At 42.5% G+C, this 144,179-nt stretch overlaps 2 protein-coding genes across 2 annotated transcripts; both read right to left on the bottom strand.

The window, feature by feature from the left end:
* Nucleotides 1-38,087: 38,087 nt before the first annotated feature.
* On the bottom strand, nt 38,088-100,182 carry LOC124622453. Its single transcript, XM_047148155.1, has 6 exons — nt 100,128-100,182; nt 73,286-73,393; nt 47,704-47,840; nt 45,177-45,241; nt 44,223-44,306; nt 38,088-38,464 (listed from the first exon to the last, which is right to left on the bottom strand). Exons 2-6 carry the CDS (start codon nt 73,391-73,393, stop codon nt 38,343-38,345), a joined length of 516 nt encoding a protein of 171 aa, XP_047004111.1. The 5' UTR covers nt 100,128-100,182; the 3' UTR covers nt 38,088-38,342.
* Nucleotides 100,183-115,364: 15,182 nt separating this feature from the next.
* On the bottom strand, nt 115,365-122,320 carry LOC124622080. The gene is made up of 6 exons (XM_047147655.1): nt 122,270-122,320; nt 120,876-120,983; nt 119,433-119,569; nt 117,129-117,193; nt 116,860-116,943; nt 115,365-115,536 (listed from the first exon to the last, which is right to left on the bottom strand). Exons 2-6 carry the CDS (start codon nt 120,981-120,983, stop codon nt 115,412-115,414), a joined length of 519 nt encoding a protein of 172 aa, XP_047003611.1. The 5' UTR covers nt 122,270-122,320; the 3' UTR covers nt 115,365-115,411.
* Between the last annotated feature and the right edge of the window lie 21,859 nt (nt 122,321-144,179).

Below are 144,179 nucleotides of genomic sequence, written 5' to 3' on the forward strand. Positions count from 1 at the left end.
TTAATCCTCCAGGAAGTTTCAGTGTATGTGTCACAATAGCTGAAGGTTCCATCGCCCAACTTTCGAAAGGTACTTCGAACAGTTGTGAAATGACTAATGCAGTTCCAGGCTTTCGCGGATGCAGATGGTTATCACAATGAGCAACGTTTGTAACAAACTTGGTTTGAAAACAATTTACTACTTGCAAATAGTAATGTCAACAAAAAATTCAATAATGAAGGAGATTTTATGATTCATCTGAACTATGCCTCTCTGAGGCATGTTACTGCATCGATTAAAGAAATTGCACTTTGGATTAGTTTCGGTATTTACTGTAACTTTTGATTGAAGTCGAATTAATTTATGCCTAATTTGAATTGAGATGGTCCTAATATCTAACAATATATACCTCTATATTTAAAGTAATTTCTGTCCTGTATTCTGCCAGCTACTCGCAGCATCTCATTATATTTATTTTCAACGAAATATTTGCCCTAAACGTATACGTCTGACAAATGATGCAGAGCAGCGTGCAGATGCAAAGCAACTGGCTTATAGACGGGTAATTGTCGTACCTCGTTTCAGACTGACACATTCTCCAAAGATAACGGCAATGGGCTGACAAAGTTTTGCATATCTCAGTAAGTGTGTAACGTATAGACTCACCATGTCCCAAATAGCAGAAGTGATCAATGAATATGTCCTTGTCTCCGTACACCACGTTGTACTCCCCACTAAACTCTTTGTCCCCTGAAATGACAACCGAGAACAGAATATTAGTACTGAGATCCACTTGAAAACTAATATTAACATATGATTATAACAACAGTTTCTCATACTATTTTACTTTTTACTTAAATCACAATGCATTTTTGTGAAAGTTATTTATGATATAGATGTAAAGTACTTCGGAGAATAATTTTTTCCGGGCCAGTATCGAAAGTTGAGCTTGAGACTGACAGAATCATTACACTTTTCCATTGTCTGCATAACAAGTAAGTTCATCTCTGCAGTGTACGTTACTTGTATCGTCTCTGTTTTTCGATGTAAGTATTTATAGCACTTACAAATGACATGGTTGTTGTATGGTGCGGTTGTGAATACGTAATACTTGAACTATTTGTATGAAGATCTGAGCAAACTGATACAATATATTAAACTTTCAATATAACTACTCTGGTATGACAATACAGTGAGGCATATCCACATTTGGCTTATCTCAAACTTTGGAGAAACTGCAGTTCGAATAAATCTACTTGCAATACTTATATACGAGGAATGCAAGAGCGGATTCAATAGAAGAGAAGCTCTGGTCTATTACTGTTGATATTTAGTAGCTCCATAGGTGGGGAGTATAACAAGGATATGCTTTAGAAAATAAATTTATAAGTTCTGGTGTAACGTAGGATTATAAACTTTGAGTAATGTCATTAATTGTGAGAAAATTTTGTTTTTCAAGTTCAAGAAGATGTAGTCTGTTTCATTATCGTCTCTTCTCTCCGTGAGTAACAATTAACTTTTTTTGCACTATAAATAATAAGTGTTCATTTCTGCGTTACAACAATCGTTACAGTAGCAACAAATTATATTTTTTGTGTGTAACATTTAAGGTATTAAGAATAGCATTTTAACACATACTTACATTTACCCTCGTAAACTTTGATCATTCGATTTCCTTTGAATTCTACTTTAGCTGACACAGGAAAACTGAAAAAAAGGATAATGACGGCATTATCATGTTGCATTTCCATGAAGCCATATTTTTTAGAAGTTATGAATGAGCGTATTAGTGTGGTCTCAAAAGCATAGATCCAATACAAAGACGTACTAAAAAGTGTAATTTAACAATACATTTACACAAAAGGCATCCGTGCATTCCCAGTGTACATTTAATGAAAACTCTGGACAGTGTTGACCGAAATGCACTCTTTCACATTCTTAATATAGCGGTGATAAAGTACATGGCAGTGCGATTACCTGCACTATATAAGGAAACCATATCACAGAGTCGAAGGTAATGGACGGAAAGCAGTAGCTGAGAAGGGAGAGAGAATGGGCTGTACTTTACCCTCCATGTTATCCTATCTGCACACAGAGCAAAATGTTCAGGAAATCAAGGAAAATCTTGAAAGAAAATTGAAGTTCAGGGAGAAGGAATTAAAGGTTTTAAAGTTGCTCATGACACTGTTATTTTGTCAGAGACGGCAAACATATTAGAATAGCAATTCAACGGAAGGAGTTGCGTCTTGAAAAATTGTTATAAAATTAACATTAACAAAAGTGGTAGTAGAAAGTAGCCGAATATCAGCAAATACTGGAGGAATTAGATTAGGAAGTGACACACTACGTAACACATCAGATGTTATTTAAGTAGAAAAGTAACTGACGGTATAAAATGCAGAATGTCAGTAATAATAATAACATCTGTAAAAAGCTAAATAATGTTAACATCCAATTTAAGTACGAGGAAATCTTTTTCGGAGGTATCTGTATGTAGAGCAGCCCAGTATGCAAGTGAACTGTGGACGATAAACACTTCACTGAAGAAGAGAACAGACGCTTTTGAAATATCGAGCTGCAGAATAGTCCTGAGAGATTAGGTGGTGAGATAAGATTGGTAATGAAAGGATGCTGAAAGAGAAATATATGGCATAAATAATTTTTTCAAGGACTTTCAAATGCCATAAAATAGTATATCGCTCCATTAAAAAGCACTTGCTTCAATATACCAGCTGGTACAATAGTTAGGAGTGTTAAACATGCAGCAGAATTACGCGCCCCTTTGCATACTATCACATACCGAAAACATCGTTTCGATATCTCGAATAGCTGTTTCGGTTGCGCGACTCACCCAGTGTAGTAACAAGGGACCCCTTGAGTGCGAGCTCGCAAAGGGCCAATTCGACGACCGACATATTTTCTACCATGCAATCACAGTAATGGCTATTAACGGAAACAAGCGGCGGGACTAGAGGTACGCAATGGTGAGCACAGTATGAAGCTGCGGCATTTGAACTGCTTAGTCAATTAGTAAATCACAACAGTGCTACAGCGCTAGTGGTGTTGATACAAAGCAGAGAAATGGCAACGATAAGCAAGGCAAACATTGCAATATATCTACAACAACAGTTGACGAAGTTGATATCTCGTGAGGAAGGAATTCAAGAAATTTCTCAGAGTGAGAAAGAAGAGGCGCATGAAATATTAGCGTTTCTACTAGACGAGTCGGTGGAGTATGTGGTGTCATTTACGCTCGATCGTGTTTACTTAGCCGCTGCAGCTACCTAGGGTGACCTTGAACGAGTTTCGCTCGGCCGCCGCCAGGGCGCTGGGGATCGCGCTATAGTTCTAACTAAGCGCGATCCGCTGCGAAAGGGTACTTCCGGCGCCGCCATTGCGGTTTGTCGGTGCGCTACTTCCTGCCACGCCCAGCCAGCTTCTAATTATTTGCAGGAAGTGTGACGTATGGCGCTGCTCTTATCAGTACATGCAGGCGGCTACGGCTTGTTTGGACGAGTTCTAGCTCATTTATATTATGAAGCTGCTGCATTTAATTTAACACGAGGCAACTGCATGTTTAACACAGCCATGCAGCCTTCTTATTGATTATTAACATTATTATGATAGTTATTTTGTTATATTGGTTCTTTAGTTTGTTGTCTTATTATTTTACTACACATTGATCTTATCAAAAGCGGAGAAGCGATTCTTCTTGGTGTTTTAGTTCACTGGGGCACTCTGGGATGCTCTCTGGGGTACGTGCTTCACAAGTGAAAGAGATGTTGAAATAGGTGTCATCCTTGGTGGGCAGGAATCCACAGCTCCCTTCTCCTGGGAAATGTAGTAAAGGACAATCGTTGTCCAAGAAGCGGGTAATAAACGTATTTGTGTACATGGAAAATCATCCGCAGCGTAGTAGAAACAATTTACGAAACGATTTCAAGTAGTGCATAAGAAAAACTACCGATATTCAAGGAAGCACAGGGCGCACTTGTTGCAAAAACTGGTGTTTGTACGTTTTAAGGACAATCAATACATTTCAAAGTATTTGTTTGACAGTGACCTACGACGTGATGTAAGTCAAATTGTACGCGACATAGGTTAAAGTGATTCCAAGGGAAGCAGTGGATGACTTCATAACTTCAAACAGTGCTACAGAATTGGAAGACTTAAGACAACGAAATTTCAAACAAAGAATGAACATCATGACGCATAGCAAACTGCGGAAACAGCCTGAAAATTGGTAGATGAGATCAACAAACTTATCCCATCACACAGTAAGGAATTTGCTTTCAAATTCGACCAATCGAGATTTCAAGAAGAAACGCATATGAAAGTAACATTGGAAATCTGAGGTACCAAAAGAGATCTATCAAGGTCAACTAACGTCAATGCCTTAACGTATTCTTTTAAAATTATAATGGCTGATAATCTGCACGTAAATTGGCTCGAAAGTTATTTGCTATGTTGCGAGAAGTTGGATGTTGTGCCCCCCAAGATCCATTCTTACGTGCGTGACCTTACAATGGCAATAGGGAATGTTTACGTTCCACAAGCAAGAGTGGCGAAATTGGCCTAAAAGAACTACAACTATGGTATGAGCACCGCTTTTGGCCAATAGCTGGTCAAAATAACTTACTTTTGCTTGATTCATAGTCTGCGTATAAAAATCGTATTCCTTTAGGGCAAACTGTCCCTCCCAAAAAGTGTGCGACATTGCATTTCATACCACCTGGAAACACTGGACAAATTCACCTTGTGTATGTTTGTTTCTTCCATGACTATAAATCGTATTATCGTACTAACTGTAGCTACGCCTTAAAAGATAGCCAGTGTCACTAAAGGCTCCACGACAAACTGTTTTGCATTCGGCTGCGTGTCATCACATTCAATCATTTTTATCACCCCATTACACCAACATGATTCTTTATGCAGGCTTTAAGAGTGGATACTTAGTTCAACATTCTATATGGTTAGGATCTCCCCAGGAAAAAAAAGTTCGTATTCGATCTTGATGGTGTGAAGCTTTGTGGTCACTGTGATGCACCATTTTTCATTCGGTGTTCATGGTCAAAGTTAATGGTTTGTTTTGAACATTTTGACGATGTTGACGATGCCCATTTTGTGATCTCTGCACCTCCCGCACACTCATTTTCTAGCTCGCTCCTAAACAGTTGCAAATGAGCCTTACTAACGATTGAACTTGCGATCACGCACTGAAGGGGTTTCCTCGTAAGAAATGGTGTAACAGGTGGCGTATTCTGATGGTGCCTCAAATGTGGCGTTGTGACTACTGCGTACTTACTCAGGCTGCCTGGTGAAGCTGCCGTTGATGTTGAGTTCGTACGGATTCTCTCCAGGCGATTGCGTGAGGACGTAGCAGCCCAGCCGCTGGATGTCCGGCGCCTCGTACTGGAACTGCACGTACCGGTCCATCCTCGCCTGCAGAGGAGTCGACCCGTCACAAGGAGTCCACAAACACCCTCACACAGCTTGCAACGGGAGGTCGTTCCCTACAGAACTGTGTTACTTCAACTTCTTTAGACAAATGTTCACATTGCATTCACTTCACTTACATGTTGGACACTGATTGTTTCTGCGAGATGTCTTAATTTGCATTTCTCACCGTTGTCTGCCTTTTATGTGGAAATCATATCTTCTAAATCATTGCTAGATTAATTTAATCCTCAGGTTAAATCCATAAATACCTGTCTCCCCCACATGCCAAACTACGAATACACAGGGTGAACCAGAACTCCCACGACAAACTTCAGAAATTGTTAAGGGACACCTTCTGAGTAGTTAGAAATCAGTATCTGGAACGCAGGGTCTGCGGCTCATTACAAATTTATTGTATATCTTTTGGTTTCTTGCCCCAGAGAGCTTTGTATCTGTGTTGCACTGAAAATAACGGGCAACAGAATAGTGCACAAAAGTGCAGATGTGTGACGCAGTGAATTCGTTAACTTATGTGACTTCAACTTGACGGGGTATACTTCGCGATCGATGTTATGAACCACACTGTAACGCACTATGGACGACAAAGGATTGGTCCTGTTCCATGGCGTGCTTGGACACCAGAAATGACACGAATTTACTTCTGGGGTCATGTGAAGAGCGTAGTTTACGAGACCCAATTGATATTCGCACGGACTTGGTGTCTAGGATTATCGCAGCCGTGGCAGTAGTACGGCAAACTCCTGGAATTCTTGAGCGTGTAAGATAGTGAGTGGTGCCTCGCCGTACACTCTGCAGTGATTGTACTGGTCGAAATTCTGAACAATAGCTGTAAATGAAGAGTTCTGTATTTGTTACATGCTGTACAGCACACTAACAGGACAGACTGTGGTAAAAGTGCTGCTGCTACGGTCGCAGTTTTGAACCCTGCCTCGGGCATGGATGTGTGTGCTGTCCTTAGATTAGCTAGGTTTAAGTAGTTTCAAGTCTAGGGGACTGATGACCTCAGATGTTAAGTCCCATACTGCTTAGAGCCATTTCGAACCATTTTTTTATTGGGAGTGTTTCTGATTGCGACATGATTTATGCGAAGGCAGTCTCAGTGCGAGTAGGGAACAGTAGGAGGCCAGGAGAGTTTAAGGTTTTTGCTTTCGTACAGTTCGCTCTTCTAAATTAAGAAGCTGGACCTGTGATGCCTTGCGATTTGGTTCACTCCACCGCCACCTAATGTGACCCACTGTGAGGTTGGCCTCTACCACACTTTACAAACAAGACTTATTGAAAATATATTTCGCTAGTATTCATATTATACGGCATTTGGACCATTACATTCTTTTTAAGCAATTATGAATTGTTACATCTAAAAATAATTCATTCGTTTTATCTCAATATTCACCACATCGGTCTACCATTGTGTAAAATTTTTGAGCTTTTTTTCAGTGTATTTTCTCTATCACTGTCAGGAATGTCCATAATGTGAGACGAGGAAATATGTACCAATTGAACAAGGCTTTTATAAATATCGTAGCTGTATAACGCTGTTGAAGGCTTAAAAAGGTCTTTGTAATCAGAAGAGACAAACTCTTTAAAGCCACCTTCTTTGAAAGTTTCAAAAAAAGTTATACTTAAAACATTTGTGAGACGGAACTTCTGGATGTGTAATAGTGAATGTTGAATATTTCGGTCATATGGCCGGCAGCATGAGGTATGCAACTGTTACTAAATACAGGCTGTCTCATCAAGAACAGTCAATATTCAGACATATGACAGGAACCATCATTCGATGCAAGAAACTCCTAGTAAACACGGGCTCTAAAAGGAACACATGGAGAGATATGAGTACTTATTCTACTTCGATAGTATGAAGAAGAACAAAAAGGTGTAGTAAACGTGCCGTCCGAATAGCATACCGTAAGAGCTACAAAAATGGTTCAAATGGCTCTGAGCACTATGGGACTTAACAGCTGAGCTCATCAGTCCCCTAGAACTTTACTTAAAACTAACATCACACACATCCATGCCTGAGGCAGGATTCTAACCTGCGACCGTAGCGGTCGCGCGGTTCCAGACTGAAGCGTCTAGAACCGCTCGGCCACAACGGCCGGCGTAAGAGCTACAAGCAATTGTTGATCTTTGCTAGTGTGAAATACGTCTCTTCATACCATCTCCTCTCAACTGTGTGGAAAGATGCGAGACTGTACAAGAAGAGATTTTTTTCACAATATCGGAGACGAGGAAGTGCTCAGAACTCTGAAGGTATGTATTACTAGACCTTTTTCTTCGAATGATCGTTCTTTAACTGTCCCTGAAAACTGATCGTTCCTCCTACGACACCCTATATAAAAAAAAGTTTACTGCGTCAGTTACGTGTTTATTTTACCAATATGAGTTTAGGTTGCTCACGCCGTGGTCATCAGGCGGAGAACTGTGATAGTGTGTAGCAGAGAGACGACGTTTAACAATAACAGACCAAGTGTAAAGTAGGATACGTTTCGCCGTTGAAGGAAAGTGAAACCTAAAGGATGCTGCCTCCTGTTACTTGTTTCACAACATGTTATGTTTACGCGTTGCTTCACAGAAAGTTATTACGCTTGTAGTGGGAAAACAAACAAGTGACTGGCGCAGTAAATTGTTTTATTCACATAGTTGTGGGTGGTGTTGTTTAGTGGCAGCAGACAAGGAGCAACTCACGGTTGGGATGTTGAGCTGCTCTTCGGAGGCAGGCGGCAGCAAACAGCTGGGTACCCCCACCACGGCGGCCACGCACAGTAACGGCACCAAAGCGAGGAGCGCAGCCATCTGCAGGCAGACAGTAGTCACGCAGAGCAGTTATTCGATGAGTAACGACCGGGCTACTGTGTCATCGCAGTTATTCAATACACAGTGTACGGTGTCTGGTGATATTGTACGAGGGGCGTTCAGTACGTAATGCAACACTTTGTTTCTCTGAAAACAGGTTAATTTTGTAAAGTTTTTTTTTTTAAATTACCGTTGCCAGTCACAAACTTTCTTAACTATTGTATTATTTATTTAATTTGCTACATGTTTCGAGGGAATACCTCAACTTCAGGCTAAACGCCAATACAAAAACAATTTCACGATAAGATTATATGATGTTACTTAGTTTTTTCGTAAATTCAGTGGTTATCTTTATGAAAAGACTATGTAACATCAGTATAATCTTATCGCGAAACTGCTTTTGTAATTCCATTTAGCCTGAAGATGAGGTATTCCGTCGAAACATGTAGCAAAATAAATAAATTATACAATAGTTAACAAAGTTTCTGATTGGTAGCCGTAATTTAAAAAAAAACCTTTACATGTTTCTTGAGACAGTCATGGTCGAAAAATAGTCAAAATGACTTCAAATTCCAGGTTGATTTTCCTTAGGATTCCAATACACCATGGTATTCCTCACTCTTTCGGCTAAAAAACCATATTCTTCAAAACGATCTCCGTTCAATGCGACGGACTATGCCACCTTACTCGGAGGGTTGTATGCCCCCACTATTGGTCGGCGTTGGAACCGACTTCTTCCTGTACAAATAACCTCCCCGTTAACCATGTACTGCGTCCTTCGTGGAGACAAACAGATGGGAGTCGGGAGGTGTGAGATCCTGAGATCCGGGATGTAGGGTGGATGATGAAGAACAACCCAGTGGAGTTTTGTCAGCTCCTGTCGGGTGCGCACTTGCATTTTTGTGGCGAGGAGCACATTGAAATCGTTTTTTCAATGTCCTAAGGGTAGCACAATACCCTTCGGAGTTGATCGTTGCACCGAGAGGGAGAACATCAAACAGAATAGCCCCTTCAGAGTCCCAGAAGACGGTCGCCATGATTTTACCGGTTGGCGGTGCAGCTCTGAACTTTTTCATCGGAGGAGGCGGCGTGATTAATTCGCTGGATTGCCGTTTTATTTCCAGCGCTCTTGACGAAGCTCGACAAAAAACTGTCACAATCAGCCTCATAACGCGCAAGCCTTTGCTCTTTATGGTCTTCTATTAGGCTGCGAGCAACCCGCGGACACATACTTTTGAGTAGGTCAACTTATGGACGAGTGTGTCTACCAACAAAGATGTCCAGTTGAGCAGCGAAGTGTTCGATTGTGATCCGTCGATCACCTCGAATGAGGCTGTCTGCACGTTCCAATACTGCAAGAGTCGCATCTGTGCGAGGCAGGGCCAGCACGCGGGATATCGTAAAGGTTTGTGCGACCTTGTTGCGATGATGACACACGCCTCGCCCAACGATTCACCGCGCTTTTGTTCACTGCTAAGTCTCCGTAGACGTTCGGTAAGCGCCTATGAATTTCTGTGGTACTCTGATTTTCCACAAAAAGAAATTCAATCACAGCTCTCTGCCTGGACACACCTCCACTGCAGACGCCATTTTGAAGGCTACCTGTAGCGCGACCACCCAGGGGAACTTCGTAAAGATATAGGGGCTGAAGCGGAATTATTCCATGGTGTCCCACAAAAATTCCACATTTTTCAACGTAGTTGATCGAGTAACATTTCTTGCATCACTTACTGGACGCCCTTCGGATAGTGTGGTGATAAAATAGGGTGTTACCAGATATTGTTTGTAGCGAAATTGCGTTACATCGGGAACTGATAAATTTATCTTAAGTGTAAACACAAATTTAGTTTATATACAAGAATTTAAAAGTATAAATGCGGTATACAAAATTGAAACACAGAACGTGAATAGCCATTATTTTCGTTTGTGGTCCAATTTCAAGAATATGTTTGTTCTTGAATTTTGAGCAGAAACTAAAATTATTGAACCAGGAATACAAGTTGTCAGTGGAAGAAACATGACGATGTCTCAGATCCAATACACTATACTTGTTACCTCTTCGCTGTGAAATACGGATTTTTATCGCGATTGTGAAACCCTTTAGAGACAAACGAGATGCATCTGAAAGATTGATACCTGAGGCATGAGCACTGTTTCGTCCTCTTTTTTTCCTCCTCTACTCTCGTCCTCACCCTTACGAGTGATAGTATCATTTGAAGCAACTGTGGTTGAAGTTGCTCCAAGTTTTTCAGTGTCGCACATCATTAGAGTCCACCTCAAACCCCCCATAACCTGTAAGTATATCACCAATATGGAGTATCGCTAATCATTAATCACAAAAACTTTGTATTCAACGCTTAGTTAGATTGTGATTATATATACATGTCACCCCATCACACCACATACACGCGTAAGCTTTAAAGGTGTTACATGTGTCGTAGCTCAAATTTATCACCTAATATAAGGTGATACTGCAACAGTGGTCACACTAATAGTCAGAAGATGTAGTTATTGATGTAATTAAAACAGAATATATTGAAACGTACCTACTTCACTCCATCGGAGTTTATATGACCTAATAACATTCTTCCTCGCTGTTCGTATCAACTACGGTATGACACAAATTTGGAAGTAAGCTTTCGAATGAACGCCACAGGTGAAAATAGGACGGACTGATGGTTCGGTATGCTATTGAGGTATTCAGCCAAGTTACCAGCGTCACGACACTATACAAGAAGTTGTTTAGAAGTACCCCAGGACGCTGACGCATACGTGTGCACTGGCACTCTACTTCAAAGGAGCCAGTTCAGTTACTAATGTTGGCAGTAAGCTTCATCTGGAATATTTCGTTGGCAAAAAACCGGAGATGAAGTTCCGTTCTGGATTAAAGACATCTTCGCAGCGTATCAAAGAGAGAATACATGTCGCGATGTTCATGGTGACAAATCCGTCTGTTGGGAAAACTAGTATCGGCGGCACCCATGAAGCTGTTCGAGTTGAGTACTGCGTTCAGCCTTATAGTTCGTCTAATATAATCATAAAAAACACAAATACTACACTTAGTAATATCGAAGTATGCAACACTGGACTCGCATTCCGAAGGACTACGGTTTAATCCCGCGTCGGGCCATCCTCATTTGGGTTCTCCGTGATTTCCCTAAATCTCTCCGCAAATGCCGGGATGGTTCCTTTGAAAGGACCTCGCTGCTTGGTCTCTTCCCCGAAACAATCTCCCTCCCCCCCCCCTCTCACCTCCATGTATGCAGTAAATAGTAGCAAGTTGTCTCAGCATTAGCCGCAATGCGCCAGGAACGCAACAAGAACCGTCCAGCTCACGAGACGCAATCAGAATGCTCTGACGGAGACACGAACGGCGCACCCGCTTCCCCCTCCACCTCGCCCGCCGGCTCCTCTGGACCCAGCCTCCCGCGGCCAGGTGGTGGGGGGCACACCGCAGGTATAAAGGGACCGGCATCCGCAAAGTCTCGGCACTGCGCCAGAAGATGATGAGTATGTCACTCGTCGAAACGTCGCTGTTTGAAGACACCGCCACCCGGCTGGAAGCCCGAGAACTCTTCGCAAGTTGTCTCACATTTTCACTTGGTCACTCACGATTTGTATGAGGTTGTATGAATATCAGTTTCAATTCACAAGAAGTGTACTGGTTATGGAGACAAAAGGGGAGTTGTTATTCAGACGCCACCTCATCTACAATTTCGTGTTGGTTGATCGTAATAAAATGAACAGCTCAGAGTGGTTTGGCATGTACTTCATATGTCATGTCTGGAAGTATTGCAGTTGTTATAGGAAGATATTAGAGCTTTAGTTTAACTGACCTTTTTTTTTTTTGTTATGTAGGCATGACGTAGAAACTTGAAGGTACACACACAAAGAACTTAGTGTCGAATAAATACAATGACCTAAAGACAGCGTTAAGTTAGTTTTCCCATATTTCGTGAAAACTAACTTACACAGCCAGCTTACAGAGCAACGGAACAGACTCAGAGCGTTAAGTGAGCTACTGTGTGCTGTAGTGTCATCAAAAGAACGCTGTTCGTTCTTAACGGAAGTTGCTTCTCCCATATACGTTCGGGAATATATTATACCACCTCTCACTATTTTCTCCCACAAATTATGTATTAGTATCACCTAATGACACTGAAAAAGGGAATAACTTATCAACCTCAAGAATATTAGTAGCATATTTTGCAGCAGGTACGAAAACAAAAATTGGAGTGCTTTGTAGTGATGCTACACAGTTACTTATCATCCGCGTCCACAATTATTCAGAATATACTTTACCTGTCCATAACGTGTGAAAGTTTGTTCGCAGAGTTGTATGACCCTCGGTGGCTTAGAGGACAAGAGGTAAAAGTGTAGATTTTCAACCGCAGTCATCTCACGAACTTTTCCTGTCGTTTACCACTTACAAAAATATCTGGCAGTGGCCTGTACATGTTAAAAACACAACTGTGCTTTGGCTGGCGATCTACGTTAAACTGTAATTTTCTACGTAACAGCCTGCGTAAATCTGGTGAGACATCACAGGAAGGCGTGCATTGCATCTCTAATATTACCTTGCTTAATGAACAATATGGTGTTGATACCAACCTTAGGAGTCAGGAAAGACTTTTATATATACACACAGACACAGCGAAAGAACTCTTAAAAGAATTCTATCGGACACATCGCATATAGGAGGAAATGCGGTTTCGAGTTCCGCCAGTTCTGGCACAAATTTTCACTTATCACCGTTGAATTATTTTCGTGCCCAACTGATAACCAGATGCTACCAACAGCAGAGACCAAAACGTAACATTGTGCAAGAATCGTATAGAAATTCTCAAAACTGGCAAACATTTTCCCTAAAACATAAAATTAAGAAAGTTATTAGTATGCTCTGATAACATTGAGTTTCTTCTATAGAGTATCTCGATTGTATGAAGTCACAGTCAACTGACTAACGGCGAAACCTGAATGTTTAATAATATACATCAGAAGAGTTATTGTACAGGGCTTACAGCAGAACTTCTCAACTTTTCTGAGACCATTACCCCCGAGTGTAAACCAATGTTAGCTAGTACCCACGACTCTCAGCGCGTCCCCCACGATCATTAATATTAGTGTCTAAATAACCTTTAAAATGAGTACCATTTTCTTCGAATACTAGCATTTTTATAATGAGTAAATGTTGTAGTTACGTTTTATTAAACCACGAACTAATGAGTCAGTGGGATAATTGCTACTGTTTGCATTTAAAAACATTTTTTAAATAATGATGAAGTAATTCTACTTGTATTACGCGTGCTGCTTATAACTTCTTTTCATGAGAGGATGCTAACTAATCACGTTGGAGAAGCTGCTTATCACAAAGTTTACTTCATGTGCATCAGCCCTCTCCTTAGCGGCATCTGTTTCATTCACATACCGCATTAAAATATGTACACAGTGCTCAGGATTACTGTTCAAAATGGTTCAAATGGCTCTGAGCACTATGCGACTTAACGTCTGAGGTCATCAGTCGCCTAGAACATAGAACTAATTAAACCTAACTAACCTAAGGATATCACACACATCCATGCCCGAGGCAAAATTCGAACCTGCGACCGTAGCGGTCGCTCGGTTCCAGAATGTAGCGCCTACAACCGCACGGCCACTCCGGCCGGCTAGGATTACTGTTGATTATAGGTCTACTTACTTCTGAACAGGCAGAAATTGGAGGACTTGAGGCTGTGAACACTTTGCAACTGACCACTGGCATTTATAATAATAACCCAAATGAATTTTCACTCTGCAGTGGAGTGTGCGCTGATATGAAACTTCTTCGCAGCTGAAATCTGTGTGCTGGACCGAGACTCTAACTCGGAAGCTTTCGTGGGCAGGTGTTCTACTGATTGAGCTACCCAAGCACGACACGCGACCCGTCCTCACAGATTTACTTCCGCCGGTACCTCCTCTCCTACCTTCCCAAATTAACAAAATTTCTCCAGAGAACCTTGCAAGACTAGCACTCCTGGAAGAAAGGATATCGCGGAGACACGGCCCAGCAACACCCTGGGGGATGTTTCCAGAACGAATTTTCGCTAAGCTGTGGAGTATGTGATGATATGATATTTTCTGGCAGATTAAAATTCTGTGGCAGACGGAGACTCGAACTCGGTACCTTTGCCTTTCGCGGGAAAGTGCTCTACCAACTGAGTTTTAATCTCCCGGGAAGTTTCATGTCAGCGCACACTCCACTAAAGGGTGAAACTTCATTCTGGAATATGCCCCAGGCTGCCGCTAGGCCGTGTCTCCGCAATATTCTTTCCTCCAGGAGTGCTGGTCTTGCAAGGTTAGATCTTGTGGGACCAAACTACTTAGGTCATCGGTCCCTAAGCTTACACACTACTTAATCTAACTTAAACTAACTGTATGGAAAACACACACACACACACCAATGCCTGAGAGTGGACTCGAACCTCCGACGGAGTGAGCTGCGCGGACCGTGACAAGGTGTCCCAGACCGCGCGGCTACCCCGCGCGGCAGTTCGCAGGAGAAATACTGTTAAGTTGGGAACGCGGGAGACGAGGTACTGGCAGAAGTAATGCTGTGAGGATGGGTTGCGGGTCGTGCGTGGATAGCTCAGCCGTCCCGAATTTGAGTCTCGGTCTGGCACACAGTTTTAACCTGCAAGGAAGTTTTATATCAGTGCACACTCCGTTGCAGAGTGAAACTTTATGGTGGATTACTATTATTAGTGCCATTGGTCAGTTACAAAACATTTAATGCCTCAAGTCTACCAATTTCTGCCGGTTCAGAAGTTGGTTGGTTGGACCAAACAGTGATGTAATCGGTCACATCGGATTAGGGAAGGATGGGAAGGAAAGCTGATCTTGTCCTTCCTAATGAACCATACAGCCATTTGCCTGAAGTGATTTAGGGAAATCACGGGAAACCTAAATCAGGATAGCGGGACACGGGTTGTAAGTAGGCTGTTTAGGTTTTTATGTTGGCAACGTCACGTAGCGCTCTATGTAAGTAGGCTGATTAGGTTTTTATGTTGGTAACGCCACGTAGCGCTCTGTATGAAAATCACTGACTGTGCTGTGTGCAGTCTGTGGCTGGTCTACATTGTTGGAATATTTGCTATTGTAGTGTTGGGCAGTTGGATGTGAACAGCGAGTAGCGTTGCGCAGTTGGAGGTGAGCCGCCAGCAGTGGTGGATGTGGGGACAGAGATGGCAGAATTTTGAGAGCGGACGATCTGGACGTGTGTCCGGCAGAAAGAGTAAATTTGTAATATTGGATATCATGAAGTGATATATATTGACGACTTTTGAATATTATTAAGGTAAATACATTGTTCGTTCTCTAACAAAATCTTTCATTTGCTAACTATGCCTATCAGTAGTTAGTGCCTTCAGTAGCCAGAATCTTTTATTTAGCTGGCAGTAGTGGCGCTCGCTGTATTGCAGTAGTTCGAGTAACGATGATTTTTGTAAGGTAGGTGATTCATGAAAGGTATAGGTTATTGTTAGTCAGGGCCATTCTTTTGTAGGGATTTTTGGAAGTCAGATTGCGTTGCGCTAAAAATATCGTGTGTCAGTTTAGTGTTGATCAGAATATGTAAAGAGAGTAATTTCTGAGTACGATCAGTTTTGCTCAGCTGTTTGAAAATCAAACAACATAGAGCTTTATCAGCACAGTAATTCATTAATTTTTCAAAGGTGATGTTTCAGGGTTTGAACCGTTATCCTTCAGAATGCGAATCCAGTTGCAATCTCCCCACGGAAAATTACCCTCTACCACGCAATAATTAATAATGGTCAACCAAATCATCCACATTTATTTACGTTTGAAAAGTATCTGATCAGATTTTCTAGTAATATATGGGCCGACAGCTCGTCGACGCCAAGGTATTTTTCTAGTACGTTTATTCTTTGGAACAACAGAGGTACAGAAATGTATGCTCCATGGTTATTATAGTGGGAGAAAGGAACAGCTTCGGAAGTATCGGTTGGAAGATTGTCGGATTGCTAAAGGAGATTTATTTACTCTTCTTCGCGCTAAAGCGAGCTAGGAAAGTTTGTGCCGCTAGCGTGATAGATAAAGAGAAAAAAAAAAAAACCTGTAAAAGCAAATTACCTGAGATTTGGAACCAACAGAAAACGGAACATGTACGGAAATGGATTCAATATACCATTTTCCTCAGAAATAAGGTTTGTGACCATTTTATTCTAGAGTGAGTGACGAATGAGTTCTCTGTCTGAATCATTGATGATTGTCTGGGCCCTGTAATTAATTGGGAAGTTTCAGCTGTGACGAAGAGAGCCTGCAATCTCTGAGTCTTTTTGAAATCGTCCAAAAAGGCTTCGTCCACATCTGAAATTTTAGATCTGTCGTAAACTTAACGAATTGTTCAAACGATCGATTTTCCCAACTGAATGCAGCGCTTAATAATAATAACAAATGCAAAGATCTTTTCTAGCAAGCCAGCCGCTGAATATTAAGACGAAGGGCTCCACCAGAGAATCTACTAGGCTGATTTCACGTAATTAATATATTTAAACTGTACACAGATAAAGGACAGAGAGAGAGAGAGTGAATGGGATTCGAGAAATTACTCAGAATCCTCCATTAGCATAATTGTTTGTCTGTCTTTTCACGGATCAGCCTAATAAGAAAACACGAAGCCCTGACTTTATTGTACCGATTTATGTGTGAGAGTGAAAGAGTAATATAGGCGACAGATACACCTCTGTACAGACAAAACATTACACCAAGTTAGCGGCAAGCTGCATTCACATAGACTTTCATCATTTACAGAGTAGAATTCATTATACAGTGTGCTAACCACTGCATAAACTCGTTCGGTCCAGTTCAGAAGTAAGAAGACCCAAGTATTGTGTACACATTTTAATGCAGGATGTGAATGAAACAAATGTCGCTAAGGAGAGCGCTGATGCAGATGAAGTATACTTTGTGACAAGTAGCTCCTATAATATGGACAGTTAGCTTTCTGTGCCGAAAAGATGTTGTAGGTAGCACGCGTAATATACCGAGAATTACTTCATCATCTTTAAAGGAGTGCTAGTCTTGCAAAGTTCACAGGAGGAGTTTTGTGAAGATGGGAAGGTAGGGGGCGAGGTTACGGCAGAAGTGCAGCTGTCAGGAGGGACTGTGCGTCGTACTTGCGTAGCTCAGTCGGGGCGGTAGTCGGCGTGCGTGGACAGCGGACCCCTGGCGTGTATTGTGCGCAGCCGTCTGCTGCGCTCCACTCGGCGAGTCAAAGTGCCTGTTGCAGTAGTTAGCTGCGTTATTTGAGGCTCTTGATGGATTCGTATTAGAAGGCGAGATGTATTAGCCTAATAGAAATTTGAAATTTATGTTTAACCGGAAAGTTCAGAGACCGAATTCGTTCGAAATTGAGACATGGCTAGAGAAATTTGCGAAAGTTTCGTTTGAGGAAAATATACGTAGGTATTCTGTGGTGTCACCGCCAGACACCACACTTGCTAGGTGGTAGCCTTTAAATCGGCCGCGGTCCGTTAGTATACTTCGGACCCGCGTGTCGCCACTATCAGTGATTGCAGACCGAGCGCCGCCACACGGCAGGTCTAGAGAGACGGCCTAGCACTCGCCCAGTTGTACAGCCGACTTTGCTAGCGATGGTTCACTGACAAATTACGCTCTCATTTGCCGAGAAGATAGTTAGCATAGCCTTCAGCTACGTCATTTGCTACGACCTAGCAAGGCGCCATTATCGTTTGCTATTAATCTTGTGATGCATGTACCGTCAGACTGATGTTCACCAATTATGGATTAAAGTTAAGTATTCCAGCAGCTATGTACCTTTTTTGCTAGTCTCAATTACTTGTCCTGTTCCAGACCTCACGCCATCCTGCGTGAGCTTAAACGCGTGCCTTTCGGCTTCCTCTGATAGTGGCTTGGCTGTCTTGCCAAGTCACAACATATTCACCTTTCAGTTGTGAGCAGCATCGTGTGAGTAAAGCTTAAAAATACGGATCTGTCTCACAAAATTGTAAAATCTAGTGGCGAAACGTTCAAGTACAAACATCATGGGGTTCGCTGGAGAGCTTCTGTAAAGTTTGGAAGGTAGGAGACGAGGTACTAGCAGAAGTGAAGCTCTGAGGACGGGACGTGAGTCGTGCTTGGGTAGCTCAGTTGGTAGCCAGCACGGTAGCTGAGCGTGTTCGGTCAGAGGGTAATGTGCCCTCTGTAATAAAAAAACTGAGTCAACAGATCAACAACGAACTTAACTGGATGTCTTACGACGTCCGCCCCGTGCGGATGCAACGAACTAAAGCGAACAAAATTAAAAAAAAGTTGGTAGAGCGCTTGCCCGCGAAAGGCAAAGGTCCCGAGTTCGAGTCTCGGTCCGGCACACAGTTTTAATCTGCCAGGAAGTTTCATCATGGGGGTAGTATTCGTGACGTTTGTGTTACGCATGCTGGATGAGAAATAAGGACTGTTCGTACCTTTCAGCTACCTTTTGAAATCGCCGCTGAGCAGATCAATTCAGTGACAGCTCCTTACGTAAGAATAATCAGTAGTTTTCCAGGAAAATTGGTCTTTTGCTCTAAAGTTTCAAGTCTAGAATGGGTCAGGCAATTGCGAGTAGATTTACACAAGCACATACGTTCGTACGTAAATATTTGCGATTATCGTGCTATTGTAATATATGATGGGCAGCCAAGAACCTGCGCGTCTTGCGGCGGTACAGGTCATGTGCGCTCATATCTCGGAGTGGCCCAGCTAACTGCTGACGTAGCTGTTAGACTCTCGGCCATGTTAACGTTGCCTTTAATTTAAAAGCTTCAGCCACTGGACAAATCCATAAGCGTCACGCTCCTGAATTTACCTAGGATGACGCTGTTCGCGGCAGTGACTGCTCAGTCTGTGTCGCCTGGCCACCAAGAGCTGTTGCATAGCGGTTTGATTCACGGATCTAGTTATATGGCTCCATCGGTGTATAGCGTTTTTACGACTATGACGTGTAGGGCCTCAAGATGGCATCAATGTAATGCCGAAACTGGTTCATAAAATAAATTTCTACAATACATATGGCTGTTGGTAAATTATTGCATCAAGAAAAATTTGCATTCGATATAAAAGTTAAGAAAATGGAGAGAGAATATGGTCCGATAAAAAATATTTCCAACAAGAAATGTACACCTAGAAAAACAATACAAAAACACTATACCACACTTGTACAGCTGGAATATTTATATGGATGTGAATGCCTAACAGTGAACTGTAAGCTGTAAAGATGGTGATACATGAAATAAGGATTATTAGAAAAATAATGAGTGTAATAAAAACTAAAGATGGCTGGGAAATGAGTAGTAGTGAGTAGCGCTACAAAATTGTTGGGAATATTTCAGAGGTATTGTCTAAAAGAAGATTAATCTTTCTTTGAATATCTCTACGGAATGAATCAGAACAGACTAGCGAAACAAACATTCCCATATTCATTGAAGAAGAAATCAGTAATAACATTGATTACAGAAATCAGGAAAATAAATAGAAAGAAATTACATAAAAAAATCGGAAACAACAAACAGGAATATTTTTCAGAATAAAATACTAATGTTAGAACGCTTTCAATGCAGAGGAAATAAAAAATGAGGGTGACCATGAACAGAAGAAAGGAAATGACTACATAGGGAAAAGGAAATTAGTCATGAGAAAATAGGAAAAGCACAACAAGAAAACAACCAGAATCGAAGTTGTTACGTGATTCTAGCTGTCCAATGTAAAAAATTTTAAAAAATTTGTAATACAGTGTAAGCCATACAGCAATTTAGTAACCATTACACAGTTATTTTTGTGCTCTCAGTCTGTTTCTTTGTTGTTGCGAAGAGAATAATTAAGCAGATTCAGGCGTACTGCGGCCACTAAGTACGACTTACACATGGTATTTTCATGATGTATCAAAGCGTATGTGACGTATATGTCTCAATTTTACTGTCACAGATTCATGGTACAAAGTATGCGTGTAGTGGATGGACTACATGAGCAAAAAGGCAACTCTTGTAATTAGTTCAATAGTCCTAGGAAATAGTGACGTTTGTAATGATATTCTAAAAATAATTTAGCTTGAAATAGAATTCAATATTTTTTGTTATACTTCTCCAAAAAATTTAATTTTATCCTTCAGAGCGTAATTACACCACCCCCAGTTTGGGAACCACTGGTTTAGAGGATAGCTGTTTACAGAATTCGAGGAAATACTTGTCACCGATAAATCCAGAAATATTAAAGCTTATTGTAAAATCTGGGAGACCAATATTTTGCAAGAGTTCTTCTCTTATGTCCACACAAAAAACGAAAACAAACTTTGAATCTAGTGAAATTATAGTGATTGAATACGGTATGGCTTTGGCAACAAACCTAAATGCATGTATTTTACTCATACGCGTCTAAGTTTGTAACCTTGTACGCTTATGGCAAGTTTGAACAAAATTCTTTTAGGTATTTATGAGCTTCATCGTAGAACACTAACCAACTTCAACGCCGAGGCATCGATCGACTTGGGAACGGTCCTTGTCAGTCGCCCTAACACCTGCGACCTAATATCGAAAACATTTTATTCTTATCCAAATTCATGTGACATTGCCATCGAAGTAGCTGTCAGATAACATCTACAAGGAAAAATACTTACTGTTAGCGATTCACAGTTGCTGGTCTACGTCTGGCTGTCAGAAGGCGTCGCCACCAATTTATATACCATTAACAGGGAGTGGGGAGGCAGTTATCCCCTGCCCGAGACCCAATCGTGCTGGGAGAACACTAAACTATCTGTTAATACAACGGCTACAAACGTGCTATAAGCCTCTAACAAGTGATAGGTGTACCTCACATGTATATTTTATATAACGAATAGAAAAGTAAGCACTCATCATTCTAAAGAAAATATCTGTATTAGTGAGTAGTTTTTCGTCTTATGTGAACCAATTGACGAAAATAACTAGACATCACTATAAAGAAAATAACTGTATTTATCAGTAGTTTTTCGTCTTCATTGATGCAACGTACCAAAATACTAGTTGATTACAACTGAATATATTACAGTCGTACTGATATAGAAGTACCAATACCTCGCTGTTGAATTAAAAGTTATATGAAATTTACAGTAAGTATTACAATTTTAATTACAAAATTCATCCTCAGTAGCTTCATCCCTATCCATCCTCTCTTCCCTTGGGGTAAACAACAAAACACATAATCAATAAATATCTAACAGTTGCTAGTGGGAAGTGGCTTGGCGGGCGTGGTTAAATTACATAAAGGTTTCAAATTTCATTACACACTTTTTCAAATGCAAAATACAACAGCCTGAAAACATGCTACAAAATTTTTTTCCTCTGTCAGCCACAATTAAAATCAATTGCCAAACAGCTATTAGACACAATTTCATGTATACGCAACATCAACTAAAAGTTAATAGTTTCGATCTTTAACGCTAAAATCTGAAAACATGTAGTTATATAAAATAATTAAGGTCTTTAAAAACTGTAGGCCATGAAACCAGTCTGCAAATGCCAGATATGCTCCGTTGCCTTCACTTTGATCTCCACATAAAAAAATAAATAAATAAATAAAGTAAAAAAATTGGCTACTGCCCAAATACTGTCCTGGCTTCAGTGACATTTAGTCTCCTTAATGATCCATACGTAGTTTACGCATTTTAACATTTAGACGGAAGTTCGAAAATGAACTAGAGTTAATACAATGCATTAACATGTAGACCACAAAGAACTTATCAGTTAAACCCCTGTAACATGACTGCTTACAACTACAACTTCGAGTGCGTCCACACTCCTTTAAAAACAGCTGACATCGTGCTCAACTGCAAACGTATTCAGCAAACACGGTGGGCGTGACGAAGATATACACATTACAACCATGCAGATTTTACTACTGTCTCTTACGATATGTCCAGAAAGGAAACCAAAAGCTATGAATGACCGATAGCAGCGAACTCCAAGACCATAATACCTCGTGATCGATAGCAAGGACACATCAAACTTCCAACGACAGTTGCCAGTCTCCGTTGTTCGGAACGGAGTTCACGAGACAGACCTCAGTTAAAGAGAGGAACGTACAGTCTCAGCTCAGTACCTTGTAATTTGTAGCCAGAGAACATACGACATGCCACACAGTCCCCAAGGAACAAGCCACAACAAGCACCGGCTGCCACAACGCGTGAGTCCAGTTACTACTTCCATGAATGGTCTAACCTGTAGCTTCTTCATTTTTACACACTGGCCGCTCTTATCAACTGCGATACAAAAATGTGTTCCTGCCGCACTTGCCGACCTCAAAATCAAGTAGAATAATCCTCTGCAGCAAAATCTCCCCTTCCGCAAACTTACGTCCACAGCCAATAATACAGCCGTTGAGCCCCGCAAGACTTAAACGCTCGCCACTACCGTATGCGAGAGCCGTTCCCGTATGCGGCCCTTGCGTGCCATCAATTCCCCGTAGACGACGTGCTACCCACTTCAGCTCTGACCATATAACCAACAACAGATATGAAAAGTGCGGGGGGACAGGGAAAAGGTAATAAATTAATTGAGGAGTGTTTCGCATTAGTTACAGGGTTATTACAAACGATTGAAGCGATTTCACAGCTCTACAATATCTTTATTATTTGAGATATTTTCACAATGCTTTGCACACACATACAAAAACTCAAAAAGTTATTTTAGGCATTCACAAATGTTCTATATGTGCCCCTTTAGTGATTCGGCAGACATCAAGCCGATAATCAAGTTCCTCCCACACTCGGCGCAGCATGTCCCCATCAATGAGTTCGAAAGCATCGTTGATGCGAGCTCGCAGTTCTGGCACGTATCTTGGTAGAGGAGGTTTAAACACTGAATCTTTCACATAACCCCACAGAAAGAAATCGCATGGGGTTAAGTCGGGAGAGCGTGGAGGCCATGACATGAATTGCTGATCATGATCTCCACCACGACCGATCCATCGGTTTTCCAATCTCCTGTTTAAGAAATGGCGAACATCATGATGGATGTGCGGTGGAGCACCATCCTGTTGAAAGAGGAAGTCGGCGCTGTCGGTCTCCAGTTGTGGCATGCGCCAGTTTTCCAGCATGTCCAGATACATGTGTCCTGTAACTTTTATTTTTTCGCAGAAGAAAAAGTGGCCGTAAACTTTGAACCGTGAGATTGCACAAAACACGTTAACTTTTGGTGAATTGCGAATTTGCTGCACGAATCCTTGAGGATTCTCTACCGCCCAGATTCGCACATTGTGTTTGTTCACTTCACCATTAAGAAAAAATGTTGCTTCATCACTGAAAACAAGTTTCGCACTGAACGCATCCTCTTCCATGAGCTGTTGCAACCGCGCCGAAAATTCAAAGCGTTTGACTTTGTCATCGGGTGTCAGGGCTTGTAGCAATTGTAAACGGTAAGGCTTCTGCTTTAGCCTTTTCCGTAAGATTTTCCAAACCGTCGGTTGTGGTACGTTTAGCTCCCTGCTTGCTTTATTCGTCGACTTCCGCGGGCTACGCGTGAAACTTGCCCGAACGCGTTCAACCGTTTCTTCGCTCACTGCAGGCCGACCCGTTGATTTTCCCTTACAGAGGCATCCAGAAGCTTTAAACTGCGCATACCATCGCCGAATGGAGTTAGCAGTTGGTGGATCTTTGTTGAGATTCGTCCTGAAGTGTCGTTGCACTGTTGTGACTGACTGATGTGAGTGCATTTCAAGCACGACGTACGCTTTCTCGGCTCCTGTCGCCATTTTGTTTCACTGCGCTCTCGAGCGCTTCGGCGGCAGAAACCTGAAAGCGGCTTCAGACGAACAAAACATTATGAGTTTTTCTACGTATCTGTAGTGTGTCGTGACCATATGTCAATGAATGGAGCTACAGTGAATTTATGAAATCGCTTCAATCATTTGTAATAGCCCTGTACTTAGATTTGAAAATTCCAGTTTCATCACATTATAAGTTTCATTACGTTTGACTGTGAGATATAGTGAAAATAATTTCGCATGTTATTTCAATTTCTCTCAGTTGAATCTATGAAGGGTTTAATTAATGCATAAAAGTGTTGACCCCCTTTCTATTTTGTCAGCAGGAAGAAATTTTTCCACTATGTGCAAAAGGCTTCGAGGTAAGACACAAGTGTGGAAGGAATATATAGATGTCGGTATAGAGCCTGTTAGATGTAGACGCTAGTGCTGTCTTAAAAAGCGAAGAACCGACTCGGAAAAAGATGTTTGTGTCATATCTATTGAATAGCTCCTGCACTGTTCGTTGAAAAACAAGTGGAGAGATGAGAACGTTTTGTAGCAGGCAATAGTGGAAATCGTCACATAACTGACTCATGTAGGGATGTTGCTGTTTTAAACCGACAAGACAACGTTATGTAACCTTGACGGGAGGGAATGTGGAAAGCTCCTCGTCTTAATGATGGCAGTTGAAGGTCGTCTGCCTTCCCACCGAGGACTCTGTCGTGACAAACATCCAACAGTGCCGATAAGTGGAGGAGGTTTCCTACATCCCAAAGACATTCACAGCATTCCTTTGTTCCAGCGGGAACGTCTTCTGACAGCTGGTGATTATAAACAGGCCTTTGTATTCTCTGCATCTGAGGACATCTAAGGAACTGGTCACGCAATGTGTGCAGTTTTATGACAGAAAATGACACAACGAATATCTCTTTCTGGGTTACAAGCGTATTAGAGCATACTGATACAATTTTACAATCATACATTTATTAATGCAATGAGCTTGTTTATCACATGGAAAAGCTGGCGATAATCTAAATTCCAAAGCAGATGTGTGAAAGTATTTTTTTTAATGAAGGTTTATGTTCCCACTAAGTTTTTACACCTACAGGATCTTTCAAGTGAGGTTTGGATAAAACACCGATGAAGGTGGCGCAGCGGTTGAGATCCTAGACTAGAAGTGTGAAGAAACTGGAATCCCCAACTAGTCAGTCCTTTGGTTTTGTAACAGCACCAGTCCATCAAAAGGCTAGATGCCACAACGATGTTACCTATTACAAGGATCATTATGCAGTCCGTAGAGCGACGCCAAGCTGCGCCGAATGAGGAGCGTGTGCGCCAGTAGCTGCTCTAAGTTTGTTGACAGGCACAATAAAGTTTCTCCCATACCTCCACAGCAGTCATTACACACCAGACCGCTACAGTTTCCTTCAAACATCTTCAGACACTACGCCGGCACTATCCACTCATAAGTAATCCGCAATGAAGAACAAGATCATGGATATGTCCCGTGACATCGAGGTCATTAGTAACAGAGGACAAGCTCGGATTGTTTGAAGGATAGGAACCAACCCGACATTTGACTAGAGCGATTTTAGGAAATCGCGGAAAACCTAGAGCTGAGCCGTTGTCCTCCCGAATACGAGTCCAGCATATTAGCCGCTGCGCCACCTTGTTCGGTATTATGGAAAAGCTTTCAAAAAATAATTCGAGCTATTATCAGTTTCACTCTGCAACGTTGTTCCATCCGCAACTACTTCAAATGGCCCTCTTTCTCGACGAACAATGATATTTATTCCTAAGTCATTGTCATTGGTAATTCTTTCTGTTTTAACATCTTTTCTTTCAGAAAATGTGGAGGATATGAAAGTATTTTAATATTTTCGCCGTTGACAGGATGTTCCACTAAAGGTATACTCAGTTTTGAGTGTCTGTCTGGCGCTACCATGCAGAGACACGCATTCGGAACTTGGGAAAAAATACTATCTACCGAGTGGCGCTTTTATAGAAGGCTGCGAGTGATAGAATGGAGCAGTGTGTGTTTATAGTGAATCTGTTTCACGAAAATCAAATCAAAACAATATCTTTTGAATTCCAAGAATGTCTGAAGTAACTAAATGTGTCTTCTTGTATATCATAGACGTTGTTTTGAAACATTACTATACAACTCAAATGATTTTACTGGTTGATACATTATTTGTGTGTAGTGGGACACATATACCCCAGGAAACTTCACAGAATGTAGAAAACATTGGGATGTAGTACGTCAAAACCATCTTCATATTTTATGTCGACAATTGTGTGTAATATGTCATGTTTTTCATAGTCAGAAAAATAAACGTTTGTTGGTACTGTTTGGTATTCTATTTTCCATAATTGCCACATTGATAAATTCATTCTAAAATTAAAAATTTAGCCCCGAAAATCCTAGTTTCACACGAAAACACGAGTCTAGTTAGGTTCATGCGATACATAATTTAATATTTTTGTAGCCGACCTTGTTTTGTACTTTATTTGTATTTACCACAAAGCAAGACAGGTTCTGACCTTCATTTCTCAACTATATACTAAATAAATTTTAACCATGATAGGATTAACACATGCATATACTAAATATATTTAATACTGTAGGAGCGATGTTTGTAGGGAATGTTGGTCATCAGTCTACATGATTCAACAGTAGGAATAGCGACTAAATGATCAGAGGGGACACCTGTCTTGCATAAAGGTGAAACTGTGTCTTTCCTTCAAGAAACGTTATCAGTGTGACCTGTGAATGTTTGCCTGTGAATGTACAGGAGTACTAACTTCGTTCAAATGGCTCTGAGCACTATGGGACTTAACAGCTGAGGTCATCAGTCCCCTAGAACTTAGAACTACTTAAACCTAATTAACCTAAGGACATCACACACATCTATGCCCGAGGCAGGATTCGAACCTGCGACCGTAGCGGTCACGCGGTTCCAGACTGAAGCGCCTAGAATCGCTCGCCACCGCGGCCGGTGAGTAATAACTCCAACGTGCAGCCATCGATTGGCGATTCGTCCTAGGATAATCCCTAATTTTTGGAACGGCTCCAGTCCCTCTGGTAATGCTTTGTGTCAGCGTAAAAAATCAAGCTGTACCTTGATTCGGATTCCATATTAAACTGCAATTCTCCCTATAGCAAGAAACGCAGTGAGTAGACGCGGTTTTCCATTGTTACCTCGTCAACTGGTGCAAAAAAGCAAGTACATTATTCACTTTCAGAAACTTTCTACTAATCTCGTAATCTGCCGTAATGTCTGCGAAATGTTTTTTGTTCAGCAACCAAACAGAAAGAGTGAATGAGGTCAAACTTTCTACACTTAGGCCGTAAAAATATTGTTATTAAGGGATTGAAATTAGTGCAGTAGCAGGTTTCGGCACACGTTTGCGTTAAACGTAATGGATTTCACGAAGCACAAACAGTTCCGAACAAATGTTGTATTTGGAAAAATTTTCTTCGTTAACGCCCTCACTAATTCTGTTTCGGTGTAAGTCGCTAGCAGTTGGAAAATTACCGACCGCTACGCTGTTGTTTTCCCAACTGCGTATCTCGACAGAAGACGAGGTACTTCACTACATACAGTAATCGCTACTAACCTGGTGCAGAGAGTATAGTTGTCGTGTTTACCTTAGTTTTGAGAGCTTAGATTCAGAATATTATAAAGTTACGTGGAAGCACGTGCTTTAACTCAGATTGCCGTTAACCACCAGCCTAAAAGCTTAGGTCAGTGTCCAGACACATCACAAAGCTTTAAAATTTTAGTCACACTCGTCTCATAATCAGATAAAATCGAGGGCAGTTCCTCAGCTTCCGCCGTAGTATCACGATATAAAATGCACTCTGCTAAAATATGGCGTGCAGAGATCTGCAAGCCATAAACATCACAAAATTGGGGATTCTCTCGCCGTAGTACAAAGCCATGTGTAAGAGGGCCGTGCCCAGTTCTAAGAGCTGTGAGGGTCTCTTCATCCCGCCTGAGCAGCCGGCATTGGGCAGGATAGTTGACTTCATCAGCCACAGCTTATTTTCCATTACCGCCAGCCATTCCTCATCTCGCATCTGCATGACCTTCCTATATAGCATAGAAATGACAGCCTGCAAGGAAATAGGTCACTGTGAAACAATGTGCCCTCTGCAGCCCTCCTTGGTAGCGTGATCGGCCTGTTCATTTCTCGTATCCCCATATGTTCTGGTACTCAGCAGGATGACACCTACTTTCCCTGCCGTTGGAGCACGTATACTTGGTCATATATCAGCTTGGCCAACTTCTCAAATGGGTGCAGATTCTGTAATGATTGTAAGACAGTAAGGGGATCGGAACAGATGAGAAACCGTTTGCCCTGAATACGTTGCATCTGCTCCAGAGCCTTTAGGGTCGCGTGGAGCTCCCCTGAGAAAATGGTATACTTGTCAGTAAGACGAATCCTGCTAACATGGTTGGGGAACGCGACAGAGCAGCCAAGACAATTCCTTTGTTTGGAGCCATCAGTGCACAGTACTGTGAAACCGTGATGCACATCTAAAATGTCAAAAAACACAGATTGGAATTTAAAATCTGGCGTATTATCTTTCTTAACATTGCTCAGTCTGGGGATCTTGAGGAGACAAGGGGGTAACCTGCCCCAACTGCAATGAAAAACATTAATACCGGCCACGTCTATCTCTAAAAAGCAGCCGGCCTTTGTGGCCGAGCGGTTCTAGGCGCTACAGTCTGGAACCGCGCGGCCGGTACGGTCGCAGGTTCGAATCCAGCCCCGGGCATGGATGTGTGTGATGTCCTTAGGTTGGTTAGGGTTGAGTAGTTCTAAGTTCTAGGGGACTGATGACCTCAGAAGTTAAGTCCCATAGTGCTCAGAGCCATTTCAACCATTTTCTAAAAAACAATCACGTGCGCGAATCCCACAGGGCCCTCGTTGCCCGTTGCCACTTACGAAAAAGCATTTCCATTGGAGGCCGGGAAACTGTATGGTATGCTGATGTGTGTGGCGTGGACAGTGTTTTATATTCCTGGCCCGTCTTAAGTATCCATCGCCAGATGTGAAGTGGCAGTTATCTATTCTTTGCACATAGGCTTGGTATTGGGATATCTCTGATTGGCCCCACGGCCAACCGAATCCCTTCAGGGTGTACCACGTCCAACATCCATAAATAAGATGGTCTCACAGAGCCATACACCGTATGCCCACAACCACATCTTTAAGTAAGAGGGTCCGGCAAACCCATGTAATGGTTCAAATGACTCCGAGTACTATGGGACTTATCATCTGCGGTCATCAGTCCCATAGAACTTAAATCTACGTGAACCTAACTAACCTAAGGACATCACAGACATGCATGCCCGAGGCAGGATTCGAACCTGCGACCGTAGCGGTCACGCGGTTTCAGACTGTAGCGTCTAGAACCGCTCGGCCACATCGGCCGGCAATCCCACGTACCGTGCACCCATAATCTACCCGAGATCACACAAATTCCCTGTGAAACTGGGCAGGCAACTCTGGAAAAGACATTTTAAAATACTTAAGAGCCTTAAGGGACCGTTTTTTCAGGTCCTTTAGATGTGGCAACCAGGTAAATTTACAGTCAAATATGAAGCCCAGAAACCTCACTGTGTCTTTAAAATTACGATCTGTGTCCCTCATCCTCAACTCAGAAGAGGTTAAAATGGAACGATAATGGTTAAAAAGTGTGATGTCACCACAAGGCACCACACTTGCTAGGTTGTAGGCTTCAAATCGGCCGCGGTCCGTCAGTACACATCGGACCCGCGAGTCGCCACTGTCGACGCTAGCAGACCGAGCGCCGACACTCGGCTGGTCTTACAAGCTAGCACCTGCCCAGCTCTACAGCCGACTTTAATAGGCATGGTTCACTTGTTATAGTTCCAGAGATCTCATTTGCAGAGACGCTAGTTAGCATAGCCTTCAGCTAAGTCAGTAGCTACGACCTAGCCAGGCGTCACATACAGTTTATTAATTGACAATTGATCTATATTTGTGAAGCAATCAGAATTGTATAGAAGTATTCGCAGTTCAGTCTATAACTGCACTTGTAAATATTATTGTACAAAGTCAAGATCGGCGTTCACCGCTGGTGCTGAATTAAAGCTAAGTATTTAATTGTATTCTTGTCTACTATTACGGATGATTTACGTTGGGATAAATTTATTTTATTTTTTGTTAGATGTTTCCGTTAAATAGCTGAATAAATTGTAATTAAGAATAATTTAATTAAGCAGAGTAGAGAAGATAAAGTCAAAGAGATGTTCATTGGGTGGACATTGTCGTTATGTAACGTCATTGCGTTGTTCGGTTGTTAAAACAAGTCGTTTGTGTTCCGTTCTGCTGTTCGGTCGTGCGCATATCTGAAAGGAATTAATTCGGGAACTAGAATAAACTGTCACATAACAGTTAAGATTCGATGTTCCGACAAAAGGGGTTAACGTCAATGTTAATTTGAATTGTGGGTGACAGGATTAGTTTTGACAGATACTTGAAAACGGACGCAACGGAAGTTGTTCGAATATCATCCTTGAACTTGACTATTTATTTAATAAACTATTGCGGGCTCATTAAAAGCTATTATCTCATGATTAGGATCAATCCCTCTTTCCTCCTAGATAGTGATCAATCATTAACATTTACGTCATAAGAAAAAGGATTATTAATCAAAGTGATGTTAAATGACAATTACATGTTATTCCGTTAGTGTGGAACCGACTTAATATCTCTGAAATAACATTGATACATAATTTGTGTTAAATACTAAACTGAGATAGGAAGTAAATTGAAATTAGTGAACATTTGACACTGAGACTATAGAAGCAGAAGCGCTTAAGGTTTCTCTTCTCTAAAATGGCAAAATAGGTACGAAGTTTAAGTCGATAGTCGACATTATGTATTGCAAAGACATTAGCATTTCATACTTATTTTGACGACACGCTGTTAAACAAGGGAACGTTGAGTCTCTGTACGAGTAATAAAATTAAATCTAAAAACATAATTAATAACGATGAACTCCGCTTTAACAAACTGTATTGCGTGTCGTTATCGGGCAATAACTGCTCAACCCTGGAGACGCGTGTGGTGAAATTAGAAGTCGGGCATATAAAACAAACTTAAAAATCCATGCAAACTACAATGGAGTCGGCACAACACGACGTGGGCAGTTATACTTTCTAATCACCTAAGATGTCCCAGATACATCGCGTCAAGTATAGATCATTGATCCTCACGTCAGCCTACGTGACCAACGCGTGCAACTATGGCCATACCTCTTGATCAGAATAAGAGTAAAATTACGTGACTCAGCCGGGTCACCCCTTTTCCACGAGGCTCATAGTTCCACCTCATGCACATCAAAAAGAATACACGCAGACTCCTTGGATGAAAACTTAAAATCACCCTTCTGCGCCCATTCATCCAAACATCGAACAGTTAGTTGCCATTGATATGTTGTCGCTGGAAGGCTTGAAGAAGAGCAAAACACAGAGAGTTAATGCAAAAAACAAAGGACACTGGACTGGACTTTTTCACCAATGACGTAACGCCATTAATACCTATGGCAAAGACTGCCACACTTAAAACACTATCTTGAGGGGCACCACACTCCTTCTCAAACTGATAAGAAAGGGCGTCACCGACTCGGTATCGAAAATACTCTGGCGAGAGAAAGGACCGGATAAAATTGGGAAGACATCTACGAAAACCTCATTTGTGAATCTGCTCGAGGATAAGATGCCACCAAGTAGTAATGTAGGCCTTCACGATGTCAAAAAATAGACGGTGACGCCGGTTCAGGTGAGCCTGTTGTATGCCCACCTCCAGGACGGCCGGGTGATCAAAGGTGGAGCCACACTGAAAGTGACTAAGGAGTTGCCTGGATTCTAATATCCGGGCAAAGCGATGGTGCCAGGTGGCAACCTATATGATCTATGCACTGGGACTGCAACGTCAAATCAATCGCCACTTTGCATTATTCTGTAACTAATAGGAGCAGTAATGACAAGTAGCAGCATGGATGTGAACAAATTTGCGGTTCATCGCGCTATGTTAACAGAGATGAGTAAGGAATGAGCAATGAGAATGTACTGCATTGTGTTAAGTGCAAATAATTTTATTGGTTAGAGTTTCATGCGGAATTGTACTCAGGATGCCGGTGGCGGAAAGCCAGCGGTGCGTCAGCCCAAAGGTCCAATTTTAAAACCTCCAGCACTTCATGAGGTGGTGGTACCGCCAGGGCAGTCTCCAATGGCAGGGTTTTGATGCAACCCGACAGATAGGTAGCATTTCCGGCAGAATTTGTGGAGAGGCACAAACTTGTGAAGTAGGCTTCTGAAGCAGTGATGGAAAACATGTAGAAAATGCGGGAGGCTGTAGGGACTTACAGATCTTTTTGGCCTCACCATAAGTGATACGATTTATTGTTTTTATTTCCTGTACTTTGTGTTCCTCTAGAAAGATTCTGCAGTCCCTCCTCCAAACAGGGTGGTTTCCAGAGCAGTTGTTACATTTGGCAGGTGACTAGCAACCAACTCCTTCATGAGCGACCTTACCACAGCTGCCACACGTCGCTTCTCCTTTACACTCTGCCATGATAGATGGCATTTAGAACAGCGCATTGGGTTTGGGACATGCGGTCGTACGTTTAGGTGAAGAAAGCCTGCCTTGACGTGCTCTGGAAGTTTGGGCGTGTTGAAGGTAAGAATAGAAGAGTCGGGTTTCACCAGGCCTCCATCCACCTTTTTCATAACGTTCTGAACATCAATAATTGCCTCCGGAGAGCAGGCGCTCTTCAGTTCTTCGATAGGAATATCAACTAGGTCACTACATCACACAAAATCTTTGGCAAAGTTGAAGGCGCTGTGGGACTCTGCCTCGATGGCATATTCCTCCAGCCACTTAGCACTCTGTAAGTTAATAGGTTGTTGCGAACTGCATGTTTCAACCAACAGCTGGCAATTTCGCAACCGCTGTACAGGTTTTAGAGTCCTGGCAAAACTTTCTAAGCCTTTCTGGATGTAGAAATGGGAAAACTTTATCTAAATTTCCTTCTATCCTTTTTATTATTAAAAACATATTCTGATTTCCAGCCTCTGCTCTGTTACTCTTTACTGCGTTTTCCTTATTTACTTCCGCATCTGGAGGGCTGGCTACCTGAGCCCTCTTACTAGGTTGGGTGTTAATGCCTTCCAGTGGCCCACCATCTCCGCTGGGAGGAGGAAAAGAAAATTTCGGACGATCTATCCTGGTCCCACGAGCAGCTATGGAAATAATGGCCCACTCAGACACAGCCCCGCGTGCCTGAGTAAGCCTTGTACAACTGTGGTGCGGCAGGTTCCCCAGAGCTTGCCCGCTAACGACTGACGGCTGTTCCACCTCAACTGCCGTGCATCTCATCAGCGCGCATTGTACCTTGAGATTTTTTTTCCATCCTCGCGATCCGGGAGCCAATACAGGGTCTTACGGACAATCAATCTTCCCACGCAAAATTAATGAGTGGAGCAGGGTTGGGGGGGGGGGGCTCGGTTAGTGCTATGAAACGTACCCTCTGCCACAAGCCATTATGTGGCTTGCGGAGTTTGACGTAGATGGAGATGTAGGTAAAACTAAGTTCCCAAGAAATTGTAACAGGTAGTCCCATACATCGCCACTTCATATTAACTTAGAGATAAGCCCCAATTTTCAGATGTAGAAAACTTTTAAACATTTCATCACTTACCTGAAGTTAAGACTCTCACATGACACAGCACTTGAACTCGTGTACAGAAAGGCTAAATAGGTATTAAAAATACTTGGAGACCAAAAAATTATATACAGACAGGATACGTTTACTCTCACAGTGTCTGTGACACAGATGATCTGCTCTCCAGAACTCGGCAGAAGAACTGCACTATCAGGTACGACAATTTACCGGAAGGAAACTGCATTGCTACCAGCGGTTAATTCAAAACTCACATGTAACAGGTTGCCAGCTCTGACCTCAGTAGCTACAATGTGAATTAAAAGTCATGCACATGAAAATTAATGTCTCTGTAAATGGGAATTGCGAGTAATTTGTTCAATCAGTCACCACAAGATAGTTACCAACAATAAATGGAGAGAGTGTAACGTCTGCAGCATTGAGCAGTTCATTACCTGGTAAGCATCCTGTTTTGTAAAGAGGAACGAGCTCCCATTGCTGAACAGTATTTTTACTGTGATTCGTAAGTATTTGTTGTAGACATATTTCGTGGAAGACAGCTAAATGTTGCAGTCATGAACAGTTTAACAGAACTGAAATTAATTGATCATTCCTGGGAGAGCTGATCAGTTGTAGACAAGAAAAGAGCCAGAAGTCCAGCCATTTTCAGTCAGTTCACTTCTCGCTGAAGTTGGTTCTATGTTGCTGGAGATAGACATGTAACTCAGGGTAACAGAAATCTCTCCTGTTATCGAGGGATTTAGATTTTTTGGTAACGTGAGATGGTTCCTTTTTATGCTCTATTGTCTTGCACACTGAAACGATCTCCATGTGTGTCATATTTTCCTAAGTCAACAGAAATGGGTATGTGCTTCTCAGACGTGTTGGAGGCCTGTGCAATCTGCAAACGAGTCATATTTCATTGTGTTGACACAAATTCTCGTGTGCTTCCTAATGCGGCTGCACCCTCGACCCAGTAATGCCAATAACATACCAATGTGCGTTTTGCACTACTCCAGAATAAATATTAACGTATTTTGAAAAATAATACAGAAAACTTTTTATTTATTTAAAATTTCGTACAAAGATAGATTTGCCATAGAAGAGTGCAGCTTAGCCTGTGAGTTTCCTCAATAATGCAAATAAGCGAGCTGTGTGTGTTCTGTACTGAGATAGTGAAATCTTTACCTATTTTGATAAATAACACAGACAATAAACAGTGCTTTAGTTTGGTGAATTCTCTGACTTTAAGTTCGTGATCAGAGGTAGAACATTATTTTTTGTGGATTCTTGTCCGTCGTTGTCTTTGACATAAGCAAACCAAGCAGCCGCCCTAATTATCTAAAATCTTATGAAACTAGTGTGTGGCGTTTGGTGCTTTTGGAAGTTGTACTAGCATTATTGTGGTTTAATTGATACACTGCTTTAAATATCTCTCTTGAACACATAATTTTTTAACGATTTGTTGTGCTAAATTGTCGGAAAATATGATGATCGTGGATGAACGTGCTGTACATCTCGGTGCTGTGTGGTAATGGTGAGTGTTGTACCTTGGGGCACGTATCAGATGTTCGCCCATAGCCAGCCCTGTAACAGGCGTTTAATATATTTTCTTGCTCTGGAAAAATGTAATGTTCACAACTGTAAGAAACCGTTCCAAGGTACAAACTGCTGAAATACCCAGGAACAAATTTCCTATTCAAATTTTAAGGTGCTTTCAATGCTGTATTCAACAGTTATGTGTCATTAATCTACGAGTACTACACACAAATAATCAGTAAGTGAAATGAAATTAAGAAGAAATATTTTCGAAAACCAGTTTCAAGTTAAAAACATTTTGATTCAGAAGCTATTTGCGGCCAACAAAAATTTCCATTTTCACCACAGAGAAAATTGTTACACTATTGTAAAAAGAATCAATTAATTTGTAAATACCATGTGCTTCGTTACAGAACACCTTCTTCTGCTTACAGGTGTAGAATGGTGCACGGCCGACGAAGTGTGGCTGAATCGTTCACAAATAATGATACTAAATTTTAAAATGTACAGTATTTTACTCACCACAAGAATTAACACCATCCTCCAAGAAATTTTAATTTATTACGCAGAACATAAATATGTAGAAGTCGCAATATTTAAAAGCACTGAACAAAATGCCTCTCTAGAGCTATGGCGCTCTCTAGTGGGTATTCTTTCATGAGATTTTAAAATCAGTCACTGGATTGAAACACCGATAGGAAACGCGACGGGTTGCTAGGTACACTATCTTCCAGGCACAAAAATCTCTCCTAGTAGAAAGGAGATACAGTATGAATAATTTTTAACCCCTTCAGACCCTATGGCTACAATTACGTACATTAAATTACGTTAAGTGATGAGGGCGGAGTGAAAAGTGAAAAGCTGGCGTTGCAGTTTGCTTGTGCGTACGTGTTTAGACGTTTACTTGAATTTTGTGAAACTTTCTCCTTCTTAAAAAAATCAGTGCCAAAGGTCACAGATCGTCGCATGAACCATTGTAAGCATCACATATTGCACCGGTGCAGAAGAAATTCTCTTGGTTTAGAAGATCTAGAAAAAAGCTACAGTTAGTGAGTGTATATAAACGGACGATAGTAAACTGTTAGCAAACTTGCAAAACGCAAAAATTAAACCGATTTTTTAATTTTCAAAAAGAAGACTGCTGGAAATCTGACTTCAAGAGAATTTTTATTCCAATGGAAAATTTATACATTTTACGTAAAAATAGTAAAAAAGTGTTTCTCTGATATCAAGATAGCCAGAACGTTAACTCACGGAGGAAATGCATCTAACAGCTTTTATTAAATTTGTCGACAAGGTTATCCATTTGCTTGAGTGTCAGTACGCGTAACACATAAGAATGTATTATGATTTGTTAAATTACAATTTAATGTTTTCTTCCAGAGCAGAGAAATATGAAAATACCAAAACAGTGTGAAGACTAATTCTCTGGTTCTATATATTCTCAGCGCCTGTATTTTGCAACAAGAGTTAAATACAGTGGATAAATTATGAAATCACATTTTGTAACCAGCAGTTATCAAGTAGTGAATCCAACATTTTCTTATCTTAACCTTCGTCGCTTAACTTCCCAGTCATTTACTTTTAACGGTACTTCTACGTTTTCATAAAAGTATATGAAATGATTTCTAAAAGCTTCATTTTATGTAGGGACACTCCTAGCCAAGGTAAAAACAATCCAAAAATTCCTTTCTAGGAATTACTTGTACATTCATTTTATTAACTACGGCTAACGCAGATTTCACTTGGTTATTTTCAGCTGCATTATTGTTTCTGCCTAGATATGACAGTTTCAGTTATCGAGTGATTACGGTTGAAGTACTTTTGCTGGATTCATTCATTGTGATCCACTTTATTCATCATTCTAAGACAGCCTGACCAGCAAACTCGTCGTCTGTACCATTGAAACATTTTGTTTGTGTATTTTTTTCAAGTGATGTTTTATTGTACCGTATATTTGGGTGATCTGCTGTCTGAAGCACAGGTTTCCACACTGATCGTCTAGGACGTTTCGCATTTATCCCTTTGGGCCTCCTTCGACAGCTTGATGGACAATGTTTAAAGGGTTTCTACTTTACCTTATTCAGTTACATTTTGCAAATATCCCACTACCATTTTCTGTTCCCTTTATTGCCTATGGTGTAGAACTATGTCATGATCTTAATTCGTATTGATTCCTAAGTATACCTCCCATTCAAATACTCAGCAGCTAAATCATTCTCTAACGATTACATAATGTAAATGACATATAGGCCTACTCATGTATGCTGGTCTATTCTTGTGTACCTTCTTTTCTTTTAGGTGTACTTCGTGACAAATAGATAAAATGAGTTTGAGATCTCCACCAGTCTCCACTCTTCCTGGTTTCCATGTACTGATTGATATTCTCCTTCAATTCCACTTTTTTTAACTGTCTACCTGCCAGTAGACATGACTTAAGAATATCAAATGTTCGAAGACAGTATGCAGAAGCAGAGACTGAACGAAATCTTGTGGTGTGTCTGCAGTGGTATGGGAAAGATATGTACGTTGAATACATGGAGTGGGTCACACAATAAAAATGAAATAAGGTAGAGTCAGTTAACTGAATTTGAGGAGATCTGGAGTTCGCCTAAAAGATCGTAGTGACATATGCTGTTGCAGGCGTATTCTGGACGTCGCCATAGTTGACCTTATTTCACATTATATCCCGTTCTCTAACAAAAATGTACCTGTCATCAATCTGTTGCCGTTAATTTCCTGATATGTGCCGATATTACGAGAAAGTAAACAGAGTTTTGTTTATTATCAATATAGTTTTCCAGTTTGTGGTTTGTGACAGTCATTTCGAAACAGCGTATTTCCTATTCCTTGCATAAGCGATTTATTCAGTATTTATTCATTTCTTTTATTTACTGGTGTCAAATAATGAAACTTTCAATATTATTAATAATCTATAAAATAATCTGTGTAACGTATGTGTAAAGATTGGGTTTAGCTGGGTCCTGTACGTGTTCAGTTATCACTCAATAGAAGGAAGCTCATTGGAAGGAAACACAGATTAGAAACCTTAGAAACAGCTTACTCAAACTTTCATTTGTCAACAAGTAAAGTATTAGCAGATTGCTTCCTTGAATTTGGATTTTTCCACTTCAGGATGTTCGTCAACGACCTTCCAGATTCGTTGGAGCACCTCAGCGCTGGGTTTCTTGTCAGTTGTGAAGATCTGGGCCATTTCTGCAAAAGAAAAGTTATTTATACGTAATGGGAGCTATTCATCTCACATTCCTATAAAACTAAGTACATGTACTTTGCTTTTATAAGTACTACATTCGCAACAAAGTAGTGAATATAAAACAGTTGGTCCGAAATGCAGTTTCACATTTTCTGTCAGAGCGTCATCTAAACAGCTAAGAGATCACTAGAGAGTTATTAAAAACTATACAGAACGCCAGAAAACGTTGATCTACTACAGAATAGTGCAACAAGATTGGAACGCTGCTTAGTTATGAAAATGGTCTAGTCAGACTATTAGCAAACACGTTCTGCAACTTTATACTTAAAAGCTTAATTGTGTGCAAATCGTAAGGCTTCCGAATTACACCTTCACGTGATTAAGTTGGCCAGTGGTTTCTCAATGAACTGGTATTGGAACATATGAGTCCCCAATTTTTCACTTTTACGGAAGGTGCCTGATTTAGTCTCTGCAGATAAGGGAATTGTCAGAATTCCGATATTTCGCGCCAGAAAATCGTCATTTCTAAAATGAACAAATGTTCCATAATGTCAAGTTGGTATTTGGTGCGTAAATTTAGCAGTAATAGTGCCAGTAACTTTCCATCTGAAACTTCATGGCAGATTAAAACTGTATGCCGAACCGAGACATGAACTCGGGACCTTTGCCTGTCGCGGCAAGCGCTCTACCAACTGAGCTACCCAAGCACGACTCAGGACCCGTCTTCAGAGCTTTACTTCCGCCAGTACCTCGTCTCCTACCTTCCAAACTTCACAGAAGCTCTCCTGCGAAACTTGCAGAACTTGCACTCCCGGAAGAAAGAATATTGCGGAGACATGGATCTGTCACAGTTTGGGGGATGTTTTCAGAATGGGATTTTCACTCTGCAGCGGAGTGTACGTTGATATGAAACTTCCTGTCACATTAAAACTGTGTGCCGGACCGGAACTCGAACTCGGGACCTTTGCCTTTCGTGGGCAAGTGCTCTACCAACTGAGCTACCCCAGCACGACTCAGGACCCGTCGTCACAGCTTTACTTCCGCCAGTACCTCGTCTCCTACCTTCCAAATTCACAGAAGCTCTCCTGCGAAACTTGAAGAACTTGCACTCCCGGAAGAAAGGATATTGCGGAGACATGGCTCTGTCACAGTTTGAGGGATGTTTGCAGAATGGGATTTTCACTCTGCAGCGGAGTGTGGGTTGATATGAAACTTTCTAGTAGATTAAAACTGCGTGCTGGCCCGAGAACTGAACTCGGAACCTTTGCCTTTCGCGGGCAAGTGCTCTACGAACTAAGCTACCCAAGCACGACTCACGACCCGTCCTTCACAGAAGCTCTCCTGCGAAACTATCTGAACTAGCATTCCTGGATGAAAGGATGTTGCGGAGACATGGTTTTGCCACAACCTGGAGGTGCTTCCAGAGTGAAGAAGAGCTTCTGTGAAATTTGGAAGGTAGGACACGATATACTGATGGAAGTAAAGCTGTGAAGACGGGTCGTGAGTCGGGGGCTAGGGTAACTCAGTTGGTAGAGCACTTGCTCGCGAAAGGCAAAGGTTCCGAGTTCAGATCTCGGTCTGGCGCACAATCTTAATCCGCCAGGAAGTTTCATATCAACGCACACTCCGCTGCAGAGTGAAATTCTCATTCTGGAGCTTTCCATGTAATTACAAATTTCCCATTTGTGGAATATGATGTTGTGGAATAGTGAAAGGACTATCCTGGATAGTCTGGTCTGGCGTTCTGTGACGAAATTTCATTATGACAAGTAGTTTCTTTCTGGTGTATCGCCCAACCTCTGCTTTGCCAATTACAACAGACATTGTTGTGTAGTGTTTCTGTCAGAACGTACTTTCTGTAAAATTTTGTTGTTGTTGTTATAATGTTCTGTACGAAGTCCTGGATCTGTACATTGATCATTGGATTTTCTTACATTGCATTGCTCCTACGAACAGACGAAAATGTTGAAGATGAGAGTCGGTGTGTCTCTTCCAACATGCAGCTTTGTGATGTATGTCTGTATTGGAAACCGTGTGAGGTGTTTGGTGTAATGGTTTACAGAGAAGAGGCAAATTTAACAGGAGCAGGAGGTGCATGAGATCCTCTTCTTTACATCCTGACTGAGGTTTCCCCAAATTATTTAGCACAAATGTCAGGACAGTTCGTTTCCATGGGACGTCTCTTTTCCTTACTGGTGTTTGCCCATTCTAAGCTGTTGCTTCGTGCCTGGTGAGCGTCGACGATATGTACATCCTTAATTAGCCCTCTATCCTTTCGTCTGGAGGGGAGAAGGCAAACAGGGCACAGGATACGTCCTGCACTTCAGTGACGGCTCGCCTGGGCCTAAGAGCCTTGTTGGACTTTGGAGAGGGGCCTGTTGCTTGTTGTCGGTCAGCAGGTAATAGGGATGTGCTCGAGCTCCATCCAGCTGTCGTAAGTAGTTACTAGCTATTGGAATATGGAGTTTAATTCGCGTAGAGATGCCGCAAGTGACACCTGAGAAATAGCTTTACATTCTCGAATGATTTTAGACGGAATATTTTTTTAAAATATCTGTGTACATCGTCAAAGAGCGAGGAATATTTCTAGGGAACAATTCAACTTCTATGACTCAATCGCCATACTGACAGATCAAAAGAAAGAACACGCCTGAAGCGGATGATTTACGTAAGTCCTTAGGACTGTCAGTTTTCTCTGATTCTTGGCGGTTCTCGTGTGTAGCTTCTGACGTTAAAGAGTACGTCTACAGTGAGAGGTTTCTGATCGAGAGGTGCCAAGGAAGACTTGCTTTGTCGGTCACTCTAGACTTGGTTCGAGACGTCGGTCGACTCTGAGTTCACGCTAGACCGGTCACAACCAGCGGCTTCCTGCAGTCGCCGACCTCGCTCACACGCAGCGTGATCGCCGTGCGTGCGCCGACAGACAATGGCAGCGCCTACCAGGTAATTAGTTGCGCTAACGCACTGTGGGAAAAAACCGTGTGCCATTATTCAGCTCTGCCTCCGCTCCCGCCCACCCCCTACTAATAAATGGGCGTAATCCAGAAATGTGACCTGGAGACTACTACAGACAGCCTGACAGTCACTCGAAGGACGACGTCCGGAAAGCTTCAAGGTCCCGCTTAGGAAACTTCATCTACTGTCTTTCGTGGCAGAAGCTTGAAACATTTTTCAACTTCACACGTTGTGATCACGCTGATAAGGATGGGGAAATAATACATAGCCCGTAAAGAGTCATACCAGCAGCCATGAGGAACATGCTTACGTCCGTGAATGAAATGGGAACTAACCTTTATACACTCCTGGAAATGGAAAAAAGAACACATTGTCACCGGTGTGTCAGACCCACCATACTTGCTCTGGACACTGCGAGAGGGCTGTACAAGCAATAATCACACGCACGGCACAGCGGACACACCAGGAACCGCGGTGTTGGCCGTCGAATGGCGCTAGCTACGCAGCATTTGTGCACCGCCCCCGTCAGTGTCAGCCAGTTTGCCGTGGCATACGGAGCTCCATCGCAGTCTTTAACACTGGTAGCATGCCGCGACAGCGTGGACGTGAACCGTATATGCAGTTGACGGACTTTGAGCGATGGCGTATAGTGGGCATGCGGGAGGCCGGGTGGACGTACTGCCGAATTGCTCAACACGTGGGGCGTGAGGTCTCCACAGTACATCGATGTTGTCGCCAGTGGTTGGCGGAAGGTGCACGTGCCCGTCGACCTGGGACCGGACTGCAGCGACGCACGGATGCATGCCAAGACCGTAGGATCCTACGCAGTGCCGTAGGGGACCGCACCGCCACTTCCCAGCAAATTAGGGACACTGTTGCTCCTGGCGTATCGGCGAGGACCATTCGCAACCGTCCCCATGAAGCTGGGCTACGGTCCCACACACCGTTAGGCCGTCTTCCGCTCACGCCCCAACATCGTGCAGCCCGCCTCCAGTGGTGTCGCGACAGGCGTGAAAGGAGGGACGAATGGAGACGTGTCGTCTTCAGCGATGAGAGTCGCTTCTGCCTTGGTGCCAATGATGGTCGTATGCGTGTTTGGCGCCGTGCAGGCGAGCGCCACAATCAGGACTGCATACGACCGAGGCACACAGGGCCAACACCCGGCATCATGGTGTGGGGAGCGATCTCCTACACTGGCCGTACACCACTGGTGATCGTCGAGGGGACGGTACATCCAAACCGTCATCGAACCCATCGTTCCACCATTCCTAGACCGGCAAGGGAACTTGCTGTTCCAACAGGACAATGCACGTCCGCATGTATCCCGTGATACCCAACGTGCTCTAGAAGGTGTAAGTCAACTACCCTGGCCAGCAAGATCTCCGGATCTGTCCCCCATTGAGCATGTTTGGGACTGGATGATGCGTCGTCTCACGCGGTCTGCTCGTCCAGCACGAACGCTGGTCAAACTGAGGCGCCAGGTGGAAATGGCATGGCAAGCCGTTCCACAGGACTACATCCAGCATCTCTACGATCGTCTCCATGGGAGAATAGCAGCCTGCATTGCTGCGAAAGGTGGATATACACTGTACTAGTGCCGACATTGTGCATGCTCTGTTGCCTGTGTCTATGTGCCTGTGGTTCTGTCAGTGTGATCATGTGATGTATCTGACCCCAAGAATGTGTCAATAAAGTTTCCCCTTCCTGGGACAATGAATTCACGGTGTTCTTATTTCAATTTCCAGGAGTGTATATGAAACGATGAGAGATACACTCTTCTAAAAGAATTAACATTTATTTGCAATAGATGTAGATAGATATATAGTTATTAACAGAAATTGAATATGTTACTTTGAAATCTTTGTCTGCGTAGGAAGATAGCTAATCTTTTGCTCTCTTGCTCTTCTGCATACGTTTGGCGTTTCCCCAGGTCAGTCAACTTCTTCACCAGATTTGATTCCTTCTGAACTCGACCATACATTTTCTAGATACCACTTTTCGCATTAGAAGAAAACGTAGCAACAAAATTACTTAACGAAGTGTTAGTAAAAACGACATTTTATTGCTACGACGTACCCTTTCTCCGTCTTCTTCTTATTCGTTTTGGGCTACTAAGGATCACAGAACTTTTATCTAGTGTTCGGTGAAGATTTTCTTCTCTTCTTCTTTCAGTGCTCCACTTTCTGGTTGTGAGTAATATTTATCTCGTATGTCTACTGTTACAAGTAGTATGCGAAACCATTTCATACATGCTGGCCGCTGATGAATCGTGTATACGGTTAGAGTTAACCCCCTCAGCGTCAGCCAATGCCTGAAGCCATATAAGAAATAAGATCGAGAGGATGGTAGTAGTAATCCATTTTATTACGCAAGTGGACGGCCGAAGTCCCTCAATCCTTCTATGAAAAGAACGGACATACGAAAATCACCATTGTAGCTGTTCTTCAAATTAGACGAATTTCGTGGATATAAAGTAATTACAGTATGCCTTTGCAACATTGCTACATGTGCACTCGTCATCCTCATACTACGAAGAATCTAAAATTCACTCCGCTAAATACATAACTTTAAGCAAAGCTCTTGATGGAAGTTCCATTAATTAAGTTCATTGTTTGTAATTTGATGTATTTCCTATAAAAATTTACGTCAGGCAGACAATGTAGAGCAATCTGCATTTACAAAACAAGTGGACTGTAAACAGATAAAAATCAATCTCTATTTGATATTTGCACTTGCCCTAAATATAGCGCAAATGAAAAGGCAGAGTTTTTGAGATATCGGAATGCATATAACATGTAGGTTCACCATTTCCCAAATAGCAGAAGTGATCGATGAATATATCCTTGTCTCCGTACACCACATTGTAGTCCCCAGTAAACTCCTTGTCCCCTGAAATGAAAACGGCGAAAAGCATATATGTTTTGTGATATACTTGAAGTCTAATTGTAACACATAATTAGCAATAGCTCATAGTATTATTTTACTTTTTATTTAAATTAGAATTAATTTTTGCGTCAGTTATATTGATACTGACGTGTAAGATATCTTGGAGAAATTTAGAATTTTCGTTGTTTTTCAGAATAACCGGAAAATAAGTTAGGCATAGATTTGTTCTGTAGACCAAGTATGTTCTCCTTTGCAATGTATTCTGCTTGTATCGTTTCTGTTTCTAATGTCAGTCTTTGTACCGCTGGTGACCAGTTGTTTCCTATGTGGTTGTGAATGAGTAATATTGTAACTTGAGTAATATTGTGGCTTTTAGACTATATGAATACGCGAGGAACCTGGTGAAACATATTATCCTTCACTTTATTATGTGTGATCTAGTGTTACGATATCCACGTTTGGCATGTATGAGACTTTGGAGAAACTATACTTGAAATATTTCACGATAGAGCTCCACTGGAGGAATGCAGTAAGAGTGACACTGATAGAATGGAGGCACTGAACTACCATTGTATATATTTAGTAACACCATGTACCGATTTACATTGCAGGGTATTTTTGTAGAACGAAACGTGAAAATTCTGGTGTACTGAAAAAGTTTAGACTTTGTAAAACTTCATAAAGTTCGAGGAAGCTTTGTTGCTGGTATTCGAGAAGATGTAGACTATTTGTATATGTGTAATAACTGACATTTCCCAGCGTAAATAATAATATATGTTTTGATGTTCTTTACGTCTAACTTAAGCGCAAGAGAAACAAAATTTTCCGCGTAATCTTTAATGTAATTTGAATAATATTTTAACACATACTTACATTTACCATCATATACCTTTATCATTCGGTTTCCTTTGAATACTGCATTACCTGACACAGGGAAACTGAAAAAAAGGTAAATAAGGCATTATTTTTTCTATTTCAATGAAGCAATACGTATTTGAAAAACATTTAAAATTATTAATGAGAATAGTGCTTTGATCTCTACAGCATTGTTCGAAGAGCGAATTTTATCCACAGTGGATGTTGTCGAACTCCGTGACTGTGCCTTTATAGGGTGTAAAAAAAGTTCCCGCTACCAGTCGCAATAAAAGACTGGTTCATTTACTCAAAACACAGTTGTGTGCTCCAAATATACAGACTGAAAATGTTCTTAATTATCGATAAGCGAGTCTGTCACGCGTGAAAGTCTTTGTTGAAGCTGTTCTTAGCCTACTCACATCAAGACTTACAGGATCTTCAAAAAAATGGTTCAAATGGCTCTGAGCACTATGGGACTTAACATCTACGGTCATCAGTCCCCTAGAACTTAGAACTACTTAAACCTAACTAACCTAAGGACATCACACAATACCCGGTCATCACGAGGCAGAGAAAATCCCTGACCCCGCCGGGAATCGAACCCGGGAACCCGGGCGTGGGAAGCGAGAACGCTACCGCACGACCACGAGCGGCGGACGTACAGGAGCTTCACCCTTTGTCATCTTACGTTAAGTTTCCTCACTTTTTTCTGCTGCATTTTACGCTATTTCAAATGCTGGAAGGTTATCATTTGAATCTCAGTTCCTGCTCATTCGAGTGAAATTTTTCTCTTCAGTTACTTTTCGTCCTAACCAGCGTGACCACTCCATCTAGCATTTAGTTGTCTACACCTATATCATACTCTGCAATCCACCAAATTGTGTGTACTTCTCGTACTACCACCTGATCCCTCCTTTCCTGATCTAATCGCGAAGAAGAGTGATTGCCGCTAAGTCTCTGTATTGGCCCTAATTTCTCGAATTTTCTCTTCGTGGTCATTACGCGAGGGGAGAAAGTAATGTATCGTACAACGATTCCTAGAAAGCGCTTTTTTCGGAATTTCAGTAGTAAAAATTTCCATAAAGAGCAACGCCTCTGTTGTATCGAGTGACAGTGGAGTTCGTTAAGCAACTCGGTAACGGTCTCGCACTGACTTAACAATCCTGCGACGAAAGGAGCCGCACTTCGTTGGATCTTTTGTCAACTGTACCTGGGAAGGATTACATACTGATGAACGATACTCTAGAATCGCTTAAGCAAGCGCCTTACAAGGTACTTTCTTCGTGGGCGAGTTACATTTTCTTAAGGTTCTTTCTATGAATCTGTCTTCCATCTGCTTTTCCTATTATTTGCTTTATGTGGTCGCTCTGGATAGTTAGACCTAGTTATTGTCTACGAGTTCCTTAATTCCAAGTAGGGGATAATGCGATCATTCATTAACAGTGGTTTGTTTGCATTGTAAACAGTGTCATAAGCTACGCTGATGAAAAAAAAAATCGCAATACCAAGAACGGATTTTGCGACTTAAACGAAAGATGGTAGACGTGTTTCTGTATCTGAAGGATGAGGCTGTTCAAATTTCGCGCCAGTGGTAGAAGACTGGCGGTAGTAGCGCAAATCAGGCTTGCTCTAAATAGACACTGTTACAATTATGAGTGTTAATTAGTTTTGAGATCGGACGTGATGAGTTGATGATAGTTAAAAATGTCTTGAAGGAAACAAACCGCAATTATCAATGGAACTTAACATCTGAGGTCATTAGTCCCCTAGAACTTATAACCACTTAAACCCAACTAAACGAAGGACATCACACACGCCCGAGTCAGGATTCGAACCTGCGACCGTGGCCGTCACGCGGCTCCAGACTGAAGCGCCTAGAACAGCTCGGCCACACCGGCCAGCCGGTAGCAAAACAACTATTGAAATGAAATGTAGGCTCTCAGTAACTATACAATCGTTAGTGAAAAAGATAAATTTATTAGTATAGAATTTAAATCTTAGGAAATCTTTTCTGGAAGTATTCATCTGCAGTGTAGTGCCGTGAACGTAATTGAAACATCGACGATAAATAGTCCAGATGAAAAGAGAATAGTTTTTCAAATATGTTGCAACAGAAGAATGCTGAAGATTATATGGGTAGATAAGGTGGCTGCCAAAGATATTAGGAAAAAAGATGTCATGGACAAATTTTTCAACAGTTTGCAGATGCTGTAAAAAATATTTAAAGGCATTTAAAGTAAATTTACTTGCCTCAATATCGATGTGGTATTCCAGACACAATTATGAAACAAAATCAGGTGGCCCTCTGTGTACTACCATTTGCCAAGACACTCTTTTCGATATTGCGAAATGATTTCTGGTAGTCTAGATTTTTCATAATTATTTCGATACTTACGATTGCTGACGCGCTGCAATGCTGAAAGTTCTTAAATGAAAAAACCTCTTTCGTATTGCTAGAAGAGTCCCACATTTTACAGAAACGATGAAGTAGCTGCCGCGTTTTGGCCGTGCCTCCTGCGTGGCGTGGTGTCCATTGTGCACTTACTCAGGTTGCCTGCTGAAACTGCCGTTGATGTTGATTTCGTACGGATTCTCGCCGGGCGTCTGCGTCAGGGCGAAGCATCCGAGCCTCTGGTAGTCTGGCGCCTCATACTGGAACAGCACGTACCAGTTTTTCCTCTCCTGCGGAGGAACGGAGCCGTCACAAATAGATCTATAGTTCTCAGACACCGTCAGGCTATCCGACGCAAACTTCCATATGTTGTCAACCACGTGGCTGCAACGTGTATGGGTACATGCAGTATATACACTCCTGGAAATTGAAATAAGAACACCGTGAATTCATTGTCCCAGGAAGGGGAAACTTTATCGACACATTCCTGGGGTCAGATACATCACATGATCACACTGACAGAACCACAGGCACATAGACACAGGCAACAGAGCATGCACAATGTCGGCACTAGTACAGTGTATATCCACCTTTCGCAGCAATGCAGGCTGCTATTCTCCCATGGAGACGATCGTAGAGATGCTGGATGTACTCCTGTGGAACGGCTTGCCATGCCATTTCCACCTGGCGCCTCAGTTGGACCAGCGTTCGTGCTGGACGTGCAGACCGCGTGAGACGACGCTTCATCCAGTCCCAAACATGCTCAATGGGGGACAGATCCGGAGATCTTGCTGGCCAGGGTAGTTGACTTACACCTTCTAGAGCACGTTGGGTGGCACGGGATACATGCGGACGTGCATTGTCCTGTTGGAACAGCAATTTCCCTTGTCAGTCTAGGAATGGTAGAACGATGGGTTCGATGGCGGTTTCGATGTACCGTGCACTATTTAGTGTCCCCTCGACGATCACCAGTGGCGTACGGCCAGTGTAGGAGATCGCTCCCCACACCATGATGCCGGGTGTTGGCCCTGTGTGCCTCGGTCGTATGCAGTCCTGATTGTGGCGCTCACCTGCACGGCGCCAAACACGCATACGACCATCATTGGCACCAAGGCAGAAGCGACTCTCATCGCTGAAGACGACACGTCTCCATTCATCCCTCCATTCACGCCTGTCGCGACACCACTGGAAGCGGGCTGCACGATGTTGGGGCGTGAGCGGAAGACGGCCTAACGGTGTGCGGGACCGTAGCCCAGCTTCATGGAGACGGTTGCGAATGGTCCTCGCCGATACCCCAGGAGCAACAGTGTCCCTAATTTGCTGGGAAGTGGCGGTGCGGTCCCCTACGGCACTGCGTAGGATCCTACGGTCTTGGCGTGCATCCGTGCGTCGCTGCGGTCCGGTCCCAGGTCGACGGGCACGTGCACCTTCCGCCGACCACTGGCGACAACATCGATGTACTGTGGAGACCTCACGCCCCACGTGTTGAGCAATTCGGCGGTACGTCCACCCGGCCTCCCGCATGCCCACTATACGCCCTCGCTCAAAGTCCGTCAACTGCACATACGGTTCGCGTCCATGCTGTCACGGCATGCTACCAGTGTTAAAGACAGCGATGGAACTCCGTATGCCACGGCAAACTGGCTGACACTGACGGCGGCGGTGCACAAATGCTGCGCAGCTAGCGCCATTCGACGGCCAACACCGCGGTTCCTGGTGTGTCCGCTGTGCCGTGCGTGTGATCATTGCTTGTACAGCCCTCTCGCAGTGTCCGGAGCAAGTATGGTGGGTCTGACACACCGGTGTCAATCTGTTCTTTTTCCATTTCCAGGAGTGTATTATTCCCGTGCAGGGGGAGACATTTTGACTGAAAGTCGTCTGACCGCGTCGGAGGAAAAATACGACATTGCAGTGCTTGTGTTTTCAGAAGTACGGTGCAATGTTCCTTCGGATATGCGAGCACTGCAGTTGCATCGCATTTCTGAACAACACAGGCACTGAAATATCGTATGGATTACATGAAGTTCATAACACTGTTCGTCCAAGTATAAGGGGCACTCAAATGAAAGTAAGACACATGGAATAAAATAAATAAATTCATTAATCTTTCAAAAGTAGCCGGCAAATGTTAATACAAATATCCCACTGTGGGACAAGAAGGTAATTGCTTCCATAGAAAAACGTTTGCTGTTGCCCACTGAACCAGTATTGTGTCCTGGCGTGCACCTTTTCGTCTGAAGCAAATCGACGGCCACGAATTCTTCTTCAGGGCTCCAAATATATGGAAATCGCATGGGGAGAGACCAGAGCTGCATGGAGGATGTGTAAGGACATCTCAGTGGAACTCCTGCAACGTAGGTGAAACAAAATAGGCAGCTTATAGGTCCACTCCTATGTAGAAAACACGGTTTTCAAATTGAAATACGTCTTTCTAATTTGCTCTCTTCCACAAACATTCTTAAAGGAATTATTGAAATTTTCCAGCTCGACTGTTTCTGACATGAATTCAATGTATTATATCATACACGATTAGCCAATTTTTGCCTTACAGGCCATTTTCAAGGACACTCCTTTCTCGTGGGGCAGCATCTTGATCATTTTCTTCATGCTGGGTAACACAGCTTTACATTTGTTAAAGGACATTTTGATGTTTTCCTTTGTTTCTTGCACAAGATATGAAGGGCTTATTTCAGTAGTGGTTGTTGTTGTTGTTCTTGCTGTAGTCTTCGGTCCTGAGACTGGTTTGATGCAGCTCTCCATGCTACTCTATCCTGTGCGAGCTTATTCATCTCCCAGTACTTACTGCAACCTACTTCCTTCTGAATCTGCTTAGTGTATTCATCTCTTGGTCTCCCTCTACGATTTATACCCTCCACGCTGCCCCCCAGTGCTAAATTTGTGATCCCTTGATGCCTAAGAACATGTCCTACCAACCGGTCCCTTCATCTTGTCAAGTTGTGCCATAAACTCCTCTTCTCCACAATTCTATTCAATACCTCCTCATTAGTTATGTGATCTACCCATCTAATCTTCAGCATTCTTCTGTAGCACCACATTTCAAAAGCTTCTATTCTCTTCTTGTCCATACTATTTATCGTCTATGTTTCACTTCCATACATGGCTACACTCCATACAAATACTTTCACAAACGACTCCCTGACACTTAAATCAATACTCGATGTTAACAAATTTCTCTTCTTCAGAAACGCTTTCTTTGCCATTGCCAGTCTACATTTTATATCCTCTCTACTCCGACCATCATGAGTTGTTTTGCTCCCCAAATACCAACACTCCATTACTACTTTACGTGTCTCATTTCCTAATCTAATTCCCTCAGCATCACTCGACTTAATTCGACTACATTCCATTATCCTCGTTTTGCTTTTGTTGATGTTCATCTTCTATCCTCCTTTCAAGACACTGTCGATTCCGTTCAACTGCTCTTCCAAGTCCTTTGCTGTCTCTGGCAGAATTAAAAGGCCATCGGCGAACCTCAAAGTTTTTATTTCTTCTTCCTGGATTTTAATACCTACTGCGAATTTTTCTTTTGTTTCCTTTACTGCTTGCTCAATATACAGATTGAAGAACATCGGGGAGAGGCTACAACCGTGTCTCACTCCCTTCCCAACCACTGCTTTCCTTTTATGTCCCTCGACTCTTATAACTGCCATCTGGTTTCTGTAAAAATTGTAAATAGCCTTTCGCTCCCTATATTTTACCCCTGCCACCTTCAGACTTTGTAAGAGAGTATTCCAGTCAACATTGTGAAAAGCTTTCTCTAAGTCTACAAATGCTAGAAATGTAGGTGTGCCAATCCTTAATCTTTCTGCTATGATAAGTCGTAAGGTCAGTATTACCTCACGTGTTTCATTATTTCTACGGAATCCAAACTGATCTTCCCCAAGGTCGGCTTCTACCAGTTTTTCCATTCATCTGTAAAGAATTCGCATTAGTATTTTGCAGCAGTGACATATTAAACTGGTAGTTCGGTAATTTTCGCATCTGTCAATACCTACCTTCTTTGAGATTGGGATTTTTATATTCTTCTTTAAGTCTACATCTACATTTATACTCCGCAAGCCACCCAATGGTGTGTGGCGGAGGGCACTTTACGTGCCACTGTCATTACCTCCCTTTCCTGTTCCAGTCGCGTATGGTTCGCGGGAAGAACGACTGTCTGAAAGCCTCCGTGCGCGCTCTAATCTCTCTAGTTTTACATTCGTGATCTCCTCGGGAGGTATAAGTAGGGGGAAGCAATATATTCGATACCTCATCCAGAAACGCACCCTCTCGAAACCTGGCGAGCAATCTACACCGCGATGCAGAGCGCCTCTCTTGCAGAGTCTGCCACTTGAGTTTATTTACCATCTCCGTAACGCTATCACGGTTACCAAATAACCCTGTGACGAAACGCACCGCTCTTCTTTGGATCTTCTCTACCTCCTCCGTCAAACCGATCTGGTACGGATCCCACACCGATGAGCAATTCTCAAGTATAGGTCGAACGAGTGTTTTGTAAGCCACCTCCTTTGTTGATGGACTACATTTTCTAAGCACTCTCCCAATGTATCTCAACCTGGTACCCGCCTTACCAACAATTAATTTTATATGATCATTCCACTTCAAATCGTTCCGCACGCATACTCCCAGATATTTTACAGAAGTAACAGCTACCAGTGTTTTTTCCGCTATCATATAATCATACAATAAAGGATCCTTCTTTCTATGTATTCGCAATACATTACATTTGTCTATGTTAAGGGACAGTTGCCACTTCCTGCACCAAGTGCCTATCCGCTGCAGATCTTCCTGCATTTCGCTACAATTTTCTAATGCTGCAACTTCTCTGTATACTACAGCATCATCCGCGAAAAGCCACGTGGAACTTCCGACACTGTCTACTAGGTCATTTATATATATTGTGAAAAGCAATGGTCCCATACACACTCCCCTGTGGCACGCCAGAGGTTACTTTAACGTCTGTAGACGTCTCTCCATTAATAACAACATGCTGTGTTCTGTTTGCTAAAAACTCTTCAATCCAGCCACACAGCTGGTCTGATATTCCGTAGGCTCTTACTTTGTTTATCAGGCGACAGTGCGGAACTGTATCAAACGCCTTCCGGATGTCAAGAAAAATAGCATCTACCTGGGAGCCTGTATCTAATATTTCTGGGTCTCATGAAAAAATAAAGCGTGTTGGGTCTCACACGATCGCTGTTTCCGGAATCCATGTTGATTCCTACATAGTAGATTCTGGGTTTCCAAAAACGACATGATACTCGAGCAAAAACATGTTCTAAAATTCTACAACAGATCGACGTCAGAGATATAGGTCTATAGTTTTGCGCATCTGCACGACGACCCTTCTTGAAGACTGAGGGTATTTCACCGGTCCCATAGATCTTGCTCCCCAGTGGTAGAGTTTTGTCAGGACTGGCTCTCCCAAGGCTGTCAGTAGTTCTAATGGAATGTTGTCTACTCCCGGGCCTTGTTTTGACTCAGGTCTTTCAGTGCTCTGTCAAACTCTTCATGCAGTATCGCACCTCCTATTTCATCTTCATCTACATCCTCTTCCATTTACATAATATTGTCCCCAAGTACATCGCCCTTGTATAGGCCCTCTATATACTCCTTACACCTTTGTGCTTTCCCTTCTTTGCTTAGAACTGGGTTTCCATCTGAGCTCTTGATATTCATACAAGTGGTTCTCTTTTCTCCAAAGGTCTCTTTAATTTTCCTGTAGGCAGTATCTATCTTGCCCCTAGTGCGAAAAGCCTCTACATCCTTACATTTCTCCGCTAGCCATCCCTGCTTAGCCATTTTGCACTTCCTGTCGATGTCATTTGTGAGATGTTTGTATCCCTTTTTGCCTACTTTATTTACTGCATTTTATATTTTCTTCTTTCATCAATCTATTTCAATATATCTTCTGTTACCCAATTATTTCTACTAGCCCTCGTCTTTGTACCTACTTGATCCTCTGCTGCCTTCACTACTTCATCCCTCAGAGCTACCCATTCTTCTTCTACTGTATTTCTTTCCTCCATTCCTGTCAATTGTTCCCTTATGCTCTCCCTGATACTCTGTACAACCTCTGGTCCTTTCAGTTTATCCAGGTCCCATCTCCTTAAATTCCCACCTTTTTGCAGTTTCTTCAGTTTTAATCTACAGTTCATAACCAATAGGTTGTGGTCAGAGTCCACATTTGCCCTGGAAATGTCTTACAATTTAAAACCTGGTTCCTAAATCTCTGTCTTACCATTATATAATCTGTCTGATACCTTCTAGTATCTCCAGGATTTTTCCATGTATACAACCTTCTTTTATGATTCTTGAACCAAGTGTTAGCTATGATTAAGTTATGCTCTGTGCAAAATTCTACCAGACGGCTTCCTCTTTCTTTTCTTACCCCCAATCCATACTCATCTACTATGTTTCCTTCTCTCCCTTTTCCTACTATCGAATTCCGGTCACCCATGACTATTAAATTTTCGTCTCCCTTCACTATCTGAATAATTTCTTTTATCTCATCATACATTTCATCAATTTCTTCATCTGCAGAGCTAGTTGGCATATAACTTGTGCTACTGTAGTAGGTGTGGGCTTCGTGCCTATCTTGGCCACAATAATGCGTTCACTATGCTGTTTGTAGTAGATTACCCGCACTCCTACTTTTTTATTCATTATTAAACCTACTCCTGCATTACCCCTATTTGATTTTGTATTTATAACCCTGTATTCACCTGACCAAAAGTCTTGTTCCTCCTGCCACCGAACTTCACTAATTCCCACTATATCTAACTTCAACCCATCCATTTCCCTATTTAAATTTTCTAACCTACCTGCCCGATTAAGGGATCTGACATTCCACGCTCCGATCCCTAGAACGCCAATTTTCTTTTTCCTGATAACGACGTCCTCTTGAGTAGTCCCCACCCGGAGATCCGAATGGGGGACTATTTTACATCCGTAATATTTTACCCAAGAGGACGCCATCATCATTTATCCATACAGTTAAGCTGCATGCCCCCGGGAAAAATTACAGCCGTAGTTTCCCCTTGGTTTCAGCCGTTCGCAGTACCAGCACAGCAAGGCCGTTTTGGTTAATGTTGCAAGGCCCGATCAGTCAATCATCCAGACTGTTGCCCCTGCAACTACTGAAAAGGCTGCTGCCCCTCTTCAGGAACCACACGTTTATCTGGCCTCTCAACAGATACCCCTCCGTTGTGGTTGCACCTACGGTACGGCCATGTGTATCGCGGAGGCACAGCATACAGCAGCTAAAAAAGATAGAAAAATGGCGTAGCCTACTTATGAGATGGACATCTTTTCACATTCCTCTTTTAACGGGGTGTTCGCTATTTTAGGCGCTGGGATTGCAACGTCTGTCTGAACAGCAGATATATACTTTCAAACGAACTACAGTTTCGTTACGTAAGTTTTTCGAGTCTGTAGTTAAAACTAGAGGACTGCCCATGTACAATGCTCTCGTAATCAACCGATCTGTCACTGTCTTCCGGTCGTTGGTCAGTTAGTTACATGCTCCACAGATCATCTGAACGATGCTTTTATCAAAATGATGTGGAACGGGTAAGTTTACACGCTATGTACACTTGATTAGTGTTAACATTGATGAACACATTATTATTCCAGTATTGCAAGTACACTTTTTTATTTTTTGTATTTGCTTTTACTAACCACCGGTTTTTAAATAGACATTCGTCAATGGAATAGAAGGATTATTTCCTGGGAAAATGATTTTAAATTAGATTTAAACTCGCTTCGCTACCTGTGAGTCATTTAATTTTAGTGGAAAAATGCTCAATAATTCTTATTGCTGCATATTCAACTTCTTTAACAATGGGTAAAGGTCATTCTGCCCTCTGCTGTTGTGGATGCGGACATCATAGTTCTTCTCAAATTGTGATGGATTATTTGCGACGAATTTCAGTAACTAGTGGCTGCATTGCGAGAACCCAGCTAAAAAACCTAGCTCCTTGAAGGGGTTCCAACAAGGCGTCCGTGGATGAACACCACATACTGTGCTTACCCCTCGTCTTTGTGCAGTCAGTGCTTCCTAAGTGATGTGTTATTCCCGAAAATTATTCCGTAAGACTTTACTGAGTGGAAATGTGCAAAATAAACCCAACTTCTGATCTTAATCCAGAAACACACCAAATGGTTCTCTCTATGCTTCACACAGCACTATGCTGATAAAAATAGCCCAGTGATGGATTGTGTTTAAACTACCAGGCGACATCTAAAAGCAAGATGCTAGTTATTATGGCAGGCCAGTTAATATCATAGTGAATGCTCCACTACGCTTCAGTGACACACACATATGGCCGTTTACAAATCTTTGGAAGAACTGTACGATCTACATGCAATTTTGTGTTTGTTCATCACGACCTGCTTCGGCCCTAAGGCCAATTTCTAGTGAATATATCAGGCGTCCTGGGAAGGCACAGTCATCCTTTTACCTACGATACCAAAGCGCCAAAATTTTCAACCGGCTTCCAAGACGAGAAACCCATAAACCACGCGAGGTGCGTATCGTAACGATTACTTAAAACAATGTAGTTGAAATGCACAGTATCCTTGCATGTTTAAACAGCATGATCATCCAAATGAATGTTCTCTCGTTTACAGTTCACTCCTTGTAGTATAATTGTGAGAAATTATATACTTTGTATCTGCAAGAAAATCACATGCAACAATAGCCCCCATGATATTTAAAGTTGATGCCGGCATTTAGCTTGAATTTTGCAAAGAATATCTGCCTCATTCAATAAAATTCTAATTGGAATTTATATATATTAACTGCTTTCGATAACCCATGTATATTACAAAAATGGGTGTATGTACATATGTATGCGTATGTATGTTCAATATCTCCTGCTGAACCGCTAGGCCGGTTACAACCAAATTAGGTACACATATCCCATACTGTCAGGCAACAATCTATCCATCATAGTTCAGGAGATCACACGTCAAGACTTTGAGATGCGTCAAAAACCAGGGCATCATGCATAACGTTTAAATTTACTTCTTAATTGCTTCTAACCTACTCGCAACGTATTTCACAGACAGTATTCACACATGCCGCTGAATATACCTGCACAAATACATTATTGTAAGACACATAAGCCTAGATATATGACGTCATAAACACGGAGATGCATGAAAAATTTCCACATCAAGCATGGAGTTGTAATACATTCCTTCTTCACTACAAAGACACTCCTGCCCTCAAATTAACTTAAGAAAATCCCTGATACCTGTCAGCGCTTTTGACAGCTTTCAGCTGAGAAGCGCAAACGGCTGTAGGCGAAAACAATAGCAGTCTACGCAGCTACGAAGAGACGTTGCAATAGAGGTGTTTACAAATGCGCGTTGTGGACACGCAAAGCAGCTGTGCTTATATATTACTCATATTTATATGTACGACTGTTTCATAATGCATGGAAATCAACTTTTTCCGATGTTATACGCTACAGTTAATTTTTGGTTTCCGTTTCTAATAGCAACTGACAATACGAATTCACTGACACTACCGTCATTGCAATCTAATAGCAAATAAAATTTCGACTCAACAGTAACACAAAAAATTGACTGTTTGAGACATGGGTGTTCATGGCGTATACCTTACGTCAATGTGATACCTGTTCAGTCTAGCATTTTTGATGACCCTTGTAGACCGATAGAGTCAAGTAAAGAAATTATAAGAATTCAGAATTTTGAGTGAAAAGGCATACTTCGAAACATGTCTTTCAGGTAAATGCCTGAATGTCTTTCATCTTCCGATACGTCACATAAAGAATTTCACGCATCTGTCATTTTTCCTTACCGAAAATCATACTATAGAAACGAAATTTACTTGATAAGAAATTAATTATTTGATGTGACTTTGATAATACCAATGAATATTAAATTTGGACTAGATATTGCCCTAGTTAAAGAGGTGTATTTTTCAAATGAATAAAACTTCGGAAATGACATCACAGACACGCATACGCAACGCTACGGAAATTGGCAATGCATCTGAAATGATCTACTACTGCTTGTGAGTAACGTAAGGCAATCCGAAATAGTTACTAAGATAACTTACAATTCGTACGACATGAGTAAGCATTATTGTCGATGTAATAAGTGAACTAAAGGCATAAAATCGTTTCCCTAATTATTCTTACAGCCGGCGTTCATACAAATCCTCGTAGTTAATCAGTACTACCATACCGGAAAATCATTTAGCTGAATTGATGAAAGGAACGAAACAGAAATCAAGATCTGCGACCGTCTCCTAATCTACCAGTTGTTACTGGATCCTACAAACAAAAAGATTTTACAAAGTGCAATCAGATTACAGTTCCAAGTTTCACGTTTTCTCCCAGCACAACAACAGAAAGGCCTGGTCCATAGCGCAGATGTGAAAAGCACATAAGAAACGAAACCCTTTGGTAAAATGAATACTTATTTTCTACATTCAGTCAAGAATCGTGCGTAACACACGTAAACAAAATGTAATCTGCCCATCATTGATCGTAACCTCGAGTGTCACACTTTTACTCATTTGATGACACTACCTAAGCAACCACAGCGTTCCAATACAGATTGCCAGATCTTAAAATAAAGAAACACATTACACTGTATTCTGCGGACGGTGTGTAGGAAATATTATTACAATTCTCAGCACCAATGGACGAATACAAAACCATAAGGTGGCTTTAGTTACCACTCTCCAACCTTCTCAGTGTAATTTAATACAGACGCGTTCAAAAGCACACCAAATCACACGCAACGAAAATACGTTTTCACTACAAAGTAGCTCAAATGGAATCGCTACGAAGCAGAACGCTTTGCTTCCCCTCAAATCAGCATGGTGACCACGCCGTAGCTACAAATGCTCAGAAGGCACTCTCGCCTCAGAGTTCTCCGGCAGAGAAACAATTCAATCCAGGCAGCAGAAAATAAGCGGCAGTAGATAAATCATCACAGATACAAGAGAAAAAAAAGATGCTCACCAGAAACAGACGCGTTATAACCTTAATATATGGATAATTTTCTTCATGTTGGGTACCACAGCCTTACATTTTGAAGTTTTCCACCTCAGCTGTTTTTGAGAAGAATTCAGGTAACTATATGAAGGGCTTATTTCAATAGTGGTACAAGTCCATATTTCTTCATTCTGAGATACAGAGTCCTATAGTTAAAAGATCTGAGTTGAGATATATATACCAGAAAAATATATATATATATATATATATATATATATATATATATATATATATATACTTGAATTATATACTTGAATACATATACTTGAGTATTTCTGGTATCTCAATTGCAGATTTTTCAGCGGTCTTTTAACTTGAGGACTCTGTATCTCACAATCAACAAAAATGGACTTGTAGCACTGGTAACCCCTCCCCCCCCCCCCCCCCCCCCGATGAACCATGGACCTTGCCGTTGGTGGGGAGGCTTGCGTGCCTCAGCGATACAGATGGCCGTACCATAGGTGCAACCACAACGGAGGGGTATCTGCTGAGATGCCAGACAAACGTGTGGTTCCTGAAGAGGGGCAGCAGCCTTTTCAGTAGTTGCAGGGGCAACAGTCTGGATGATTGACTGATCTGGCATTGTAACACTAAACAAAACGACCTTGCTGTGCTGGTACTGTGAATGGCTGAAAGCAAGAGGAAACTACAGCCGTAATTTGTTCCGAGGGTATGCAGCTTTACTGTATGGTTAAATGATAATGGCTTCCTCTTGGGCAAAATATTCCGAAGGTAAAATGGTCCCCCATTCCGATCACCGGGTGAGGACTACTCAAGAAGACGTAGTTATCAGGAGAAAGAAACCTGGCGTTCTACGGATCGGAGCGTGGAATGTCAGATCCCTTAATCGGACAGGTAGGTTAGAAAATTTATAAAGGGAAATGGGTAGGTTGAAGTGAGATATGGTGGGAATTAGTGAAATACGGTGGCAGGTGGAACAAGACTTTTGGCCAGGTGAATACAGGGTTATAAATACAAAATCAAATAGGGATAATGCAGGAGTAGGTATAATAATGAATAAAAGATAGGAGTGCGGGTATGCTACTACCAACAGCATAGTGAACGCATTATTGGGGCCAAGATAGACACGAAGCCCATGCCAACTACAGTAGTACAAGTTTATATGCCAACTAGCTCTGCAGATGATGAAGAAATTGATGAAATGTATGATGCGATAAAAGAAATTTTGCAGGTAGTGAAGGGAGACGAAAATTTAATAGTCATGGGTGACTGGAATTCGATAGTAGGAAAAGGGAGAGAAGGAAACATAGTAGGTGAGTGTGGATTGGGGGTAAGGGATGAAAGAGGAAGCCGTCTCGTAGAATTTTGCACAGAGCATAACTTAATCATAGCTAACACTTGTTTCAAGAATCATAAAAGAAGGTTGTATATATGGAAAAATCCTGGAGATACTAGAAGGTATCAGATAGATTATATAATGGTAAGACAGAGATTTAGGAATCAGGATATAAATTGTAAGACATTTCCAGGGCAAATGTGGACTCTAACCACAACCTATTGGTTATGAACTGTAGATTAAAACTGAAGAAACTGCAAAAAGGTGGGAATTTAAGGAGATGGGACCTGGATAAACTGAAAGGACCAGAGGTGTACAGAGTTTCAGGGAGAGCATAAGGGAACAATTGACAGGAATAGGGGAAAGAAATACAGTAGAAGAAGAATGGGTAGCTCTGAGGGATGAAGTAGTGAAGGCAGCAGAGGATCAAGTAGGTACAAAGAAGAGGCCTAGTAGAAATCCTTGAGTAACAGAAGAAATATTGAAATTGTGGTGTCACCACCAGACACCACACTTGCTAGGTGGTAGCTTAAATCGGCCGCGGTCCATTTAGTACATGTCGGACCCGCGTGTCGGCACTGTGTGATCGCAGACCGAGCGCCACCACAAGGCAGGTCTCGAGATACGGAAGAGCACTCGCCCCAGTTGTACGGACGACTTTGCTAGCGACTACACGGACGAAGCATCGCTCATTAGCCGAGCAGATAGTTAGAATAGCCTTCAGCTAAATTCATGGCTACGACCTAGCAAGGCGCCATTAACCATTTTAAGATAGAGTCTCACTTGTATCATCAAGAAATGTCTCATCAAGAACGATGTATACAACAAGGATTTAAAGTTAAGTAGAATAGCAGCTACGTACTTTTCTTGCTACAATTCATTACATATCCTGTTTCAGACCTCTCTCTAGATTAACGCGTGCCTTTTGGCTACTTCATTGTGGTGTAGCTGTCTTGTTACGACAGAACAGTTGGCGACGAGTCAACGGAAAGTGTCTTGTTCTTTCTAATTGCTTACTTTTACTTGTGTCATGGCTTCGCCAGATGTACTGTCCGAATTTTATCGCTTGCAGAATCAGCAGACGCAGGCGTTATTGGATGCCCTTGGACAGCTCGTCCAGGGTCAACGTGCACTGCAACACGATGCGGCAGCTGCCGCTTCACCACTACCGCAGCCACAACATGCAGTTGCACCGCCGTTTCGCAAGTTTGACCCAACCCAAGAGACATGGACTGAGTGGTCACGCCAGTTTGGATTTCATCTCGCCGCCTAGAGAATTCAAGGTAACGAGCGGCAGCCTCATTTATTGGCGTGTGTAGGGGTGCAAACGCACTGTGTGATAGTGAAATTATTTCCCCGACGCGACGTAGCAACTCTGTCCTACGAGGAAATTTTGTCTGCTTTAGATACCTATTTCAAAGACACGGTCAATGTCGTTGCAAAAAGGTATACTTTCTTTCGTACAAAACGTACGGCCGGTCAAACTAATCGGGAGTGGGTTGCAACTTTGCAAGGCCCTACAAGGGATTGTGCTTTTGAGTGTGAATGTGGACTCCCTTATTCAGATGCAATGGTGCGTGATGCAATCCCACAGAACGTTTCTGATGTTCGTATCCGGAGCAAATTTTGAAACTAGTTAATCCCTCCCTTCAGCAAGTGATAGACATATTGGATAGGCAAGACACACTTGACTTTGCTCAGGAATCATTTGAAACTTCACCAGCCGTGTGTAACATTAACCCGCCCGCCGGGCGCACTGCGCGGCCCGGTAAACTGCCCTCGCACACGTCCACGCAGCTGCCGCCAACACTCTAAACCAGGTGTGCCGCGCCAGCATACAAATGCAGTGAAATCATGCCCGCGGTGTGCTACTAGACATTCGCGTGACAATTGCCCGTCACGCCAAGCTATTTGCTTTTTCTGTCATAAGAAAGGACATGTTCAAAGTGTTTGCCAGAACAAGCTCAGATCAGACACTCTTAATCATTCCAGGCCCTTTGCATCGCACTGGAATCGAACCAAGAATACTCTGGCTCGTGAGCCTTCGCCCATGGACATTCATGTAGTTAATTCCACCCCGTCCAGTGCCACTGTCTCTAACAGTGACTGCGTTCGTCCCCCAAAATGTGTGCGTCGACGTCGCCGGAAATCACGTCAATTAGCAAGCGATTATGTACCAGTGTCTGTTCAAATTGCACAAAACAGTCGCTCTTGTCGTCAGAAGGACAATAAACTTTTTGCAGATTTGGACTTTAATGGCAAAGTGATCCCATTCCAGCTCGATACCGGAGCTGCGGTTTCATTGCTCAATCACGACACGTACAAACAACTGGGCAAACCTCCGTTGCGTGCCGCAAATGTTCAGTTAAAAAGTTATTCAGGACAGCAGATCCCTGTGTTAGGACAGTGCACTCTTCTTGCAACATACAAGGGACACACAAAACTTGTGTCATTTTACGTTCTTCGTTCTTCTACTGCAGTGAACTTGTTTGGTTTAGATTTATTTCAGTTGTTTAACATGTCTATAGTAAATCAGGTCCTATCAGTGACTCAGACTGTGCCTTCAGACAGTGTTTCTCGTCTGTGTGAAGAATTTGCAGACATTTTTGCACTGGGCCTTGGTTGCGTTAAGAACTATGAAGCACATTTGGAACTGAAAGTCAACGCGCAACCGAAATTTTTCAGAGCGCGCAATGTTCCTCACGCATTGCGTGATGAGGTCGCAAGAACATTACACGATTTAGAATCACAAGGTGTAATTGAACGTGTGCAAGCTTCTCTCTGGGCCTTACCCTTAGTCATTTTGCCAAAACCTTCTGGAAAACTGAGACTTTGTGTGGACTTCAAGGCAACAGTGAATCCACAACTCGTGATTGCAACTTTTCCCTTACCCCGCCCGGAAGATCTTTTTGATAAACTGTGCCCGGGTAAATACTTTTCGAAGTTGGACCTAGCAGATGCGTACTTGCAAATCCTGGTGGACGCCGAATCCCAGTGCGTCTTGGTGGTTAACACGCATCTGGGTTTGTACTGCTTCAAAAGACTGCCGTTCGGGTGTGCATCCGCCCCTGCATTGTTTCAGCAATATTTACAAACTGTTTGTGCGTCGGTCCCTACTGCTGCGAACTATCTGGGCGATATTGTGATCTCCGGAAAGACAGCCGACGAGCATTTAGCACACCTACGAACATTATTTCAGGTATTGCGACAAAATGGTCTTCGCTTGCGGATGGACAAATGTGTGTTTTTTGCTCGGGACTTGCCATATTTGGGACATGTCATCAATGTCCAAAGCATACTTCCGAGTCCAGAGCACCTCCGTGCCATACAAGATTTGCCTTCGCCACAGAATGTGAAGCAGCTACAGGGTGTGTTGGGTAAAATGAACTATTATCATCGCTTTCTGCGCAATGCCTCTTCCATTTCAGCTCCGCTTCATAGCTTACGCCGTAAGGGTGTTCCGTTCGTCTGGACGACGGAATGCGAACGCGCCTTTCGCCAGTTGAAATCGGCGTTGCTTTCTAATACTTGCCTTACGCCATTCGATCCCCAGAAACCCCTTTTGTTGATGGTAGATGCATCGGATTTCGGGATCGGTATGTGCTTGCGCACAAAGATGGATCGCATGATCGCCCTATTGCCTTTGCGTCCAAATTGCTCTCGTCTGCGCAAAGAAATTATTCCCAGATAGAGAAAGAAGCTTTGGCTCTCGTGTTTGGTGTTACTAAGTTCCATGATTTCTTGTATGGTCGTCACTTTACCATCATCACAGACCACAAACCTTTGACATCGCTTTTTCATCCTAACAAACCTGTACCTCCGCGTACAGCGCAGAAATTCATTCGCTGGTCTATTTTCCTCTCGCAGTACCGCTACGATATCTTGTATCGGTCCACTGCTAAGCACGGAAACGCCGATGCGTTGTCCCGTTTGCCTGTTGCTGAGGATAAAGCATTCGATTGTTCCGAACTTGGTTGCATGTTCATTGATTCGGAAACCGATGAAGTGGTCGAATCGTTTCCGATTGATTTTCGTCGTGTAGCTACAGCCACATCTGCTGACCCGGTCCTTGCTGCCGTTTTGCGTTTTGTTGCTACGCAATGGCCTTTGTCAAAGTCTCGGATCGAGGATCCGTTGGTTCGCCGATTTTTTGCTCACAAGGAGAGACTTTTTGTTCGATGTGGTGTTTTGTTGTTGCGTTCTGATAATGATCAGTCCAGAGTCGTGGTCCCACGTTCGTTACAGTCCTCTGTCTTACGGCTTCTTCACCAAGGACATTGGGGTATAGTGCGAACGAAACAATTTGCTCGTCAGCACTGTACTTGGTTCGGAATCGATGCTGCGATTACGAATATGTGTTCTTCTTGCATGGCGTGTGCCGAACAACAATCCGCACCGCCGCGGAAAGTTTTTGCATGGCTAAAAGCCACTTCCCCTTGGCAACGCTTGCACATCGATTTTGCTGGTCCATTCTGGAATGCTCGATGGTTGGTTCTGGTGGATGCCTTCAGTAATTTTCCTTTTGTTGTCCGGATGTCTTCAACGACGTCCTCTGCCACCATCCAAGCGTTGTCTGCTACCTTTTGCATTGAAGGTCTTCCGCAGGCTATTGTTTCCGACAACGACCCACAATTAATGGCTGCAGAATTTCAGTCATTCTGCCAGGCCAATGGTATTCAACATCTGACATCCGCGCCGTTTTCGCCTCAGTCAAACGGTGCCGCTGAACGATTGGTCCCGACTTTCAAGGCACAGATGTTGAAGTTGAAAGAGTCGCATTCCTGGGAGGACGCCTTGTTGCTCTTTTTGTCATCGTATCACTCTCAGCCCCGAGATGGTCGCTCGCTGGCTGAGTTGCTCCACGGTCGTCCTCATCGAACCTTGATGTCTTTGCTGCATCCGCCGCATCAGGTTCCTGTGCAGCGGCAGACTTCTGCTTTTGCTCCAGGCGACGTTGTATTCTATCGCAACTATCGAGGTTCACGGCGTTGGCTCGCAGAGCGCATTCTTCGCTGCCTCGGCCGCGCGATGTATTTGGGTTTGGGGGCCTCTGGTGAGGTGCGTCGGCATCTCAATCAGCTGCGCCTCTGTCGTCGCACGGGTTCTGCCGCTCCCCGTCTGCTTTCAGCGACGGTGCCGTCCGGTCAGCGCCCTGGGGACCCATCTACTGGCTCGCCTCATCCCCAGGTGTTACCGACGATGCCTTCCGTTTTGCCTCATGGCGACCCGCCGCCGCAGCCGGCGCCGCCGCCGCCTGCTCTCCCGCCGGCGCCGCCCGCATTCGACGCTTCGCTGCAGCCGCCAAGAGCCTCCCTGGGACACGCGCCGCCGATCGCTACCCGTGACCAGCTGTCCTCCGCCATGGAACTCTTACCCGCTCCGGACCACATGACGTCATCGAGCGTCGGATACCCCGACGCAATGGAAGTCGATTCTTCGGCCCCTCCTGTCTCTTTACGGGCGCATACACCGCATGTTGACGTGCACCCTGGAGTAGGTTTTCAGGCGTTTCCTAGCTCCCCTCGGACCGAATGGCCGGGTGCGGGTGGCACAGCCTCGCCTGTTGTTCGGCTCCCCACCTCATCGCATACATCTACATGGGGTCCTCCCCACGGCGGGCGGAAGCCTTATAACACGACCGTTCGCCGATTTGCGGAGGAGGAATGTGGTGTCACCGCCAGACACCACACTTGCTAGGTGGTAGCTTAAATCGGCCGCGGTCCATTTAGTATATGTCGGACCCGCGTGTCGCCACTGTGTGATCGCAGACCGAGCGCCACCACAAGGCAGGTCTCGAGTACGGAAGAGCACTCGCCCCAGTTGTACGGACGACTTTGCCAGCGACTACACGGACGAAGCATCGCTCATTAGCCGAGCAGATAGTTAGAATAGCCTTCAGCTAAGTTCATGGCTACGACCTAGCAAGGCGCCATTAACCATTTTAAGATAGAGTCTCACTTGTATCATCAAGAAATGTCTCATCAAGAACGATGTATACAACAAGGATTAAAAGTTAAGTAGAATAGCAGCTACGTACTTTTCTTGCTACAATTCATTACGTATCCTGTTTCAGACCTCTCTCTAGATTAACGCGTGCCTTTCGGCTACTTCAGTGTGGCGTAGCTGTCTTGTTACGCCACAACAGAAATTATTTAATGAAAGGAGAAAATATAAAATGCAGTGAATGAAGTCGGCAAAAAGGAATACAAACATCTCTCAAATGACATCGACAGGAAGTGCAAAATGGCTAAGCAGGGATGGCTAGAGGATAAATGTAAGGATGTAGAGGCGTTTCGCACTAGGGGCAAGATAGATACTGCCTACAGGAAAATTAAAGAGACATTTGGGGAAAAGTGAGCCACTTGTGTGAATATCAAGAGCTCAGATGGAAACCCAGTTCTAAGCAAAGAAGGGAAAGCACAAAGGTGTAAGGAGTATATAGAGGGCCTATACAAGGGCGATGTACTTGTGGACAATATTATGTAAATGGAAGAGGATGTAGATGAAGATGAAATGGGAGGTGCGATACTGCGTGAAGCGTTTGACAGAGCACTGAAAGACCTGAGTCGAAACAAGGCCCCGGGAGTAGAACACATTCCATTAGAACTACTGACAGCCTTGGGAGAGCCAGTCCTGGCAAAACTCTACCACTGGGGAGCAAGATGTATGGGACCGGTGAAATACCCTCAGACTTAAAGAAGAATATAATAATTCCAGTCTCAAAGAAAGCAGGTATTGATAGATGCAAAAATTACCGAACTACCAGTTTAATATGTCACTGCTGCAAAATACTAACGCGAATTCCTTACAGACGAAACGAAAAACTGGTAGAAGCCGACCTCGGGGAAGATCAGTTTGGATTCCATAGAAATGTTGTAACACGTGAGGCAATACTGACTTTACGACTTAACTTAGAAGAAAGATTAAGGATTTACAAACCTACTTTTCTATCATTTGCAGACTTAGAGAAAGCTTTTCTCAATGTTGACTGGAATATTCTCTTTCAGATTCTAAAGGTGGCAGGGGTAAAATACAGGGAGCGAAAGGCTATTTACAATTTTTACAGGAACCTGATGGCAGTTATAAGAGTCGAGGGACATGAAAGGAAAGCAGTGGGTAGGAAGGGAGTGAGACAGGGTTGTAGCCTCTTCCCGATGTTATTCAATCTGTATATTGAGCAAGCAGTAAAGGAAACAAAAGAAAAATTCAGAGTAGTTACTAAAATCCAGGGAGAAGAAATAAATACTTTGAGGTTCGCCGATGACATTGTAATTCTATCAGAGACAGCAATGGACTTGGAAGAGCAGTTGAGTGGAGTGGACAGTGTCTTGAAAGGAGTATATGAGATGAACATCAACAAAAGCAAAACGAGGATAATGGAATGTAGTCAAATTAAGTCGGAGTATGCTCAAGGAATTAGATTAGGAAATGAGACACTTGAAGTAGTATTGGAGTTTTGCTATTTGGGGAGCAAAATAAGTGATGATGGTCGAAGTAGAGAAGATATAAAACGTAGACTGGCAATGGCAAGGAGAGCGTTGCTGAAGAAGAGAAATTTGTTAACATCGAATATAGATTTAAGTGTCAGGAAGTCGCTTGTGAAAGTATTTGTATGGAGTGTAGCCATGTATGGAAGTGAAACGTAGACGATAAATAGTTTGGACAAGAATAGAATAGAAGCTTTCGAAAGGTGGTGCTACAGAAGAACGCTGAAAATTAGATGTGTAGATCACATAACTAATGAGGAGGTATTGAGTAGAATTGGGGAGAAGAGGAGTTTGTGGCACAACTTGACAAGAAGAAGGCACCGGTTGGTAGGACATGTTCTGAGGCATCAGGGGATCACAAATTTAACACTGGAGCGCTGCGTGGAGCGTAAAAATCGTAGAGGGAGACCAAGATATGTATACACTAAGCATGAAACATGGACCTTGCCTTTGGTGGGTAGGCTTGTGTGCCTCAGCAATACAGATGGCCGTACCGTAGGTGCAACCACAACGGAGGGGTATCTGTTGAGAGGCCAGACAAACGTGTGGTTCCTGAAGAGGGGCAGCAGCCTTTTCAGTAGTTGCAGGGGCAACAGTCTGGATGATTGACTGATCTGGGTAAACTACAGCCGTCATTTTCCCGAGGGTATGCAGCTTTACTGCAAGGTTAAATGATGATGGCGTTCTCTTGGGTAAAATATTCCGGAGGTAAAATGGTCCCCCATTCGGATCACCGGGTGGGGACTACTCAAGAGGACGTAGTTATCACGAGAAAGAAACCTGTCGTTCTACGAATCGGAGCGTGGAATGTCAGATCCCTTAATCGGGCAGGCAGGTTAGATACTCTAAAAAGGGAACTGGATAGGTTGAAGTTAGATATAATGGGAATTAGTGAAGATCGGTGGCAGGAGGAGCAAGACTTTTGGTCAGGTGAATACGGGGTTATAAATACAAAATCAAATAGGGGTAATGCAGGAGTAGGTTTAATAATGAATAAAAAATAGGAGGGCGAGTAAGCTACTACCAACAGCATAGTGACCGCATTATTGTGGCCAAGATAGATACAAAGCCCATGCCTACTACAGTAGTACAAGTTTATATGTCAACTAGCTCTGCAGATGGTGAAGAAATTGATGAAATGTATGATGACATGAAAGAAATTATTCAGGTAGTGAAGGGAGACAAAAATTTAATAGTCATGGGTGACTGGAATTCGAGAGTTGGAAAAGGGAGAGAAGGAAACATAGTGGGTGAATATGGATTGGGGGAGAGAAACGAAAGAGGAAGCCGTCTGGTAGAATTTTGCACAGAGCATAACCTAATCATAGCTAACATTTGGTTCAAGAATCATGAAAGAAGGTTGTATACATGGAATAATCCTGGAGATACTAGAAGGTATCAGGTAGATTATATAATGGTATGACAGAGATTCAGGAAGTAGGTTTTAAGTTGTAAGACACATCCAGGGGCAGATGTGGACTCTGACCACAATCTATTGGTTATGAACTGTAGATTAAAACTGAAGAAACTGCAAAACGGTGGCAATTTAAGGAGATGGGATCTGGATAAATTGAAAGAACCAGAGGTTGTACAGAGTTTCAGGGAGAGCATAAGGGAACAATTGACAGGAATGGGAGAAAGAAATACAGTAGAAAAAGAATGGGTAGCTCTGAGGGATGAAGTAGTGAAGGCAGCAGACGATGAAGTAGGTAAAAAGACGAGGGCTAGTAGAAATCCTTGTGTAACAGAAGAAATATTGAATTTAATTGATGAAAGGAGAAAATATAAAAACGCAGTAAATGAAGCAGGCAAAACGGAATACATACGTCTCAAAAATGAGATCGACAGGAAGTGCAAAATGGTTAAGCAGGGATGGCTAGAGGATAAATGTAAGGATGTAGAGGCTTATCTCACTAGGGGTAAGGTAGATATTGCGTACAGGAAAATTAAAGAGACCTTTAGAGAACAGAGAACCACTTGTATGAATATCAAGAGCTCAGATGGAAACCCAGTTCTAAGCAAAGAAGGGAAAGCAGAAAGGTGGAAGGAGTATGTAGAGGGTCTATACAAGGGCGATGATTTGGGGACAGTATTATGGAAATGGAATAGCATGTAGATGAAGATGAAATGGGAGATACGAAACTGAGATAGGCGAAATACCTTCAGACTTCAAGAAGAATATAGTAATTCCAATCCCAAAGAAAGCAGGTGTTGGCAGATGTGAAAATTACCGAACTATCAGTTTATTAAGTCACAGTTGCAAAATACTAACGCGAATTCTTTACAGACGAATGGAAAAACTGGTAGAAGCCGACCTCGGGGAAGATCAGTTTGGATTCCGCAGAGATGTTGGAACGCGTGAGGCAATACTGACTCTACGACTTATCTTAGAAAATAGATTAAGGAAAGGCAAACCTACATTTCTAGCATTTGTAGACTTAGAGAAAGCTTTTGACAATGTTGACTGGAATACTCTCTTTCAAATTCTAAAGGTGGCAGGGGTAAAATACAGGTAGCGAAAGGCTATTTACAATTTTACAGAAACCAGAAGCCAGTTATAAGAGTCGAGGGACATGAAAGGGAAGCTGTGGTTGGGAAGGGAGTGAGACCGCGTTGTAGCCTGTCCCCGATGTTATTCGATCTGTATATCTCAAATCACTCTCAAACAAATGTTGAAAGCATAATAGTTTGTCACATAAGCTGCACACGAATCAACGCAACAGTTCCACAATCGCACAATTTTCTCTGTGCTCTATCATAACGTATGTTTTTACCTTTTTTGAATTTGCGTTCCGTTTTGGAAGTTTTGGCTCCAGAATTCCTTCGTTGTAGTATTGTTCATATCCGCTTATTAGTTGTTTTTTTCTGTGAAATGACTATGTTGTAACAATTTGTCCATTTCATTTGGACTGTTGAGCTCCGTGGCCGAGGATAATGATATTTTACCATAAAAATACAGCGACCAGCCATTTTTTTAATGCGTTTTAGTTATGCCAATATGCATTTCGGGTTTGCACCCATCTTCAGCTGGAAAGATACATGTAATTTGCCAGCTGAAGATCGGTGCAACCCGAAATGCATATTGGCATAAATAAAACGCATTAAAAAAAGTGTCTGGTTGCTGTATTTTTATAGTAAAATGTGACTATGTTGTATCTCGTCTGCTTTCACTATTCATAACATTTACTTGCGACGGTAATGTATTCACACCACATGACTCATATTCTATAACCAATTAATAGTTTGACAGTTGGAAACACTACAGAGAAAGAACAAACATTTGAATGACCGGACGGACAGTTCATAATTTTGTGAAAATATTGGCTGAAAGGAGTTTTCTACACACTTCGTCCTCTTTGATGTCCAATACTGTGACAACTTTACCAGTGCTCCCCTTCGCTCAATGTACTTCTTCAGCCTGAACCGCTTACAGTTTCTGTTGTGCCTCTTTTTCACAGTTCAGTACACTTTCTTCCTGTTTTCATGCTTGATCTGTGTTCAGTTTTTGACAGGCTATTACTTGTCCATCTTACCACTACATCCGAAAGGGTTGCGATTGGGTGTTTCCCTTGTGAGTATGACTTATTAAAACCATGTCTCGGCTCTACTTACTTACGTGGTATTAGGGTCATTACATTCTTCTTAAGGAATTATGCAGGATTAACTCTAAAAATGACTCAGGTAACCCGAGTAAGGCCAAAACAACAGAAAGCCGGTTTGCAATGGAGTATAAAATAAATAATATTCTAGAACATCAATACTATATATTTCAGTTTTTAATTTGTAGAAGTCAACAAAGTATGTCTGTACTAGGTTTGTAGTTGTGGATGTTGTAGTTTAGTGTCAGTACGCCGTGAGCAGAGACATACATTGCTGGACTGGCAATACCGTGTACAGTTTCAGTGTCGTCACTGAAGTCAACACTTTAAAATCGCAATATGGCGGCGACCGCAAAGGACGAGTAAACAGCTGTTTATTTACTGATAAAATACCCGTAAGAAAATACTACAACTACGTCACCTTTACAGTTTTGACTCAATGGTCAATAAATGAGACGTGTTTGGCTGTGATTTTTCGTACTGAAGACCAAAGGCACAAGGAAAGGAACGAGTCTCAATGCCAGCGTAACTAGAAACATCTCACATATTTTTGCTTTTGTTCCGTGCGGAGGCCTTAATAATGATATTGTATTTTATGTTATCTGAAATACTGGCATTGTTTAAATAGTTTGTGTAGATCAGTTAGGATTCCGTAGAAATGTTGGAACACGTGAGGTAATACTGACCCTACGACTTATCTTAGAAAATGGATTAAGGAAAGGCAAACCTACGCCTCTAGCATTTGTAGACTTAGAGAAAGCTTTTGAAAATGTTGACTGGAATACTCTCATTCAAATTCTGAAGGTGGCAGGGGTAAAATACAGGGAGCGAAAGGCTATTTACAATTTGTACAGAAAGCAGATGGCAGTTATAAGAGTCGAGGGACAGGAAAGGGAAGCAGTGGTTGGGAAGGGAGTGAGACACGTTTGTAGCCTCTCCCCGATGTTATTCAATCTGTATTTTGGGCAAGCAGTAAAGGAAACAAAAGAAAAATTCGGAGTGGGTGTTAAAATCCATGGAGAAGAAATAAAAACTTTGAGGTTCGCCGATGACATTGTAATTCTGTCAGAGACGGAAAAGGACTTGGAAGAGCAGTTGAACGGAATGGACAGTGTCTTGGAAGTAGGGTAAAGATGAACATCAACAAAAGCAAAACGAGGATAATGGAATGTAGTCGAATTAAGTCGGGTGATGCTGCGGAATTAGATTAGGAAATGAGACACTTAAAGTAGTAAAGGAGTTTTGCTATTTGGGGAGCAAAATAACTGATGATGGTCGAAGTAGAGAGGATATAAAATGTATACTGGCAATGGTAAGGTAAGCGTTCCTGAAGAAGAGAAATTTGTTAACATCGAGTGTTGACTTAAGTATGAGGAAGTCGTTTGTGAAAGTATTTGTATGGAGTGTAGCCATGTATGGAACTGACACATGGACGATAAATAGTTTGGACAAGAAGAGACTAGAAGCTTTCGAAATGTGGTGCTACAGAAGAATGCCTAAGATTAGATGGGAAGATCATATAACACTAATGAGGAGGTATTGAATAGAATTGTGGAGAAGAGGAGCTTGTGGCACAACTTGACTAGAAGAAGGGATCGGTTGGTAGGACATGTTCTGAGGCATCAAGGGATCACCAATTTATTACTGGAGGGCAGCATGGAAGGTAAAAATAGTAGAGGGAGACCAAGAGATTAATACGCTAAGCAGATTCAGAAGGATGTAGGCTGCAGTAGGTAGTGGGAGATGAAGAGGCTTGCACAGGATAGAGTAGCATGGAGAGCTGCATCAAACCAGTCTCAGGACTGAGGACAACAACAACAACAACAACAACAACAACATATAGAATCAGGAGCTCAATAAATCTAGTATTAGCAGACGCAGCTTAATGATGTGTTTTTAACCAATTTTGATCAACTTTGACTTTCCTTCGAATAGAACGCTTTTTACGAAAGTGCGCCTATAAGTAGAATGCTCTATTTTTCGTTGACAGCAAGTGTCTTTATGCATTTGAGTGTTCAGTCTGCTATAAACCTGTGCGTATTCAGCTTGATGTTTTTCTCATAAAATGATTCTATCATGTATGTGTTAAACTCAAGTAGTACGTAAAAGTTTTCTGAACTGCAGAACTTGTTTACGACACATCGTAAAGCTTAAGACTTCATTTCGTTTCAGAAAATCGTAGTAGTAGCATAAACAAACTTTTTGACGCTGTCGTTTTACCACACCAAACGTCAGGCTTCAGAAAAGATGTGACTTTACTAGTCTAGTAACGTATGTCTGTCGGGAGAAACTCACCATGGTAAATGGGAGCTGCTCTTCGGAGGCGGGTGGCAGCAAGCAGCTGGGTTCCCCCACCACAGCGGCGACACACAGTAACGGCACCAACACGAGTAAGGCAGCCATCTGCAGGCAAACAGCAGGCGCACAGCGCAGATAATCACTGACTAACGACCCAACACCAACCACGTGAAAACTGTGTCATTGCAGTTATTCAGGAAACAGTATATTGTACCTAATGCTTTTTTGTGTTTTGATTATAAACTTGGCGAGTACCAATCGTAGTCGGTTACGTATTGCAGTGGAAACTCGATTAACCGCCATCTTCGGGACCGTGGTCGTGACGGTTCAAATGGGTCTAAGCACTATGGGACTTAACTTCTGAGGTCATCAGTCGCCTAGAACTTAGAACTAATTAAACCTAACTAACCTAAGGACATCACACACATCCATGCCCGAGGCAGGATTCGAACCTGCGACCGTAGCGGTCGCGCGGTTCCAGACTGAAGCGCCTAGAACCGCTCGGCCACCCCGGCCGGCTGGTCGTGACGGTTGAGCGAATAGATGGATAACAGAAACACTGTATTCCTCCAAAACATAACCTCAATCAATTATTTTATGTACAGACACATATCACTCTCACAGTAATATAATAATATTACGGAGCGAAAAAAAATTAAACACGATTGTAATAGCAAATAAAACTATTTATTACATGATAAAAACATCCGTACAGTAGCTACAAAAGTTGCAAAATACGTAATGTACAGTACTGTACTGTACTATAAACTTACAGGTGAAATAGTTTATCTAGCTTGGAAATAGTCAGTCAATTTCTTCTGCCTTTTTGATGTTCGAGCTTTCACCGCGGCAATATTTCGTATTTTTCGGAGCAGTAGTGCCTGCGTTGCGTTAGCCTCTTTTTGACTTTCAAGCCATTCTATACACTTGGACAGCATTGTTTCGGCCTCTGAATGGTTAATAGTTTGTTTTTCTTCATGGTTTGAACACTCGTCTTCATCAGCCCCTTCTTCTTCTTCTCTTGTGGCACATACGCTGCCAACAATTTCATCACTCCCTGATCCATGGGCTGTATAAGTGAAGTTGTGTTTGCTGGAAGGAAGAGACAAGTTATGTTGCCGTCATCACTTTTCATTTCACAAGTAGGGTGCGTTGAGGCATTATTTAATAGCAACAGCGCTTTCTGTGGCAACTTTTTTTCAGCCAAATGTGCTCTAACTTGAGGTACAAATTGTTTGTGAAACCAGCCAGAAAAAATTGATTGATCCATCCAAGCACTCTTCTGGGCGTAGTACTGTGCAATTGTGCAGGGAGAGCATTCAAATTCAAATTCTTGAATGCACGAGGTTTTCTTCATTTTCCAATCACAAGTAGGGGTAGCCTATGATTGCCGGTCGCATTTGCGCAAACCATAGCAGTGATGCGATCTTTTTGTACTTTGAAACACGGAGCAGCTTTTTCAGAGAGTGATGATATTGTCTTTTGTGGTAAAGCCTTCCAATGAAGCCCCGTTTCATCACAATTGTAAACTTGCTCCCTAACAAGATTCAATTCAGCCAATTTTTCTTTAAATTATTCCCGGAACTCAGCAATTACAGAGCTATCCGCGCTGAGTTTTTCTCCACTGATATCAAGTTGGCGAATGCCATGTCGAAATTTAAACTTGTCGAGCCATCCGATACTTGCCTTAAAAGACGAGTCACCATCAAGTTTGTTGTTCATTTCAACAGCCTTGGCCATTATTATAGGCCCTGAAAGTGGAATCCCCTGACTTCTTGCTTGTATAAACCATCGGTACATTGCAGTGTACAATTTATCACATTTTGCAGGTTTCATTGTGTTTCTTGTTCGCACATCTCCATCCATGCTCTGCATTGTTGACACATGTTGTTCTATTTTATGAGCATCACGTTTTATATCGTTAACTGTTGTTCTTCCAATACCATAAATCAGCGCTACACTTGTCGCAGTTTCGCCCTTTCTTAAGAGTTTTATAATTTCAAGTTTTTGATTAAGTCCTAAAACAACACGTTTACGTTTTTCAGACATTTTATCAAGTCACTGTATCACACAAACCTGCACTAAATACGGTAGTGTAAAATATTAGTCAATAAAACTTATTCAAGTGCAAAACACGTAACAGCCCGCTAGATACACTGCGACAATTACAGTCTTCTCACCACAACTGGAAACCGATCCAGTGGTGACTATTGACTCAAAAGTGAGACAAAGACACGAAAAGGGAGAGATGTGTTAGCACGTCAACTGAAGGTCATATTTTATGTACCATTCTACGGCGGGCGGGCACATTCACTTCCCACTAAAATAGAGTAAATAAACAAAGCGAACGCGTCACTGCACCTTAGAGCATTCTGTTATTACAGTATTATTATGCTGTTACGGCAGTGACGGTTAACAGAAATTGACGGTTTAAAGAGTGACGGTTAATCGAGTTTATACTGTTTATAGGGAAACGAATAAATTAGTCTAAAGTGTAAATGAAGTCCCATGCTTCCTGACAGAGCGTATGGGAACGATGCGGGAGACCTGCACCGCTGTACTATGCTAGGTCCTAACGGAGGAGGTTTGCCGTTGCCTTCCTCCGAGCGTAATGGGGATGAATGATGATGACGAAGACGACACAACAACACCCAGTCATCTCGGGGCAGGTGAAAATCCCTGACCAAAAAAGCGTAACAGCAGTACGTATACAAATTATAAAATGAAATGACCTACTCATTTATTGTAATACTAAACCTGAACTGATAAAGTATTTTAGTTCCTGCTGCAAATTCAAGTCGCATTTATTTTTGTATTTGGAGGAGAATCTAAAATTGTTGAAGGAGCAACATAAACTTGTTGGTGGAAGAAACAAAGGGACATCTCAAATCCATTACACAATAATTTTTATCTTACCACTGTGAATCATTGATTGTTATCCTGACTCGAGATCCAACGGGTAACTGAAGTCATTTTAAAATAATCGTGATCAACCTGAATGACTGATACGCTAAATATCAGAACTATTTTCTCCTCCCTTTCCTCCTCCACTTTCGTCCTCACTCTTACGAGTGTTAGTGACGTCTCAGTACCATTTGAACTCACTTTGGTTGAAGTTGCTCCAAACTTTGTAGCTTTGCACGTCGTTACTTCCAACCACCGACAGTCCATTTCCTCCAAGACTGTCACTAATCTCGATTATCATTGATCTGATGGTGACCACAAAAACTCTGGATTCAGCACTTAGTTCGGTTTTGGCTACTTGTACAGTCGTGGACAAAACGAGCGGGACCCCTCGCTTTTTCGTTATGCTGATCAGCACAGCTTTAATGTCTGCTACACAGCATAACAGTCAAGGCGACGAAGTGCTACCAACATACTATGCACAGGCGTGAAATTGAAAAACTATCCGAAATTTGTCAGACTGTTTTCAATCATGCGTAAGACTATATTAATACTGATTAGGGTGTTAACATCAACACCCATATATAAGATATAAATGAAAAAAGAAACACTAATTAGTATGAACTGCACTAATAAAAATAAATTTCAGCTTATCGAGATAACATAACTGTTTTAGTAAGACAAAGTACCCCAGATCGTTACGAATTAGCAAAATATTATGCGCATCCTGCCGCGAAATGGTCTGTGTCAACGTTCCGACCGGTCATACTGGATTACCGTTGCTGACCTACCTTGAAAGTGTGCAAATTTAGCAATGCGTGAAGATTCATAACGAAATTCAGTTAAAAATCATTCAGTTCCACACTTACGTCAATTCAGTCATTGACAGAAGCGGAAAAAGTAGACAGTAACAAGTGTGAAATTCTACAAGACTTTCATATCGACGTCCACAGGGCGCCGGTACAGAATAAAGGTAGCAATAAAACGTATTAGCGGCGCGAGAATTTCTTAAAATTCCTTTACTGATAGTCTCCCTGCCTCCATCGAGATTAGAACCGAAAACAAACCAGACCTCCCTTGCACTAGCAAACACCTTTCACTACACTAGCAGACAACCCAGGCAAACAGCCCTCTATTATTACCCCAGACGTGAATAAGCCGGCAATTTCGCAATGAAAATGGCAAAATGATCTGCAGTTTCTGTTACATAGAGCTTGCTGGGCTCAAAAACATGAATTGTCTACCTTCATGTCACCGCTTGTGTGACAATCATTCGGGATGTTTATCGGAATAACATAAACTGTTAATAGCGAGTAAATTTAGTAGGATAATTCTGCACCACCCCAGGAAATAAACGGCGACGTAGCTGCCAAACGTATTCTACAATCTTTCGAATACTCCATTAGACGTGCCACAGCCAGAAAACGTTCATTAGCCGAAGTGTTCCTTAAGGCATCTAGCAATGGGAATGCTCGCACATCTAAAACGCGGTGGTATTAATAGTGGGATCTGAATTACCACTTGCATAGGCAAATGGATTTTATTTGCATTCTTGTAAACGTGATTTGGATCGAAAGCGTAGCTAAGGTTAATATGCTGATGTATCGATTGCAACTGGAACATTTCAAATAAAGAGCAAGGGAAGTTATTATGCGGCCCTCATCTTCAGTAACTATCTTCGTTGTTAGGACTTCGTCACGTAAATCGGTAAAAATGGAACCCTACTAGTCTCACTTTCTTGAACGTCTATCTGTCTACCCAACCCTTAAAACCCGTTTACCTTTAGTACGGGTGGACATAATAAGCGGAAATGTATCACACTTCGTGCAGTATACGGTCCCTTGGTGGTGTAAAAAAGTGAGATATGTCAACGCAATCAAAAGATACGGTCGTTTATATAAAGAACGTTTACGCGAAAGGTCAAAAAATGGCTCTAAGAACTATACCACCAAACTGCTTAGATCATCAGTCTCCTAGATCTAGAACTACTTCAACCTACCTAACCTAACACACATCCATGGCCGGGGATGGATTCGAACTGACGGCGCAAGAAGCCGCGCAGTCCGCGATATGACGCCGTTGAGGGCACGGCTAACCAGCGCCGGCAAGCTGTTAATATCATCTGGTGTTACTGAAAAGTTATTCACTTCTGGTGAATGATTTTCTGCGCAGTTCATTTAAGAAAAAATTACTAAAATATATTTGATGTTGCGGAAGAGGAACGACGCCTAATTCATTTCCCCTTGTCTTTATTCACGATGTTATATTCGCAATCTGAGCATACGTACTATCCATAACCACACTTTAAATCCAACTCATAGTCACAGATATGCGAAATACAGCACATTGGCTTATACTTGAGGTGTTTCGTTTCCCACGAAGTGGTGCAGACGATGCTGTGGCATCTTCGAAGCGCGAGTTTCACCAGTGCTACCTCAGCTTATCAGCTGATCGAACTAGCGTAGTATGTTGGTAGCACTTCGTCACCTTGCCTGTTGTACTGTGTAGCAGACTTTAAAGCAGTGCGGATCAGCATAACGAAAAGGCGAGGGGTCTTGCTCGTTTTGTCCACGACTGTACATGTGAACGCTTCACACTAAGGTATAACCTCTAAGAGTGCTATATGTTTCTTAGCCGAGATATATCACATATCACTATATATATATATATATATATATATATATATATATATATATATATATATATACAGTGATAGTGAATGATGTAATGAAAACCTTTAATGTTGTAATTAATGTCGCAAATATTGAAATGTACCTAGTACACTACATCACTGTTTATATGATTCGATGATATTTTTTCCTTCATATTTAGTTCAACTACGAAGTAAACCAAAATTGAAAGTATACATTCGAACGAACGCCATAAAAATTTTATCCTAATACCAGGTGGAAATAGGTTGGAATGGGAAATAGTTTGACACCTAATGAAGGTAGTTTAGTCCAATTTCTCATATAATAGAATCACAACACTATAGTAGATAATAGTTTTAAGGTGCAGTGCTTAAGAGGCTGTCTTGGATGATGACCCATACTTGTGCAAAGGCACTCCACTGAAGCAGCGAGTTTCAATTACTGGTGGTGGCACTAAGCTTCAAGCTGAACATTCGTTGCCAAAGAGAGGGCAGGTGAGGTTTCTAATCAGCAGACATTAGCACAAAGTATGGGTTAAGGCCCTTTTGCAATGTGTCAGGGAAAGAGTGCATGTGGCAAAATAGATGGTGATCCATCAGGCTGATCGGAAACATAGAATTGGAGAACTGTCGATATTGTTAGAGTGAACTTAGCTGTGTACAGCACCGGCTTCCGCCTTACAATTTGTTTAAAAATCATGACCAAAAACATGAATATTACCTCTTAGTAATACCAAAAGCACTGGTTAATGGTAGTGTGCAATGGTTAATGGTAGCAAGTGCGGATCGCACTGTCAACCAATCACTCACGAATTAAATGAGACTCTACGACCGTCAGCTTCAGGTATCAAGAGCTGTGCTATTTTCGGAGACTATCGGGGACTCGTCGATGAAATACCGTCTCTTGCACACTTCCGCGTTGGTTGATCGTAACCGAAAGAGCAACGCGGAATGGTTTCACTTTTGTACTTCAGTCATAGCGCCAGCTCTGAAAGTAGTGTAAATACGATAGGATGCTAACAGAACTTTATTGTATATGATATTTTGTTATGTAATCGTGAGCAAGTTAATCTTGAAAGGAAACACGCAAAGGACGAGGTGCCGAATAAATACAGTATTGTAAAGAAAAGTGTTCGCCATATGTGTGGTAGTTTGCCCGCATTCCAACCAAAATTATCTCTTCCATATGGCCAGCTTTCGAAGCAACTGAGCAGACGCCGAGCTGTGGGCAAGCGATTGTGTGCTGTAGTGACTTCACTAGTTACTATATTACACAATCCCTCAGCATTTTCTCCTTCTAATTATGTCTTAGGCTTTCCTCGTGACCCTGAAAAAGAGAATAACAACAACCTCCAGATTATTAGTAGCAAATCTTGTAGCAAGCGCGGAAACAGAAGGCGTGGAGCTTTGATAGAGTACCTACTCAGTTACGTATGATCTGAGAACACAATTCTTCAACATAAACGTTACCTCTCTATTACGCGTGAAAGTTTGTTCGTAAAATTCGTGAAGAGCTGAAGAGTCGTGGCCTAGGGGATAAGTGGCATATATTCAGGTTTTAATCCTTGGACAGTTCATGAACTTTTTCGGTAATTTACGGCTTCCACGAACCTCTGCCAATGATCTGTATACGGGAAAAATGTAACTGCTCCATGGCTGGGAGTCTACGCTTGACTGTAGGTTTCCGCATAACAGCCTGGGTAAACAAGGTTAAACGTCGTAGAAAGGCAGGGGCATTCCATCGCCATCAGGAGTGTTGAAATGTGTGTGAATTCCTAAGGGAGAAAACTGCTGAGGTCATTTGTACCTAGACTTAAACTGATTTATGCTAAGAACAACACACACAACCATGCCCGAGGGAGGATTCGGACCTCCGGCGGGAGCGGCGGTGTAATCCGTGATATGGCGCTTTAAACCGCGCGGTCACACCGTGCAGCACGTCAACAGAAGCATTTCTGTTCTGTGTGTCGTGTCTGTTCTTTCGGAGATGTCCGAATCATGTAATAGTACCATATTATCACACATATTGTAATATACACGCTTTGACGGTATTTCATGACATTTTCAGCAGGATGCACGCTAGGTCGCCATGTTGCGGGGATAATGTTAATGATGGTAGGAGTTACAATGGTGGACAGCAAAGTACTGTGCAACAAGTGTGGAATTTGGTTTGGAGGGAAGCGTGCTCGGATAGCCGAAGCAGTTGAGGCGACCGTTCGCGCAATGTGGAAAATCAGGGTTCGAGTCCGAGTCCCACACAAATGTTCGCTTGTCGGAGCTGAATTATCACTGTGCCCTCATGTAGCTGACGTCTGAATTTCTCCTTCGCCACAAATATGAACAAGACTAATGGCAACTACAGTGTTCAAGGCAACCTTCGGACTGAAGAAAGAATTTTATGTAACAATTATTGTAAAGGAGCTTATAATAGAATTCTTTGACACGGTAAAATTGACAATACTCCACCGAGCAATAATCTCTAGCCTTATTACAAGACAGTAGTGGCTCCAACATTCGCACTACTGAATCTTGTACATTTAACTCATTATACATTGACAGAAGCGGAACACTTAGACCCGGCAGCACCCAACTGCCTATGGGAAACGTTGATTTACGTTTCATCCTCATGCGAGCTTATTTTCAATACAGAAAAACGCTGTTCCAACACAGGAAGAATGATGTGAGTACATGGATAGCTGCTGCATGTGCCTAACGATACTGGCAATCTCCAGGCGGAGACTGCAACACAGCATGCTCAGAGAACGTGGTCGTGCAGCTAGTCACCATCTTCCGGGTCCACAGCTCGTGGTCGTGCGGTAGCGTTCTCGCTTCCCGCGCCCGGGTTCCCGGGTTCGATTCCCGACGGGGTCAGGGATTTTCTCTGCCTCGTGATGACTGGGTGTTGTGTGATGGCCTTAGGTTAGTTAGGTTTAAGTAGTTCTAAGTTCTAGGGGACTGATGACCATAGATGTTAAGTCCCATAGTGCTCAGAGCCATTTGAACCATCTTCCGAACTTTGAGAAAGAATCACAGGCGTGAGAGTCACGGGAGAATCCCACTGCCAGATCACACAGAAAGCTGGTTGTAATGCAACGACTGCATAAGGAGTGTCATGGACCCTTCCACAAGGACCGCACCACAGGTTTGGAGGACTGTTCGACTGGCTCTGACGAGCTGATCGACGACAACCACCGACATCCTGGACGAGTTTTCTGACAGAGTGTCACCACGAACCTTTGGGAAAAAAATTGATGGAAGCTGGGTGAAGATGTCGATTTGCCGTTGCAAATTTACTGCTGATCCCATACCTAAGACAACACAGACTAGCATTGTGCAAAGTCACGGGTAACTGAGCCCTAGAGTGGCATTTTGCGTTGTCTCGCCTCTGTTTGTGATGGTCATATCGACGACATCTTATCTGCAGATGACTTGGTGAATGGTCAAAGGAAGTAGTGTTTCTGTAGGTCCACACGCCTTAAACTCATGGAACCATTGTGTGTGGGGTTACTGGATACGACAACAGGACTGATTTGATACCATTGTAGAATGCATGCTGAATGATTGTAATGGTAAATTCTAATGTCACATCTTATGTTGAATGCTGTATTCGAGCAGTATAAAGCAACACCCAGCACTGCTGTACATACTAGAAATGCCGTGAGAAATTTGCAGTTTCATTGTCTGACTGGCTCGGTCCTTTGATTCGACTAGATGCGACTAGAAGCTGTATTATGCTGACCTCCAGCCAGCAGACTGTTTGAGCAGATTTAGTATATGTTTCACTCTTGTCAAGAATTTCTCGAGACGCCATTTGGAGGCTGTTCGTTCTCACAACGAATACAAGAGTGTATTATAGCCTGTGGGGGTGCTACCTCCTAGTGATGTTAAGTATGGAAATCAGTTCTAGATAAAATTGAAAGAGGACGAGTTACTCTCTCACCAATTTTTCACATATGGAAAATTATTAAAGATTTTGTAACAATCTGATGCACCTTGAACGAGACTAGAAAGTTAACAGCCCGAGCAGATGCTGATGGAGCCTGGTAGGGCACTAAAAGGTTGAGGTATTTTTATGGTTCCTACCTCGTAGAAACGGCATTTTGGGAGTTGAAGTCAATCGGTGGCGAGCCTACCCCTTAGTAAATATTGCTGAACAGGCCCACAGCCTTACACTGCAGACACAGCAGCACCTCTTTGAAATAGGTCTCCAGCAGAACAATGCAGTGATACCTGCTGCGGCGTCAGCAGTACCTGGGCTGAGGGCTACGGTCTGAAGAAATGTGCCAACACAGTGGAGTTGTAAACTGGGCATTGTGTGCAGAGCCACAGGTAATAAAAATTTTGTGTTCACCAAAAGTGCAGATAGGCCTATGAACCACTTCCATTGGCCACCTCGGTTGTATAAGAAAAATCAATCAATAACTTGTTTAGCATACTTTATGTCTGTTTTGAAGAAAAATAAATGTTGTTACAACACTAAAATTATGCCATCACAATGAACCATTTATATAGTCCCACTAGGATTGCCTTTCAAAATCAAGCCGAATTCATGCATATTGTAAAAGTGGACTTGTGCAAATATGTATGTTCTATACCTCCAGCTAAACCACAGGCTCGATTTCAACCAAACATGGTACACACGTCACTTACTGTTTGTAAAGCAACAGTGTGGCACTAAGAACCACCTATCACCTGGGAGGGGTAGGGGCGAGTGTGAAACAGAAGTCATTCTATATTCATCCAGTATTTGTGAATGAGAGCATTATGTTAAACCCTTAGAGACTTTTTTCATTGACGCATCTCACGTAATGAAAGAAAAAACACTCATCACTTACTACTTTGTCGCTGTTCCTGCAGTAATACTGCTGCATCAGGCTTGACCTTTAATTTATTACCTCTTTACTGCTTTGTAACACATTTTGCAGACATTATTCATATATAACACAGAATGTACCTGCAAAAATGACATGTAGTTCATGATATATGTCGTCATAAACACAGAGATTCATGAAAAACTGCCGCATCATGCATGGAATTTTAATTTATTACTTCTTTACCAGAAAGACTGTTAGCAACACATTTCTCAGCCAGTATCCACATACAGTACTGGGTGTACCTGCAAAATTATATCATTGCACGACACACAGATCAGAAGACATGCCATCATAAGCATTGAACTATGTGAAAACGCAAGTACAGGATGCTATTCGCTACAGATACAGGTGACATACACGTGTAAATATGTAAGAAATACGTTAAACATACGTGAAATATATGTGACATGTGTATACAAGGACAAAACGATGGGTAAAAAGCTGCTGGCTCAATTTCAACAAAATTTGGTGCACACATAACTTACTATCGGGAAATAGATATTGTGGGGATATGATACAGTAATCTCCAACTGGTGGGAGTGATAAAGTGAAGAGAGAAGGGGGAGGAGAAGATGGGAAAACAGAGAGGGAAAGGACGAGCTGGTCACAGAGGGTAGAAGGACATGGGTAGAGAGGGGAGGAAGGGATGGTCAGAAAGGGAAGAGAGGGAACTGATAGAGACATGAAAGACGAGGAGATGGACAGAAACAGGAGAAAATGGACAAAGAGAGGGGGAGGAAGAGATGGACAGATGCAGTAGGGTAGGAGGAGATGGACAGAGAGGGGGAGGACAAAATCAACAGAGGCAGGAAAGTGAAGGAGAGGACGGAGACAGAAGGACGAGGATGTGGGCAGAGAGACTGCAGGAGCCAGGAGACAGTGAGATGAGGAGATGGACAGACAAAGGGAAGAGGAGGAGATGGACAGAGAGTGGGGAGAGGAGGAGATGAACGGAGAAAAGATATAGGTGATGGTGAGAGAGAGGAGGGATGATGTGATTGGCCATGAGAGGTGAGTTAACGGACACAGGGGAGGGATTGAGGAAGGAGATGGAAAATGAGAGGGGAAGTTGGATGGAATTACGGAGGTGAAAAAGAAGACTGAGGGGAAAGGAAGGAACTGGAGTAGAGGGAGAAGTAGGTGGACAGTGAGGGAAAGAGAAGGCGAACAGAGAATGGAGGAGCAGATAGATAGAGAGAGGAGGCAGGAGCAGATGAATAGAGAAAGGGGGGGGGGGGGAGCCAATGGACAGAGAGAAGTGCAGGAAGAGATGGACAGAGAGCAAGGAGTGGACACGGAGAGGGGGAGGAGAAGATGGACAGAGGGGACAGGAGGAGATGGAGAGAGAAGGAGAGGGGAGATGGACTAATACAAGGTAATGTCAGGTGCTCAGCTGGTAATATTGTTTACATGTTGAACATCTCCACATAGTTGGATGAATACCTGACTGGTGCTACGAGTTCGAAAAGGAGGAATGTAGGAACATCGTTATTTCCAGTCAACAAAGAGCCTGTTATTGGACAAGGAGAAAAATTGTCTTTTCGAAATTCACATTGACGGCTACAGTCTTAACTACTTACGGAAATCACGGATAAGATACACAGGGATTTGAACGCGTTGCTGCCTCTGTATCACAAGGTCCCGGGTTCGATGTCTGGCCGTGTTGGGGATTTTCTCTGCCCGGGGACTGGGTGTTTGTGTTGTCCTCACCATTTCATGATCACGATAGTCACTCGCGTCAGTAGACTGTGTAAACAAACTGGACTGTGTAAAAATTGGAACTTTCTGCGGGAGCTATAGACCGCGCAGTTGAGCGCCCCACGAACCAAACGTCATCATCATCATCAGGGATTTGAAGCCCACTCCTTTGGAAAGCAAGTATAGCGTCTTAATCACGGCATCACCTGGCTGTGACATACTTGCGGTAGCTGAGTATGAGGTACCAAATGGCAATTAACTGTGGCCATTGATATATCACATAGTGTGTCCTTTTGCTGCAACGTTCCACCGTAAGCGCAATTTCTTTTATACAACATAAAAGTTAGCTGTTTACCAATGATGTAAGAACACTGTCGATTGCTGTACGGCCTAGTGCTGCAGTGGTTCAAGTAGCCTCCTGAATTCATACTACCAAGAGAAGAAAGTATCCCTATCACAATTTATTCATACGTAAGGCATCCATGATCATTATTAGCTTTCATAAATGAGTTGTGCAAGGGCCCGTTTAAACCTTACGGTGAGGAAACAGTTTATTACTTCGTATTTTTCAAAATACTGCCTGCGAAGAGGTAAAGTTCTTGAAAAACGACGCACGATATGCCACGAAAAACAATTATTTAGTGATATACGTTAACTCTATAGCGCCTAACGTTTAAGTAAGGAAAATCTCTTTTTCTTAGACAGGATTAACTCTAGGCTACAAGACACAACTTAATTAGTCATAGTTTCTCAAATATGTTGATCATTGTCTCTCTGATTTAAAGAAATTTAAGTGCACACAAATCGGGTTTCTCTTGTACACTCGATAAAATAAAATCCCAATTAAAATGACTAAAGGAACAGCTTGAATATTTAATAACAAAATTAGAGTTATTGCACTAGTTGGAAGGGTTAGCTACTTGCAGAATTCCAAGAACTACTTCTGACCGTAAATCCAAAAACAATGAAGCTTATGGTAGAGTATCGGAAAGAAATGTTTGGAAACAGTTCTGCACTTGATGTCTAAGGAAGAAACTAAACACAATCTTTGAATCTGGTGACATTCTAATGCCGGAATACGATATGTCACACGGAAGGAAGTTACTCGCAGAGAACTTACTCATACCTGTATAAGTTCGTAATTTTCAACGACCAGTATTAATTTGAATAATAACCTTTTGGTAGGACGTTTCATTACAAAACATTAAAACAACTTCAAAACAGACCTGTCGACCCACTTGGCCACGGTGATCGTCAGTTTACTTAACAATCGCAGTCTGATACCAAAAAACGTTTTATTGAGATTCATATTCACATGGCGTTGCCAACGAAATAACGGCCAGCTCACAACTACGAGACAAAAAAAACTTACTGTTAGCGATTCACAGTTGCCGATCCACCTCTGGCTGCCACGAATCGTCGGAACCCATTTATATGTCAGCAGTAAGTAGGAAGGCGGTTCTCCCTGTCGAGTTACGAGGACGCTAAATTGCTTATTAGTATCCTCTGCTACAAACGGGTTGCAGACGTTTGAACAAGTGATACATGTACCATACTGTCTATTTTATTTTACATACTATATGTCTTATAATTTGTTCTAAGGAAGATATGTTTTTCATCACTTTTTTTTTATTTGATTGGAGGAATTAACCAAAATATCAGTTGACTTCGACCGAAGGTATTATATCCAGTTTATAGAGTAGCTTTACAGAGCATAATATCAAAAAGTTTCCGGTATGCCAATCAGAAAAAATAGCCGTGAGCATTGTGGAAATAGTCACACCCATGCTTCTGATTGAATATACTCATTTGGTAAAAACACCGTGCCCTGCTGCGTGAAGAAGTCCTTAACTTCCTGCTGCACATTCTCCTACGACAGGAATGGTCGACCTTTCAAGGCCTCTTTTTACGGACCGAAGGTGTTATAATCGCGTTGGAAAAGATCAGGACTATAGGGTTTGTGGTACAGTGTCTCCCACCTGATCCGGCCCACCTTCTTCGTACCTTCTGGCCTCCCAGAGCGACCGCCGTCCCGTGTCGAAGCGTGACCAACAGGGAACTAGGAGCTCCATTCCACAACACTGGTTTTCGACAGACATGCTGTCCCAAACACGTTTTCCATTTCCCATCCGATCTCTACCGGTGTTTATCCCCCGGAGCCAAGGAAGGAATAGCAGCACGTTGGTTCTGTTTGGACGTATTTGTTAATAGTGTCGCCGTAGTCCGTCTTTCAGCGTTTACTACACGTTTGTCGGAAGGCCAAGAACGCCGCACTAATCCCTTGCATTTATGTCAGTGCTTATACAGGGTGTTACAAAAAGGTACGGCCAAACTTTCAGGAAACATTCCTCACACACAAATAAAGAAAAGATGTTATGTGGACATGTGTCCGGAAACGCTTAATTTCCATGTTAGAGCTCATTTTAGTTTCGTCAGTATGTACGGTACTTCCTCGATTCACCGCCATGATTTCATACGGGATACTCTACCTGTGCTGTTAGAACATGTGCCTTTACAAGTACGACACAACATGTGGTTCGTGCACGATGGAGCTCCTGCACATTTCAGTCGAAGTGTTCGTACGCTTCTCAACAACACATTCGGTGACCGATGGATTGGTAGAGGCGGACCAACTCCATGGCCTCCACGCTCTCCTGACCTCAACCCTCTTGACTTTCATTTATGGGGGCATTTGAAAGCTCTTGTCTACGCAAACCCGGTACCAAATGAAGAAACTCTTCGCGCTCGTATTGTGGACGGCTGTGATACAATACGCCATTCACTAGGGCTGCATCAGCGCATCAGGGATTCCATGCGACGGAGGGTGGATGCATGTATCCTCGCTAACGGAGGACATTTTGAACATTTCCTGTAACAAAGTGTTTGAAGTCACGCTGGTACGTTCTGTTGCTGAGTGTTTCCATTCCATGATTAATGTGATTTGAAGAGAAGTAATAAAATGAGCTCTAACATGGAAAGTAAGCGTTTCTGGACACATATCCACATAACATATTTTCTTTCTTTGTGTGTGAGGAATGTTTCCTGAAAGTTTGGCCGTACCTTTTTGTAACTCCCTGTATACCCGTATCGGCATCGCGCTACGTTACTTATACACAGCAACAATATCCTCAAACGGAAACTTTTTGATAACCTATTCTCGACGTAACAATTATTTTGCTGTGAAAATAATGATTACATAGATGTATCAGAAAAATTTCAATTTTAATTATGTTCTTTATCCCCTGTAGATAAAATGTTCACATAGTTAGTTTCTGACGAGTTACTTAGGATCCAAAATTTCAAATTCATTCTATTACAGTTTTCTTTATGGTTGGCTTCATGATGAAACGTAAGTAATATTTCATATTTAAATCTCGAGCTGTCCAATTTATCTATAGCTAAAATCCAAGTAGAAACATCGAATTCATTCTGTCTAATAAGCGTGATGCAATTTTTCACTCTATATTTTACCATTATTTTAAGCGTTTGTAACTTGATCACGGGTTTACGATTCAGTATACGAGCGCGCAATCTTTTCGTGATTTAGTAAGGTTGCATTGCTATGATTCATGTTGGCCAAAAATGGGTCAAATGGCTCTGAGCACTATGGGACTTAACATCTGTGGTCATCAGTCCCCTAGAACTTAGAACTACTTAAACCTAACTAACCTAAGGACATCACACACATCCATGCCCGAGGCAGGATTCGAACCTGCGACCGTAGCAGTTCCGCGGTTCCGGACTGAGCGTCTAAACCGCTAGACCACCGCGGCCGGCCGATTCATGTTCATGGTAATAGTTTCATAGTAATTGTGAATAGTACCGGACTGTGAATTTACTTTCAGCCTCTTATGCGTTACTCAAAATTATGTTTTGTCTTCCAAGGCAATAAAATGGTGCTAAACGTCTATTGTAATACGCGCCTGCTTTCACATCGCACATGCTATCATCCTTATTCGATTAACATGTTGCTGACGTCCACAGCATACAAACGAGTAACCAGTTTTTGATAATATGATTCTGTACATGCGAAACACACCATAAAACGATAAAGGTGTGGAAATAATACATTAAAGAAACAGTCGGTAGTGAGCTTGTTAGATCTAGACACCATTGCGGATCTTACCGAGCGTAGAACCTATTCCAAAAAACGAAAAACTGCACCTACTGAAACTGTTTCTATTGAAAAGTACTTGCATTGTTGGCTGGAAGGTGAGAAGAGAGGCAAGTACATAATAATGCAGGCATTAGCGTAAGTTATTGCATAAATGACCCATGTAGGGAAACTGCTTTAAGTACGGCTGCTCGTGACCGTAACGTGAGAGAATGTGGAAAGCTTCTCGCCTTAATGATAGCAGATGGAGACCGAATGTCTTTCCACAAACATCCCGGCAGCGCAGATAAGACGAGACGATTTTCTACATCTCAACGACATTTAGAGCCGTCCTTTATTCCAGCGGGAACGTCTCTTGACAACTGGTGAATACAAAGACATGTTCATAAATCGACGAGCTGGTTTTCTTTGTATCAGAGAACTTCTAAAAAACTGCTGACGTAATGTGTCAAGTTACATGAGTGCAAATGTCTCGATGAATATAGCTATCTGTTTCACCAGAATATTAGAGCATACTGATACAAACATATAATCATCAATTTGCAAATGCAATGATATTATTTGGCAGACAGAAAGGTGTAAGAAACTAAAGCTGATGATAAACTGATTATTGTACATGGTGCACTAGATGTCGACTTTTAAGTAGTGAAGGTTAATGTTCCATCACGGTTACTGCATATACTTTCGAATGTAGTTTTCATACATCAAAAAAATGTTAGCATCATCCCGGTTCCCAGAACGTTGACTGTGGATATTGTGTCCACAGTCCCTTTGACTGTTCAGAGATTTCACTAAACCGGCACAAAGATGTAAACAACCATGCATGAGCAACGCCTATTAGAAGGAGGGGTCCGACAGCCGATCAGTTCCAGTCATTCCACCAAAAAGCAGGTATATGTCCAGAGTCGTCTGTAGTTCAACCATGCCTAGATGGTCAATAACGCGGCTCGATATCGTCCGCTTTGTTACTTTGTGCCAGGAAGGGCTCTCAACAAGGGAAGTGTCCAGGCGTCTCGGAGTGAACCAAAGCGATATTTTTCGGACACGGAGGAGATACAGAAATACAGGAACAGTCTATGAGATGCCTCGCTCAGGACGCCCAAGGGTTACTACTGCAGTGGATGACCGCTACCTACCGATTATGGCACGGAGGAACCCTGACAGCAACGCCACCATGTTGAATAATGCTTTTCGTGCAGCCACAGTACGTCGTGTTACGACTAAAACTGTGCGTGATAGGCTGCATGACTTCCGACGTTCATAGCGAGGTCCGTTTTTGCAACCATGACTCCATGCAGCGCGGTGTAGATGCTCCCAACAACATGCCGAAGGGACCACTCTGGACTGGCATCAACTTCTCTTTACCGATGTGTCTCGCATATGCCTTCAACCAGACCGTCGTCGGAGACGTGTTTGGAGGCAACCTAGTCAGTCTTAGATTCACTGTCCAGCGAGTGCAGCAAGGTGGAGGTTCCCTAATGTTTCGGGGTGGCATTATGTGGGGCCGACGTACGACGCTGGTGGTCATGGAGGGCGCCGTAACGGCTGTACGACACGTGAATGCCATCCTCCGACCGATATCGGCAGCATACTGGATAGGCATTCGTCTTCATGGACGACAGTTCGCGCCCCCATCGTGCACATCTTGTGCATGAGTTCCTTCAGGTTAACGACAACGCTCGACTTAGAGTGGCCACCACGTTCTCCAGACATGAACCCTATCGAACATGCCTGATATAGATTGAAAATTGCTACTTATGGACGACGTGACCTACGAACCACTCCAAAGTATCTACGCCGAATCGCCGCTGAGGAGTGGGACAATCTGGACCTACCGTGTCTTGATGACCTTGTGGATAATATGCCACTACGAATATAGGGATTCATCAATGCAAGAGGACGTGCTACTGGATAATGAGGTACCGGTGTGTACAGAAATCTGTACCACCACCTCTGAAGGTCTCGCTGTATGGCGTTACAACATGCAATGTGTGGTTTTCATGAGCAATAAAAAGGGTGGAAATTATGTTTATGTTGATGTCTATTCCAATTTTCTGTACATGTTCCGGAACTCTCGGAACCGTGGCCATCAAAACTTTTATTGTTGTGTGTTGATAACACACCACAAACAGAGGATCAGTGGTTGAGGTTCTGGACTAGAGGTCTACAGAAACTCATATTCCAACCTAGTGAGTCGTTAAATTTTGTAATAACATGAGTCTAGTTCAGGCTCGGCGCCATAAAGAGGTGGCCTAGTACGACCCCCACGCCGCGGTCCATGCATCGACGCCAGACTGGACCACATGACGTCGTCTCGTACCTGTAGCTGATGTAAGTTTGTTGGAACAGTAAAGAGTTTTTGCTAGCGCTTGTCTGCCTTCCTGTAGCCAACTTACTCTGCCGACGGCCTCCTGTATCCCGTAACAGATAGGACAACCGAGCGCCATGCGAACAAACCCGAAGAAAGGCTCTTCCACTTATTCGTAGCAGTCATTGCACACTACGCCGCTAAATTTCCATCAGACTACTTCAGACATACACCTGGAGTATACACTTAATAAAAAAAAAGGAAGATGAAGGTTAGGGTTTAACGTCCCGCCGACACGTAAATAATTAAATTCGAAGCACGTGCTTATAGTGTTTCAAGTACGGGGAAATCGCCTGTGCCCATTCTAAGGAACAATTCCGACATAGTCCTCGACCGAGTGAGGGAAATCTCTGACCCGAAGTTGAACTGTCATCCTCCAAAACACGAGACAAATGTGCTATCCACAATGCCACCTCCCTTGGTAGCATGGGAAAGCGTTCTCTATTGGTGAAGAACTTTACACATAAGAAAACATAATTTGATAGTTCTTACTACACTCCTGGAAATGGAAAAAAGAACACATTGACACCGGTGTGTCAGACCCACCATACTTGCTCCGGACACTGCGAGAGGGCTGTACAAGCAATGATCACACGCACGGCACAGCGGACACACCAGGAACCGCGGTGTTGGCCGTCGAATGGCGCTAGCTGCGTAGCATTTGTGCACCGCCGCCGTCAGTGTCAGCCAGTTTGCCGTGGCATACGGAGCTCCATCGCAGTCTTTAACACTGGTAGCATGCCGCGACAGCGTGGACGTGAACCGTATGTGCAGTTGACGGACTTTGAGCGAGGGCGTATAGTGGGCATGCGGGAGGCCGGGTGGACGTACCGCCGAATTGCTCAACACGTGGGGCGTGAGGTCTCCACAGTACATCGATGTTGTCGCCAGTGGTCGGCGGAAGGTGCACGTGCCCGTCGACCTGGGACCGGACCGCAGCGACGCACGGATGCACGCCAAGACCATAGGATCCTGCACAGTGCCGTAGGGGACCGCACCGCCACTTCCCAGCAAATTAGGGACACTGTTGCTCCTGGGGTATCGGCGAGGACCATTCGCAACCGTCTCCATGAAGCTGGGCTACGGTCCCGCACACCGTTAGGCCGTCTTCCGCTCACGCCCCAACATCGTGCAGCCCGCCTCCAGTGGTGTCGCGACAGGCGTGAATGGAGGGACGAATGGAGACGTGTCGTCTTCAGCGATGAGAGTCGCTTCTGCCTTGGTGCCAATGATGGTCGTATGCGTGTTTGGCGCCGTGCAGGTGAGCGCCACAATCAGGACTGCATACGACCGAGGCACACAGGGCCAACACCCGGCATCATGGTGTGGGGAGCGATCTCCTACACTGGCCGTCCACCACTGGTGATCGTCGAGGGGACACTGAATAGTGCACGGTACATCCAAACCGTCATCGAACCCATCGTTCTACCATTCCTAGACCGGCAAGGGAACTTGCTGTTCCAACAGGACAATGCACGTCCGCATGTATCCCGTGCCACCCAACGTGCTCTAGAAGATGTAAGTCAACTACCCTGGCCAGCAAGATCTCCGGATCTGTCCCCCATTGAGCATGTTTGGGACTGGATGAAGCGTCGTCTCACGCGGTCTGCACGTCCAGCACGAACGCTGGTCCAACTGAGGCGCCAGGTGGAAATGGCATGGCAAGCCGTTCCACAGGACTACATCCAGCATCTCTACGATCGTCTCCATGGGAGAATAGCAGCCTGCATTGCTGCGAAAGATGGGTATACACTGTACTAGTGCCGACATTGTGCATGCGCTGTTGCCTGTGTCTATGTGCCTGTGGTTCTGTCAGTGAGATCATGTGATGTATTTGACCCCAGGAATGTGTCAATAAAGTTTCCCCTTCCTGGGACAATGAATTCACGGTGTTCTTATTTCAATTTCCAGGAGTGTATATTCCATCGTTCCTTTCAGCAAATGTGGAGGACATAAAAGTGTTTTTAACATGCTAGTACTCAAGAACCGACAAAAAGGAAATCTTCTAGCGGCGCGGGCATTGTACGTTCGGCCTTACGAGCGATATATTTCATTATGCTACACAGAGACAACGTTGTGGGCACGAAATTTATCGGGGATATTCGTCATTAATCTACATGTTACTATTCTAGAAATTCTTATTCGACAGATACAGTATGATCGACCAATGCGTGAACGGCGGTTCGCCCTGTAGTACTTTCTATTAATAGAACGACTTCTGTGTCTGGTAATGCTTTGTGTAAGAGAAAAACTCGAAATTTACCATGATTCAGAGTCCACATTAAACTGCAGTTCTCGCTGTAAGTGAGTCAGTGACCTGACATACGAAGGCGGGGTTCTATAAACAGGTGCAGAAAGGCAAGTAAATTACTCAGATTCAGGATTTCCAACTAAGATCACAGTCCGCCGTACTGTCCCCAGAACTGGCCTTTCCTCAGCATCAAAGTGGAAATCGTGAACTAAGGCATTGCTGTTACTCTTCTTCCATTAAAAATGTCGTTATTAAGAGGTGCAGCTGAATGCAGGAAGTATATAGCACACTTTTGCTTGAACGGTAACAGATTTCATGAAATAATTTCTTAATATCTCAGACTACTGGTGTTTCCAACAACTTAATTCGATATGTAAGATATATATAGGGTTCGCCGTGATATTTGTAGCACAATCTTTGAGTACTAACCAAAGTTGTGGTCCCAGATTAGAGCTCAGAACTGCTAAGAATCTGAATGAAAATCGTCAGCAATGGCGACCTAAGACTTCTCTTATAGGCTATATTCTCATTCTGACGAAAATTTTATCGAAAAGGGCGTAGGAGCGGATAGAGATACCGGGCGCCTTCTTAATCTTTGCAGCAGGAAACTGCCAATAAAAGGAAAAAAAAACAGCAATGAAGAAAGACGTGAGGATACAGAAGGCGATGGAAAGCAATGCATTAAAAACATACATTGTGTGTCAATACGAAATGTGACTTGCAACTTAAAAATGTCATGATGGTCTCTAATGGCAAAAGATTTTGGATTAGTTCCGCCGTTGGGATTCCCGGACTGGACTGCCAAGTATGAGGAGACCACACGAAAATCATTGGAAAACCGCCAAAGGTCGCTAACGGACGGTTATTTGAATTCCAGACACTTGAATACGGTAGGAAAGCTAGAATAGGCCTACCTAAGAAAATGTGGTGCAAATGGTTCAAATGGCTCTGAACACTATGGGACTTAACTTCTGAGGTCATCAGTCCCCTAGAACTTAGAACTACTTACACCTAACTAGCCTAAGGACATCACACACATCCATGCCCGAGGCAGGATTCGAACGTGCGACCGTAGCGGTCGCGTAGTTCCAGGCTGCAGCGCCTAGAACCGCTCGGCCACACCGGCCGGCAGCAAATGTGGAAAAGCTCTATGTAGAGCAGGAGACAGTGAAGTGAAATGGAAAGAAGATAAGGATTTCTGCTCAGGATCATATAGGGTAATATCAACATCAGAAGAAAATGGTGTTATTCTCGTGTGAGTAGGATTTGTTACGAATAGCAGAATAGGCCAGAGAATAAGTTACTATGGAATGTTCAGTGATGGGATTATTCTGAAGTGATTCAACATACCAAGGCCATCTACATCTACATCGTACTCCGCAAGCCACCAAATGGTGTCTAGCGAAGGCTACTTTCGGTACCACTATCTGATCACTCCTACCCTGTTCCACTCGCGAATTGTACGTGGGAAGGATGATTGTCGGTAAACCTGTGCATTGGCTCTAATTTCTCGAGTTTCCTCCTCGTAGTCAGTATGCGAGTTGTATGTGGGGAGAAGTAATATGCTGTCAAACTTCTGCTGAAAAGTGCTGTCCAGAAATTTCAATAGTAACTGTCTCCGTCATCCACAACGCGTCTCTTGTACCGTCTGCCAGTGGAGTTTGTTTAGCATCTCCGTTTTGCCAGCTAAACGATCCCGTGGCGAAATGCGCCGCTCTTCGTTGGATCTTCTCTATCACCTCTATCAGTCCTGCCTGATAGGGATCACAGATAGATAAACAATACTTAACAATCGGGTGAACAAGCACCTTATAAGCCACTTCTTTCGTGGATGAGTTACATTTCCTTAAGATTCTTCCGATGAATCATAGTCTGGGGTCTGCTTTTTCCACTGCCTGTTTTATATGGGCATTCCACTTAAAGTCGCTCTGTATAGTTACGCCGAGATATTTTAGGGCAGACGCTGTCTCCAGCTGTTTGTCATCAATAGCGTACCCGTACAGTAGTGGACATTTTTTTTCCTATGTATGCGCAATGTGTTACATTTATTTACGTTCAGGGTCAACTGCCAGAGCCTGCACCAATCATCAATTCTCTGCAGGTCGTTCTGCAAATTCTTACTATCTTCTGGCGTTGCTACTTTGGTATAAACATCTGCATCATCAGCGAATAGCCTTAAAGAGCATCCGACGCCTTCTGCTAGATCATTTATATATACTGTGAACAGCAACGGTCCTATCACACTTCCCTGTGGTACACCGGATATTACTTTACATCTGTCGATTTTGTTCCGTTAAGAGCGACGTGTTTAGTTCTATCTGGATGAAAGTCTTGAATCTAATCGCAAGTCTGCTCCGATATTCCGTAAACTCGTATTTTTTTCATTAAACGGCAATGCGGGACGGTGTCAAATGCCATAATTCAATCAAGGAACACGGCATCAACCTGAGCGCCCTTGTTCACTGTGCTGTGGATCTCATGGAGGAACAGAGCGGGCTGAGTTTCGCAGGATCTCTGTTTGTGGAGTCCATGTTGATTTTAATAGAGAATATGTTCGTTTTCCAAAAACCATAATAATTCTTGAGCGTAAAACATGTTCCATAATTGTACAACAGATTGACGTCAACGATGTAAGTCTATAATTGGGTGGATCTGTCCTACGGCCTTTGTTAAAAACGGAAATGGCCTGCGGTTTTTTCTCCAGTCGTTAGGTATCTTTCGTTGCTCAAGCGATCTACGATAAATTGCTGCTAGAAGGGGAGCAAGTTCTTTCGCATAATATACAATCTGTGGGATCCTACCAACTCATCTCTTATAGTGTGCCTAGGAACTTTTTACTGGGATAGCTAGAGAACATACAAGCACACTCATATTAGTGTAGTTTATTACAGTAATTGAGTTTGTATTTACAACGAGTTGTCTCAAGCAATTGGTGACATGCAGATAATCAAAGTCCTTCACAATATACAATGTGAATGCAAGTATTGAGTATGGATCACAAGTCGACTTTTCTAGTGCTCTGTTCTAGTCCGGCTGTATCGGTGCGGCCGCAGCTAGGCGTCGCGTCGCTTTTATTCTCTTCGTGTAGGTGGCGCTCCTGTGGTGGTGACGCCCTAGCCAGCGTGCTATTGGCTGACGTGGTCTCACAGGGTCTCTAGGGTTTTAACTCAGGTCGGTTGACAACGTCTAATTTTGAAAATCATTGAATGCTTTTCTCATTGATCTCCTTACGCTCATTTTCTCTTCGTTCAGCTTTTGTTTGTCAGCTTGAATCTGAGATGAAGTGTTCTTTGTTTACGTAGCACTTTCCTAACATGTCTATTAAGCCGTGGTGGATCTTTCCCATCCCTTAAAACCTTAATCCGAACATACTTGAACGATGCGTTTGAATTTTTTCCATTTCTTCTTCGTACTCATTTACGAACATTTGATGCTGACTGCTGAGGTCTTCTGAAATTTGTATCCTGTCACCCTTGCTGAGCAAATATATCTTCCTGCCTTTCTTAACATTCCTTGTAGGACCCGCCGCTATAGATGCTGTCACCGCTTTATGATTACTGATACCTTTCTCTACGTTAACTGATTCGATAAGTTAACATCTGTTTGTTGCCAGGAGTTACCGTCTCGAGTCGTTTCTCTAACTATCCGCTCAAGTTAATTTTCGGACAAGACATCCAAGACAATGCCACACGAATACCTGTATCTGGCACCAGTTTTGATGGCATAACACTCCCAACTTGGTAAGTTGAAGTTACCCCCTCTTACAACGGCACGATCAGGAAAGTTACTAATGATATTCTGCTGATACTGACCCACGTGGTCTGTAGAAGCATCCCATCACCATTTTTGGCGGTTCTTTGATACTCACTTTTATCCAGATTAATTAATATTCGAAATCCGTGATAACCCCTCTAGATTTTGTCGGATTTTCTTACTGCAATAAACAAGCCGCCATGATTAGCGACAAACCTATCCTCACGATAAAGATTCCAATCTGACCTTAGCATTTCGTTGTCAATGACGACTGGTTTCAACCAGCTTTCTATTCCTAATACTACCTGTGCATTATAATTTTCAGTAAGCGGTACTGATTCTGCGACGTTTCCCTGGATTCTCCTGCAGTTTACTAAAATCATACTAATCTTTTCTATCTATGATCTGCGCGGAATAAGATTCTCTGATATCACTGTATCTGATTTAACAGGAAAATCTTCTTTGCTCCCAAGGGTGGGGTTCTCTAACCTAAAAAAGCCCCATGTGCACGCCACACGTACTGCGATACCCTAGTAGCGGCTCCCTGCGTGTAGTGCGCGCCTGACCTATTGAGGGGAACCCTACAGTTCTGCACCGATAGCGGGAGGTCGAGAAATTAGTTTCCGACACCGTCGCTGAGTCATCTGAGCATCTGGCGTAGAGCTTCCACTCTGCTCCAAACCAGAGGAACGCGATCAACCCTGGGTATGATGCTGCAAATAGAAAGCTTAGCCTGCACCCCGCGTGAGTTACTAGTTGCCTTCACCAAATCAGCCAGCCGCCGAAAGGAGCCGAGGATGGCCTCAGAGGCCAAGCGGCTGGCGTCATTCGTGCCGACATGTGCCACTATATGCTGCCGGTTGCAATCAGTGCGGTCGATAGCCTCGGGCAGGGCCTCCTCCACATCACAGATGAGCCGTCCCGGCAAACATATGGAATGCATCCTGGAATTCTTTCACGCCTTGCCTGCTGTCTCCCTGAGGGGCTCCATCACCAGTCTAACATTGGAGCTCCCAATGATAAGCATACCTACCCTCTGTATTTGTCCCGACTTGACAGGAAAATCGACCGCTGGCCCAACAGAAGAGGCATCCCGTGCCGGCTCTGAGTTATCATCAACAGTGGGTAGCACCTCGTGCCTATTGCTAAGACATAGGGGCCAGCCGCACGGCCTGCTCCTTCTTTCGCCTTCCGTCCAGTGACACGCGAACCCACCCCTGTCTGCCACGGACTGGTTTGATGTTGCTTATCAGAAGCCGCAGCGACATGTGGGTCACCAGGGGATTCCAGTGGCGCCAAGAGTGTCGCAGGTCGCGTCACTGGCGCCCCGACCTCACATCAACTTTGAGCACTCACTACAAGCTTGACGATGGTAACCAACGCAGCTTACAGCTGTTTTCGAACAGCAGACAAATCTCCTTGTGTTCGCTCACAACAAGCACAGTCCTTAGCCATATCGTACTGTGTATAAAATAGATATAAGGTCTCAAGTGGCGCTAGTGAGTTTGAAATGTATACAAAATATACAAAAGTAGAGTAAAGTAACACTAAAAGTTGCTGTGCAGATTTCTCACTGTACTCTGAGACCGCAAGCTGTTAAACAGAAATAAGTTTCTCTACTGCAGTTGATGTATTTACAGATACCTGTTATTAGAAATCCTGTTTACCGAAAAGTAACGACACGAGATAAATATTAAAACTAGAATGCACTGATGTAAACTCTATGCTGTCTACTAGCACAAAATTGAAACTTTGTGGCGTGACGAAGTTTCTGGCGACGGGAAGATTTACATTAGGAAGCCGCCTTACACACAGATATTCACAAGATTTACAGAAAATTACTATTAATTTGTGATTCTTGAATTTCTCCCGGCGTATTTGGTAGTCAAAATATCCACGGGTGTACTGCCGGTCTACAGTGTCCAACGGGCAGAATATTTCGGCGATCATACATGTCGCCATCATCAGGTGAACTGACGGACTGAGCTCCTGTTGTGAACGTGCCGGGCCAGTTCCCACTGAGCAGCCATAGCGTACGGATCTCCGTGCCGGCACGTTCACAGGAGCCGAAATATTGTGCCCGTTGGACACTGTAGACCGGCAGTACACCCGTGGATATTTTGATTACTATTAATTTTCTAACCGCTAACCTACACAGTAAAACACACACATGTAGATCACTTCTTTGAAGAAGTACGTGAAAAAAAACAGAAACTAAATTATTTACTGTTTATCAGACAAGTGCTGCTGCTCTGCTGTGCGTCCTCTCGGCTCGGCGGCTGCCGCTACATTGAGTAGTCTACGGTCACTTATTCAACTGAGTCACGCGACGGGTGACGTGGCGGTCTGGCGGCGGGAAAATTTACACTTGGAAGCCGCTCTGCACAAGGATATTCACAAACCTTACGCAATAACCAAAACCTACGATTAATTTTCTAACCACTAGTCTACACGGTAACATGCACACGTATAGTTCACTTCTTTGCAGAAGCACGTGAGGAAAACAAAAAAACAAAGACTAAATTAATTTACTGTTTATTAAGGGAGATTTAAATCTGATGATCATTGTGGCTTGGAAAACTCTTGCAGGGAAAGAGAAAGAGCTGCGATACGATGTGGGCTGTCTAGTAGAAATGAAAAAGGGGAAGGACTAACCGATGTCTGCAACAAATCTCAACAAGTAACAGCAATCACACTTTTATAAGTCACAGTAAATGGCGTCATACCTGGAAATGGTCGAGAGACGGGAAGATACCAGCTGGATTACATCATGGTGAGAAGGAGATTTTAAATGAGATGTTGGACTGTAAGGAGTATCCACTAGCAGACGTAAAAGCATTCACAACATAGTAATGAAGAGACTCATAAGGAAGAACCAGTGTGTAAAGATACGAGATATTTAAATATTCAGGAACGATTATGTGCGTTTTCAAATATGAAATTTGTTGCCTGTGCCTTCAATAACCGTAGAAATTTAGAAGAAATTTCACGTACCTATTTCACCTTGATTAATCACAAGCCTCCAAACACTCTGTTAATTTTTTTGCTCTATTGTTGGATCCTCTATGTTTTCCAAGTCGATGCCTATTTGTTCTCCTGTCGAGTCAGAACGCAGTTCTCCTAGCAGAAGCTCTCACTGTATTTCCTCCTATCAGTCCTCCGCTTAGCAATGGAAATAATCTTTCCTTTCTAATTTTGACGCATTTGGTTTTAATCATTATACTTGTTATAACTGTCATTCCCGTGACCATCTCATTTTCGATTTCTTCACAATTTGCGTCAGACATCTCGCTTTAGCTTCCCTGGTCTTACTGCGTATTTCATTGCTGAGTTACTTATACCGTTTTGTACCGTCCTTTTTCTCGTGAGTATATACATGTGTCAAACTCACACAATTAGATATATTAAAATCTCCGTCTTTCACTACAGTGTTTTACCTCTGCGTTTTCCTCTAGTGCCATGCAAATTATTAACTATTGCCTTAACACAAGTCCTAATGTTCCTTCCTACCCCGTTCAGTTTAATTAACCTGACTGTGGTCATGTGTACCTACTCGATAGATAAAGCATCAGTTTCTAAGATTTTTAAACCAAGGTAATGGAAAAGAGTACCAATAATCGCCAAAATGGCAAAAAGGACGATTTCAATTTGAAGCAAATAGTTACGATTATTCTTGGATTTGCGTAAGATCCGTTTACACTGGCGCTGATGAAATCACGGGAAAGTAAAATTTACTATCGTTAGATTTCAAAATCAAAAGTTTCAGATCACCTAATCCAACGGTTAACAGAATAACAAATTAATCTCTGACTGCAGTAATAATGGTGCTGCGACTTCTCACTGTAACTCATAGTCTCATGAATTCTGGTAGATCAATTCCGTTTCTAAATTACCTAATATTTTTCTCATTACTCATTCATTGACATATTAGTACCTCTAAGCAAGACGCCACTAATCGCAAAAGTGGAATATACTGTCGTGACTATAAGCAAAATAAATTAAGCAGCTTAAGTTCATAAACAGGATATTATTCAAATTAGTCATATAGCACTCATTTCAGTACTTTTTGCAAACTTTAACTTAAAAACTTCAATTAATGTTATTCTTACTCCAGTGTGGACTGAGGGATTGACTGCTTGGAAAGAATACGAATGTTCAAACTGAAATCAGTTTAATTTTTTTTCTGGGCATGATAATACATATCATTCATTTTTCACTCGTCATTCATAGATCGGAAGTCGGAATAAACGACAATATTACTTGGATCCTGTACCAGGTAATTGTTACTTGGAAAAATGATCACGTCTGTCCACATTTACATACCACGCAAATTTATGCATGGTCTCTCACTCGAATGAGGCCCCGCGAACATGTACAGTAATTCCGCTGAAATTGCAGCACGTAATCTGTGACGCTTGACGCACTAATACTGCACTCTGCAACGTCGTTTGACGGTACGACGTGTTCCTGCGCGTCGCTGTGGCTGGTGTTCAGTGTTCAAATGGATCAAATGGCTCTGAGCACTATGGGACTTAACATTTATGGTCATCAGTCCCCTAGAACTTAGAACTACATAAACCTAACTAACCTAAGGACATCACACAACACCCAGTCATCACGAGGCAGAGAAGATCCCTGACCCCGCCGGGAATCGAACCCGGGAACCCGGACGTTCAGTGTTCAGTAACAATGTATCGCTATTCTGTCGAAGAGCGCGTGTTTCTTGTGGAACAATATTGGGTTATTTGTTCCATTAAGACACGTCAGCGAATGTTTGTTGAACGGTTTGATGACCACCATATACCGTCCAAATGGTGCACACAAAAGTTTTTGAACGAAATGGAGAGCAGTGAAACGGTGTTGGATCTTCACGGCGGAGGACGGCCGCAATTATCGGAAGAAATAGTCACTCACATGAGACGACGATTGTTGGTCTCTCCTGCCAAGTCTGTTCGACGTTTATCTCAGGAATGTGTAATGTCAACGGAGCACCTGTCATAGAGTTGCGAAGAAAGCCGGCATGTATCCATATAGGTTTACTGTTGTTCAGGAAATGAATGTCAGTGACAAAGAAAAAGGCATTACGTTTTGACATTGGTTTCAGCAATTTATTGCTCAGAGGCCAGAAATATTGTAGAACACGTGGTTCAGTGATAACGCGTAGTTCCACCTGTCTTTTGAGGCTGTGTACTGACGATTAAACAGCGATCGCTTGGCCATTGCTAGCACCACAAGTGTTAGCTTCCTGACAAATATGTGAACTCTTAGCTTACACGTTTGTGGTGTATTGAAAATATACAAGCACTGGTCGAGCAACCCCTACATTCACAAAAGATTGTCGTGCTGTGTGAAATATGACAGCGTCGCATCATCAGACAATTTTTTATCGACTTTATGATAAGTGCGGTTTACATCGAAATGTTTCAGTAATTTGTGAACCAGTTGGACGATGAACAACTTACCCTTGGCCGGCACCAACAGGATGGAACCATATGCCACGGTTTCGAATGAGCATGGCTAAGGTCGAATCATTTCAGAGCGATTTCGAAACGATTGTGGCCACGAAGGTCACCTGATTTAACGCCACCTGGCTTTTTCCTTTGGGTGGCCTGAAAGGCAGGGTCTACTGGAATAAATCATACTACTTGGAAGATTTACGAGAGAACATCATCAGTGAAATCTAGGCAGTGACACCAGAGGTTCTGGCTGCAACATTCGAGAACCTGCAGCAGTGTGTTCAACTGTGTTTACAAGTCGAGGGCGGTCACTTCCAGTACCTTTTGTGGTTCACTATTACTTATCCATGAACAAGATATCACGTGTTCGTTTCATTTCCTGATTTTATTACAAAGCCTTTAAGTGTAATTTAAGCAGGTGTTTGTTTGTGAGGCTTCTTTCGAGTTGGACACTCTGAACAGTTATCATTATCATGCGAAATACTTGCAAGGTTTTTACACTGCTGAAAGTGTGTAGTGTTTTTACCATGCAGTTTTACTGCTGCAGACCTCGGTCATAAGAGTGTTCCATTTGTGCACACTGTGATATCTGTCTTCGGGAAGCTAATGCTTGTGGTGCTAATGTTGGTCTAGCGATCGCTGTTACAAGACAGTCAATATCCGCAGTACTGTGTCCACGTAAGTAGCCTGCACTGTTGCTCTAAACGCATATAACTCGTTGCTCTTATCTTTGTCACGCAAGAGCTTTGCATCCTCTCTCTCTCTGTGGCCCTCCCTCCCACCCTTCCTACTCCCCTCTGCAGCACTCCAGACTCCCGACGGCAACTACTCGATATCTTCCACACAATTTTAGAAAGTAAAACATTCTACTCTCCGTTCTCACTCTGTTTCATGATTCACGTAATATTTAGTCCCTGGCAATACTAATGTTGCTGCTGCATAGCTTTAAAATTGTTCTCATATTTCACGTATTTTTGTAGTTATGAACATAAACACTGTCAATATGCACTTCAAAATAATTGAACAACATTCATTTTCGTCGGTCACACTGACTAAAAACACAACTATGCATGCGATAAACAGTACATCAGCGTCGATAACTGTGTTGTAGCGTCAAACTGTCATCCTGTTCATGCTTCCAGTTATACTGATTTACTCGTCTTTTCTTCGTATAACATTTCCAAAGGCTCAATATAGATATAGTATGGGTCAGTTAAGTGAAACGGAAAGGAGACAAGGATTTCTCGTCAGAAGAGTATAGGGTAATATCAAACGCTGCAGAAAATGGTATAACGGGTGCAGGATTCATTATGAATAGGAAGGTAGGGCAGAGACTGTGTTACTGTGAACAGTTAAGTGATAGGGTTATTCTTGTCAGAATCGACAGCGAACCAACACCTACAACGATAGTTCTGGTATTCATGCCGATGTCGCAAGCTGAAGATGAAGACACAGAGAAAATATGTAAGGATATTGAAAGGGTAATAGAATACGCAAAGGGAGATGAGAATCCAGTAATCACGAGGGACTGGAATGCAGTTGTAGGGGAAGGAGTAGAAGCAAATGTTACAGGAAGATATGGGCTTCAAACAAGGAATGAGAGAGGAGAAAGACTAATTGAGTTCTGTAATAAATTTCAGCTGGTAATAGCGAGTACCCTGTTCAAGAATCACAAGAAGAGGAGGTATACTTGGAAAATGCCGGGTGATCCGGAAAGATTTCGGTTAGATTACATCATGGTCAGGCAGTGATTCCGAAATCAGGATTCTAAGACGTACCCACGAGCAAGCATAGCCTCAGATCACGATGTAGTAGTGATGAAGAATAGTCTGAAGTCTAAGAGGTTAGTCAGGTAGAATCAATACGAAAAGAAGTGGGATAAGGAATGGCTAAGGGATGACGAGGTGCGCTTGTAGATCTCTAAAGCTGAAAATGCATCAATAAAGAATGGTCCAGTAGACATTACAGTTGAAGAGGAATGTATATCTCTAAAAATGGTGATCACAAAAGCTGAAAGCAAAAACATAAGTACAAAGATGATAACGTCGAAGAAACCATGTGGAAGAGAATAAATCCTTCAGCTGATGGATGAAAGAAGGAAATAAAGAATTGTACAGGAAAATTCACGAATACCGAAATACAAGTCGCTGAGTAAAGAAATAAATAAGAGGTGCAGGGAAGCTAAGACGAAATTTCTGCATGAAAAATGTGAATAAATGGAAAAAGAAATGATAGTCGGAAGGACTGACTCAGCATATAGGATAGTCAAAGCAAAATTCGGTGAAGTTAAAAGAAGGGTAATAACATTAGAGAGGGCAACGAGAATTCCACTGTTAAATGCAGAGGAGATAGCGGATAGGAGAAAAGAGTGCATTGAATGCCTCTATGAGTGGGGAGATACGTCTGACGTGATAGAAGAAAAACAAGAGTTGAATTACAAGAAATAGGGGATCTAGTATTAGAATCAGCATTCAAGAGAGCTTTGAAGAACCTAAGATCAAATAAGGCAGAAGGGATGGATACTTCCCATCAGAATTTCTAAAATCATTAGGGAAAGTGCAACAAAACGACTGTTCGCGTTGGTGCATAGAATGTATGACTCTGGCAATATACCGTCTGACTTTCGAAAAGATATCATCCTCACAATTCCGAAGAATGCAAGAGCTGACAAGTGCGAGAATTATCGCACAATCAGTCTAACAGCTCATACATCAAAACTGGAACAAGAATAATATACAGAAGAATGGAAAAGAGAATAGAGGATGTGTTATATGACGCTGAGTTTGCCTTTAGGTAAAGGCACCAGTGACGCAACTCTAATGCTGCTCTTGATAATGGAAGCAAGAGTAAAGAAAAATCAATACACGTTCATAGAACTTACCGACCTTGAAAATGCGTTCGGCAGTGTAAAATGGTGCAAGATGTTCGAAATTCTGAGAAAAACAGTTGTAAGCTATAGGAAGAGACGGGTAATATACAATATGCAGAAGAACCAAGAGGGAATAATAAGAGTGGAAGACCAAGAACGAGATGCTCGGATTAAAAGGGTTAGTCTTTCGCCCCTACTGGTCATTCTGTACATCGAAAAAGAATAATGAAAATAAAATAAAGGTTCACGAGTGGAATTGAAATTGAAGGTGAAAGGGTGTCAATGATACGATTCGCTGACGACATTGCTAACCTGAGTAAAAGTGAAGAAGAATTTCATTATATGCTGAAAGGAATGAATAATGTAATGAGTACAGAATATGGACTGAGAGCAAATCGAAGAAAGACAAAAGTAATGAGAAGTAGCAGAAATTACAACAGCAAGAAACTTGACGTCAGAATTGACGGCCACGAAGTAGATGAAGTTAAGGAATTCTACCACTTAGGCAACAAACTAATCAATGGCGGACGGAGCAAGGGCGACATCAAAGGCACACTAGCACTGGCAAAAAGTGCATTCCTTGCAAAGAGATGTCTACTAGTATCAAACGTAGGCTTTAATTCGACGAATAAATTTGAGAGAATATACGTTTGGATACAGCATTGTATGGTAGTGAAACATGGACTGTGGGAAAATCTCAACAGAAGAAAACCGAAGCATTTGAGATGTGGTGCTACAGACGAATGTTGAAACTCAGGTTGTTTGATAAGGTGAGGAATGAGGATTCTCTGCACAGAATCGGAGAGGAAAGGAATATTTGGAAAACCACTGACAAGGACAAGGGGCAGGATGATACGACATTTGTTAAGACATCAGGGACTGACATCCATGGTAAAAGAGGGAGTGGTAGAGGGCAAAAACTATAGAGGAAAACAGAGATTGGAATACAAATGGTTCAAATGGCTCTGAGCACTATGGGAGTTAACTGCTGAGGTCATCAGTCCCCTAGAACTTAGAACTACTTACACCTAACTAACCTAACGACATCACACAAATCCACGCCCGTGGCAGGATTCGAACCTACGACCGTAGCGGTTGCGCGGTTCCAGACAGTAGCGCCTAGAACCGCTCGGCCACTCCGGCCGGCGATTGGAATACATCCAGCAGATAACTGAGGATGTAGGTTGCTACTCTGGGGTGAAGAGGTTGACATAAGCGAGAAATCTGTGGCGGTTGCATCAAATCAGTGAGAAGAAGACTGATGACGAAAAAAATTGCAATTCTTGTCAAGCCATTTCATTTGCAATATCCCTCTGTAACAAACTTCAAACGCTTAGATACTCTTGTATGTTGTATTGTTGTATGTTAACCGGGGACCTAGAAACGACGGAGAGGCTCCCTCCTCGCCGCAGCCGCAGTGGTCCACAACCCTACAACGACTACCGCAGTTCACTTCACCCCTCCGCCGCCCCACACCGAACCCAGGGTTACTGTGCGGTTCGGCCCCCGGTGGACCCCCAGGGAACGTCTCACACCAGACGAGTGTAACCCCTACGTTTCCGTGGTAGAGTAATGGTGGTGTACGCTTACGTGGAGAACTTATTTGCGCAGCAATCGCTGACATAGTGTCTTAGGCGAAATAAGTGGAACCAGCCCGCATTCGCCGAGGCAGTTGGAAAGCCGCCTAAAAACCATCCACAGACTGGCCGGTTCACCGGACCTCGACACAAATCCGTCGGGCGGATTCGTGCCGGGGATCAGGCGCTTCTTCCCGCCCGAAAAGCCGTGCGTTAGACCGCACGGCCAACCGGGTGGGCTTAGATACTCTTACTTTGCCTGTTTTATAGCAGTCTATAGTTCATTTCTGGTGCTCCAGATGTATGTTGCCAGAACTTCGTTCGTCAAATTAAAGCCTTTGATTAATACGTTCTAAGACGCAAAAGACGATGCACCACGAAGGAGTTACGCAAATTCCTCAAAAATTGATAATCTACAATACTGACGGAAAATGTAGAACTGAAAACTTTGGCTCCTGAAGGCTAAGTGTGGGACGCGTAGCGCAGTTCCACTTCACAGTTAGCAGGTATAGTAAACGGGAAACATGTGGATACTAGATCATAATTTCTTAGAGGATATCATTCCGGGTAGTTAGGTGGACAATAGTTATGGCCCGCAGACAGATGCTTGAACAATGTACGCAGATGTCAGCGTTTGGCAGAGGACGTGTAGTTGGGCTCAAAGAAGCCGGTTGGAGTAAGCGGCGAATCACTCGACGTTTGAATAGGAGCGATGCCACTATTGGACGACTTTGGCAGGAATAGGTGGTACAAAGCCGAGTACAGCGTCAAGCAGGCAGTGGTCTGTCTAGACAGACAACAGAACGTGGGGACCAAGCCATCTTCAAGACGTACTCGAAGCCATGGATTCAGCATTATCATCGATCAAACGTGCACCTGGTGCTTCACTGACGGCAAGGACCATTACAAGCGGCTCACAGAAATTAGGCCACACTTAACGGCGCTCCTTGCACCGAATGCCGTTGACCTGTGTACAGGGTGAGTCACCTAACATTACCGCTGGATATATTTCGTAAACCACATCAAATACTGACGAATCGATAACACAGACCGAACGTGAGGAGAGGGGCTAGTGTAATCGGTTAATACAAACCATAAAAAATGCATGGAAGTAGGCTTTTTAACACAAACCTACGTTTTTTTAAATGGAACCACGTTAGTTTTGTTAGCACATCTGAACATATAAACAAATACGTAATCAGTGGCGTTTGTTGCATTGTAAAATGTTAATTACATCCGGAGATATTGTAACTTAAAGTTGACTCTTGAGTACCACTCCTCCGCTGTTCGATCGTGTGTATCGGAGAGCACCGAATTACGGAGGGATCCAAAGGGGACGGTGAAGGACCTTAGGAGAGAAGAGACTGGAACAGCACATTACGTCCACATGCTAACACCTTTTTATTGGTCTTTTTCACTGACGCACATGTACATTACCATGAGGGGTGAGGTACACGTACACACGTGGTTTCCGTTTTCAATTACGGAGTGGAATAGAATGTGTCCCGACATGTCAGGCCAATAGATGTTCAATTTGGTGGCCATCATTTACTGCACACAACTGCAATCTCTGGCGTAATGAATGTCGTACACGCCGCAGTACATCTGGTGTAATGTCGCCGCAGGCTGCCACAGTACGTTGTTTCATATCCTCTGGGGTTGTAGGCACATCACGGTACACATTCTCCTTTAACGTACCCCACAGAAAGAAGTCGGGAGGTGTAAGATCAGAAAAACGGGCTAGCCAATTTATGCGTCCTCCACGTCCTATGAAACGCCCGTCGAACATCCTATCATGAGTCAGCGTAGTGTTAATTGCAGAATGTGCAGGTGCACCATCATGTGATACCACATACGTCGACGCGTTTCCAGTGTGACATTTTCGAGCAACGTTGGCAGATCATTCTGTAGAAACGCGATGTATGTTGCAGCTGTTTGGGCCCCTGCAATGAAGTGAGGACCAATGAGGTGGTCGCCAATGATTCCGCACCATAAATTTACAGTCCACGGTCGCTGTCGCTCTACCTGTCTGAGCCAGCGAGGATTGTCCACGGACCAGTAATGCATGTTACGTAGATTCACTGCCCGTGGTTTGTGAAACCCGCTTCATCGGTAAACAGGTAGAACTGCAACGCATTCTCCCTTAATGCCCATTGCCAGAATTGCACTCGATGATTAAAGTCATCACCATGTAATTGCTGATGTAGCGACACATGTAATGGGTGAAAGCGGTGACGATGCAGTATGCGCATGACACTGCTTTGACTCAGTCCACCGGCTCTCGCAATGTCCCGTGTACTCATGTGTGGGTTCATGGCAACAGCACCTAACACACTAACTGCACCCGCTTCTCCTGGGACGGGCCTGTTACGGACCCGTTTGCGTGCTACGACCATACCTGTTGCATACACTTGGCGGTAGATGTTTTGCAATGTGCGGCACGTTTGATGCTCTCTGTCCGGGTACCGTTCTGCATACACCCTGCAGGCTTCAGCTGCATTTCGTCGACACTCGCCATAGATGAGTATCATCTCCGCCTTTTCAGAGTTCGAATACACCATGGTCACATTTCCTACAACACTACACTGTCACAGACGTCTGGTAACACGGTGTACTACAGTTGGTCTGCGTGCGGAGACGAATGCAGAATAACAATAGCAGCAAGCGCTACATGCGGACACTGTGACAGCTAGACCAAACCACAACAGTGCACTACAGCCACACTCGTAAACACGGTCGTCACCGTAAATATGTCCCTGCAGATGCTGCTCGCCGACCGTGGCCCGTGTTTGTTAATGTTCAGATGTGCTAACAAAACTAACGTGGTTCCATTTAAAAAAACGTAGGTTTGTGTTAAAAAACATACTTCCGTGCATTTTTGTATGGTTTACATTAAACAATTACACTAGCCCCTCTCCTCACGTTCGGTCTGTGGAATCGGTTCGTCAGTATTTGATGTGGTTTACGAAATACATCCAGCGGTAACGTTAGGTGACTCACCCTGTATATCAACAACCCGGATTGCTGTGGCGTCTTGCACATTCTGCCTAGAATCTCATTGGGTGAAGTAGAATTGTTTTCAGTTAATATACCGCCTCGAATTAAGCCCTTAGGACCAGTGAAGACGTAACTGGAGATGCCCCGAACATTGGTGGCATACCAAACTGACTGTTCCCGCCATATGGCACGACAACCAGGAGTGACGATGTAGGACACCATTTTATTTCGTAGCATGACCCCTTTGATTGTCACACGCGGCACCCTTTCAGAACAGTGGTACGTCCACGATGTTTTATGTCCCGTTTTGTTTCCCTTCATGACATGCCATCCTGGGCTAAAATTTCAGGGCGATAATGCCCACCTGCACTGGGCGAGTGTTCCTAGGGTTTCTACTGCGTGTCTTCTTGTTTGCTAACCTCTGTCTTGGCCAGGTCGACGGATCTCTCCCCAATTGAGAACGTCTGGAGCAATATGGGCTCGAACCTCTCAACACCACGGGATTTTAACTAGATAATGCGCCAAGTAGATGGAATTATTCGAGGTGATAGTTAAACCATAATAATAACCCATCGTATTTGAGCCGTGGTAAAAACTTCCGTTTTGAAGAGCGCGCCGCAGCGCGTAGTGTAAAGCAGTCGCCCTCCGTTTCTGGCGGTGGCGCCGCTGTGGCAATCGCAGCTTTGGTGTCTTCCCCTGGTGTAAAAGGGGAGAGATTGCCTGTTCACGTGCACTAAAGGGGCGCGATAAGCTCGCTAGTGGAGGTCAGTCGGGGTGAGGCTAGGTCAGTCGCGCGTCACCAGTTGCTGGTCTGTCTCTCGTTCGCATTTGTACGGCAGTTAGTGTCTGTCTGTCGTCGGAATGCGAGTATGTCTGTCGTTTGGATGAAACTTTAAGCCAGAAAATGAGAGTCTTTCCACTCCGCCAGTAACAGAACTCAGCTAGTGGTCGCCCGGTAGCGGCTGAGTTCCTGCATCTGAGTCTGCGCGTTAGGCCGCCAGTCTGCTCGGGCAATTGTCATTGGCGGTAGGATCGGTCGGTTGGTCGGTCGCGCACTGAGACACAAGATGACTTGTCCGCCTTGAGCGTCGGCGCATGTGAGGTCCCCACGTGAGTCTAGTGGGCCGCATCATATAGAAAGGGGTAGTGGCTTCGCTGCCGACACGACAGCAACAGGAGTCAACCCCCGACATCGGGCTGGCCGGGGCGAGCTGCGACGCCGTGAGACGGGAGATTGGTGCGCCTTCCTGCGTCCGTTGAAGCGGCTGGCAGCGGACGGTTCGAGAGAGCATTGGGGGTTCTGCGCCAGGTCTTCGCCAGAAATTGCAGTTTATTAGAAGTTAAGTGATTGGAGATATGTTGTTTCATTTACTAGTTACATTCTACTTGTTTTCTTGGTGAGGTCACCAGCCGCTTTGTTTTGGGGTCGTCCCACCATTTTTCTCCGTTTGCCCACCCGCGGGAAGGCGGTTATTTGTGAATTTAGGTGGTCCGTTTTTCCCTTTTGGAGTTGGGGAGGGTTAGAGCAATCTGCGGTTCGGGTTGTTCAGTAATCCCCCTGTCAATCTGCCATACGTTAATAGCTGCCTCTGTCATGTTTGTCGGATTCGGTGTTAACGAATTTATAGAATTAAGGTGTATAGGCCGAATTCCTGAAATATGTTTTTATCTTGCCTATCATCTGGCGAGGCGGTATATGTGTCATGTAGAGCATGCTGTACATTTTATGTAAGTCTGAAATTCATGGGTTTTATTTAAATAGTCATTTTTATAAAGTTGCCACCCTTCCACCATAAGAGTCCTTTTAAAAACAAATTGCACTTTCGGTGACAAATAATTTCTTAGTGTGAGTGTTTGCACCATTTCCATCCCTCTTACGGGGGCATAGTTAATGTGTTTGTGTGAGTTGTTAAAATTTATAGTTTAAAGTAATCTGGTGTGTTGCACATTTGCGCCAGTGTAGTCTTTCAGAGGTTGTTGTGAGCGGTCGTAACTACGGCCGTGTTAAAAAGAGAGCGGCAAGCTTCTCAGCTCGAAGGCTCATACTGTCAGTATTGTTCTTTCTGTCTCTAAATAAAATTGTAACTTGATATTTCGAATTTGCTTTTCTGCTTATTGTTTTTAAATTTGTTTTTGAAAATGCTTTTATGAATAAATTTCCATTTGTTGAAATTTTATTTCTTTTCCATCAGTTACCCACTGGCAACAGCTTCCACGCTCTCATATTGTGATTAAATGTGTTAATGTTCTTGATGAATCGTTAGTAAATAAAGTAAATTCTTTAAGAAAAGGTTTTGAAAGTAAACTCACAGTTCAGTATTTACAATGCTTCAGCTCTGTACTGTGTAGATACATATCATAAAAACGTATGAATGTATGTATATTCCATATCTCTTCCTAAGCCACTGGACTGATTTCAACCAAACTTGGTACAAATATCACTTACTATCTGGAATACCAAAGTGTGGAGAGCAGTATTGTGGGGGTAAGAACCAGGAACCTCCTATTGGCGTGAGGATGAAAAAGTGATGAGAGAATAGGTGAGGAAGAGTTGAACAATCAGAGTGGAGGAGATGGACATACTAGGGGGTGGAGCAGATAGACGAGAGAGTGGAAGGGGAAATGGAAAGAAAATGAGGAGATTCACAGACAGAGGAGAGATGAGGAGATAGAGAAAGCGAAGAGAAGGAAACGAACCAAGGGGGGGGGGGGGGAAAGAGGAAGAGATGGATTGCATAGGGGGAGGAGGAGAGGAGATGGACGGAAAGAGGGGAGGAGAAAAGTACCAGATAAAGGAAAGAGAAGCAGATGAACAGAGAGAGAGGACGAGAAGAAGGCAGTGAAAGGAAAGGGGAGGAGATGGACAGGGACATGGGGAGGATGAGATGGACGAGAAGAAGTGAGGAGGAAAGGACAGATAGAGGGGAGAAAAAAATAGAGTGGTGGAAGAGGAGGAGGAGGAGGAGGAGATGGACAGCGAGATTTGGGACGTGGAAATGGTAGAGAGATGGGGAAGAGAAGATGGACAGAGGGAAAGGGAAAAAGCGAGATGGACAGAGAGTGGGGAAGGAGGAGATGTACTAATAGAATATTGGAATAAATACGTACCGAGGCAACACTGGACACTCAGTTAATTAATATATTATAAACTGAAACATGCCTTAGCACCACTATTTTCAATATATTCTGTAACTAGTACGATGGCTTACACCCTCTTCTTCAGATGCTGATAGAGTAATTGAGTGAATAAAATTTCCCATAAACGGATCTGGAGATGTGCTCATGTGGCAAATTACACTTCACTACGTCCATTGCTGATGACATAACCGTTTTTTGTGAGAAATATACCTCTGTCAGATGGTTCTCGGTGCCCAGTTCAGATTACATTGGGATTGCGGAGTAGGAGATAATCACGATTCTTTAGAAAACTCCACATCAAAAAATCTCATGATGATAAATCGAGGGGATTCTGCGAGCTACTCCTTAATACTCCAGAGGAGTTCAAGCAGCGCACCTATAAAGCTTTTTGCTCAATGGCAACAGCAACTTCCGCCTCGTCTGTATCTCGTTTAGATGACGCATTTAGTTGTTCTTTCCGGAGAATGGCCACTTGTTTGAACAGCTTATTTAATAGAACATTCCGCTACCAGAACATATATCTGAACACAGCCACTTATGTACAGTACGTTGCAACCACGACTAAAACTCTGAACATGTCTAGCTCCCTAATTGAAACACAGAAATTTGATCTCAGCTGTAATGTCCGTGGTTTCAGAACATCATCCCCATTACAGAGAAAAGTAATGTCGTATTTCAGAAATTATAACTCGTTGCTATAGCTCACTCTCACGTCTACCGGGCTACATATTCGTTTCATTTATTTTGTAAGTTATACACAAGTGTGTATTACGTTTCTCAAAAATGCAACGTCTCTATGATTCCATAATTTCACCAACTTCCTTAGTGCATTATCAATTGCTGTGGTCTTGATTATAATGTAAAGTTATATCAGTAGAAAGTAAAGTAGTTCTGTTGAAGAGAAACCATCCTTTTTTACACTTGGTAACGGTGATAGTGTGCTTAACACTGTATTTAGGAACAAGTTGTAGTGTGTGCATGATCTGAGGTTGGCTGCTAATAAAAAAGAATTGGTTTTCATCTTGCGTACAAGACCATTAACATTCATAGCAAACAATATACATTCCGTATCTCCCACACTTTACGATGTCAAGTTTTAGACATTCCTAGTGTGTGATCTATGAGAGTAATGACAAGTAACTTAAGAAGTGTGTATATTTGGTCGTTTTATGATGACGACTCCTGTTAGCTGTGTTGTACTGTACAACCTGGTTCAGATTCACACCAACTCTGAGGCCACACCACGAATAACTTGTCTGTCCTTCAAGTTTATTTACAATGTCGAGGTGTATATTATGACAAAAAAATCCTTAATCGACGATACATTCCTTTGGAGAGTATCCTCTTTCAGAAACGAATGTTAAACACTTACATGCCAAACACCGTCAGCAAAGGTAAGGAGTATGAAATACAATTAAACACAATGATAGTTTATACTGAAGTTGTTTTATTTACGTTCAGAGATCGACAACGGTTAACAACTGACTTTCTGGAATTTGGATCTGTCGATTTCAGGGCGAGCGTCGACCTCAGTCCATATCTGGTTGACCAGATCGTCACTTGGATTCTCGGCAGTGGTGAAGATGAATGTCATTTCATCTGAAAAAGTTGGAAAAATAATAAGCCACTTGCACCTGTTTTTCCATAGAATGTTAAGTATGAGTTAAAGCTATGCAACGGGTAACATGAACAAAGAAAAAGAAGGAATATGCATACTTCAATAATGTAGCTTACATACAGCATGAGAACCTTAACAGCAGCATTTGAAAACATTGTCAAGATGTATCCGCGTAAATCTAAGCCTGTTGTCCCCATTGGGTTTAAGTTTTTGGCTTTCCACATCGAGTTTAGATTGCCAAAGTTAATTTTTGTCACCCGTCTCCCTCTAAAATACCTATGCTTTACACATGTTACAGAGTCAAATTTCCACACTTGGTTTTCTGAATTACGTTTTAATAGAGACGATGTCCAGATGTTCAAAACGCACAGCCACAATGTATAGTCTTGATGTAAGTATGTCCAGAGGAGCACTGTAATTTATCGCAGTACACTGCTGATTGAAACTTCCATGCAAGTCTTACTATATGAGCCCTGCAACCATTTTCACTATTCGCATCAAAAATGAGTATGTGTCTCAAGGCTACGAATATCTTCAAGCTACATTCTTAATATCGAATAATGAAAGTGATAGCAGAGGGAAAATCGATTTCAGAAGGAGGCTTAAAGAAGGTCGTTCCTAGCGCGCATCATTCGCGAATGGAACAGGAACAGGCAGAACTGTTAGTGATACGCAAAGAACCCTCCGTCACGCAGTGAAAGGCAGATTAGAGTATGGATATAGCTGTAAGAAAACATTCATGTAATCTTCAGTGTCTGGATTCATAAGAAAAGGTAATGCTACTTAGTTCATCGCACAAAATAACGTAATAATTAATACGGGACACCTGTCTACGTGAGGGTAAAATAATAGAATTTTTAATACAGTCTCCTTCACACTGATCATACAGATTCAATGCTTGTAGCGTTTTGTGCTGACACATTGTTACGCTAAAAATATACGTGACAGCGTCAAAAATACTCTTTTCGTATGTAGCCCTCAGCTGTATGCTGAACTTCTGTCAAACATTTCCTTCATCACCTGCAGCTGTGCAGCATATAATTACAGCAGATACCCCTGGTTACTGGTTGTAAATATGGTCTAACAAATTGAATGACAGACGAATTACACTGTGGAAACGCTTTTTTCTTTCGTAGGCTTTCGTTCCAAAGGTTCTATAAGTCTGCGAATATTGTTGACTAGGGACAGATGTGAATTTCAGTTTCCTTATGCAATAATTCGAGTGATGTTGGAAACATTTACCAGCACCACTAACTTTAAGACAGAAGATTTCTGCAGTCGTGAGGCATAAATGTGCAGCTTACCGCCACTTTCCATGCAGAAGTGTTCGATGAAGATGTCTGCGCTTCCATAGACGAGGTTACGTTCAGCAGTCAACATTTCACCGTCTGGAACATAAGTGTCGAACTGGTCGGTAACTCATTTATAAGATTATGCAACAAGTTGCAAAACAGCAAAAAATTTATCGTAGACGAACACAAGTAAGAAAAATGTTCTCAGTTTGTCTCATCACTGTAGAGCAATAAATAACGTATCTGATTACTTGGTGATGAAATAAATTACAGGTACTCACACGTGCCGTAGTAGGTACTGTGAAGTCTGTTTCCATCGATAGTGACGTCGGCGGTGACAGGAGCTCTGAAACGACGCGTTCATAACAAGCTTTAGTTTCACTATAAAACAGTATATTTACACATATGTATTACAGTAACGCGAATGCAGGAGAAGGTACGATTTTTTGATTTTAGACAACGAACTAAGACCTATCTAATAGGTATCCTACCGCACCTTAAGTAGGCACATTAATTAATTATTTGCACCACAACCGTCGGTGAAAGTCTCAAAACCTATCCTGTTGGGTAAAATTCGTTTTCTACTCCTTTTATTATTCTTCTGTATTCTATATTATTCTTTCCATCAGATTAGTCATTTCTCAGACTGATGATTACTGATGAAATACACTTGCTAATTAAAGGAAGTAAAAACGTCAGTTCTACTGTTGTCAGCGTGCGTCTGCACCTTAGTGTTGAGACTGGAGACTTTACGTCATAAATAATGATGACGTTACGTTACAGAACATTCCTCACTTTTGTAATTTCTCGTTTGTCAATATTCGACAGTCGTCAGTATTTCTCAGTTGTCGTAGAGGTCATGCTGTTGTTCTTGTTGTTGTTGTGATCTTCAATCCTGAGACTGGTTTGATGCAGCTCTCCATGCTACTCTATCCCGGGCAAGCTTCTTCATCTCTAAGTAACTACTGCACCCTACAACCTTCTGAATTTGCTTAGTGTATTCATCTCTTGGACTTCCTCTACGATTTTTACCCTCCAAGCTGCCCTCCAATACTAACTTGGTGATTCATTGATGCCTCAGAACATGTCCTCCCAATTGATCTTTTCTTCCAGTTAAATTGCGCCACAAATTCCTCTTCTCCCCAATTCTGTTCAGTACCTCCTCGTTACTTACGTGAGCTACCCATCTAATCTTCAGCATTCTTCTGTAGCACCACATTTCGAAAGCTTCTATTCTCTTCTTCTCTAAACTATTTTTCGTCCATGTTTCACATGCACAAATGGCTACACTCCATACAAATACCTACAGAAAAAACTCCCTGACACCTAAATCTATACTCGATGTTAACAAATTTCTCTTATTCAGAAACGCTTTTCTTGCCGTTAGCAGTCTACATTTTATACCCTCTCTACTTCGACCATCATCACTTATTTTGCTCCCTAAGTAGCAAAACTCATCTACTACTTTAAGTATCTCATTTCCTGATATAATTCCCTCAGCATCACCTGATCCAATAAGACTGCATTCGATTATTCTCGTTTTGCATTTGTTAATGTTCATCTTATATTCTCCTTTGAAGACACTGCCCATTCCGTTCAACTTCTCTTCCAGGCCCTTTGCTGTTTCTGACAGAACTACAATGTCATCGGCATACCTCAAAGTTTTTATTTATTCTTCATGGATTTTAATTCCTACTCGAAATTTTTCATGTCGTGTCATATCGTGACAAAACACGAATCATATTCTTTAGGAGTAGCGATTAAATTATGTAAGTGATATTCTGACACACGTTTTCCCACATTTTTCTAAATCATTTTAGGTCTTCAACGGCTTGGCCTCAAAGGAACTTGTAGTCGATTATATATTTAATCCTGTATTTATGTCTTCTAAAATAAAAATCCTTCATTTATATCAATTTTCAGCTTGCTTTTCAGATATATAATGACGGCCACAGTCTGAACCATCGAAAACTTCAACGATTTACTTTTCATGGTGCTGTTGGGAGTGGTTTTGTCTTGCGTTCTTCCGACCTTTGATGTTATCGAGATATAGGGAGACCTGCAGTTCAGCTTGATCTCGCAGTCACAGTCAACGCTTCCGAAGGTGAAAGAAGCAGTAAATGTTATAAAAAGTCCTAGGACCGACTGCAGACCGAAATTCAGATCTGTATCCAGAATGAATGTGAATTGTCCGATGAAGTGAAAGTTCCTGACAGGTTAAAACGAATTGCCAGGCCGATACACGTACGCCAAAGTTTTTTGCCTGTCGCGGGCATATGCTTTAGAGACTGAGCCATCTAGATAGGTTCACTACGAGCCTTACAACATTATAGGCGGAAGCAAAGTTTTCATGTAGGTCGTGAGTCGTGCCTCGATAAACTCGGTTGAGCATTTGCCCTCGGGTTTGAGTTCCGATCAGGGGCACAGGCTTATTCAGCCCCTGAAGCTGCTTTGGACTTGTAGTCTGGTGCTTAACCATTGAGCTAAATGTAAGGAAGACTCAATCATTATCTGAGTCAATAGAAAGAGATTTCCGTCGCCATAGCAATGGACGTCGTCTACTGATTCAGTATGGAGGTACTCACGATGGATCCTGGCTGAAGGCACCGCTGAGCGTCATCTGGTTAGCAGCCTCGCCAGGGTCCTGTGTGAGGATGAGGCAGCCCAGGGGGTCCAGGTCCGCTGAGGAGTAGCGGTACTGCTGGTACCACTTCTTGTGGGCCTGCGGACCACACACAACACGTCTGCACTTGTCACACAGTCTCGGTTCATTTTAAGGGACGTAGAACAGCGTTATAAAAAATATTCATGTGTCATTACTGGGAAACTCCGGCGAAAAGCAGAAACAGTTTTACGAAAGGAACGTTGCAGCCTTCGCGAATCTAGGTCTTGAAAAAAAGCGACATTCGTTTAAATTTTTACTTCTCCCACACTATGGGAAGACCTACGATGAGATAGAAAGCATGAATCAGTGGAAATACGGACTAGAATGAAACTATGAATATGTTGAGTGCCATTAGGTCACTGTTCGAAAAGTCTAAAACTAGTATAGACGAAGAGGTTTTGACTGTAAATCAGGGGCTAATACAGGTGTGTGGTCTCTCACCAGTCGACACAGAGGAACTACTAAGTTTCATGCTAATCGATTAATGGAATTCTGAAACCTCCAAGGAGATTCACCTGTGAAAGATCAAACGTGTTACCACTATTTTATTTGTGGACGCCCAGGTTCTCCTAGGAGACAGTGAAAGCGATATAGGAGAATACGCGTTTACATTGAGTAACTTTTTGCAAACTTATAGCCTGTAAACAAAACAAAGCTAATGGCAGTGGAAGTGAAACATTCACGAAGAGCAAAAATAATGAACAATAACAGAACAAGAAAATTCGTTTAAATACCTTGGGGTATAAATATCAATCTGCAAAACTAATTCAATACTGGTTAAAAAAAAATACAGAAAAGTAAATGGTTGTGTATGGATGTATCTTGACAGAGTTATGGGGAAAGAGGTAACACTGAAACCACACATGTTGGCCAAGCCTGTTCTTGTGTATGTCAGTGAAAACATCATTCCAAGGAGAAGGTTATTGAATTGAAGCAATTCAGGTGAGGAATCTCTGACAACTTATTGGACTAAAGTTAACATGAACAGTGAGAAGTGAAGCCACAAGACAGCAACTAGATGTGAGGACAACAGCAGGCAATTAGATGCGGTAATCAGATCAGGCATTACAAGAAAAAAATGGTGAAACCATATCAAAGAAATGGCACGTGAGTGCCTACCAAGACCAACGTCAAAGTTTAATCAAACTGGAAGAGAAGCTATAGGATGGTCAATGGCACAGAAGAAAGTGAAGAACAGCATTCGAACCAAATGCTGAGCATTGAGACAGTGCGCTGTGAGTGATGTACTTTGTCGGTAGCACAGACCCCACATTAAGGTACACTAGTGTAGATAAGGGGAACAACGTGCACAGTGTTACTTTGTATCTGACCAGGCGCAGACTGCCTGGTGTCGGGGACTCACCGTGGTGACGCTGAAGGTCTCTGTGGAGGCGTCGGGCAGCGTGCAGGTGTTGGCCAGGACTGCCCCAGCCAGGAACAGAGGTACCAGCAGCAGGGAGGAAGCCATCATCTGCACAAGAAAAAGCCGTCAAGTGGTAGAAATGCGTACTGTATTCCTGGAAAGTGAGTCGGTGAGTGAGCCTTAAGTGGTTTAATTCTCCATAACTTCTACCGTTGCTTCTTCAATTACACAGGAGACTAAGACTACCACTGGCGACATGGACTTATGGAAGTCAACGATGAAGCAAGCGCCGGAAACTAGCTACATAGCTGCAACAGCAAAACTATCAAGTCTTTCCTCTGAAAAAGACCCGCTTCCGTAGCCAAGGTCTATATGGCATGCCTTTGCTTTCCAGTCCTACAATAATTTCTAAATGACAACAAACCATTGCAGTTTCGTCCTATAATGCCATTGTCAAATAATTTTTAATAAATTTTTGAGAACAGTATATATTTTGAAAGCTGAACTAGTCTTGAGGTCATATAGATTGTTACAACTATCACTTGATAATGGCACAGTAGGGTGAAACAGCGATCGTGAATAAATCTTTCAACGGTTCAGGGAAAAAATATTATCGTTTCTAAATCTTGACTTTGCGATACCATTCGACCCGGAATGAAAGGCTCGAATCCTGGTTGACGTGCAAGAAGCCCTCGTCGCCAGTTTATGGGTCGGAAGTGGGAAGGGGAGACAATGCCTGATCATCAGACTTCGCGGAAGCGTCCTGCGTTAAATTTCAAACCTCTTCACATTGCCTCATGTGGAATGAACATGGGACGCTATGACGAATCGTCCGTCGCATATGGACGCTGAGCTCGAGCTCCCAACTGTCGATAATCTAAAAGAATAAACTCCATGCCCACACAGGATTGCATCCTATCCATTTCCTGTCTTTCCGTCATCAAAACAAAGATGACTCAAAACGCTACAGGCACTATTCACTGTCAAATGCACTAGGCATGTACACTTCAGACGCAGCATTCACTCTTCACGAAGAAATGTCGCCGTTGCAAGCGAGGTTGGAGAGTGTTTCCAATCAGGAACCTGCACATCCCCTTAGGGAGTCTCCCAGCCCATAATGCAACACGAGTTCACTCTGACTAAAGGGAAATAACCCTATAATGGAGGCGAGTCGAGTTTCCTTTCAAATTCTAGCTCTTGTTTCTGCAACTTAGCTTCGACCTTCAACTTAAGCAGGACACGGAAATAATCTATTTTTGCCAATTTTTAGTGAGAAAATTTATAGTATTTTGTTGGCAGTGAGGTTATTGTTTGGGAGGTAATGGAGGCAGCTACAAAACGCAAAATGAAATACAAGAAAGGAGCATAGACGATGTATAAGGATAGCTACTTACTGCTAACGATTGCTCTTTCGAATGATAAACTGTGAGAGCCTCAACGTCTTTTTATACAAACGCTCCAAACTTTCTCACTACGGCCACACAATACTACCAGCTGAACATACTGATGAGGATGCGTCAAACGAGGCTCTTACGTAATTAATTTAATATTTGTTTATCTGTATGCCTGTTTCGCGGAATAGTCAGATATGGACAGCTGTGACCTTCAATATCTACTATTAACACTTCTCGAACGAGCCATTACCGCCAATAAGCGACCTTAGGTGTCATTCTTATTGCTACCAAAAAGACTTTACATTATTGCTTGATTCTTACCTCGTACCTACAAAATGCCAATATAATATAAAAAAATAAATTGCTCTCTCCAAACCTGGAGTAGTGTTTCAGGTAGGTGGTTGTTTCTTGCTTTTTAATTGTGATTACTTCTCACTGCATTCTCGTAACGGTGGCCATCAGCGACATTTCATAGAGAAATAACTGGATGAATAGTTCGGTGGCACTTTAAATTCTTTTATGCTACTTTTTATTACAACACTTTGATTCAGAATGCTATAATTATGTCCTACTGTAACTCTCCACAGGTGTTCGGGGTGACCGAGAGGTTCTAGGCGCTACAGTCTGAAACTGCGCGACCGCTACGGTCGCAGGTTCGAATCCTGCCTCGGGCATGGATGTGTGTGCTGTCCTTAGGTTAGTTAGGTTTAAGTAGTTCTAAGTTCTTGGGGACTGATGACCTTAGAAGTTAAATCCCATAGTGCTCAGAGCCATTTCAACCATAACTATGCACAAATATTCTGTATGTATATAGCAGCTCCTAAATGGTAAATATTTGCTGCATCTCTAGTTACAAGTTCCTCACATTTAAAAAAAAAATTACCGGACTCATGTCATGTTGCGTGTATATGTTTAGTTCCCACAACTACGGGATGGCTAAAGTAGTCCTCAGGTGAAATCTAGAGCAGAGCGTAGCATCACATTTCATACATGGATATTTTCTATGTATACCATGACTGCAGTTCATCTTTCATTTATTAATTATCTTTAATTAATTTCTTACCTCACAAATTAATGCATACCTCTAAAAACATTTGCACAAAATATTAAAAATATTGGAATACTGTAATTAGCGTACTGATCATGAAAAAGAGATAGAGTTGTCACTATTCGAAGTTCCCGAATTATTTAGTAACTGTTGATTCATTTTCATTGAAATCGTAATATCCACTTAAAATCACTATTAAGAATACGTCCGACAGACTAAATAATACTGGAATACCACAGATGTACGCTTGAATACTGCTTTCACTATTACAGATATAAAGGAACGCTTGATGGACTGCTAGTTCTCACGCTCAATAACCGAAATTCTCAAGCGTGCCTCCACGCCTTTTGCTGTTTCATCTGAAGAGATCACTACAAAACAAATTGCCTTCCCTAAATACATACGTTTTTAAGTCTCGCTTCTGCTATGACAGGTGACCTATTCCGCACACGCAAACACACAGTGCCACACACATGAAATAGGCACAAATCACAATATTATTTACGCAACTGTTAGATGGATAAGTAACGTTCCTGTTTGACTGAATAATCGTGTATCACTATACTTAGAGAGGATTTCTTGTGTAAAACTGAGAATGGAGTGCCTGAAATAAACGGTGAGGTGGAGTGTCCATCAGAAACAACTTATGGCGTCCTATATGGTTCAAATGGTTCTGAGCACTGTGGGACTTAACATCTGTGGTCATCAGTCCCCTAGAACTTAGAACTAATTAAACCTAACTAACCTAAGGACATCACACACACCCATGCCCGAGGCAGGATTCGAACCTGCGACCGTAGCAGCAGCGCGGCTCCGGACTGGAACGCCTAGAACCGCACGGCCACCACGGCCGGCTTATGGCGTCGTATATATTAAGTTCAGTCTGTGAACACATTTTGACGTCAAACGATACAAGTGAACTCATCTTTACACGCGGGTGTAAATTGCAGCGTTACTATATCCAGAGGAAGCCTAAAATGAACCCTATTTAACACTTTGCTGTTAATTAAGGATAATTTCACCACTCGAGTTACTGCAGTGCGTCTTACGTTTTCACTGAAGCGGGAATATATAAGTTAGTGACGAGCTGTCGCTTAAATGAACACGTCAACGTGATATACGCGATGTGAGTACTAATCAGCTTCGTTTGTCACATGTAACTGGCTAGCAAATCGCACTGTGCGTACAATTCCTAGGTTAACTCTGCTAAAATGCACATTTCTTCCGTCGTCCATACGCCAGTCATGTTTTTATGTTTGTATTACTCATAAATATAAATTTCGATGTCGCTGTACGTTGTGTAAGGTAAAGTGGAAAGTACCATGCGCTAGTCGATAAAGACTTGGGCTTAAGATAGTTCCATTACAAATAGTTTCCCACATAAGATAGAAACTGTCTCGTCATTCTCACATTTTAGTAAAATCCTACCTCATTCTTAGGCGATCACTGTTTTTATTCAGTAGCAGAAGCTTTACAATATGTGAAATACAAAACTTGAAACAAGAAAGGGTAAAACACAATACTGCAAATAGTGCAAGCTGTCGTTTGGATAAAACCAATCGAAAAAATCACTCCTCTAAAAGAGCACAGTTATAAACATGGAATATTATAGAATATTCTTCTATTGAACTAACAACAAAGTATCAGAACGTCTGAGAATACGCGAAAGGTAGTAAAAAGTTACTTTGATCTTGTGAGAGCAAACCACCGTTACATAATCTGTTATTTTAGTAATTTCCACATCCACCCTTTACGCTAAGCAGGCGATAAAATCTGACGTCTATACTTTGCCTCATACCATCCCTTGAAAGCATTAACGAAACTCTGTTATTTACTGACATTTAAGAATAACAAATTGTAGCAAGAGCAAAGCTTTTTTGATGGAGCCTCAATGTTGCTTGTCACGGGACACTTTTGGGAACAGCGTTTATATATACGCGTTCCAATTGAGAGCCAAAAAGGGGTGTCGCGGCTATGTACTAAAGAGAGATGACGTCATTTGACGTAGGTGGCGTTCTTGGTCTCATTGGTCCACTTTGAAACGCCCGTTCAGATTATCTAACGCGCTAAATATTGCCCTGCACTTACAGAGAGACTCCTTAACTTTTTTTTTCCACACCATGACGCCACAAACTAGGAACGCTCAACGCTGAACCTCCAACGCACGGTCTGTGTGCCGATGGCTTTACTGTCGATACTTCGGTAGACGTTCCTGATGTAGTATGGAGATGAGGCTTTCTGGACAAACTGATAGATTCTCACATTTCTTTCACACAAGAACAGACAACACCATAAACTTTTTTGGGTGATGTGGTGTCTATTTATTAGCTTTTCACTGCCAGTTTTAATTATTGCTTTCGTCCTCACAATGAGTGAGTAGTGTGGCAATTACTGTGCCCATCTCCTCCAGCACAACAACCATACTCTGTCTCTTAGACGAAATAACGCCGTTATATCCTTCGAACAGATTCTGTGCCGATGCATCAGATTTCATGTTCTTGTGGTGATAACTGCCTGCGACCCAATTGTCACCGACGCATTGTAAAATTTGACCTGCTATTGTCTTCTGTGGCGATGCTTTTACTAAAGGTTCAGTTTTGAGTCTTGACTCTTGCGGAATTCTCTCTTTGTCTCCATGTCGTAGTTTATAATTTCAAGTAGGTTTTTCTTGTTAAAATTTATTAATTTATTCTAAACATAACTCCATGACAATCTGCTGTGGAATTCTTCGTTCTATTTGTCTTTCCACTCCTAAAGAGCGTCCACTATCTGTGATCAATAATTCTCTTCTCCTAGTTGCGCCTTCCGAAAGCTTCCGTAACGCAAAACACCGCTCTTTTTTCCACTAATATTGCGACAAGTCCCTCTCGTCGGTTTTCACTCTTTGACTCGAACGGTTCCTATTCACTCAGTACTTTCATTTTGTTGCTGTCTGTGAGAGCTTGCTCTGACCTGTTTCTGTTTGTCGATATAAGCTCTGTCTTTGATCATTGTGACAGACTTGGGTGAGTCGCATTTCTCTCGACCAGTAGTATTCTCTCCTTGATGTGGGAGATGCGATCCTTCTTGTTTGAAAGTAATACCCCAACAGTCTTCGGAACAAGAAGTTCCGACTTGGAAAGGTAAAGTCTAACAGGCACTTTGTACTGTGTTCTGATTCTGAGAAGTAAGATGCCTTTCTGTGAACGTGGTCAGCACTATTGAGCAGACATTACAGCGTGTATGCACACGGGTAAACGCAACTCCTTTTATTTACTGTGAAGATGGTTAGCTTTAAATGGCGAGATTAGATTAAGAATATTTGTTTGTGTTACTCGTCGTTTAGCTATCCGCTCTCATGTTTGCGCGCATGTAATAGCTTCTCCAAGTTGCAATCACGCACTGTATGGCAGCTGCTTATTGCATCATATGTTGCTTTATTTCACTCCTTCTAATAATAAATTCGTCCTCTCCCGAAGTATAAGATTATTTTTTTACAGAGACAGAATTACGAATTTCAGATGGCATTGCTTTGTTTTTTTTTTTATACTTGAAATTGTCGGCTGAAATACCCCTACGGGGCTTTAAAGCTCTTTTCTTGATTTTAAAGGCAATACATTAGCTATTAAATACTCATCTCACGAATTCATCTGTCAGAACCATGTCACTCATTGTTTTTAATTTACTTGAAAGTGCCTGGCTCTCCAATGTCTTGCTGCCTTTATGTAAGTCACAACGACTCTGATGAAGAGACTCTCGCCTACAGAGCTGCTGCTGAGAATGATAAACTACAGTACGTAGAATATCTCCGCATCCCAATTAAGATTCAGGTGCTGATAAAGGGTGGTTCATAGTACGCTGGATGAGACTGCCACGAGACATTGGGTTGTAATGCCTCACTTAACTATTCAAATGTTATGCAAGAAGCGATTTCTTGATCAGTTTTCCGACTGGTTTCAGTCTGCCCACCAGGAAGTCTTCTCCTCTATCAACATATTCATTTCAGAGTAGCATTTGCAACCTGCGTCCTAAATTATTTGCTACATGTATTTAAGCCTCTGTCTTCCTCTACGTTTTTGCCCTCTACTGCTCCCTATAATGCCATGGAGGTCATTCCCTGCTGTCTTAACAGATATCCTATCATCCTGTCACTTCCCATTGTCAGGGTTTTCAACATATTCCTCTCCTTTCCAATTCTACGCAGGACCCCCTCATTCCTTACGTTATCAGTCCATTTAATTTTCAACATTCTTCTGTAGCACCACACATCAAATGCTTATATTCTCTTCTGTTCCGGTATTCACTACCATAGAATGCTGTTCCCCAGACGTACATTCTCAGAAATTTCTTCCTCAAATTAAGGTCTATGTTTGATACTAGTAGACTTCTCTTGGTCAGGAATGCCCTATTAGCAGTACTAGTCTCCTCTTGATGGCCTACTTTCTCTGTCCGTCATTGGTTATTTTGCTACCTAAGCGGTAGAACTCCTTAACTTTCCAAGATGCTACTCCAGGTGGGTGTAAAGTGAATGTGCGCATCAGAAAATAATAAACGCTAAAATGAAGATTTGGCCCTGTCTGACTACCTCCTGAAGCAGATCTTAGGATCTCTTAATTCTATAAATTACAATCTAAACATAAATGAATGATGGAGACAACTAATCGTACTAAATGATAAACCTTGTTCCTGCTTATATATTTACTGTAGCTTAGAAAAATCTTTGTATTACAAAGTTTACATTTCCTAAGGAAAATTACTAATCAATTGCCCAACTCTGCCCCTTATCATGACTGCGCCGTCGAATATCAATAACTCGAAATGACTGACATCATCTACGTACCAAACACTAGAAGACACTACTTTCAAAGCTGATCTGCGGTAGTGTGGAACTTCAGTGGAAATAAACTAACGTGTCACAGCTGCAGGAATGCAGAAGGCGGTCCTCTGACTAACATATTCTAATACTGTCTTCTCCTGTCCGTGTTCTACAGGCGAGAAACGTGAACTCCCGGCCACGAGGACGGAGTTCAGATAACGTCTCAATGTAAGTATAAGGCAGAGGAAGTGCTGTCAATTACTGACGCTGCATACTCAGCGACGACTTACAACCCGAAGGTGAAGTCGAGAATCGTATAGGTTTCGCAACAGTACAATGCCTAACTGTTCTAACTATAAACTCTCCTGAGAGCAAAGACAGCAAGTCCGTCCGTACCAACAAAGCTGATATCGAGCGACCGTCACACAGGGGCACTCTTTCCAGTGCATGCTACCCAGCAAAGCTTGGCTTCCCACCATCGTATTTCTGAAAACGAATCATATTCCCGAAACCAGGGAATATTCTCCTTCTCTACAGATTCTTCCTAACGCCAACCAACCTTATTTTAGTCGTTTGTCGTCCAGCGCGGAAGGTTTGCGAGGAACAACCTATACACGTACAATGGTAGGCTTCTGAGTAAAAATCATTGGAAATAACCCACCCTGCGTGGTTTCGATGGGCCGCTTCTTCGTTCCTCTCACCTTCGTCCAAGATTTTCAGCGTTCGGAAGTATTATATGGTTGTCCTACCGGCCCCTACTACAATAACTGCCGGCCGTCACCCTATTGTGCTCCAGAGCTCAGGTGCCACGACGTCTATCTAGGTACTTCCTGTGTTTAAGCAGGACCAACACCTGTGCGGGCCTTCCACACAGAGCTTGAGTTTTGCCTGCCGTTTCATCTCCACTGGCGTTCCAAAGTCTACTAGTATAGGCAATCATTCATTACACCGTTTTTATAATAAAGACACTCCGTCACCTTTCATGCAGTAAGAGTTAACAATTATTTACAAGACGTAAGTGACAATGTTAGTCTCATTTATATATTAATATATACGATGTACAACCTATCACATGATGCCTAATTGTGTTTGTAGATCACGGCAAACTATGTGAATGAATTCTTGTAAGGTGGGAATTTATAGCCACCTTACAATACACCACATAGTGAGCTGTTTTGTACTAGGATGGGGTAATTCTTACAGTACTATATCATCCAATACTAAATCATATACCCATCAATTATCAGTACAAGCGAACTAATAGGAATACGAGGGCAGAGGAACACTTGAATTATGATATGTTCTTCTACAGTCATTCTGCATTCATTAATGGGTTTACTGCCATAAATTTACTTATTAAATGTTTATTGTAGTCTGTCTACCCGTTACGTTAGGAACATTGTTCCGAGACGTGACAGTTGGAATAAACAATGTCAAAAGAATTTAACTAACATTAGAAAATTTTATTCTCTTTCAAAAATGGCAGTTCCCATCTTTCTTTTAACTTAAGGCCCATGCTCTCTGTCATTCATCCATCCCTAAGATATAGGCTGAGGCAAGAAATATTAAAGTAAAGTATCGTAATCTTTCCAAAGTGGTCGACCAATAAATTACATGTGCTTCATTTACCCATTGATATGCAAATCAAGCAGTTATGTCAATTATTCAAGAGTTTATTTATTGATCATTACACATTTATATAAAATTCTGTGGAACATCCTACGGAATTTCGCTTGGTCATATTTATGCTCTTGGCTTACATTACAGAAGAATGCATCATTTCACAAAGTGATTGACCAAGACTAGTTTTTCCTTACTGTGTATAACCTTTAAAGATTTCCACAATCTTATGTTCTAAAGCGTTCTTTGACAAACTGCATTTACATTTATTGTGAAAATTAATATCTGTAATAAGAGTTCAGATCGATCACCAATATTAACTAACATGCTTGTTCAAACTGTATAAAAATGTAATACATGAACAACATTGAAACCTGTAGTATCATGACAAGCAATAATTTTACATTAATACATACACAAATAAAATTCTGGAAATACACAAATATATAATACAGTGAAGGACATAGCATCATTAACATAGAAAATGACAAACAATAATTTTACAGAAATAAAATTCTGGAAATATACAAATATAAAAAAACAGTGAAAGACATCGCATCATTATCAAAGGCCATGTAAAACAATACTTTACACGAATACATGCACAAATATTTTCTTAAGACTATCCTGAAAAATAAGTACAAAATATTTACACAAATGATAGATACCGGAAACAGTTACTTTGTAGGTGTAACTGTTCAGTGTTCACTACATTATGCCACTTTTTTTATCAAGAGTCACACACTGATTCGGATTTCACAACACACTTTCATCTTCATTTGTGTACAGCGCTGGAAGCTATAGTTTTTTGTTAAGTTTAGGACGCGAAGATCATTTGAGATTGGACAGGTTGACTTTGCAAGTCAGTCTTTGGACCCTCAACGCATTGTTGATTCCGTCAGGTTACCAGCCTCTCGTAGAGTTGATGATGTGGAAGGGTCCTCGGAATATACAGCCAGGTAAGTGGATGTACGTTTTGAAACAACCAAGATTTTTGTCGAATTTGCACACAGTATGGGGAAGGTACAGTCAGGTAGGATCTTTAGGTCACCCAGAATTCTTCTGTATTGGCTAAGAGAAGTGTAATTGTAACTAGCCTTCAGTTCTTTCTGTTTCTTCTGTTACTGTGTTTGTATTTCTACTCTTATGTTCTACCTGTCGCTTCTTTCTCTTGATATAACTATTGTACTTTTGATAAGGATATCGGTAATTGTGGACAGGTAGGTTATCTGTTTGGTGACACTATACGTGGGACTTGAGTCATTGTGTGTGACTCAGATTCCTCAGAAGTCAATGCCAGTTGACTGACTGCTACAGATTACGATATTATCAGTCTCTGTCTGGCAGAAAACCGCAGAAGAAAAGCAAATATAGTTCACAGTTCCGTACAGCTATTAGCAGTACTGCTTTAAGCTTAAGTGACTGTATTATGTGTGCAAATGGTTTATCTCGTCTCCATCACGTAGTACAACAGTGGAGACAAATCATTAGTGGGCGTTTAAATACCACCTCTGCTGCGCTGGCCACGTTACCTGAGATTATTGTCTGCCGCCCGCGCGAGATCTCCAGGCAGCCGATGAATAGCCCACGTCCTCATATCTGCCGCGACATGACTGACGGCGCCCCTTGGTTCTGGACCGTTCTGTCTGCGCACCGTGTTGTTGTGTCCAGTGTGTCTCGCAAAGTTTTTTGCGCATGCTGTACTGACTAATGTCCAGAATTACTTTCCGATTCACAACAAATACTATACAATACATAACACAATTCATTGACATTTATGAAATATAGAATTTTAAGATGTACTCACTAGTGAGTTCATTTACCTTTACATTTATTATTGTTTTATTTGTATTATTAGCCAAGACACTCACGTATTTACTATTATTATTTTGATAAAAAACTATTATGTGCAATGTAAATGTTACTTACAAATGAATACGCCTCTGTCTATGTCAATGAGTTATTAAATATCCGTCGGCACCTGTATACATATAAAAATACATGTTCTTTGTTGTTCATACAATAATAGAATTAATCCTCACCAAATCCGAACGTTAATACTTGCAAATACTACTTGTTAATTATTTGTTAAAGTACTTGTTAAACTACTGTTAACTACTGGCCAATAGGATGTTTATATAAGTGTAACTACTACACTGCCATGGATATCACAAAATCGTCCGACCTCATAGCTCTTGGTTTACGTTTTGGATGTCGTTGTGAATATCTGTGAACGGTAAAGTGCACATCTGCACACAAAAACTAACACAAATGAATGATTAGGTGGGCATCTACTTCATTTCATGCTTCTGGCGTGCTCCCTGTGGACAATCATACTACGTAACAAGTTTAGTGCAATTACTGATATCTTTTATTTTAATCACGCTTTAACTTACCTTTTCTCATGGTTTTACACGGTAATACCTTCTCTTCTCTTTTCGGATCTGCTGCTGTTACCTTTCTCCGGTGGTCTCTTCTTTTCATCTTAATAAAATTACACTTTATTTTATTAATGATACCTGCAAATATAAAGATTTGGTACTTTATATAAAATCACTGCTCAGCAACTCGACTGCCATGTCCTTATGTATTACCCTCTGAGTCCTGTGCTTTGATCGTACAGCTTCGAAATTTTTCTTTATTACATTTTAAGTGTCTATATCCCCTTATTATACTTTCATGTCCCTGTAACACTCAAAATAATGTTTCGGTGCACTCACATGAAATTCTGCAGAACCTGCCACTATGTACACAATTACTCCGTCTCTTTGGACAGCATATATACAACTTCCCCATACAATTAATGGTGCACTCTCGCGTAGACACGTGGAGCTAGCTACCTATTTAACTCCCATTCTCCGGCTGGCTCAAATGGCTCTGAGCACTATGCGACTTAACTTCTGAGGTCATCAGTCGCCTAGAACGTAGAACTAATTAAACCTAACTAACCTAAGGACATCAGACACATCCATGCCCGAGGCAGGATTCGAACCTGAGACCGTTGCGGTTGCTCGGCTCCAGACTGTAGCGCCTAGAACCGTACGGCCACTCCTGCCGGCTCCCATTCTCTGAATGGAGAAAGTCATACCGGGACGACACACCTGCGTGTCACTGCAAACCCTATTAGTAAGTCACTCATTTATGATCCTATTGCTAAACATGTAAAACAGAGACTCATTTCTAAAATATTTTTTTTTATTTATTTATTTATTTTTTTTTACTAACGTTCTCTCCTAATAGGTTCCACATCAATTGCTTAGCAATTTTTATCTATTCCCACATCTTTACAACATCTTTGCAGTACCACAAGTCTCTCAATTACGCTTTATCCCGTCACGACACATGTTAAACTGTAAACATCGTCTAAAATTGTACGCTCAGCTTGCTGTGCACATAGTTATAACCTACCAAGAAACATACCAAAATTCTCCTACCCACTGTATCGTACCCTTTTATGTACTATTGTACCTCTTTTAACATGATAATATTATAGAAAATTTGACAAATCTACAGATCCCTTCAGTGTAATTTATAACTATATACAATACTATACTTTTGCCATACAAGCTCCCTTCAGTTCCCCCTACGTATTCTACAAATAGTTTGAGATGGCTAACATGGTGTTTTCCCAAAGGTTCTCCTGTTTTCACAGATTCAATTTGAACCGCATTTGCGTGTGATCGTCTTCTTATACATACAGGGCCACCGTATCTTCTGAAGAATTTTTGACACAGCTTCATTTGTTTGTTAGACAACCTATAAGACTTAACTAAGACTTTTGTCCAACTACAAATTCCCTTACGTGCGCATTTTGGTCTGCGCGAACCTTGCGCTTTTCTCCAGCTACCCGAATATTGTGCAAAGCCTCTTCCACAATGACTGTATGCTGTCGGTGCGTCCTTTGTGGAAAATCAATCAGTCCTCAAATTTTATCTGGAAGGTCCCTATTCTTCGAAGCCATCATAGGTGGCAGCAGTGTAGTACTGTGGGGAAGCTCGTTTACCACATCCTGAAAATCTTTCAGAAACACACTCCAGCTAGCATGATTCTTTCCACTGTATAATCTACATAAATTTCCCAAATCTTTCATTGTTCTCTCTGCGGGGTTCGAACTTGGGTGAAACGTACTAATAAATGTGGGCTTTACCTTATACCTCCTTAGTGTTCTTTTCCATATCTCAGATTTATATTGAGTTCCATTGTCTGAGATGATACAGTCTGCAGTTCCCACTTGGTTTATGAAGTCTCTACACAAGGCTCTAATTACAGTTGCAACAGTCGCCCTTTTTAGTGGTGTCGACATCACGAATTTGGATGTCAGCTCCAATGCTAACCATATACACTGATAGCCCCTCGGTGTCTTGGGCAATGGTCCCATTAAATCAGTCGCTGCCATATACCTTAGCTTCTAAGGAATAATTGGGTATAAAGGAGACTGGGTTCCTACTGGTATGGATTCGGCCTTTTGGCAGTTTTTACAGATGGCTAGTACTTTCCGTATGCGTTTCTCCATGTTTTTAAAGTAGCAGACACTCCTCATTTTCATAAGACATTTTCATGGACTGAAATGTGCGCAACTTAGGTGTGTATACCATATAACCTTATTTATTAATTCATTTGGTAGCACACCACCCGCAACGAATCATTAACGCATGCCCTATAAAACAAAATTCCTTTTCTCATTAGGTAGTGATGCCTTATGCAGCCCTGCGTCCAATCCTTCCATTCTTCTTTTATTTTGACTAAAACTGGGTCCTTGTCCTGTTCATTCTGGATATTCCGCATCGGTCCAGTAACGAATTTTTCAAATGCCACGCCTTTGAGGTAGAACAACGAAAAGTTATCTTGCCCTAATGCTTCAGCCATCTCTTCTGTTATACCAATAGGTGAGCGGGACAGGGCGTCACCGATGACGTTTGTCGGACCAGGTACATAGACCGTTGAAAACTGGTATTCCTGAAGCACAGCTAGCCATCTCGCTTGTCTTCCATGCGGAAATTTGGCGGTTAGGAGAAATTCTAGGGCCCTATGGTCCGTATAAACTTTTGTTTTTCTACCAAACAGAAATTATCTGAACTTTTTAAACCCCCATACTATTGCAAGGGCTTCAAGTTCGGTAACTAATTTCTTTCACTGTTGGATAGTACCCTTCTACCAAAGGCGATTGTTTTGTGCACTGATTTGCCATCTTGTTCAAACTCCTGAAAAAGCATAACTCCCAGACCGGTCTTCGCGCTGTCAAAGGCCACACAAAAATCTTGTGACAAGTCAGGATGTCATGAAATAGTAGCATTGACGAGTGCCACGTTCAAATTATTGAATTCTCGGTCTGCTCACTCATCCCACACCCAGGGTGTTCCTTTCCTGTCAATAGGCAGAGTCGGGGACTAGCTAATGCTCCCACATAGATAAAATTGTTATAAAAATTTATTAATCCCAGAAACCCTCTCAGTTGTTTTATGGTTGTAGGAGTCGTAAACTTTGCAATTGCTGCCATCCAGTCTGGGTCGGGACTAATCCCTTCTATTATCACGTGTCCCAGAAAGCTAACCCTACTGCTCCCAAAACAAGACTTCTCAATGTTTGCGATCACCTCATACCTCCTCAAATATCTTAACACTTACTCTCAGTTTGTTATGTATCTCCCAGGTATTTTCTACTGTCAATATATCGTCTACATAAGATGTGACCTTCTCTTTTAACTCTTCACTCAATATTTTGTTAAAACCCCTGACAAATGCAGCTGAAGATATATTCAATCCAAAAGGGAGCCTTTTTGATTGAAAACACCTTCCAAAGGCAATAATGGCCTCATATTTTCGGCTTTCAGGATCGAGCTCTATCTGTCAAAAGCTCTAGCGCAAATCAAGTGAGGAAAACACCGAAACCCCCTGAAATCTTTGAAGTAGCTTCTCGTGGAATTTATTTGCCGTGAGGCTAACTTCAGTCGAATTCCACCGTCCTTTATGACTACTATGCGTAGTGGACTATTGTACTCAGATCTCGAGGCCTCAATTACACCTTCGTCCTCCATTCTTCGTAGTTCACTTAGGACCATGGGATGGCATAAGGGGGTACCCGAAAGCGTCTATGTTTCTTTACCTCAAAATTATATTGATACCCCTTAATGCATCCGGTTTTCGGTACGAAGATCTCTGTGTTATTTCTGAGTGCAAGCTCCAACCCTTTTCTATCCTTATTGTCTATGTTATCCAGATTCTCGAGTTTCGCATCAATCCGATTGTTAATTTCATTAATATGTTCACGTTCTGACGTGACCTCTGCTCTATTGTCACTATCTTTTTCACACTTTTTCCTCTGAACTGCATGTCGGCCCGTGAATTGTATTTTCAAACAGCACTTCGGAATTTGAGCTTTTATTGCTTCTCATCATATCTGATTTTTATTTTATTCTCATTCCCTAACGTTAACTCCCCTCTTCCTAAATCGACGAGAGCTTTCTGCACTGAGAGGAAATCTACACCGATTATTATATCAGTTGTTAGTTCCGGTATTACGAACACATTTGCAGTCGTATGGTGTCTTTGGTAATCAAAGTCTAGACGTGTTTGTTGCGATATTTCCATACTCTTTCCAACTAACGCACCTCGTACCTTTGTTTTTTGTATTGTGAGCACCAGTGGATTAGCAAACTCTTTGCATTTAGCGAACAGCCTATCTGAAATAGCTGAGAGTTCACTTCCACTATCAACTACAGCAGTACCCCTGATGTCTCCAATTTGTATTTTTACCACCCGATACATGTCCTGTTTAGGTAATGTTTCGTTTTCTTCAAGTAATACCTCAGTCATGTCCTCATATTCTATAATATTTATTACTTCCTAGACGGTTTACGGGCGCATTGTCTCTAGTGCCCGTCGTCTGGCATAGTCATTGTTCATTTTCCATGTTATCTGGGCTAACTCTTCCAGGATTAGGTGGTCTAATTTCAATCGATTCTTCCCGATTCCTGTTGTTATTCATTCCACTCCATCCCCGGTCAGACTGTTGACGAGTTTATCTATTGTCGCACCGTGATGCGCCACTATTTTGTGGCTCCCATCTGCGGTCATTTTGTTGCCTATATTCTCTACCATAGCTCCTCCATTGTCAATTATTCCCGCTACGATCTCTCTTGTCCATGTATTGGTGAGGCGGACGATTTGCATTGTTTTGCCAAGTATAGTTTCTAATATTCCCTCCGTCGTTCTCCCTTCCTTCACCTTGCATATCTCTCTGCCTAGATTTTCCTCGCGTCTGCTGCTCGTTGAAAGCGAACTCTACATCTCTTAGGATACTCTTGAATCCTTCTACATCACATCCACGACCGATGAGTGTTTGCCGGTAGAAAATCGGCAGCTTCATGTAACACAATTTTATGATATCAGCCGGTGTGCATGGGTCGTCCAAATACTGATTCTTCTTGGTCAAGTTTTCGAAAAGCTTCACCAGACTACGGAACCCCGAACTCTCCAAGTCTCTGCCCATCATTATTTCCTATTTTATCCTGTCCTTTGTCTCCCTGGACCAGTATTTGTTAAAAATGCGTCACGAAACTCTTCGTATGACGTGCACGTTTTTGCAATGTTCCGCATGCATTCAGCCGTTGTTCCCTCGATATGTGCACATACGAAGTCCAGTTTGTACATCAGAGGCCAGTGAGGAGGTAATGATAAATGAAATTGACCAATAAAGGTTTTCGGGTGTAAAACATTACCCCCGTCTTTGTAATACTGAAATTTTCGTACAGTGATAAAATGCTTAAAATCGAAAATTTCATTAGAGTTTCTTCCCAGTCGGCCTATCACATGCTCACTTGGCGCTAACGTCCCCTGTCTACCGTTAACTTGGGCATCCCCTCTTCTATTCCCTGTCACGTTTTTCTCACTGAAAAAATGTTCCTTGGTGCGCATTATCGGATAATAATTGTGCATAAGAAATATTTCATTGCTGTTCTCCGTATTCGCAATCTGCGATCCAGTGTCCTGTGTAGACGTGGGGACCATATCTCATGCGACATTTCGTTGCTCTGCAGATAAGCTTTCAGTCTGTAGTTGACGAGCAACTCTTACATTCGGGCACATTCTGATACCGTCCGGGCCTGGACATGATTGTGTAGAGTTTGAACTGGCTCTTTCGGTTTCTATTGTTTCCAAATCGCCTACTACTTCTTTTCTGAGAAGTGATTTTTGCCTGACTTCCTGAGATAATTGCTTAATTTCGCACTCCATGTTCTGTTTAAATTGGGAGAACTCCGCGGTCAGTGCCTTGTTTGGTGCAGCTTCTGTCCTTTGAAGCTGTGTTATTTCTACTTGTCTCACGCGCCTCTGCAACTTCATTAATTCTCCTCTTCCTATCTTTGTCGCATTTTCCGTTTCATCTAACGTTTCAATAGCAACACGCTTCGCGCCCCTCGCTAGTAATCGCACCTCGCTCGCGGTTCTTCTGACCTCCACAATCTCTCGCTCTAGTTTTGTTCGGAGCGTCACTACCGCATTTTTCACTTCCCTCGTCTCATGTTTTATGGACTGTATTTCGGCACTAACATTTTGAATTTTACTTCCCATTTCAGAGCGTACTTCTTCGTTCCCCTTTTTTATTTGACTTTCCAACTCAGAGCTCACATCCTGAATTTTACTTCCCATTTCTGTGCGTACTTCATCATTCCCCCTTTTTTTATTTGCTCTCTCAATTTAGCGCTGACCCCTTCAATTTTATTTCCAATTTCGGCAGTAACATTTTGAATTTTACTTCCCATTTCTTTTAGGTATGCGTGGATGTCCGACACACCTGTGTTATCTAAATCTTCTCTCCTAGTGTGACTTTCCCTTATCCTGCTCTTAGGTGATCTTCTCCCCTTTTCCCTTTCAAGTTCTTGGAATTCAAGATAGTCATCACCGAGTGCCCCTGATATGCCGCCTCGTGACGATTCCACTGACGGCGATCTACCACAATTCTTAGTTGTTCTACGTCCACTTGGACTCCCTATATTATAGTCCCGTATCTTTATGATTGCCTCAGTGTGTCGCCGTGCCTCATCTTCGCTATCAGATTGCCCATCACGGGCTTGACTGTGTCTATCATCCTCACAAAATTCCCTTGGATCGAATTTCTTCTCACCAGTGCCTTGGCTGTTATCATAGCTAACTCTTTCTCGTCCCATAGGCTTTCTTGACTACCCCGTATATCACCATTTCTATATTGTTACAACATGTGCTCTGTTGTGCTACTAAGCACTCTTTCGCCTCATTTCACATGGACTGATGCCTGATAACAGCTCTCTCTTAAAGGTACACAATCTACACTACCCACATTTATTATGAGATGGGCATGTAACATAAAATATCTACGACAAAGAAGCTAAACTAATGGCAACGTCGTGAACGAGCAGTGTCCTTACAATACAACAAAATACATTGACACATTACAAAACGTAAATCAATAAATTGCGGCCAGGGGACTGAAGCACAACGCCTCTGAAAAGAAATACATTAAAATACACAAATATTACTTTTTAATGTGATCGCGTGGCTTTATCACTGCAAACCATACACATAAGCTGGTGATCACTATCAATAACACCTAAACATTAAAAGGGAAAATTTGTTTTGAAATTTTCCGACGTGTCAAACCACTTTGTGACTACTATCAGAAGAGTCTAAGCAGGATCCTGGCAGGGTAGGAAATATCCAAGAGGCGACTCCTGGCGGGTGTAAAATGAATGGACGCAACGGAGAATAATGAACACTAAAATGAAGATTTGGCCCTGTCTGACTTCCACCTGAAGCAGATCTTACGATCTCTTAATTCTATAAATTACAATCTAAAGATAAATGAATGATGAAAGCAACTAATCCTACTAAATGATAAACCTTGCTCCTGCTTATATACCGGGTGATCAAAAAGTCAGTATAAATTTGAAAACTGAATAAATCACGGAATAATGTAGATAGAGAGGTACAAATTGACACAAAAAACACAAAATTTCAAAAAATGTCGGAGAGTTGGCGCTTCATCTGATCAGAATAGCAATAATTGGCATAACAAAGTAAGACAAAGCAAAGATGATGTTCTTTACAGGAAATGCGCAATAAGTCCGCCATCATTCCTCAACAATAGATGTAGTCGAGGAATAATGTTGTGAACAGCACTGTAAAGCATGGGCGTCGGATGTTGTCTTTCAGCCTACCTAGAGATGTCGGTCGATCACGATACACTCGCGACTTCAGGTCTGGGGGCCTGAGAAGCCAAGCATGACGACGAGCGCAAGAGATCTTTCACGCGTCTGATAATACAGCTTCAGTAAAAGCGCCTTTTTAGGTAACGTCAACATGCTGCGACTGCTGGCGCATCTGATTCTCTCTCTCATTACAGCTCCCTTTATATACGATTGTCATGCGCAGTCACTGACGTTTTGCTCTCCAGCGCCATCTGCTTGACATTTTGTGAACTTTGTTTTTTTTTTTTGTTCTACTAAAAACCTCATGTCATTCCAAGAATGTGTGTCAATTTTAACCTCTCTATCTACATTATTTATAGGTTTATTAAGTTTTCAAATTTATACTGACTTTTCGATCACCCGGTATTAACTGTAGATTAGAAAAACCTTTATATTACAAAGTTTACATTTCCTAAGTAAAATTACTAATCAATTGCCAACTCTGCCCCTTATTATGACTGTGCCGCCGAATATCAATAACTCGAAATGACTGACATCATCTACTTACCAAACACTAGAAGACACTTCTTTCAAAGATGATCTACGGTGGCGTGGAATCTCAGTGGAAATAAACTAACGTTATCACAGCTGTTTAGCCTTCATAGCCCTAATAAGCCGAAGCAATTTGCGATATCACCGTATGTACTGCGTCCGGTGTCGAAGTTTCGGTTCTCGTACTCGTCTGCAACGATGGAAGAACTCCAGCCACAAATAAACTCTTTCAAACACTAGGACTGCAGAAGGCGGTCCTCTGACTAATATATTCTAATACTGCCTTCTCCTCTCTGTATTCTACAGACGAGAAACGTGAACACCCAGCCCCAAGGACGGAGTTCAGAAACGTCTCAACATAAGTATAGGTAGAGGAAGTGCTCTCAATTACTGAACGCTGCGTACTCAACGACGACTTCCAACCCGGAGGTGAAGTCCACAATCGCATAGGTTCGCAACAGTACAGTGCCTAACTGTTCCAACTATAAACTCTCCTGAGAGCAAAGACAGCAAGTCCGTCCGTAACAACAAAGCTGATATCGAGCGACTGTGACACACGGGCCCTCACAACGGAAGACCACATCTTTCCAGTGCATGCTTCCCAGCAAGGCTTGGCTCACCACTATTGTAATCCCGAAAACAAATCACTGAATATTCTGCTTCTCTACAGATTCTTCCGAACGCCAACCAACCATATTTTAGTCGTTTGTCGTCCAGCACGGAAAGTTTGCGAGGAAAAACCTATACTCTTACAATGGTATGCTTCTGAGTAATAATCCTTGGAAATAACCCACCCTGCGTGGTTTCTGAGGGGCCGTTTCTTCGTTCATCTCATCTGCATCCAAGATTTTCAGCGTTCGGAAGTATTATCCGGTTATCCTTCCGGCGCCTACTACAATAGCTGCCGGCCGTCACCCTATTGTGCTCCAGAGCTCAGGTGCCACGACGTCCATCTAGCTACTTCCTGTGTTTAAGCAGGACCAACACCTGTGCGCGCCTTCCGCGCAGAGCTTGAGTTCTGCCTGCCGTTTCATCTCCACTGGCGTTCCAACCTCTACTAGTATGGGCAATCATTCTTTACGTAGTTTTTATAATTAAGACACTCCGTCACCTTTCATGCAATAAGCGTTAACAATAATTTACAAGACATACGTGACAATGTCAGTCTCCTTTATATATTCATATATAGGATGTACAACCTATCACATGATGCCCAATTGTGTTTGTAGATCACGGCAAAGTATGTGGATGAGTTGTTGTAAGGTGCGAAATTATAGCCACCTTACAACTTCATCTACTTCGTGACCGTCAATCCTAATATTAAGTTTCACCTTGTTCTCATTTCTGCTACTTCTGATTACTTTCATATTTCTTCAACTTATTCTCAGTCCATTTTCAGTACTCATTAGACTGTGCATTCCATTCAGGATATCATGTAATTGTTCTTCACTTTCTCTCAGGATAGCAATCTCATTAGCAAATCATTGATATCCTTTCACCATGAATTTAAGTCCCACTTCTGAACCTTTCATTTGTTTCCATAATTGCTTATTCGATGAACAGATTGAACAGTATGGGCGAAAAATTACATCCCTGTCTTAAACCGTTTTTTATTCGAGCACTTCATTCTTTGTCGTCCACCCTTATTGTTCCCTCTTGGCTGTTGCATATGTTTTACACACATCAAAGTTTTTCATGACCTCGGTTCTGAGAGTTACGGAACCTGTACAGAAAATTGGAATTTAGATCAACATAAACATCACTTCTGCCCTTATTATTGCTCATGAAAACCACACATTGCATGTTGTACCACCATACAGCGAGTCATTCGGAAGTGGTGTCCACATTTCTGAACACACCGGTACCTCTAATACCCAGTAGCACATCCTCTTGCATTGATGCATGCTTGTATTTGTCGTGGCATACTATTCACAAGTTCATCAAGTCACTGTTGGTCCAGATTGTCCCATCAGAGTGGTAGGTGGGTCATGTCGTCCATAAACAGCCCTTTTCAATCTATTCCAGGCATGTTGGATAGAGTTCATGTCTGGAGAACATGCTGGCCACTGTAGTCGAGCGATGTCGTTACCCTGAAGGAAGTCATTCGCAAGGTGTGCACGATATTCTGAGCGTACGTCTGAGCGTTGACAAGTGAGATGGCACATCGCCACCTACGTCACACGCACGCCATCTCCCTTCAGCACGGAGTTGTGAGGCGCCATATTGGCATTCATTTCAAGCTTATACGTATATATGCCATTTCTGAGCACCAGCAAATTGTCGTCCATGAAGACGAATGCCTCACCAATACGCTGCCGATGTGGTTGCACTATCGATAGGAGGATGGCATTCACGTATCGTACAGTCACTACGCCGCCTTCCATGACCACCAGCGGCGTACATAGGCTCAACATAATACCACCCCAAAACAGCAGGGAACCTCCACCTTGATGCACTCGCTGGACGGTGTGTCTAAGACGTTTAGCCTGACTAGGTTGCCTCCAAACACCTCTCCGACGATTCTCTGGTTGAAGGCATATGCGACATTCAGCGGTCCATTCAGCATGGTGTTGGGCCCATCTGTGCGGTGCTGCATAGTGTCGTGTTTGTAAAGGTGGACCTCGCCATGCGCGTCAGGAGTGAAGTTGCGCGTCATGCAGCCTATTGATCACAGTTTGAGTCGTAAAACGGCGTCCTGGAGCTGCATGAAAAGCATTATTCAACATGGTGGCGTTGCTGTGAGGATTCTTCCGAGCCATAGTCCGTAGGTAGCGGTCATCCACTGCAGTAGTAGCCCTTGAGCGGCCTGAACGAGGCATGTCATCGACAGTTCCTGTCTCTCTCTATCTCCTCCCCTTCAGCGGCCGGAACGAGGCATGTCATCGACAGTTCCTGTCTCTCTGTATCTCCTCCATGTCCGAACAACATCGCGATGGTTCACTCCGAGAGGCCTGGACACTTCCCTTGTTGAGAGCCCTTCCTGGAACAAAGTAACATTGCGGCCGCCGTCGAACCTTCTACACATTGTTAAACTGAAGATAACACGAGCCGTGTACCTCCTTCCTGGTGGAATGACTGTAGGTGATCGGTTGTCTTCAGGAGCTCTGTGAACCTGGCTGATGCAAAACTTTTTTTGCTGTGTTTATATTACTCGTGTCTCCCTATAGCTTACCTCTTTTTTTCTCATAATTTCGAACATTTTGAATCATTCTACACTATGAACCTGTCTTGACATTTCTTTAGGTTTGCTTCCATTATCAGAATTGCCTCTCTGGCCCCTTTACCTTTCCTGTAGCCTAACTGATCGTCATCTAACACATCCTCAATTTTCTTTACCTTTCTTGTGTATATTGCTGTTGTCAGTAAGTTGGATTTATCATCTATTAAGCTGATTGCGTGTTATTCTCGCACTTGTCAGCTCTTACAGTCTTCAGAATAGCGTCGATGATATTTTAGCACTAGACGCATACATTCTACACACCAATGAGAATAGTCATTTTGTTCCATCTTACCCCAACGATTTTAGAAATTCTTATGGAATGAGATCTATCCATTCAGCGTTATCTTCTACAAAGCTCTCTTAAATTCTGATTCTAATACTTGATCCCCTAGCTCTTCTACACCGACTCCTGTGTCTTCTTCTGTCATATCACACAAATCTTCCCCCTCTTAGAGGCCTCAATGTATTCTTTCCACCTATACTGTCTCTCCTCTGCATTTAACAGTGGAATTTTCG

The sequence above is a fragment of the Schistocerca americana genome, chromosome 7 (genome assembly GCF_021461395.2).
Source record: "Schistocerca americana isolate TAMUIC-IGC-003095 chromosome 7, iqSchAmer2.1, whole genome shotgun sequence".
In the NCBI taxonomy this organism is placed as follows: domain Eukaryota; kingdom Metazoa; phylum Arthropoda; class Insecta; order Orthoptera; family Acrididae; genus Schistocerca; species Schistocerca americana.

Bases quoted from the DNA above. Each gene is read 5' to 3' on its own strand.
- LOC124622080 (XM_047147655.1), bottom strand. From the start codon at position 120,983: ATGATGGCTTCCTCCCTGCTGCTGGTACCTCTGTTCCTGGCTGGGGCA. The intron at 116,944-117,128 runs GTGAGTACCTGT...CTTATGTTCCAG, and splicing joins CAGTACCTACTACGGCACGT to ACGGTGAAATGTTGACTGCT. The intron at 115,537-116,859 runs GTAAGCTGCACA...CAACTTTTTCAG, and splicing joins CTTCTGCATGGAAAGTGGCG to ATGAAATGACATTCATCTTC.
- LOC124622453 (XM_047148155.1), bottom strand. From the start codon at position 73,393: ATGGCTGCCTTACTCGTGTTGGTGCCGTTACTGTGTGTCGCCGCTGTG. The intron at 47,841-73,285 runs GTGAGTTTCTCC...GTTCCTCCGCAG, and splicing joins AGCAGCTCCCATTTACCATG to GAGAGGAAAAACTGGTACGT. The intron at 44,307-45,176 runs GTAAGTATGTGT...TTTTCATTTCAG, and splicing joins AAAGGTATATGATGGTAAAT to GGGACAAGGAGTTTACTGGG.